The sequence below is a fragment of the Giraffa tippelskirchi genome, chromosome 2 (assembly GCF_054371585.1).
Source record: "Giraffa tippelskirchi isolate mGirTip1 chromosome 2, T2T-mGirTip1v1.2.pri, whole genome shotgun sequence".
In the NCBI taxonomy this organism is placed as follows: Eukaryota; Metazoa; Chordata; class Mammalia; order Artiodactyla; family Giraffidae; genus Giraffa; species Giraffa tippelskirchi.
This window is the reverse complement of record NC_137276.1, coordinates 112,924,978-113,069,156: the sequence shown is the minus strand read 5'-3', so window position 1 is coordinate 113,069,156 and position 144,179 is coordinate 112,924,978. Positions and strand designations below refer to the sequence as shown.

Genomic DNA, 144,179 nt, shown 5'->3' with positions numbered 1-144,179 from the left:
AGAAGACATACAGATGGCAAATAAACTTGTGAAATGATTCTCAACACCGTTTGTTACTAGGGTACTGCAAATTAAAAAACGATGAGACACTACTTCACACCTATTACTAAAAATCCAGAAAATTGACAATACTGGCAAGGTTGTAGAGAAACTTTCATCCATTGCTAATGGGAAGACAAAATGGTACAACCTTTAGATGACAGCTTCGTAGTTTCCTATAAAACTAAACATAATTTTACAATATAATTTAGCAATCTCACTCCCAACTGAGCTGAAATTTTATGTCACACAAAAACCTGTACCTGAATGTTTATGGCATCTTTATCCATAATTGTTAAAAACTAGAAGCAACCAAGATGTCTTTCAAGACAAATGTATGATAAACTGTTACACCCTAAAATGGAATATTATTCAAAGATAAAAAGAAATGAGTTATCAAGCCCATGAGAAGACAGAAGAAAAAAAAATTCATATTACTAACTGAAAGAAATCAATCTGAAAAGCCTAGGTACTGCATGATTCCAACTACAGGACATCTGGAAAAGGCAAAGCTGTGGAGACAGTAAAAAGATCAGTGGTTGTCAGGGGTATAGGGTAGTAATTATAGCAAATGCCCCACACTAAAGTCAGAGGTTAATACTAGAGGCAACTTTGGGGTTCTCTTTCATATACTGTAAGCAATTTAGTGGATGTCAATGCGAATGACTGTTGGCCACAGACATGAGAAGGATTTTTTTTTTCCCAATGGGAGTATAATTGATTTCCTTTTCACCACAAAAGAAGCCAATTTTGCATCTATGAAAAAAGTTCATACTAATACTCTATATGTTGCCTCTATATATATCTGCTCTTGGACTTTTTCTTTTAACCAGCTGAAACCAATTTATGTTTCTCAGGTACTAAGCAAAATTAGCTCTCTGATATTTGTTCCCTTTATGTTAATATGAAGTCATTTAATATTTTAAAATGAACCCATTAACAATTCTATAATAATTTGATATACAAACAATTGGCTTAATATAACTAAAACATAAAATTTGCTCATGAAAGCCTTTATATGTTAAGCTGCAGGGCTTGGATGTCATTACTTATGTGATAAAAAAAATTATTAAGAAGTTGGAATCCAGGCAGTGACAGGACACACTCTGTGTCACCTTCATGGAGATGAGCCTGATGGGACCAGACTGGAAGCAGGACAGCTGGGTGAAAAACCACCAACAGAGTTCAAGTGAGAGATGACAGGGGCTAAATTCGAGCTGTTGTGTATATGGGGTGAGGATTGTTTAGCAGGATTTGATAACTGATAGGGAAACAGTATCAGACTTTATTTTGGGGGGCTCCAAAATCACTGCAGATGGTGATTGCAGCCATGAAATTAAAAGACACTTACTCCTTGGAAGGAAAGTTATGACCAACCTAGATAGCATATTAAAAAGCAGAGACATTACTTGGCCAACAAAGGTCCATCTAGTCAAGGCTCTGGTTTTTCCAGTAGTCATGTACGGATGTGAGAGTTGGACTGTGAAGAAAGCTGAACGCCAAAGAATTGATACTTTTGAACTGTGGTGTTAGAGAAGACTGTTGAAGTCCCTTGGACTGCAAGGAGATCCAACCAGTCCATCCTAAAGGAGATCAGACCTGGGTGTTCGTTGGAATGCCTGTTGAAGCTGAAACTCCAATATTTTGGCTACCTCATGCAAAGAGTTGACTCATTGGAAAAGACCCTAATGGGGGCAGGAGGAGAAGGGGACAACAGAGGATGAGATGGCTGGATGGCATCACCGACTCGATGGACATGAATTTGGGTAAACTCAAGGAGTTGGTGATGGACAGGGAGGCCTGGCGTGCTGCGATTCATGGGGTCGCAAAGAGTCAGACACGACTGAGCAACTGAACTGAACTGAACTGAACTGAGTGGGCTTCCCTGATAGCTCAGACAATAAAGAATCCATCTACAATGCAGGAGACCTGAGTTCAATTCCTGGGTTGGGAAGTTCCCCTGGAGGAGGGCATGGCAACCCACTCCAGTATTCTTGACTGGAGAATCCCCATGGGCAGAGGAGCCTAGTGGGCTACAGTCCATGGGGTCATAAAGAGTCAGACCAGACTGAGAGACTAATACAACCACAACCAGGATGTGCAGAGTGAGGAAGAGAGGAAAGGCCCTGTGAGCACCAAGTTCCTGAGTTCTGTAAGCAGGTGGAATTGACATTGGAAATGTAGCAGGAGCAGTGTCTTGGGGCAAGGCAGGTGATGAGTCCCATTTCACACAGGCCTCGGGTGAGGTGGTTTGGGACCCCCAGGTAGAGAGGTCCAGAAGGCAGCTGTGGACAATGGTCTAAAGCTCAAAGGAGAGGTGAGAGCTGGAATCACATGACACCAAGTGATGGGTACAACAGCCCAGGGAGAATGAGGTCAGAGCTGGAATCATATGAGACCAAGTGAATGGGTACAACAGCCCAGGGAGAATGAAGACGCTGGGCCAAGCCACCTCCCATTAAACACTAACATTTAAGAAGCAGGTGGAGAAAAAGCTAGCTATGAAGGAAACCAAGAAGGGACAGTCAGAAAAGTAAGTAGGAGGAGGCAAGTAGGAGAGGATTTCCATAGATTCCTATGGAGGGATCAGGAATGTCTAATGCTGCAGATAAATGAAACAGTTCAAAGAATAAACACCTGCAGGCACTCCCACTGCTTGGACAATATAGGGGCCACTGAGGGACCAGTTCTGTGAATGAGAGGTGAGGATCTGTAGGGTCAAATTTGCAGGTCTTTGGAGGAAGCTTTAATTTGAGAACAAAAAACCAGTGAAAATGTGACTGAAGGTGCAGCCAGAGGAGAATTTATGGGTGAAGAACCCACTGGAAGTAGGCAAAAGAGAATCCAGGACTCAAGAAAAAGAAAGGTCTTAGGACACATGTGCTCTGACCTGCAAGAGAGGATGGGCAGAGATGAACCCAGCCTGTCCATCAGGAAGTGGGGCAAAGAGGAAAGTTAGACGCAATCGCCTCAACTTTCTGGATGAAGTCAGGGGCAGGATGAGGCAGAGTTTGAATGTGTAAGGTAGAGCTCCTCAGGGAGCTTAAGGAGAGGGGACAGTTGGAGCTGTCACAGAAGGGCACTGAGGAGGATGGATTGAGCATCAATAAAGGAGCTCACTGAGCATTTGCTGTGCAGTGGATGCAGAGCCTGACTACAAAGCAGAGGGACACAGATGACTCACAAGGGCTCACTGTCCAGAGTTGAGGCTTACTTGAGCAGGGGCAGCTGGAAACCGTCAGGGCCAAAAAGAACTGGAATTTAGAAGGAGGCTGGAAAGGAAAGGTAAACTGCAGGGACTCTGGGGTGATGATTGGAGGCATCTTCCCTCTGTGATAAGTACTTCAGAGGACAAGCCTCCCTCAGAGTGTGGGTTTGTTTTATGAAACAGTAGAAAGAGCACTCGGAGAAGGCAATGGCAACCCACTCCAGTACTCTTGCCTGGAAAATCCCATGGACGGAGGAGCCTGGTAGGTTGCAGTCCATGGGGTCGCTAAGAGTTGGACATGACTGAAGTGACTTAGCAGCAGCAGCAGCAGCAGCAAGAGCACTAGACAGATCAGGAGGGCAGGGGCCTCCAGTGTAACTTTGGGAAAATCCCTTAAACTCTATCTCAACTGTGTCCTCTGTCTCATGAGGGCACTGGACTAGACAGCGCCCACCCAAGGTTTCTCTGTGCTAGTTGTTCAGTCATGTTCAACTCTTTGCAACCCTGTGGACTGTAGCCCACCAGGGTCCTCTGTTCATGGGTATTCTCCACACAAGAATACTGGAGTGGGTTGCCATGCCCTCCTCCAGGGGATCTTCCTAATTCAGGGATTGAACCCAGGTCTCCCACATTGAAGGCAGATTTTTTACTATCTGAGCCACCAAGGAAGCCCAAGAATACTGGAATGGGTAGCTGTTACCTGCTCCAGGGGATCTTCCCAACTAGCAAATAGCAAGTAGCCTGGTATTTGTGTTCCGCTGGGTATTTAGTGGTGAGTTTTCAGTATCTCAGATCCTCTCTATGCTCTTTCTTACTGGACCACCAGTAAGAACTACCAGACTTCTGCTTAGTCCTTGGTCTTCCCAACAAGTCTTATCTCCAGGCACCCTTCTATCCAGTGCTGTCTCTAGCTTGGCTTCAATAACCAAGCAGTTGTTCATTCCATGGTTTCCACTTGTGTTTCCAAAACCAGATCACCTGCGTTGCCAGGGGAGGGGAGCAGAGCTTCCCCGTGCAATGGCTGCACCTTTGCAGTGACTGACTTGGGTCAGCCAGTTAGATCCCCTCTCACAGGGTAATCAACTTTGCTTTGATCACAAAATGTAATAACTCCTATCAATCTCATCTGTTTTTCTTCCCCTTAAACATTTTCTTAAATTTAAAAAGTTGTGGTTAAATATAGAAAACATGAAATTTACCATTTAAGTGTACATTTCAGTGACATGAAGTGCAGTCACACTGTTGTGCAGAAATCACCACCATCCATCCATAGAACCTTTTCATCTTGCCAAACTGAAGCTCTGTCCCCATTAAACACTCCTTTTTCCTCCTGTCTCCAGGCTCTGACCACTCTACTTTCTGTCTCTGCGACTTTGTACCTCACATAGGTAGAATCACACAGCATTTATTCTTTTGTGACTGGCTTGTTTCACTTAGCTTCACCTTCAGACTTCATCCACGTTGTCTCATGTGTCACAATTCCTTCATTCCTAAGGCTGAATAATATTCCATTTTGTGCATGCATCACATTTTGTTTATCTATTCATCTGTTGATGGACATTTGGGTAGCTTCTGTCTTTTGGCTATTGTGAATAATGCTACCATGATCTTTAAGCCTGCTTTGCTTAAATTGACAAATGTAGGATAAAGGAAAGAGAAATACAGGAGTATATGTGGGTGTCAGTCGGACAGGAGCTGCTTACATCTCTGTGTAGCAGGAAGGCTTCTCAGGTCAGACTACATCAATGATTGGCTTGAAAAAGCTGACTGCTTGGATGAGGGACCATTTTCTGTATCCCCTCAGCCTTCTGGATTCTGAGAGGGTGGGTGGAAGGGCAGCCTGGCTGGCACTCATCCTGCTTCTGTAGGAATTTGCTTCTCTCTGCATTTGTAGAGGTTGTGCAGAAATAGCATAAAGCAGAAATAATCCCTGTGCTTTCTGGCACATCCTTTCCTGCCCACGGAAATTTTGTGTCCATGAAGGGGGCTTTGTGTATGGTGGGTGCTTAGAAAATTTGTGAAGTGGTTGACTGAACAACCAATGTATTCTCTGACCAGGGAAACTGACCCACGTGGAGGAGTCAATGCATGAATATACAAGGTTGATTCTGTACTGAACCCCTTAGTTGACAGCCAGGAGGAGAAAAGGAAATACCTGATGGACAATTCAGCACTCAAGTGATCCCTCCCCCAATTATTGATACTTATTATTGCTATCAGCATTCTCTTTAGTGCCTTTTTGAGAATAAGATGTTATATGTATTTTCATTCCAAGTATCTGAAGGGATCATAAGATGGCTTCCGTGAGAAGTGGTACTGAGGTGTCTTGTGATAAGCATCTCCCTGCAGGAAAAGAAAGAACCAGCACTTACTGGGTCTGTGTCCAGCATAGTGGGTGAGAAAGACCTGAAACGGGGGCAAGGCATAATGAAAAGACAGACACATATAATCTGGCAAGCTGGGAATCAGGGGCCCTCCTGCTCTCCGTGGCAGGGAGACAAGATGACTTCTTTCAGCCTGCACTTTTATTGGCAGAAGTCACGTGAGATCATTAGGGAATAGCTGTACTGGTGAGTTTGATCAGTACACCATAAAGAGGGAGTAAAGTTAAGGCTCTTCTGTTGATCAGGAACATCTTGTTTTGTTTCCATGCGGATGGATGCAGGGGCAGGCAGTGAAGCGGAGCAGAGAGCTTGTCCTGCCCCCAAGAATGTCCCTTCAGCATGCTTACAGGGAGAATCACAAGGGCACAGTTTGCCACACTCTCGAGTCATGGAACAGGTTCTGGTCTCTGCTCTCCCAGGCTGCAACAACTGGGGTTCTGCAGGGTGAGAGGTACTGGCTTGGTTCACGGTGTTAACTTTTGTCACTGGGTACAATTCTGGGGGGTGGGTGTGAGCTTCCCCTTGAGGAGAACTGAGAACCAAAAGCAGATCTTTGAGAGACTGTGGAGCTGGGCTTTGCTCCCAAGGTCAGCTCAGAGTAGGTGTGGGAAAAAAAGCCGGCTGGGGTGGCTGTGAGGGTGTGGAGCTTGATGCACTCAGCATATTCCATAGCCTGGCCCCGGTGGCTGATGAATGGATTGCAGAGCACATGCCTCTCCCTCCTCCTGGTAGGCAGGTGTGGAGCCTATGGTTGGAAAGCCCTGGTAATGGGCAGTCAGAGGCTCTGGTGCCATAGGGCCCATGGGCAGCACCAGACTCGAAAGTTAGTTGATGAATGTCATCAGTTTGCATATGAACAAGGCCAAGGTCCTCACCATCTAGGTCAAAGGGATGTATTGGGACCCAAAACATTTTAAAGTCCCAATCCTTTCTGTTGTCAGGTGGTGAAGTAGTATCACAAAAGATGGAGGAATGTCCTTCCCCCTGATTGTTCAGAGATTTTATCTCATTCTGAGGCTTAGGCATCTTATGATTCATAAATCCCTTTCATGAGTACCAAATTTATTCATACAGTTTCAGATTTTTCTTGACCTCTAGGAATCAATCATATTAAATAGATCTGCCCCAATCCCATATTGATGGCTAAGAAATGGTAATAATTTCAGCCAATATTTACTATCCATCCACTTCTCTCCATCTCACCACTACCAGCCTAGTACCAGCTACAGTGCTCTTTAAACTATATCATGGCAGTGTCCTCTAACTAGAGTCACCATCCACCCTGGAAACCTGCAGTTGGCTCCAAACTAATGACTGAAAGATTTTCTAAAAATGAATATCTGATTGTGTCTCTCTCCTCTGAAAGCCCTTCATTGACTTTCCATTGCTCAAGAAGGTAAAGCCAAGTTCCTTGATGTAGCTGATGAAACCTGGCATGTTCTGGCCCCACCACCTGCTCCTACCTCACTGCCCAACAGGGTTCCTTATTCTTTGAGGCCCAACAAACTGGTCTTCTTTTATTCCTTTGTATTTTCCAAGTTCTCATCTACCACAGGGACTTTGCACATGCTATATTTCCTGTCTGGAACCATCTTCCTCTTTTTATCTAGTTAATTCCTAGTGATCTTGCCTTAATGATCACTTGCTCAAGCAAGCTTTTTCTGATGTCTATAACCAGATCAAATCTCCCCATTATAGATTTTCATAGAACCATGAGCATTTATACTTAGAAATAGTTGCAATTGTATATTTATTTGTATTTTTTTTAATTGGTGCTTGTCTCCCATCCAAAGTTGGCTCTATAAGGGCGGACATTATATTGCTTTTGCTCATCACTATATCTCAATGGCTGCCATTCACTCAACAAATATTTACGGTGCACCTGTAATGTGCGAGGCATGGTTCAAGTACTAGAGACACTGGGATAAACAAAATAGACAAGGTCCCTCTGCCCATAGAGCCTGCTTTTCAGCACATCTTAGTCTATTAATACTTCAGTTCAGTTCAGTTCAGTTGCTCAGTGGTGTCGGACTCTTTGTGACCCCGTGAACCTCAGCACGCCAGGCCTCCTTGTCTATCACCAAATGCCGGAATCTACCCAAACCTGTATCCATTGAGTCGGTGATGCCATCAATCATCTCATCCTCTGTCGTCCCTTTCTCCTCCTGCCCTCAATCTTTCCCAGCATCAGGGTCTTTTCAGGTGAGTCAACTCTTTTCACGAGGTGGCCAAAGTATTGGAGTTTCAGTTTCAACATCACTCCTTCCAATGCACACCCAGGACTGATCTCCTTTAGGATGGACGGGTTGGATCTCCTTGCAGTCCAAGGGACTCTCAAAAGTCTTTTCCAACACCACAGTTCAAAAATATCAATTCTTTGGCACTAAGCTTTCTTTATAATCCAACTCTCACATCCATATATGATTACTGGAAAAAACATAGCCTTGACTAGATGGAACTTTGTTGACAAAGTAATGTCTCTGCTTTTTAATATACTGTCTAGGTTGGCCATAACTTTCCTTCCAAAGAGTAAGTGTCTTTTAATTTCATGGCTGCAATCACCATCTGCAGTCATTTTAGAGCCCTCCAAAATAAAGTCAGCCACTGTTTCCACTGTTTCCCCATCTATTTGCCATGAAGTGATGGGACCAGATGCCATGATCTTAGTTTTCTAAATGTTGAGATTTAAGCCAATTTTTTCACTCTCCTCTTTCACTTTCATCAAGAGGCTCTTTAGTTCTTCACTTTCTGCCATAAGGGTGGTGTCATCTGCATATCTGAGGTTATTGATATTTCTCCCAGCAATCTTGATTCCAGCTTGTGCTTCATTCAGCCCAGCGTTTCTCATGATGTAATCTGCATATAAGTTAAATAAGCAGGGTGGCAATGTACAGCCTTGACGAACTCTACCTATTTGGAACCAGTTTGTTGTTCCATGTCCATTTTTAACTGTTGCTTCCTGACCGGCATACAGGTTTCTCAAGAGGCAAATCAAGTGGCCTGGTATTCCCATCTCCTTCAGAATTTTCCACAATCTACTGTGTTTCACACAGTCAAAGGCTTTGGCATAGTCAATAAAGCAGAAATAGATGTTTTTCTGGAACTCTCTTGCTTTTTCAATGATTCAGCAGATGTTGGCAATTTGATCTCTGGTTCCTCTGCCTTTTCTAAAACCAGCTTGAACATCTGGAAGTTCATGGTTCATGTACTGTTGAATCCTGGCTTGGAGAATTTTGAGCATTACTTTACTAGCATGTGAGATGACTGCAATTGTGTGGTAGCTTGAGCATTCTTTGGCATTGCCTTTTTTTGGGATTGGAATGAAAACTGACCTTTTCCAGTCCTGTGGCCACTGCTGAGTTTTCCAAATTTGCTGGCATATCGAGTGCAGCACTTTCACAGCATCATCTTTCAGGATTTGAAATAACTCAACTGGAATTCCATCACCTCCACTAGCTTTGTTCGTAGTGATGCTTCCTAAGGCCCACTTGACTTCACATTCCAGGATGTCTGGCTCTAGGTGAGTGTGAGTAATCACACCATCATGATTATCTGGGTCATGAAGATCTTTTTTTACAGTTCTTCTGTGTATTCTTGCCACCTCTTCTTAATATCTTCTGCTTCTCTTAGATCCATACCATTTCTGTCCTTTATTGAGCCCATCTTTGCATGAAATATTCCCTTGGTATCTCTAATTTTCTTGAAGAGATCTCTAGTCTTTCCCATTCTGTTGTTTTCCTCTATTTATTTGCATTGATTACCGAAGAAGGCCTTCTTATGTCTCCTTACTATTCTTTGGAACTCTGCATTCAAATGGGTATATCTTTCCTTTTCTCCTTTACCTTTCACTTCTCTTCTTTTCACAGCTATTTGTAAGGCCTCGTTAGACAGCCATTTTGCCTTTTTGCATTTCTTTTTCTTGGGGATGGTCTTGATCCCTGGCTATTGTTCAGTGTCACGAACCTCCATCCATAGTTCTTCAGGCACTCTGTCTATCAGATCTAATCCCTTGAATCTATTTGTCACTTCCCCTGTATAATCATAAGGGATTTTATTTAGGTCATATGAATGGTCTAGTGGTTTTCCCTGCTTTCTTCAATTTAAATCTGAATTTTGCAATAAGGAGGTCACAATATGAGCCACAGTCATCGCCCAGTCTTGTTTTTGCTGACTGTATGGAGCTTCCCCATCTTTGGCTGCAAATAATATAATCAATCTGATTTCAGTATTGATCATCTGGTGTTGCTTCAGGTTAGGGAATGGTATAGTGACTGGAAATGTATATGAAGAAAACTTTCTAGAATGATGCAAACGTTCTATATCTTGCATATATAATTGTTAGAATTCATTGAACTGATCAGTTAAGACTTTTAAATTTTATTGTATGCTAGCTAATATAACAAGTAAAAAGGGAATGTAGGGCCTTCTTGGTGGTCCAGTGGTTAAGACTCTGCACTCCCAATGCAAGGAGTCATACACAACTCTGTGCAACCCTAGGAACTGTAGCCTGCCAGTCTCCTCTCTCCATGAGATTCTTTAGGCAAGAATACTGAAGTGAGTTGCCATGCCCTTCCCCAGGGGATCTTCCCAATTCAGTGATCGAACCTGCATCTCTTATGTCTCTTGCATTGGCGGGATGGTTCTTTATCACTAGTGCCACTTGGGAAGCACATGCTGCAAGTAAAGATCCCGCATGCCACAACAAAGATTGAAGATCCCTTGTGCTGTAAATAAGACTCAGCACAGCCAGATACATAAACAAATAAACATAAGTATTAAAGAAGGAATGAGAAAAGAAGGGTGGGAAGGAGACAGGCAGGCAGGCAGGTGGTCTGGTCAGAGAATCTTGAGTAGCTATGCATGCCTGGAACGTTGGTCCAGTGCAGGAAAGGGGAAGGAGGGGAATCCTGTCCCTGCTCATGAGGACAAAGATGACTGGATTTTTTTTTCATGGAGTCAGAGAGGTTGCCTGAGTGATCCTACAAAGGTGAATTCCCTTTGTACCTTAGAAAGTTTCCCTTGATGATAGATGAGATATAGGCAGTTCAGCATCTGCAACAACTGGGGGCTGCTACAGAAGACAATTTGGAGATTCTAGTTGGTTACAGTGGCACATGCAATGCTATTTTTAACCCCTCAACAGGAGGTAGTAGCATTTCTCTGGTTGCTAGGGAAATTGTGTTCTTTGCAATTACTTAGGCTAAGTGATTACTTAGGATACTGGTTCCTAATTTTAAAAGTCTTGTGGGAAAGAAAAGTCTTAGGGAAACTAGAAAGCTTTATAAGTCTGCCCTGGTATGTCATGCTAGGGCTGTACACCTGCTAAAATGTGGTTACCTTTCTCTTAATGTACTCATGGGTGACTGTCATCATAGCAACAACAATGCTGGACAGTACTGGGTCATTAATGGAGGACTCTTGCTGGTGAGGTGATGGAGGCCAGTTCAGGAATCTTGGTTCAGGACTGCAGGCAAGTGTTAGAATGGATGGGGTGCGCTGGTAGCCCCTTGAAGTGTCAGGACACAGGGTGGAGAAGTTGTGGACTGAGGGGGTCATCTGACAAGAGCATAGGATTTCTGCCAGCCTGTAATTGCTACCTTGCATAATCCCACATCCCTCTCAGCATTAGACCAAAGTGCAATGTGGTTTCTTGGGCATAGTGAACTAAAAGTGCATGTTTGTCAGATGAAAAACACTTCATGGTAGCAGTAAAAGAAGAACCCCAAACTGCGCCTGGCTCTATAGCCTGCAATTGGAACTCGAACTTCTCCATCCCCATCTCATAACATGAGCAATTAGCCTAAATGTTTTGTGAAGTGCTACTAACACACAGCTTAGCCCACCCTCCTCTCACACCCACCTCTAAAAATACACAGGACCATCTCTGGCAGAGCACAGGGCTGTGTCTCAGCATCCCTGATCCATTTCAATCCCAAATGTAGTGTTCTTTCCACTTCACTGCTGGAAAGCCACTTAAGGCAGCTTGTCAGAGGCCGTTTTGGGGCTTCCCTTTGTTTAGACCATCAACCTGTTTGTGTGAGTAGGAGTGGTTGACAAACCACCTCTCTCTCTCCATCCTGCTTCAGGCCACCACCCCCCCTCCCCAATGCAGATCAGAAAAGAGCCTTCAGAAATTATCCAGACCAGCAAGTTTCATTATTTTTCCCTGTCAATATCACACATGATGGATGAATTCCACATGCTTAACAGAATTCAATGGATGCACTTAGATTTTGATGGGACAGCAAGAAAATTGAGGGAAAAGTCCCTGCAATGATGCACAGTCAAGAAGACCATCCTGGGTACCACAGGGAAGGATGGTCACCTTGGTGCCAGGCAGGGGCTGCAGGGTATGCTCTGCCACTCCACTCCATCTCTCCCACTCTTCATGTACTTTAAATGGGGGAAATTGGTGTAAATTTATCTTGAGGTAATCTGAAATCAACTCTAATTCCTTTTGCCACATTAAATCATCCACAAATCTTACTGATGACTGAAAATCACTGAACCATCAGCTGCTCTCACCCCCTGATACCCGTGTGTTATTCCTGCCATCCTCTTGAGCCACTTTACTTTGCAGCTTTGTCCTCTTTTCCATCCATGCAAGCTTTGCACTGTTCAAAGATATGGAGGAGAGGCACCCAATCTACCTAGAGTTATGAGGCATTGATTTGCAGAGAGAGAGAGATTTAGTTGTTTGCCCCATCCCTTTCTATAGAAAGTAGACTTTTGGTGCCCATCTCAACATCAGCTCAAAAGAATCAAGATGTGTGGACTTTGATTGCCTATGCATTTTGCCCAGCATGTCCTAGAGTATGAGCATGAGAGTCTCCACCACACGCATCCCTCACACCTGCAGAATCCTCTCATGTCCCACTACACCAAGGATGTGTGGGTCCTCCTTGGAACAGTGGCCAGAAACACTCATTTTTCAAGGAGATTAAGGGAAGGAGGTGCCCAGGAGAGGAGAACAAGAACCTTCTAGAAGGAAGGCGGGCCAGGGCTTCATATTTAATCAGAGGCAGCACTCTGTCCTCTCCACTTTGTAATTTTGAGAGCCGTAGCTCTGGAGACCAGGAGAAGTGCAATGGATTTATTTTTAAGTTTTTTTGTTTGTTTGTTTTGTTTTTTTACTGTGTTCTTATCTGGAAAACTGTGAAACCCCGGATTACATGGGAAACGTCATCCAGGGTGGTTCCCAGTGCAAACCTGTTTTCCAAAGAAATTCAAGACTGCCTGACATCCAGGGGCAGGTGGAAAAACACGGCATTCCAGCCAGGATGACCTATGTCAGCTGTGGCCTTGCAGAGATGATTTTGACATTATAAATCTAGCTAGAGTGTAAGTATTAGCACCCGTCCCTGGGGAGATTGTCCCAACCATCCCATGAGAGTCAGTGAAGTTCTCTGGAAGAGGGCTGGGTCCAGAGAAGAATTAAACTTGGGTTTGATGCATCTAGGACAATTTCCTTCAAGGTCGATGCAGATGGATTGGAAGAATTAATATAGTGAAAATGAGTATACTACCCAAAGCAATCTATAGATTCAATGCTATCCCTATAAGCTTCCAATGGTATTTTTCACAGAACTAGAACAAATCATTTCACAATTTGTATGGAAATATAAGAAACCTCGAATAGCCAAAGCAATCTTGAGAAAGAAGAATGGAACTGGAGGAATCAACCTGCCTGACTTCAGGCTCTACTACAAAGCCACAGTCATCAAAACAGTATGGTACTGACACAAAGATAGAAATATAGATCAACGGAACAAAATAGAAAGCCCAGAGATAAACCCATGCACCTATGGACACCTTATCTTCGACAAAGGAGGCAAGAATATACAATGGAAAAAAGACAATCTCTTTAACAAGTGGTGCTGGGAAAACTGGTCAATCACTTGTAAAAGAATGAAACTAGAACACTTCCTAACACCGTACACAAAAATAAACTCAAAATGGATTAAAGATCTAAACATAAGACCAGAAACTATAAAACTCCTAGAGGAAAACATTGGCAAAACACTCTCTGACATAAATCACAGCAGGATCCTCCATGACCCACCTCCCAGAATATTGGAAATAAAAGCAAAAATAAACAAATGGGACCTAATTAAAATTAAAAGCTTTTGCACAACAAAGGAAACTATAAGGAAGGTGAAAAGACAGCCTTCAGAATGGGAGAAAATAATAGCAAACGAAGCAACAGACAAACAATTAATCTCAAAAATATACAAGCAACTCCTGCAGCTGAATTCCAGAAAAATAAACGACCCAATCAAGAAATGGGCCAAAGAACTAAACAGACATTTCTCCAAAGAAGACATACAGATGGCTAACAAACACATGAAAAGATGCTCAACATCACTCATTATTAGAGAAATGCAAATCAAAACCACAATGAGGTACCACTTCACACCAGTCAGAATGGCTGCTATCCAAAAGTCTATAAGCAATAAATGCTGGAGAGGGTGTGGAGAAAAGGGAACCCTCTTACACTGTCGGTGGGAATGCAAACTAGTACAGCCACTATGGAGAACAGTGTGGAGATTCCTTAAAAAACTGGGAATAGAACTGCCATACGACCCAGCAATCCCACTACTGGGCATACACACCGAGGAAACCAGAATTGAAAGAGACGCATGTACCCCAATGTTCATCGCAGCACTGTTTACAATAGCCAGGACATGGAAGCAACCTAGATGTCCACCAGCAGACGAATGGATAAGGAAGCTGTGGTACATATACACAATGGAATATTACTCAGCCATTAAAAAGAATACATTTGAATCGGTTCTATTCAGATGGATGAAACTGGAGCCCATTATACAGAGTGAAGTAAGCCAGAAAGAAAAACACCAATACAGTATACTAATGCATATATATGGAATTTGAAAGATGGTAATGATAACCGTATATGAGAGACAGAATAAGAGACACAGATACATAGAACAGTCTTATGGACTCTGAGGGAGAAGGTGAGGGTGGGACGTTCTGAGAGAATAGCATTGAAACATGTATATTATCATATGTGAAACAGAACACCATTCCATGTTCGATGCATGAGACAAATGCTCACAGCTGGGGCAATGGGATGACCCAGAGGAATGGGATGACCCAGAGGTGGGAGGGGGGTCCAGGAAGGGGAACACATGTAAACCCATGGCTGTTTCATGTCAATGTATGGCAAAATCTACTACAAGATTGTAAAGTAATTAGCCCCCAACTAAAATAAATCAATTTATTTAAAAAAAAAAAAAGTCCATGCAGAAAATAAGCCTTTATTTGTTCTTTTGTTTTCCTCCTCTTTCCAGGGTTAAAATAGCCCGGGTGCCCTCCTCCCAGAAGAAATAGAGAAAGTTCAAAGGATGGAAAAAATGAGATTTGGAGGACCCTCCAGGCTTGGTGCTCCTCTAGACTGTATGGGTCCAGCAAGACAGACACATTTAGTTTGGATGCTACATTAAGTGGAGAGGCAACCTTATAATGGGGGCAGAGGAATAAATCAAATAAAATAATAGGGCAAGCAATTACTCAAGTGAAACAGGCTTCCAACCCTGGATATTAATGAGGTTTTTAGTTTAAACGGATGTGTTTCATCGAGCAGTGTTGTTTCATATTGGGAGCTGGAGGACTTATGGTGATTGTATTGGGATCATGCCCAGATGAAACAGAAGTGGCCAGCAGAATGAAGGGAGCCCTGAGATGGGGTGAAGGATGCTGAGGGTAACAGCGAAGGAAATAAACTCAGGTCCCAGTTGTTTCACACTGTTGGTGAAAGTACAGGTCCTGGAACTAGATTGCTGCCTTTGCATCCAGAGATCCAGAAGAGCAGACAGAGGAGGGGCTGGAAAAGCCTCAAGAAAGATAGAGAGGAGGAGCAGAGTGACAGGGACACAGGTCACCTGAGCAGCAAGATGCTGTAGCATCAATCAGTATATATTTGTCTAGATCTTTCTATAAGATCTAATGGTGGGGTGAGAGGATGTGTGGATCCCTAAGAGGGAAGGAAACAGGAGTGAGAAACTATACAAATCACGGTGCTTGACACTGCCCCCTCCCTTGCCCCACCTACTATTGAAGGAACAGGCCTGTGTATGACAACACTTTTGATGTAGGGCGCATTTATATACTTGTCACATTAGTGATATAGACAGTAAGTGCTTACTGGCAGTGCTTTTTCGGAGGGAAAATATGCCTAAACAACTTTCTGGAATTTATCAGAAAAATTAAGCTGGAATGGCATTTCAGAATCTTGTGTTTGACAGTATGATACAAATTAATAAAATACAATATTCAAATCAAATAATGAAATATGCTATTATCATGCATTTTATGTCACCTATGTAATAAAAGAAAATGTATTTTTCCAGGTGCTTTTTAAACATCAAAGTCTTCCACTCTCTCGGGTTTTCTCCCTCAGGGTCAGCACTACCAGGAAACTCAGGAAAATCAGACAAAGCAGGGCAGTATCCAGTGGACCATAGTCTCTGACACCAGGTAGCACACTCACCTTGGAGGATGGGGAAGTGCTTCAATATTCACTGTGCTTCCAGAAGGGCTGGTCCCAGAAGACCAGAGAGTGGAGAGCCTTTTAACTGAACTGGGTAGTTGCATGGAGAACCTCAGAAGGGGACCTGAGAGGTCTCAGTCTGATTGACTTAATGAGGGAGTGGTGAGGGGAGGCATTGTGGAAGGAGACCTCTGTGGTACTAAGAATTTCAGAGATGAGAAGAGCTGTGAGTGGAGACCTTTGTGCTGTTACACCAATTCAGCTAGAGCTATCTGGAAGAGATTTTTCTCCAGGAAAATCACAGGGATAGATATTGACAGAACCTTAGATTTTTAAAGTCAAAATGAATTTTATAGATCAACCATTTCAACCTGTTCATTTTACAGATGGTGAAACTGAGGCTCCAAATGGTGGAGAATCCTGCATGTATTTGGAAGGAATAAAATAAGGCATTTAGTTCTCAATAAAGGGAGGTCAACCTCACTAATATCTGAGTGTTCTCTTTTTGGTTCCCAAGCAAAGATGGTAGCAGCCCTTCCCTCATGCCTGATCCACATCTCCCTCATGCCCAAGGGCGTTGTGGTGGTTTATGGCTGCAAATTCTTGGGCACTCCCCCCATGATGAGTCAGAGTCTCTGTCCTCTCCTTGTAAGTTTGAGCAAGCCTATAACTATCTATCTACAGAATGGCAAGAGTGGCCAGATCATGAATGATCATCCTGTTTCCACTTCACCAGGACACTTGGTTTTGGAACCCAGGGGCTGTTCTGCTGTGGAAAACCTGGGCCCATGGGGAGTCCCCTGTCAGGTGCCACTGGCAACAGCACTCACTGAGCCCAGCTTCCCTGTCTACCCAGCCGAGGGGAATGCCCAACAGGGAAACCTTCAGTAATAGAAGGCACTCAATGCACATCCCAGGCCCAGCTACAGAAGTCTCCCCTGCTGAGGCTGGTCCTCTGGGAGCAGAGAAAAGCCATCCCATGAGCCTTGTCAGCATCCCCAACCCACAACATTGACAGCACTGAGAACCCTGTGTTGGGCTAATCTGCTAGAGCATACATGCGGCAGTAGCAGTGTAGCTTGGCTCAGTTATGGAGGGGATTTTGGCAGCAGTTTGAAGAATCATAGATAAATTCTACACACAAAGATGTTTATGGGCAACAGCAGAGAGAAGGGATGTTCAGCCCTTGCCCTAAGTGTGTTAATTCCTTTACAAATATTTCATTTGGTCGTCCTAATGGCCTCTGGAGAGGATGATTTTACAGATGGAAACTGATTCTGAGATCAAATTCCAGTTGCCCAGGGTCCCACGGTGACAACTACCAAAGTCCAGACTTACTCTGGCCTGGCAGTGCGATGCTCAATATTCCCGCCACCACACTGTCAGCCTTTAGTGGGCTCTGTGTTAGCGATGTCTCATATTTATGTTTGAGAAATTGGAAACAAACCCAAAGCCCAAGTGTATGTTATGGTATTGTGCTGTGTGCTTAGTTGTGTCCAACTCTTTGCAACCCCATGGACTGTAGCCCACCAGGCTCCTCTGTCCATGGGGATTCTCCAGGCAAGAATACTGGAGTGGGTTTCCATTTCCTGCACCACTTCCTTAAAAAATGCAGCTACAATGTTGTGTGCCAGCCTGGATGGGAGGGGAGTTTAGGAGAGAATGGATACATGTGTATGTATGGCTGAGTTCCTTCACCTGAAAATATCACAGCATTTTTATTTGGCTATACCCCAAACAAAATGTTTTTCGTGTTAAAAAATTAAATTAAATTTAAAAAAATGCAGCTAGACCAGCACAGTTTTAGCAAAGCTTCCTGGCTTGTCCTGTCCTATAAGTTAATATAAGTATGTTACCCTTTCCCTTGTGGCTCAGCAGGTAAAGAATCTGCCTGCAATGCAGGAGACCTGGATTCGATCCCTGGGTTGGGAAGATCCCCTGGAGAAGGGAAAGGCTACCCACTCCAGTATGCTAGCCGGGAGAATTCCAGGGACTATACAGTCCATGGGGTCACAAAGAGTCGGACGTGACTGAGCGACTCACTTTCACCTTCACCCTTTCCTCTTAAGGTTTTTTTTTTTTTTGGTTTAAATATCTGTAGGTGGGATCCCACCTAGAATTGTGTATTATTCCTATGGGTAATATCTTTTTCACTTATTATTTATCAAAGCATGAAGAAGTTGAGTGTTCCATTCAATATCTAAGCAGCAAGAGCTCATTAAATATTGAAGAAAAGAGTTCTTAATAAATAACTAAGGGTGAACATTCATCCAGCTAAACACAGAAAATCTTTCAAAAATTGTAATTACAGGGGAGAAAACTGATGTTTCCTTTGATTTTTTTTTAGTTTGTTTATTTTAATTGGAGGCTAATTACTTTACAATACTGTAGTGGTTTTTGCCATACATTGACATGAGTCAGCCATGGGTATACATGTGTTCCCCATCCTGAACCCCCCTCCCACCCACCTCCCCATCCCATTTCTCTGGGCCATCCCAGGGAACCAGCCCTGAGCACCCTGTCTCATGCATCGAACCTGGACTGGCGGTCTGTTTCACATATGATAATATACATGTTTCAATGCTATTCTCTCAGATCATCCCACCCTCGCCTTCTGCCACAGAGTCCAAAAGACATTCTATACATCTGTGCCTCTTTTGCTGTCTCGCATATAGGGTTATGGTTACCGGCTTTCTAAATTCCATATATATGCGTCAGTAACTATATTGGTGTTTTTCTTTCTGGCTTACTTCACTCTGTATAATAGGCTCCAGTTTCATCCACCTCATTAGAACTGATTCAAATGTTTTCTTTTTAATGACAGAGTGATATTCCATTGTGTATATGTACCACAGCTTTCTTATCCATTCGTCTGCTGATGGACATCTAGGTTGCTTCCATGTCCTGGCTATTATAAACAGTGCTGCGATGAACATTGGGGTATACGTGTCTCTTTCAATTCTTGTTTCCTCAGGGTGTATGCCCAGCAGTGGGATTGCTGGGTCATATGGCAGTTCTATTTCCAGTTTTTAAAGAAATCTCCACACTGTTCTCCATAGTGGATGTACTAGTATGCATTCCCACCAAAGTGTAAGAAAGTTCCCTTTTGTCTGCACCCTCTCCAGCATTTATTTTTTGTGGACTTTTGCATAGCAGCCATTCTGACCGGTGTGAGATGGTACCTCATTGTGGTTTTAATTTGCATTTCTCTGATAATGAGTGATGTAGAGCATCTTTTCATGTGTTTGTTAGCCATCTGTATGCCTTCTTTGGAGAAATGTCTGTTTAGTTCTTTGTCCCACTTTTTGATTGGGTCGTTTATTTTTCTGGAATTGAGCTGCAGGAGTTGCTTGTATATGTTTGAGATTAATTGTTTGTCAGTTGCTTTGTTTGCTATTATTTTCTCCCATTTTGAAGGCTGTCTTTTCACCTTGCTTATAGTTTCCTCTGTTGTGCAAAAGCTTTTAATTTTAACTAGGTCCCATTTGTTTATTTTTGCTTTTATTTCCATTACTCTGAGAGGTGGGTCAAGAAGATTCTGCTGTGATTTATGTCGGAGAGCGTTTTGCCTATGTTTTCCTCTAGGAGTGTTATAGTTTCTGGTCTTACGTTTAGATCTTTAATCCATTTTGAGTTTATTTTTCTGTATGGTGTTAGAAAGTGTTCTAGTTTCATTCTTTTACAAGTGATTGACCAGTTTTCCCAGCACCACTTGTTAAAGAGATTGTCTTTTCTCCACTGTATATTCTTGCCTCCTTTGTCAAAGATAAGGTGTCCATAGGTGGGTGGATTTATCTCTGGGCTTTCTATTTTGTTCCACTGATTTGTATTTCTGTCCTTGTGCCAGTACCATACTGTCTTGATGACTGTGGCTTTGTAGTAGAGCCTGAAGTCAGGCAGGTTGATTCCTCCAGTTCCATTCTTCTTTCTCAAGATTGCTTTGGCTATTCGAGGTTTTTTGTATTTCCATACAAATTGTGAAATGATTTGTTCTAGTTCTCTGAAGAATACCATTGGAAGCTTGATAGAGATTGCATTGAATCTATAGATTGCTTTGGGTAGTATACTCATTTTCACCATATTGATTCTTCTGATCCATGAACACGGTATATTTCTCCATCTATTTGTGTTCTCTTTGATTTCCTTCACCAGTGTTTTATAGTTTTCTATATATAGGTCTTTTGTTTCTTTAGGTAGATATATTCCTAAGTATTTTATTCTTTTCATTGCAATGGTGAATGGAGTTGCTTCCTTAATTTCTGTTTCTGTTTTCTCATTGTTAGTGTATAGGAATACAAAGCATTTCTGTGTGTTGATTCTATATCCTGCAACCTTACTATATTCATTGGTTATTTCTAGTAATTTTCTGGTGGAGTCTTAAGGGTTTTCTGTGTAGAGGATCATGTCATCTGCAAACAGTGAGAGTTTTACTTCTTCTATTCCAACCTGGATTCCTTTCATTTCTTTTTCTGCTCGGATTGCTGTGGCCAAAACTTCCCAAACTATGTTGAATAGTAGTGGTGAGAGTGGGCACCCTTGTCTTGTTCCTGACTTTAGGGGGAATGCTTTCAGTTTTTCACCATCGAGGATAATGTTTGCTGTGGGTTTGTCATATATAGCTTTTATTATGTTGATGTATGTTCCTTCTATGCCTGCTTTCTGGAGGGTTTTTATCATAAATGGATGTTGAATTTTGTCAAAGGCTTTCTCTGCATCTATTGAGATAATCATATGGGTTTTATCTTTCAATTCATTAATGTGGTGTATTACATTGATTGATCTGCGGATTTGAAGAATCCTTGCATCCCTGGGATAAAGCCCACTTGGTCATGATGTATGATCTTTTTAATATGTTGTTGGATTCTGTTTGCTAGAATTTTATTAAGGATTTTTGCATCTATCTTCATCAATGTTATTGGCCTGTAGATTTCTTAGCTAGGCCAGACTGGGGGCTGGGGGCCGGGGGCGGCGGCCGAGGGGAGTTAGGCAGGGTGAGGGGCCGGGGGCAGTGACTGAGGGGAGCTAGGCCAGGCCGGGTACTGGGGGCAGCGGGCGAGGGAGCTATGCAGAGCCAGGGGCCAGGGGCAGCGGCCTAGTGGAGCTAGGCAGGGCCAGTGGCCAGGGGCAGCGGCCGAGGGAGCTAGGCTGGGCTGGGGGCCAGGGGCAGCGGCCGAGGGAAGCTAGGCCAGGCCGGGGACGGCCGAGGGGAGCTAGGCCAGGCCAGGGGTGGCGGCGAGAGTAGTTACTCCAGGCCCAAGGTGTAGCGGCTGTGTGGGCACAGGAGGACTGAGAGGAGTTACTCCACATTCAAGGTCAGGAGGCGCCATAGTGAGTAGATACCCCTTGTCCAAGGTAAGGAGCAACGGCTGCACTTTGCTGGAGCAGCTGTGAAGAAATACCCTACATCCAAGGTAAGAGAAACCCAAGTAAGACGGTAGGTGTTGCAAGAGGGCAACAGAGGACAGACACACTGAAACTAAAATTATGGAAAACTAGCCAATCTGATCACACGGACCACAGCCTGGTCTATCTTAATGAAACTAAGCCATGCTGTGTGGGACCACCCAAGACAGATGGGTCATGGTGGAGAGGTCTGACAGAATGTGGTCCACTGGAGAAGGGCAAGGCGAACCACTTCAGTATTCTTGCCTTGAGAACCCCATGAACAGTATGAAAAGGCAAAAAGATAGGACACTGAAAGATGAACTCCCCAGCTCAGTAAGTGCCCAATATACTACTGGAGATCAGTGGAGAAATAACTCCAGAAAGAATAATGGGATGGAGCGAAAGCAAAAACGATACCCAGCTGAGGATGTGACTGGTGATAGACGCAAAGTCCGATGCTGTAAAGAGCAATATTTCATAGGAACCTGGAATGTTAGGTCCATGAATCAAGGCAAACTGGAAGTGGTCAAACAGGAGATGGCAAGAGTGAACGTCAACATTCTAGGAATCAGTGAACTAAGATGGACTGGAATGGGTGAATTTAACTCAGATGCCCATTATATCTACTACTGTGGGCAAGAATCCCTTAGAAGAAATGGAGTAGCCATCATGGTCAACAAGAGTCCAAAATGCAGTACCTGGATGCAATCTCAAAAACGATAGAATGATCTCTGTTCGTTTCCAAGGCAAACCATTCAATATCACAGTAATCCAAGACTATGTCCTGACCAGTAACGCCAAAGAAGCTGAAGTTGAATGGTTCTATGAAGACCTACAAGACCTTCTAGAACTAACACCCAAAAAAGATGTCCTTTTCATTATAGGGGACTGGAATGCAAAAGTAGGGAGTCAAGAAACACCTGGCATAACAGGAAATTTGGCCTTGGAGTACAGAATGAAGCAGGGTAAAGGCTAATAGAGTTTTGCCAAGAGAACGCACTGGTAATAGCAAACACCCTCTTCCAACAACACAAGAGAAGACTCTACACCTGGACATCACCAGATGGTTAACACCGAAATCAGATTGATTATATTCTTTGCAGCCAAAGATGGAGAAGCTCTATACAGTCAGCAAAAACAAGACCGGGAGCAGACTGTGGCTCAGATCATGAACTGCTTATTGCCAAATTCAGATGTAAACTGAAGAAAGTAGGGAAAACCACCAGTCCATTCAGGTATGACCTAGATCAAATCCCTTATGAGTATACAGTAGAAGTGACAAATAGATTTAAAGGACTAGATCTGATAAACAGAGTGCCTGATGAACTATGGACAGAGATTCGTGACATTGTACAGGAGACAGGGATCAAGAAAATCCCCATGGAAAAGAAATACCAAAAAGCAAAATGGCTGTCAGAGGAGGCCTTACAGATAGCTGGAAAGAGAAGAGAAGTGAAAAGCAAAGGAGAAAAGGAACGATATTCCCATCTGAATGCAGAGTTCCAAAGAATAGCAAGGAGAGATAAGAAAGCCTTCCTCAGTGATCAGTGCAAAGAAATAGAGGAAAACAACAGATTGGGAAAGACTAGAGATCTCTTCAAGAAAATTAGAGATACCAAAGGAACATTTCATGCAAAAGTAGGCTCGATAAAGGACAGAAATGGTATGGACCTAACAGAAGCAGAAGATATTAAGAAGAGGTGGCAAGAATACAGAGAACTGTACAAAATAGATCTCCACGACCCAAATAATCACGATGGTGTGATCACTCACCTAGAGCCAGACATGCTGGAATGTGAAGTCAAGTGGGCCTTAGAAAGCATCACTACGAACAAAGCTAGTGGAAGTGATGAAATTCCAGTTGAGCTATTTCAAATCCTAAAAGATGATGCTGTGAAAGTGCTGCACTCGATATGCCAGCAAATTTGGAAAACTCATCAGTGGCCACAGGACTGGAAAAGGTCAGTTTTCGTCCCAATCCCAAAGAAAGGCAATGCCAAAGAATGCTCAAACTATCACAGAATTCCACTCATCTCACACGCTAGTAAAGTAATGCTCAAAATTCTCCAACCCAGTCTTAAGCAATACATGAACCGTGAACTTCCAGATGTTCAAGCTGGTTTTAGAAAAGGCAGAGGAACCAGAGATCAAATTGCCAATATCCGCTGGATCATCGAAAAAGCAAGAGAGTTCAGAAAAACATCTATTTCTGCTTTATTGACTATGCCAAAGCCTTTGACTGTGTGGATCACAATAAACTGTGGAAAATTCTGAAAGAGATGGGAATACCAGACCATCTGACCTGTCTCTTGAGAAACCTGTATGCAGGTCAGGAAGTGACAGTTAGAACTGGGCATGGAACAACAGACTGGGTCCAAATAGGAAAAGGAGTACGTCAAGGCTGTATATTGTCACCCTGCTTATTTAACTTATATGCAGAGTACGTCATGAGAAACGCTGAGCTGGAAGAAACACAAGCTGGAATCAAGATTGCCGGGAGAATTATCAATAACCTCAGATATGCAGATGACACCACCCTTATGGCAGAAAGTGAAGAAGAACTATAGAGCCTTTGATGAAAGTGCAAGAGGAGAGTGAAAAAGTTGGCTTAAAGCTGAACGTTCAGAAAACTAAGATCATGGCATCTGGTCCCATCACTTCATGGGAAATAGATGGGGAAACAGTGGAAACAGTGTCAGACTTTATTTTGGGGGGGCTCCAAGATCACTGCTGATGCTGATTGCAGCCATGAAATTAAAAGGTGCTTACTCCTTGAACGGAAGATTCTGGCCAACCTAGATAGCATATTTAAAAGCAGAGACACTACTTTGCCAACAAAAGTCCGTCTAGTCAAGACTATGGTTTTTGCAGTGGTCATGTATGGATGTGAGTGTTGGACGATGAAGAAAGCTGAGCGCTGCAGAATTGATGCTTTTGAACTGTGGTGTTGGAGAAGACTCTTGAGAGTCCCTTGGACTGCAAGGAGATCCAATCAATCCATCCTAAAGGAGATCGATCCTGGGTGTTCATTGGAAGGACTGATGTTGAAGCTTAAACTCCAATACTTGGCCACCTCATGCGAAGAATTGACTCATTGGAAAAGACCCTAATGCTGAGTAGGATTGGGGGCAGGAGGAGAAGGGGACGACAGAGGATGAGATGGTTGGATGGCATCACTGACTCGATGGACATGGGTTTGGGTAGACTCCGGGAATTGGTGATGGACAGAGAGGCCTGGCGTGTTGCAATTCATGGGGTCGCAAAGAGTCTGATATAGCTGAGCGACTGAACTAAACTGAACTGTCAGGTTTTGGAATTAGGGTGATGGTGGCCTCATGGAATGAGTTTGGAAGTTTGCCTTCCTCTGCAATTTTCTGGAAGAGTTTGAGTATGATAGATGTTAGCTCTTCTCTAAATTTTTGGTAGAATTCAGCTGTGAAGCCGTTTCATCCTGGCCTTTTTTTTTGCTCGAAGATTTCTGAGTACATTTTCGATTTCTGTGCTTGTGATGGGTCTGTTAAGATTTTCTATTTCTTCCTGGTTCAGTTTTGGAAAGTTACACTTTTCTAAGAATTTGTCCATTTCTTCCAATTTGTCCATTTTATGGCATATAGTTGCTGATAGTAGTCTCTTATGATCCTTTGTATTTCTGTGTTGTCTGTTGTGATGTCTCCATTTTCATTTCTGATTTTGTTGATTTGATTCTTCTCCCTTTTTTTCTTGATGAATCTGCCTAATGGTTTGTAGATTTTATCTTCTCAAAAAAACCAGCTTTTAGCTTTATTGATATTTGCTATGGTCTCTTTTGTTTCTTTTGCATGTATTTCTGCCCTAATTTTTAAGATTTCTTTCCTTCTACTAACCCTGGGGTTCTTCATTTCTTCCTTTTCTAGTTGTTTTAGGTGTAGTGTTAGGTTATTTGTTCAACTTTTTTCTTGTTTCTTGAGGTAAATCTGTTGCTATGAACCTTCTCCTTAGCACTGCTTTTACAGTGTCCGATAGGTTTTGGGTTGTTGTATTTTCATTTTCATTCGTTTCTATGCATATTTTGATTTCTTTTTTGATTTCTTCTGTGGTTTGTTGGTTATTCAGAAGCGTGCTGTTTAGCCTCCATATATTGGAATTTTTAATAGTTTTTCCCCTGTAATTGACATCTAATCTTACTGCATTGTCATCAGAAAAGATGCTTGGAATGATTTCAGTATTTGTGAATTTACCAAGGCTAGATTTATGGCCCAGGATGTGATCTATCATGGAGATCTATCCTGATCTACCCATGTGCCTTTGAGAAAAAGGTGAAATTCATTGTTTTGGGGTCAAATGTCCTATAGATATCAATTAGTTCTAACTGGTCCGTTGTATCATTTAAAGTTTGTGTTTCCTTGTTAATATTCTGTTTAATTGATCTATCCATAGGTGTGAGTGGGGTATTAAAGTCTCCCGCTACTATTGTGTTATTGTTAATTTCCCCTTTCATACTTGTTAGCATTTGCCTTACATATTGCGATGCTCCTATGTTGGGTACATATATATTTATCATTGTTATATCTTCCTCTTAGTTTGATCCTTTGATCATTATGTAGTATCCTTCTTTGTCTCTTTTCACAGCCTTTGTTTTAAAGTCTATTTTATCAGATATGAGTATTGCTACTCCTGCTTTCTTTTGGTCTCTATTTGCGTGGAATATCTTTTTTCAGCCCTTCACTTTCAGTCTGTATGTGTCCTTTGTCTTGATGTGGGTCTCTTGTAGACAACATATGTAAGGGTCTCGTTTTTGTATCCATTCAGCCAGTCTTTGTCTTTTGGTTGGGGCATTCAACCCATTTACATTTAAGGTAATTATTGATAAGTATGATCCCGTTGCCATTTACTTTGTTGGTTTGGGCTCGAGTTTATGCACCCTTTCTGTGTTTCCTGCCTAGAGAAGTTCCTTTAGCATTTGTTGGAAAGCTGGTTTTGTGGTGCTGAATTCTCTCAGCTTTTGCTTGTCTGTAAAGCTTTTGATTTCTTCTTCATATTTGAATGAGACCCTTGCTGGGTACAATAATCTGGGTTGTAGGTTTTTCTCTTTCATCACTTTAAGTATGTCCTGCCATTCCCTTCTGGCCTGAAGAGTTTCTATTGAAAGATCAGCTGTTATCCTTATGGGAATCCTCTTGTGTGTTATTTGTTGTTTTCCCTTGCTGCTTTTCATATTTTTTCTTTGTGTTTTACCTTTGTTAATTTGATTAACATGTTTCTTGGGGTGTTTCGCCTTGAATTTATCCTGTTTGGGACTCTTTGGGTTTCTTCGACTTGGCTGACTATTTCCTTCCCCATTTTAGGGAAGTTTTCAACTGTTATCTCCTCAAGTATTTTCTCATGGTCTTTCTTTTTGTCTTCTTCTTCTGAGACTCTTATTATTCGGATGCTGCAGCTTTTAACATTGTCCCAGATGTACCTGAGTTTGTCTTCATTTCTTTTAATTCTTTTTTCTTTTTCCCTCTCTGCTTCATTTATTTCTACCATTCTATCTTCTACTTCACTTATCCTATCTTCTGCCTTATCCTATTCTCCTTTTGGTTCCCTCCAGGGTGTTTTTGATCTCATTTATTGCATTATTCATTATATATTGACTCTTTTTTATTTGTTCTAGGTCCTTGTTAATCCTTTCTTGCATCTTCACAATCCTTGTCTCCAGGCTATTTATCTGTAACTCCATTTCGTTTTCAAGATTTTGGATCATTTTCACTATGATTATTCAGAATTCTTTTTCAGGTAGACTCCCTATCTCCTCCTCTTTTGTTTGGTTTGGTGGCCATTTATCCTGTTCCTTTACCTGCTGAGTATTTCTCTACCTTTTCATCTTGTTTATATTGCTGTGTTTTGGGTGGCTTTTCCATATTCTGGCAGTTTGTGGTTCCTCTTTATTGTGAATGTTCCTCCCTGAGGGTGGGATTGTACAGGTGGCTTGTCAAGGCTTCCTGCTTAGGGAAGGTTGTGTCAGTGTTCTGGTGGGTGGAGCTGGATCTGTTCTCTCTGGAGTGCAAGTAAGTGTCCAGTAGTGAGTTTTGAGATGTTTATGGGTTTGTGGTGCCTTTGGGCAGCCTTTATATTGAAGCTCAGGCTATGTTCCTGCATTGCTGGAGAATTTGCATGGTATGTCTTGCTCTGGGACTTGTTGGCTCTTTGGTGGTGCTTGGTTTCATTGTAGGTATGGAGGCTTTTGGATGAGCTCTTGTCGATTAATGTTCCCTGGAGTCAGGAGTTCTCTGGTGTTCTAAGGTTTTGGGCTTAATTCTCCTGCCACTGGTTTTCCATCTTATTCTTACAGTAGCCTCAAGACTTCTCCATCTATACAGCACCGATGATAAAACTTCTAGGTTAATGATGAAAAGTTTCTCCACATTGAGTGACACCCAGAGAGGTTCACAGATTACATGGAGAAGAGAAGAGGGAGGCGGGAGATAGAGGTGACCAGGAGGAGAAAAGGGGGGAATCAAAAGGAGAGAGACAGACCCAGCCAGTAATCAGTTCCCTAAGTGTTCTCCACAGCCTGGAATACACAGAGATTCACAGGGTTGGGTGGAGAAGAGAAGGGTATGGAGAAGATAGAGGCGACCTCGTGGAGAAAAATGAGAGTCAAAAGGGGGAGAGAGCAATCAAGCCAGTAATCACACTACCAAGTAAAAATAGGAACTGAAGATTGGGTTCTTAAAGGTACAAAATTTGATAATAAATGCCAAAAACCCAAGATTAAAATCTAGAGTAGAGGTTAGACTCTCAAAAATACAATATTAAAAAAACAAAAGAAAGTCACAAAAATTATAAAATATATATGAAGTTTGCTTTAAAAATAGGGTCTTTTCTTTGCAAGGTAATAGTAGGTTATAAAAATGAAAATTAAAGGAGTAATAGAGGACTTAAAATTTTTTTTAATTAAAAATTTAAAAAATGATAATAGTAAAAATATATGTAGGAATTTCTGTGGACCTGTTGCGGACAGTATGGGTCAGTTCAGTTTCGGATAATTCCTTGATCCGGCTTATACTTCTCAAAATCTATAGGCCCCTTCCAATGTAGTCGGTGCTAACTACAGGGTTTTAATCTGTTGCACCTGCCACTTCCAAGGTGGTTCCCTCTGTTAATTTTAGCTTCTTCTGTTTGCTGGTCTCTTCAGTGTCTAATTTTCACCCTGACACAAGGGGGTGAAGGTGATCACTAATTTAGGCTCACTTGTTCAGTCCTGCTGTGGGGAGGGAGGAACACTGCAAACAAATATGACTGGCATGTGTGGGGAGTGCTCACAGTGTCTTGGCCACACTGGGTTTCCCCCACTCATGGCGTGTGTGCTTTCATGGTCTACACTGCTCAGGCTCCAGGTTGCTCTGCTGGGAACTGTCTGAGGCAGGCTCTGGGTTGCATGCACTTCCCAGGTCTAAGCCGCTCAGGTTCAGGTTCCTGGGTACTCCACAAAGGCGCAGACTTGGTTGGGCCTGCATTTTGTGCCCTTTCCAAGTCCGAGCAGCTCAGGCAACCAGCTGCTTGGCAAGCGCAGTTTCCCCCAGCTTCCGGGTGTATCTTATCGCCTCCCGTGTCCCATCGCTCGGTTTTCTGGGTGGCTGCAGGCGCATCCCTCTCAGGTGTGCCGTGTGTCTCTTCTGGGGAGCCGATCCCAGGCTGCGACCCTCCCGGTGGATGTCAACTGTCCAGAAAACCAAGAAGTCTTGGTTAGCAATGAAGCCTGCTTGCAGTTTGGTAGCGGATGCCTCTCTGGGGCCGAGATTGTCCCTTTTCGGCTCTGGTTCCCCCCTGCCTGCCTGTCTCCAGTGGGGGATAGGCCAGTCCGCAGCCTGCTTGCTCTCCTCTGGTATGCCCTCAGGCCTTTGTTCTGTGAGCAGGCCTGACAGTGCCTTAGTTTAGGGCTTTTTCACGGGATAGTTCTCTCTCTCTCTCTTTTTTTCCTCTCTCTCTCTGACTATCCCACAGTTTGGGTTGCTATCTCATGTTAGTTTCCTCAGATTGCCCTCAGGGCATTCAGCCCAGTCCTTACCCTAGGCAATGCAGCCCACGCCTCCCCTTTCAACCCCTGCTTTCTGGTGGCAGCTGCAAGTGCTGGGAGTTGCCATTCAGCACATAATCTGTGGGTTTTATTTACTTATTTTTCCTCCCGGTTATGTTGCCCTCTGAGATTCCAAAACTCCCCCACAGACTCACCAGTGAGAGTGTTTCCTGGTGTTTGGAAACTTCTCCTCTTTTAAGACCCCCTTCCCAGGATGGATCTCCACCCCTACCTCTTTTGTCTCTCTTTTTATCTTTTATATTTTGTTCTACCTCCTTTTGAAGACAAAGGGCTAACTTTCTGGGTGCCTGATGTCCTCTGCCAGCATTCAGAGGTTGTTTTGTGGAATTTACTCAGCATTCAGATGTTCTTTTGATGACTTTGTGGGGGAGAAAGTGGTCTCTCTGTCCTATTCCTCCACCATATTAGGACCGCCTCCTACTTTGATCTTTAAAAATCTGTTACTCTTTCCCTTTTTGTGGTCTCTGGTATTTCTGTATTGTTCTAAAATTTTATAATAGATTAGAGTTGTGAAATAGTCTTGATTTTTAAACCAAATATTTTTTAAGAATTTTTTTTTAGTGTAACCAATACAAAATTATCTTGTTACCTAAGAAAAGACTATTATTTGCATTTCAAAAAAAATTTTTTTTAAGATTTTAATTTCCCATTTTATAAAATTTTGCATTCATATTTCTTGGAATTTCTAATTTTTTCAGTTTGTATTAAAAACCAATATTAATAATATTGATATTATTAAAATGAATTTTGGTGCTAGATACTTGTAGCTAAAGCCTAGTAGAAGTCTAAAGTACAGGTAAAATACATTTCCAAAGAATGTCTGTCACTTAAAAGACCAAATAAATATTTTTTGTTTAAAAAAATTAACAGATTGTTAGAGATTTTAAGAATTATCTTGGTTGTTAAATTATAAATCCTCACTTTTTGAATGAAATAATCCACAACCCACTTGCTTTGTGCAGCAGGTGCCCTCTGGAAAAGTTACATGTATGGAGCTTTGTAAACTGTTTTACTGTTGACAGTATTGACATTTTTTCATTTAAAAAAGGGAGTCTGGTATAATGAAAATTATAAAAGAAAAAACGTCTTGATAAAATCTTAGCCATGTTCTATTGTATATTATATTTAACCTTTGCTGCCACTAAAATAAGATTAAACAATTTTAAAAACGCAACTTGGTTGCAAAAGATAAATTTGAAGTCCTTACAGATGCAATAATAACAATACAGAAGAGTGTTGATGAAAATAGTGAAACACATAATTCTATATAGTCCTGTGTACGGACAGAGAAATCACTGTGGATGGTGACTGCAGCCATAAAACTAAAAGTTGCTTGCTCCTTGAAAGAAAAGCTATGACAAACCTAGACAGCATATTAAAAAACACAGACATCACTTTGCTGACAAAGATTCATGTCATCAAAGCTATGGTTTTTTCAATAGTCATGTACAGATGTGATAGTTGAAACATAAAGAAGGCTGAGTGCTGAAGAATTCATGCTTTTGAACTGTAGGGCTGGAGAAGACTCCTGAGAGTCCCTTGAACAACAAGGTGATCAATCCTAAAGGAAATAAACCCTGAGTACTCATTGGAAGGACTAGTGCTGAAGCTGAAGCTCCAATACTTTAGCCACCTGATGCGAAGAGCTGACTCATTGGAAAAGACTCTGATGCTGGGAAAGATTGAGGGCAGGAGGAGAAGGGGGCAAAGAGGATGAAATGGTTGGATGGCATCATCGACTCGATGGACATGAGTTTGAGCAAACTCCAGGAGATGGTGAAAGACAGGGAAGCCTGGCATGCTTCACTCCACAGGGTCACAGAGAGTTGGACATGGCTGAGTGACTGGAACAACAACAACATGGAAAGAGAAACATAGAACCTTTTATGTGAAAGGTAAGTTTTAGTTGCTGATATGGGCTGAATTGTCTCCCAAAGTACATATGTGGAAGTATTAGGCCTCAGGACCTCAAAATCTGCGTTTGAAGATAAGGTCTTTAAAGAGGTGATTAAGTTAAATGGGTTCCTTAGGGTGGACCCTTGGACTTCCCAGGTGGTGCTAGTGGTAAAGAACCCACCTGCCAATGCAGGAGATGTAAGAGGCGTGAGTTTGATCCCTGGGTCGGGAAGATCCCCTGGAGGAGGGCACGGCAACCCACTCCAGTTTTCTTGTCTGGAGAATCCCATAGACAGAGGAGCCTGGCCAGCTACAGTCCATAGGGTTGCAAAGAGTCAGACACAACTGAAGCGACTTTGCATGCACAGGGTAGACCCTTATCCAGTAAGACCAGTGTCCTTATAAGAAGAGATTTGGACACACAGAGGGTGGACCATGTGAGGACAGAGGGAGGAAATGGCTGTCTACACACCAAGGAGAGGGGCCCCAGGAAGAGCTAACACCTTAACCTTTTACTTCCAGCCTTCAGAATTGTGAGACAATAATATTTTATTGTTGAAGCCATCTGTCTGTGGTATCTTGTTATGGCAGCCCTAGTAAAGCAATTCAGCTAACACTGTAGAATGGTTTAGTTGTTTAAATTCAAATTGAACCAGGAATCTATCAAGCCTCTTAGCCTCAGTGAAGAACATTTTCATGACTTCACAGGAAAGGATAGTCAATGCCTCTTCAGGCATTAGAATAATGTTATTGTTTATGAGTTCATTAGAGCAGCCCAGAAGTCACAGGGGTTAAATCTAGGGAGCTTTGAAAAATATGACAAGAAAGGCTACTTGCTATCAAAACACTTTATTATTTCTTCTTTTGAAAATCTGCAGAGATTTGTGAAATCTGTGAAAATTTCTATTTTGGGTGTTGCTGCTTCCAAAGGCTCAGCTGCTCTCCTTTAGCTGGTGTGTGTGTGGGGGGGTGGCGTGTGGAGGAAGGGATTGGGCAGGAGATGCACCCAGACAAACTACAGCATTTTCTCCCTCTTCTAATCACCTTCCCCATGGCCTCAGGCTGTGTGTGATGTGTGAAATCATCCAGTTAGAGGTTCCCTTCTCTCAGGGGGAATGTGAATTTTACACTGATTTTTACCTTCTCTTCAATCTGGTCTCAATCCCTCTAAGCACCCAGGTTCTTGCAGGGCTGTAGGTCCACAGAGCTTGGCCCCGTGATGGGGAGAGAACAAATATTAATACCAAAATGTCTTAAAGTCCACCTACCTATGGAAATGGTCTCAACATGATGTGGAATTATCCATTAAAATAAGCCGAAATGAAGAGTCTTTCTAAAAATGACATTGGAATCATTCTGGGGAGGAAAGGCGGGCTCCAGGAAATAACTGCAACCCGAGTCTTTCCCTTTGCTCCCGTCCTAGCAGGCTCAGGGGACAAGGTCAACCAGTGGTGTGCTTTCCCTCCCAAGGGTCTCTGTGGCTGCTTACCACACCAACTCACTAGGACCTGTGGGAGGAGGACTGTGGGCTATCCACATGTATCCTCAGTACGATACTGGCAACAGTGGTCAGTGAATGAATGGACCATTGAATGAATGTCCCTGACCCGTGTGCCAGCTTGCCCACTCTAAGAATACCACAGCAAGGGAGACTAGGCTTGCCTTCTAACCCAGCTTCACTGCCAGGCTTGAGCTTGTTTTTGTGAGATACTGTGTGGTTTTCCCCAAAGCTCAGGGAGTTTCCAAAGTTCAAGGAGTGAACACTCTGTAAATGATACAGCTGCTGCCTGAGCCATACCCCAAGTCCCTGGCCCCCAGGAGGTATTACTCTATGTACCCTTTCTCTCCCCTCCCATCTGGGGTCATGTATCAGACTGTTCATGGTCCACTGTGGTGGGGAAGAGGGCCCTTGGGCAGAACTTACCTGAGTCAAAGGAGTAGTAAAAACAAGGAAGCCATAGTGGAACTTTGCATCAAGACAAAAATGAGCTTATTTCTCATTTCAGCAATTTATAATGGCTACTTTAATTAATCTGATAATAAATGCTCCACTGAGAAAGCTAACTACTTTAATTCTCAGAGCCTTGGATTCCTCATTCATAAGAAGGAACAAACCTTGCCTTAGTTTTGTGGTGAGAATAAGAGAATGGGCTTGCAACTACTGTGTAAACTGCAGATCATTATGCAAATAGAAATAGTAATTATTATTATATGAAGAACTCACTGCTTTTGATCTTGAAAAAACCTAGGGTTCATATGAAGAAAATGCCTTCATATTTTTAATTAATTGATTTTTTCAAAACTAATTGAAATGCCTTGTTCTTTCTCACTTTTCAAGACTTGCAGACTTGAAAAGAGGCTTTGGCGTCATTGCAGAAGCAGAAACAATGGAAATGAATTTGAAGAAGAGACTGACATGTGGTGGATGATGACCACCACTACAGATGGTGGTTGCAAAGCTGTAGCCAATCTGAGTTCACTGTTTTGGCAGACCCTGCCACCAACGTGATGACAAGTATAGAGGTCAGGGTCAAGAGCTCTTTAGGGTGGTGGGGACAGAGCAAGCCTTTGGCATCCATCTCGTGTTGACCAGTCAGGGAACAGGAGGGAAGTGGGAACAAATGTCGTTAATAATGCTGTGACCAATGGTCTGAAGGACTGAGGCCAAAGTTGAGGGGAGCATTCAGGAAATTAATACACTGTGAGTGTTTTAATAAAGGTTTTATTATCATTTCAGTAATATTAAGACCACAGATCAGAAGACGACTGCCATTGAAAAGATAATTTGTTGCTGCTGATTCCCAAGAAGAGGGGGTGCACCATGCCATGAGAGAAGGGTACATGGAGAAGTTCAAGGGTGGTCAGGAGGCAGAGCAAGGAATAAACATGGGCACAAGCCTTTGCTGTGGTTTCTGGGGGAAGGGACAGGTGAGGCAGGGTAAGCAGGGCAGAACTGGCCAGCTTGAATCATTTCAGGACTCTGGAGCATAGGCGCTGCCCCTGGTCCTCTGGTACCTGGGGCAGAAAAAGAAAACATTAATACAGTGGGAGTATAACTTTTTATTAGAGAGGATAAGGAGAAATCCCGGAGAAAGTTGGCAGAGAGGAAATGGCAGAGGAAGGGTTTCCGGGATGAAGTCACAGCCCAGCCACTGTATCTGTTCCCTGTGACAAGGCTCAGGCACCTCCACACAGCATCCAGCCCAGCTGTCTGTCATTTGTCCAGGATTGCTGTTTGGAAGCAGAATGGGCAGAAGCAAGACATTTCATGTGGCCATTTTGCTTAAGTGGCCCTTATAGGATATAAACACATTTTTGTGTTTATTGCCAGTAAGACTTCAAACTCGTGCTAAGGCATATTTTGAGTGCAAGTGAATTAAAATTGTGTGTCTGCAACAACTTCTACATTTTTAAAAACTAGAATCTTAATATAATTTATGGAATTTTAAAGTGAGAAATATCCTAAATATCACATCATTCAAACCTATATTTTGTTACACGAAGAGACTAAGGCTCAGAGATACCATGTGGAATGCATTAAAATTTTCTACTAATAATTGCAGCAGACAAACTTGACACTTACCCCACCTCCAGCCCCATCTCATCTGACAAGGCTTGCAGGATGAGGGGAGAGGATTGTCAGAGGATGATGTTTACTTTGATTCTTTTTTTTAGTTTGTTTATTTTAATTGGAGGCTAATTACTTTACAATACTGTAGTGGTTTTTGCCATACACTGACATGAATCAGCCATGGGTTTACATGTGTTTCCCATCCTGAACCCCCATCCCAACTCCTCCCCATCCCATCCTTCTGGGTCATCCCAGTGCACCCAGCCCTGAGCACCCTGTCATGCACTGAACCTGGACTGGTGATCTGTTTCACACAATGAAATATTACTCAGCCATTAAAAAGAATACATTTGAATCAGTTCTAATGAGGTGGATGAAACTGGAGCCTATTATACAGAGTGAAGTAAGCCAGAAAAAAAACACCAATACAGTATACTAATGTATATATATATGGAATTTAGAAAGATGGTAACGATAACCCTATATGCGAGACAGCAAAAGAGACACAGATGTATAGAACAGTCTTTTAGACTCTGTGGGAGAAGGCGAGGGTGGAATGATCTGAGAGAATAGCATTGAAACATGTATATTATCATATGTAACAATTCATTTAGATGAATTACAGAAAATTTTAAATTGAGGAAAACCTTTTTATGTATGTCACCAAAGTTTAGGAAAAAAGGTGATATATATGATGATGGAGATATATATGATGATGGAAGTAGGGAGTTGTCACCTTTATAGGTGCCCAGCATCCAAAGCCCCTTGTCTTGGGGAGAATCCTGTGTTGTGAGTGACTTAGTAGGAGGCTCTGGTTTTCACTATGAGAGCCAAAGTGAATCTCATCCTTTTCCCCACACCTTTGGAACCTGCTGCAGACACATCTCCCAGACATACCCCTCATTCTCTTTGGATGAGAGAGATGCTGCTCTTAGTGATCACTGGGTGCCAAGACCATGGGTCTATTTGACCCCGAGTCACACAGGAGTGGCTCATTCAGTCAAGACTGGCTTCACAATAAAGCCAACCTTATGTGACCTGATTCTCCCATCATGGCAGGGAGTCTGTGCCTCCCCTTGGCTGGGAACATAGGTATAACTTGCTTGAAGAAGCTCACCGACTTCTGAGGTCAAGATGCTCCCAACTGGAAGAGCATTCAGTGCCTTTTTAGGGAATCTTTTCCTTTGTGGCCTCAGCCCCTCACCGTCTACCCTCAGGGCCTCACACAGAAGCCATTCGGAGGCACAGTGCCCATCAAAAATCTTGGGGACCTCTGGTTATCTCCAGGATAGCCCAGCTCGTGGTACAAGGAGCAAAATGCAAAGTTTCATCACATCCATAAAGTAGCGTGCAGAGTATAGTATTACTTTTTGTTTAACACATATACGTATGTATTTACATAACCCTAACCCTTGAAAGTCTATTGTAAGTTGAAGATCTGTATGTACATATATACGTATACATTTAGAAAAACAGAAGAGCATCTGGACGTGTATGTAAAATATATCTGTTAAAGAAGCTATCACTACACATCTTTATCCTTTTTAAATTTTGTCTCAAAATGTTGTTTACAGGTATTACTTTTATAAAATAAAAAAAAGTATAAATCTGTTTTCATCTGAGTGGAACACAAAAGTTCATTCTTAGTTTCCTAAACTGGTCAGGGTTTCCTTACAACCCAACCTTGCAACCCTTCTGGCCAACATGGGTGTCCCAGTGCTCACTGCCCACCTGTAGGAGGTGTCACTGAGGAAGGAAGTGGGAGCTGGTCACCTTTACACCCTTGACTCATCCCTGCAGTTTCTTCATGTGGTGAAAGTGTTTGAACACAGGCTGCCTGAAAAACTGAAGCCCTTGAAGAGGAAACCTGCATGAGCCCAGAGACACAGGTGTAACTCAGGATGTGCTCCTGCCTAGCCTGCTCCTGGCCATGGGCATCAGTGCTGTTCAAGACAGCAGTGCAGCAGATGGAGCCATGGCCAGAGGTGAGTCAGCATTGGTCAAATGCTAGCCACATGTGAGAAGCTCCCCTGTACATCTGTGAAATGAGGAGGACTTCATAGGATTATTGCAAAGTCAAATGAGACAATGTACACTTAGTATGGTTTCTAGCATATAAGTGATTAATAAAAGTGAGTTGTCTTTGGCTAACTTGAGAGAAGTGGAAAATATATAGCACTGACCAGTATTTGAAGTATCAAATGCTCACGTGCTTCTGGGTGGAGTGCAAGTTGGCATAACCACTTTGGAAGATTGATAACATTTCTGAAGCTGAACTGATGAATCTCCATGACCCAGAAATTCCATTTATAGGTGCAGACCCAACAGAAATGCATACAAATGTGCACCACATAAGAATGTTCAAAACAGTATGATTCATAATGGCCCAAACCTGAAAACTACTTAAATGCCCATCAACAACAGAATGGATAAATAGTTTTTGACTGATTCCCATAATGGAATACCCCCACAGTGTCCAAGTTGAACAATCTATACCCACAGAGAACATGGTGACTTGTACACATACTGAGTGAAAGAGCCAGACACGAATGGTCACATCACATACAAAAGTGGGTGAGGCAGGCCAGGTGTTCACAGGCCATCCCATGAGAGGCCGTTCGTGCTGGGGGAGGTGCTAGGGATGAGGTAAGCCCAGGTGGGGGCTTCTGTTTCTTGATGTAGGTGCTGGTTACACAGGTTGTAAAGTTTATCAATTTGTATGCTTATGGTATATGCACATTTCTAGATATATTATAATTGTAATACAATTGTATATTGTGTTATAATTCAATAAAAAAGTTTTTAAAAAACTTCCCTTATAGCTCAGTTGGCAAAGAATCTGCCTGCAATGCGGGAGACCTGGGTTCGATCCCTGAGTTGGGAAGATCCCCTGGAGAAGGGAAAGGCAACCCACTCTAGTATTCTGGCCTGCAGAATTCCATCGACAGTCTATGGGGTCACAAAGAGTCGGACACAACTGAGCTTCACTTCACTTCATGGTTTAGAAGTTTTAAACAATCATTTAGTTATTACTATCTCTATTGCTACTGGTTGGAGTTCAAACTGAACTCAGATTCAGCTGCTCATCACTCAAGAGTCATCACTCTTTGTTCGAGAGAAACAGTCGGTGGAAAAAGAAAGATGCTTTATTCAGGAAATTGACAACCTGGGGAGATGGCAGATTAGCGTCCAAGTCGTCAGCCAAAGGACAAGAGCTTTTAAAGGAAAGCTTGCAGGATGTGGAGGGGCCTGCATCCAGAGCAGCACAGTCAGCTCCAACAGTCATCTAGAACCTGAAGTGCAGGGGTCTAGTCAGCACCATCTTGATTTTTTCAGTGCAGTTAATCTTTGATTGCATGGTCAGTTTGTCTTCATTTTCTTGAGGCCAGTTCCTGGCATTGTACAGGCTAAAGATTCAGAACCTCTCAAGATGGGGCAGTTTTTTCCCTCTGGTGGTGGTTTTAATGTCTGCAAAACAACTCAGCAATGTGCACCACACACTGTCTGGGAGGGACTAAAGATTCTGTGACTGCTCGATGTTTAGATTTTACCAGTTCTCCCGGCCTAACTGTACCTTTGTCACTCCATGTCAGTTCTTAATTCTTGAGCCAAGGTTTTGGGCAAGACCTAGGAGACTAAAACTTTTTTCTGTGAACAAGAAACAGGGCACATGGAGGGACTTTTGTATCTGGGAAGTCTCCACAGGGTGCTGCTTGGTTTCATTACCAGTACTGAGGTAGAAACTGTTAGGCAGTTAGTGTAGGAACTCTGAGACCTCAGCGTATTTAAATAAACATACTGTTCCATTTACCTAAAACTATACCCTTTGTCCTAAATTCCTGGCTCTCAGAGGGATGTGTCCTTAGTCTGATAACTATTAACACTCAGATCCAGAAAAGGGTAGTAATTAATTAAATACTGTTCCATATGCCTGAGGGAAGAACAACTGGTGATCATTAACCTTTAGCCCATACATCTGGCCCACTGTAAAATGGTTGGGGGTCATGAGAAAAGGTTGCATAATGGTGACTTAATGTCTAAGAAAACTAAAAATCTGAGAATCAAAAGAAGCCAGAAAGATGTCACATTAAACATTGTGACCTTTAAGCTCACTGGTTAAAAATGAAATATGTTAAAAGTAAGAACCAATCAAAAGTGTACTAATTAATACTAGTAAGGATATAGACTGCTGTAAGTCCTGCCTTTTCAGGCACTTCACCCCCTCTCAGTGTGTCTATGCTGAGAGCTTTGTGCTTTTTTTCTCTCTGAAATAAATCCCATTTGCTTGCTACAGTGAGCATTGGCATGTTGCAAAGTTCATTCTTTGGCTTTGCAAACAAGAACTCAGATTCCTATTTCAGTATCATCTGGCCCAGGGTAGGACAGCAGGCTTGCTCCTGTGGAGACATTCTTTAGCAGTTCACCCAGTTCAGTTACATAGATGTCTTCTGAAGGAGACTAGCTGCTTTGGGGTGATAAGTACAGGTTATTTGAGGGAGACAAGAGCTGTCACATTTGGCCATCTCACCCCTATGGCTCCAGGATGCAGAAGCCCAGTCTTGGCAAAGAGAGAGCTGTATGGTTGGGTGCTTGCCCTGCCTTCCCTCAACCCCTCTGGCTGGGAAACACTCTTTAAGCAAATGGTGCTCCATAAAGGGTCTGCAAAATGCTAGATTTCACCAAGTTTAAGGGAAACCAGGAATTTCAGAGACTAACAAGAAAGATGGGTGACCCCTGAAGTGACTCATCCCCTGAAATCCAGCATGAACTTGGTGGGTTGTCCCATGACCATGCTTTGGTTGAAGAAACCTAACTTAAAAAGAGAAGCTGATCTTCTGCTTTACAGAAGGCTGGCTTTTCTCTCCCCTCCCCACTCCTCTCCCCTCCCAACCCCCAGCTGGTTAAGCAAATGGGGCAGGAGACCCTCAAATCATGGTAAAATCACATCATTCTAAATAATCCTCTTTTCTATTAAAAATTGTTCCCTTTATATTTATTTGGCATGTCAAAGTCTTTGGTAACATTCTTTGTGAAATTTCAGGAGTTTTCAACTTATTAAAGGAAAAGAGAAATGCCCTATGGCTTGATCATAACAGGACTCAAAGAGAAATGGTGGCCTGAAAAACCAAAGGGAAAATGTTGGAGATATTTTCTTATACAAACTTTTAAAAGCTCAAGAATAACATCCACAAGTAAAGTGCACAAATTAGAAGTATGTTTTGAGAAATTTCCACATAAACACCATCCGAATCAGCTATTATCACTGTAAGCCCCTCATGGATCCTGTAGTCCAAAGCATACCCTTCAATATCATATATTAATTTTGCTTTGTGTTAAAATTTAAATTAAAATTTGAATCATGCAGAATATTCTTATGTGACTTTTTTTTTTTTTTTTTGCTCGATGTTATACTGGTGAGATTCATCCATATTGTTTTATGTGGCAATATTTTGTTCATTTTTATTGCAGGAAAAAGAGTGTATTTTAAACAATCACCCTTGTACACAGTCTCATTTTGAGAAATACTGCCCCAGACCCAGTCAACACAGATACACAGCCACCCTATTCCATTCCCACACTCTTGGAGTAAGAAGTACAGAAAAATAAAAAGTAATCCCTCAAAAAACAGAGCCAGTTCAAATTTTAAGTTAACTGAACTCAAGAGCAATTTTGTGACCTGTGGGTAGAGCATCTGAAGTAGTGACTACAGTTCAAAAATTGCTTTTTCTCCCACGGAGTCAGCAATACCAAAATCCTTGAGGAAAGACATATGTATACGTGTGTGTCTGTGTATCTGTCTGTCTGTGTCTGGGCATGACTATGGTATGGTCTGAATGTGTCTACTCCCCAGATTCTTATGTTGAAACCCTAACCCTTGTATCTCAGAATGTGACTGTATTTGGAAATAGGGTCCTTAAAGAAGTAGTAAAGTTACAGTGAGGCCGTCAGGGTGGACTCTGAATCAGTGTGACTGATGTCCTTCTAAGAAGAGGAGATTAGGATACAGAAACACAGAAGGAGGACAGTGCAAAGAGACACAGCAAGTAGATGGTCATCTGCCAGCTAGGGACAATGACCTTAGGAAAAGCCACCCCTGCCCACAGGCTGATCTTGTACTCTGACCTCCAGAGCTGTGAGTAAATAAATGTGTGTTGTGTAAGCCCCCCAGTCCCAGTCTGTACTTTCTTATGGCAGCCCAAGCACACCAACACTCTGTGTGTGTGTGTGTGTGTGTGTGTGTGTGTGTGTGTAGCGCTGTGTGCAGGAACAGGCAGCAGCAGGGTGACCACACTCCCATGTCTCCCTTGGCTGAAGGCCCCCAAACAACCCCACCTTGTCCCCTCCTTCCTTCACTGCCTGGACCAGGCTGGCCCAGCTGAGTCCATCTGAGTGGCAGCTATAAGAGACGCAAGGCCAGGCAGCCCCTCTGGGAGGATCTGAGAGGGAGGTCAGTCATGAAATAGCAGGAAAACCTTATCCCTGCAGCTCAGAGCAGGTGGGGCAGGGATACTAAAAACTAGGCTTAAAGGAAACAAAAGAGGCTTCATGCATCTCCATTCAATAAAAAGGAAAACTCAGGCGTTTTCCTCATCACCAAATCCTTTAATAAAGTGCATCAACCAATATATTTTTTACCCAAATTTTGAGTCCCTTTAAGAATAGCCAGTGAGGAGAAGGGCAAGTGGACTCACATTGGAGGTGCTGAGTGTCAAAATCCTGATTCATAAAGAGGGAGGAGCTAGGAGTAGGGGGAAAACTTGGCTTTCCTCTGACACCTTTATGTGGCCATGAACCACCCTGGTGCTTGTAACTGTGTGGGTCTACAGGCGTTTTGTGAAGTAGCCTGCGGGGGTCCCTCCAGCAGCTCTGCTTTCTGAATAAGCATCAGAAACCCCACTGGGCTCAGTCACTTGGGATTGAGAAGCATCGTCTTTGTTTCCTGCTTAGGGTGGGCTTCAGATGGGTAAAAACCCCTGTAAAATTGGAATCTTATCTAGTGTTGAGTCTTATGAAGTGTGCTCTCCTCTGTACTCCCACAACCTCAGAATAATCTATACTTCCATATCTGACCATCAGGAAAGTTTTTGTACTGCCTGTGTGTGCATTCTGTAAGGTCTCATGGAGTAGCAAGGTCTTTTAAAAGTAGTTGTGTGTTTTGAATTGATGCCCAGTCTAAACACCAACACCACCAAATGCCAGTGAAAATGTAGAGCAACGGGAATTCTATGAAACTAAACATACATCTGTGCTTTGATCCAGCAGTCACTCACCCAATGAGTTGATAGCCTACGTCCACACAAATCCTGCACATAGTTGTTTGTATTAACTTTATTCTGAATTGCCAAAACCTGGAAGCAACCAAGATGTCCTTCTGTAGGTGAATGGATTAACACACTGTTGGTACACCCAGGCAAAGGAATCTATTTGGCACTAACAAGAAATAAATAATCAAGCCATGACAAGACATGGAGGAAGCTTAAATGCATATAACCAGGTAAAAGAAGTCAATCTTGAAAGGCTACACACTGTATAATTTCAACTATAATAATGACATTCTGAAAAAGGCAAAAGTATGGAGACAGTAAAAAGATCAGTGGTTGGCTGGTGTTGTGGGGAAGGAGAGATAAATAAACAGAGCACAGAGGATTTTTAGGGCAGTGAAACTATTTTATATGATACTATGATGATGGATACATATCATTACACAACTATCAGACCCATACAACATATGTGATGAGAATGTGTCATTGTAGTTCATTGATTGCAGAACATATACCACTCTGATGGGAGATGTTGGTACTGGGGAGTCAGGGGATGTGTAGAATATATGGGAACTCTGTACTTTCTGCTCAATTTTACTGTGAACCTAAAACTATTGTAAGAAATAGTCTACATAAATAGATAAATAAAATTAAAAGAAGGTGACAGGAGAAATCATATTTATAGAAGGAAGTTACAGCCTAATTTTAGTCAAACTAGGGAATAAGAAAAGCTGTTGTGATCTGGTGGCAGTGACAGGGGGCAGTGGCAAGACAGGGTCCCTGGCCATAGAGATGATGGTCATCTGATTTGACAAGAAACCACAAAGGGAGAACATGGGAACCCACCTCTGAGCAAACGAAGCCCCCTAGTTCTCATGAAGGTGTCCACGATGCTGTGTGGGCCAAGGAATGCATAAGCCTGACAAATTTGGTTCATTGAAGGAAATGTGACTTTCCTCTGAATTTACAGAGAAAAAGAGAGACAGTGAAGGGAAGAGGAGATTAGACGAACAGAAACACAAATGGGACTGGGTCCATCAGAATTATGCTAGAGAGCAGAGAAGAGAGGGGCAAGAAAAGTGTAGGGAAAGGCAGAGAATAACATGGAGGAAATCCATTTTAAGTCTGTAGTCCTATTCTTAGAAGTTATGAAGATAAGAATAGACTATATTGGTAAAGAGATTTAATTATCCAAGCAATCTTGTGAAGTGAGAAAGCTATTACTATATTTCATCAAATGTAAGATTCCAGTAATTGAAAATGCTCATCATTTTAGTGCTATAAAGAAAGAAAAGAGTTGCCAGTTAAACCACTGTTTTGCTTATCTCTTGCTTCAAAACAAATGAGGAAATTACCCTAAAACTTAGTGGTTTATGACAATTACTGCTTGGTGGTATCTCAAAGTTCTATAGGCTGACTATACTCATCTGGGTAACTATCCCTTGGGAGTCCCATGTGGTACACTCAGATGTCAACTGGTCTTAAGGTATCTGAAGTTTTGATGGGCTGAATATTTGAGATGGTTCCCTCACATGCCTGAAAGTTGATGTAGGCTGTGGGCAGGGAGCTCACCTGGGCCTATTGACTGGAGCACTGTGTATGGCTCCACACGAGGCCTGAATCTCTTTGCAGCATGGTGGCTGTGCTCCCAGAGGGATCATCCCAAGACTAGTGAAAAGACCTAGGAAGAAGTCAGAAGGTTCTCACTATGTAGCCTCAGAAGCCCCAGAACAACAATTCTGATGCCTGCCATTGGTCCCCAGACTGAAGACAAGAAGAATTAGACCTCCATCTTGATGCAAGGAGTGACATGCATGCAAAGGGGTGAAGGACTTGACCATCTCTAGCTACCATAGTCACTACCTTAAAGGTTGGTGTGGGGGAAACACACATGGATCACACCAACCTCTCACCACTGTGCGATATCAATCATCTACTCAAAGGGATTTTGTAATTTCTCCCAATTCTCTTTGTTCTTCTGGGTGAGTGAAAGGAAAGACTTAGCAGAAACCATAGAATAAAATGCAACACAGCTTTTACTGTGGGTATCTTCATTAGTAAGGATATGTGGAATACTGGCTTGTTGCTTTGCAAGTGTCAACTAAAAAAGATGTACAACTTGAGAGTTGTGAGTTAAGTTTTAATGGGGCAAAATGAAGACTGCAGCCAGGGAGGCAGCATCGCAGAGAGCTCTTAGAGACTGCTCCAAGCAGCAGTGGGGGAGTTAAGTTCAGTCACTCAGTTGTGTCCGACTCTTTGCAAACCCATGGACTGCAGCATGCCAGGACTCCCTGTCCATCAGCAACTTCCAAAGTTTACTCAAACTCATGTCCATTCACTCGCTGATGCCATCCAACCATCTTATCCTCTGTCGTCCCCATCTCTTCCTGCCTTCAATCTTTCCCAGCATCAGGGTCTTTTCAAATGAGTCAGTTCTTTGCATCAGGTGGCCAAAGTATTGGAGTTTCAACTTCAGCATCAGTCCTTCCAGTGAATATTCAGGACTGATTTCCTTTAGGATGGAATGGTTTGATCTCCTTGCAGTCCAATGGACTCTCAAAAGGCTTCTCTAACACCACAGTTCAAAAATATCAATTCTTCAGCACTCAGCTTTCCAACTCTCACATCCATACATGACTACTGGAAAAACCATACGTTTGACTAGAAGGACCTTTGTTGGCAAAATAATGTCTCTGTTTTTTAATATGTTGTCTAGGTTGGTCATAACTTTTCTTCCAGGGAGCAAGCATCTTTTAATTTCATGGCTGAGGTCATCATCTGCAGTGATATTGGAGCCTGCCAAAATAAAATCAGTCACTATCTCCACTGTTTCCCTATCTGTCATGAAGCAATGGGGCCAGATGCCATGATCTTAGTTTCTAAATCTTGAGTTTTAAGCCACATTTTTCACTCTCCTCTTTCACTTTCATCGAGGCTCTTTAATCTTCTTCTCTTTCTGCCATAAGGGTGCTGTCATCTGCATATTGGAGCTTATTGATATTTCGCCCAGCAATCTTGATTCCAGCTTGTGCTTCATCCAGCCCAGCATTTCTCATGATGTACTCTGCATATATAAGTTAAAGAAGCAGGGTGACAATATACAGCCTTCAGTACCTTTTACTATTTGGAACCAGTCTGTTGTTCCATGTCCAGTTCTAACTGTTGCTTCTTGACCTGCATGCAGATTTCTCAGGAGGCAGGTCAGGTGGTCTGGTATTCCCATCTCTTTCAGAATTTTCCACAGTTTATCGTGATCCACACAGTCAAAGGCTTTGGCATAGTCAATAAGGCAGAAGTAGAAGGTTTTTTGGAACTCTCTTGCTTTTTCAATGATCCAGTGGATGTTGGTTATTTGATTTCTGGTTCCTCTGCCTTTTCTAAAACCAGCTTGAACATCTGGAAGTTCACGGTTCATGTACTGTTGAATCCTGGCTTGGAGAATTTTGAGCATTACTTTACTAGCATGTGAGATGAGTGCAATTGTGCGGTAGTTTGAGCATGCTTTCACATTGCCATTCTTTGGGATTGAAATGAAAACTGAACTTTTCCAAGCCTGTGGCCACTGCTGAGTTTTCCAAATTTGCTGGCATATCGAGTGCAACACTTGCACAGCATCATCTTTTAGGATTTGAAATAGCTCAACTAGAATTCCATCGCCTTCACTAGCTTTGTTCATAGTGATGCTTCCTAAGGCCCACTTGACTTCACATTCCAGGATGTCTGGCTCTAGGTGAGTGATCATATCATCGTGATTATTTTGGTCTTTTTTGTATAGCTCTTCTTTGCATTCTTGCCACCTCTTCTTAATATCTTCTGCTTTTGTTAGGTCCATACCATTTCTGTCCTTTATTGAGCCCATTTTTTGCATGAAATGTTCCCTTGGTATCTCTAATTTTCTTGAAGAGATCTCTAGTCTTTCCCATTCTATTGTTTTCCTCTATTTCTTTGCACTGATCACTGAGAAAGACGTTCATATCTCTCCTTGCTATTCTCTGGAACTCTGCATTGAAATGGGAGTATCTTTCCTTTTTTCCTTTGCCTTTCACTTCTCTTCTTTTCACCATTATTTGTAAGGCCTCCTCAGACAACCATTTTGCCTTTTTGCATTTCTTTTACTTGGGGATGATCTTGATCCCCGCCTCCTGTCAAATGTTATGAACTTCTGTCCATAGTTCTTCAGGCACTCTATCAGATCTAATTCCTTGAATAGATTTGTCATTTCTACTGTATAATCATAAAGGATCTGATTATGGTCATACCTCACTGGCCTAGTGGTTTTCCCTACTTTCTTCAATTTAAGTCTGAATTTGGCATGATCTGAACCACAGTCCGCTCCTGGTCCTGTTTTTGCTGACTTTATAGAGCTTCTTCATCTTTGGCTGCAAAGAATATAATCAATCTCACTTTGTTATTGACCATCTGGTGATGTCCATGTGTAGAGTCTTCTCTAGTGTTGTTGGAAGACAGTGTTTACTATGACTAGTGCATTCTCTTGGCAAAACTCTATTAGCTTTTACCCTGCCTCATTCTGTACTCCAAGGCCAAATTTGCCTGTTATTCCAGGTATTTCTTGACTTCCTACTTTTGAATTGCAGTCCCTTATAATGAAAAGGACAACTTTTTGGGGTGTTAGTTCTAGAAGGTCTTGTAGGTCTTCATAGAACCGTTCAGCTTCAGCTTCTTCAGCATTACTGATCGAGACATAGATTTGGATTACCGTGATATTGAATGGTTTGCCTTGGAAACAAACAGAGATCATCGTGCCGTTTTTGAGATTGCATCCAAATACTGCATTTCGGACCTTTTTGTTGACTATGATGGCTACTCCATTTCCTCTAAGGGATTCTTGCCCACAGTAGTAGATATAATGGTCACCTGAGTTAAATTCACCCATTCCAGTTCATTTTAGTTCGCTGATTCCTAAAATTTCAATGTTCACTTTTGCCATCTTCTGTTTGACCACTTCCAATTTGCCTTGATTCATGGACCTAACATTCCAGGTTCCTATGCAATATTGCTCTTATAGCATCGGACCTTGCTTCTATCACCAGTCACATCCACTACTGGGTGCTGTTTTTGCTTTGGCTCCAACTCTTCATTCTTTCTGGAGTTATTTCTCCAGTGATCTCCAGTAACAGATTTGGCACCTGATGACCTGGAGAATTCATCTTTCAGTGTCCTATCTTTTTGCTTTTTCACACTGTTCATGGGGTTCTCAAGGCAAGAATACTGAAGTGGTTTGCCATTCCTTTCTCCAGTGGACCACGTTTTGTCAGAACTCTCCACCATGACTTGTCCGTCTTGGGTGGCCCCACATGGCATGGCTCATTGTTTCATTGAGTTAGACAAGGCTGTGTTCCATGTGATCAAATTGGTTAGCTTTCTGTGATTGTGGTTTTCACTCTGTCTACCCTGTGATGGAGAAGGATAAAAAGCCTATAGAAGCTTCCTGGTGAGAGACTGAGGGGGAAACTGGGTCTTGTTCTGATGGGCGGGGCCATGTTCAGTAAACCTTTAATCCAATTTTCTGTTGATGGGCAGGTCTGTGTTCCCTCCCAGTTGTTTGACCTCAGGCAATGAAGGTAATGGTTGTTCAGATGGTAAAGCTTCTGCCTGCAATGCGGGAGACCTGGGTTTGTTCCCTGGGTCGGGAAGATCCCTTGGAGAAGGGAATGGCAACACACTCCAGTACTCTTGCCTGGAAAATTCCATGGACAGAGGAGCCTTGTAGGCTACTGTCCATGGGGTCGCAAAGAGTCGGACACGACTGAGCGACTTCGCTTCAATGAAGATAATGGTGACCTCCTTCAAAAGGTCTCATGCAGGCATTGCTGTGGTCATTGCCCCCAACCCTGCAGCAGACTACTGCCAACCCATACCTCCTCCAGAGGCTCCTGGACACTCTCAGAAAAGTCTGGGTCAGTCTCTTGTGGGGTCACTGCTCCTTTCTCCTGGGTCCTGGTGCACACAAGGTTGTGTTTGTGACCTCCAAGAGTCTATTTCTCCAGTTCTGTGTAAGTTCTCCAGCTCTACAGTGGGGTTAATGGCAACCTCCTCCATGAGGGCTTATTCCATACCCAAGTCTGCTGCACCCAGCCCAAGTCTGTTGCACCCAGCCCAAGTCTGCTGCACCCAGAGCACCTGCCCCTGTGGCCATCCAATGCTGACTAGTACCTCCACAGGAGATACTCAAACACAGTTCTTACTCAGTCTCTGTGGGGTCTCTAGGTCCTGGTATGCACAAGGTTTGTTTGAGCCCTCTGAGCATCTCTTGTGGCTATAGGGTTTGATTCTAAATGCCATTTTGCCCCTACCATCTTGCCGGAGTTTATCCTTTGCCCTTGGACATGAAGTATTTCCCTAAAGTTTCTCCAGCGCCATGCAGTTGCTGCTCCAGCACATACCGTCTTGCTAGGGCTTCTCTTCCCTTCGACATGGGGTATCTCCTCACAGTCTCTCCAGCGCTGCACAAATGCTGCTCCAGAACTACACAGCTACCACTCCAGTGCCATGCAGCTGCCACACATACACAGAAGAACTATACAAAAAAGATCTTCACAACCCAGATAATCAAGATGGTGTGACCACTCACCTAGAGCCAAACATCCTGGAATGTGAAGTCAAGTGGGCCTTAGGAACCATCACTACGAGCAAAGCTAGTGGAGGTGATGGAATTCCAGTTGAGCTATTCAAATCCTAAAAGATGATGCTGTGAAAGTGCTGCACTGAATAGGCCAGAAAATTTGGAAAACTCAGCAGTGGCCACTGGACTAGAAAAAGTCGGTTTTCATCCAATCCCAAAGAAAGGCAATGCCAAAGAATGCTCAAACTACTGCACAATTGCACTCATCTCACACGCTAGTAAAGTAATGCTCAAAATTCTCCAAGCCAGGATTCAACAGTACATGAACCGTGAACTTCCAGATGTTCAAGCTGGTTTTAGAAAAGGCAGAGGAACCAGAGATCAAATTTCCAACATCTGTTGGATCACTGAAAAAGCAAGAGAGTTCCAGAAAAACATCTACTTCTGCCTTATTGACTATGCCAAAGCCTTTGACTGTGTGGATCACAATAAACTGTGGAAAATTCTTAAAGAGATGGGGCCACCTGACCTATCTCCTGAGAAATCTGCATGCAGGTCAAGAAGCTCCAGTTAGAACTGGACATGGGACAAAAGACTGGTTACAAATAGGAAAAGGAGTACGTCAAGACTGTATATTGTTACCCTGCTTATTTAACTTGTATACAGAGTACATCATGAGAAACGCTGGGCTGAATGAAGCACAAGCTGGAATCAAGATTGCCAGGAGAAATATCAATAAGCTCCAATATGCAGATGACAGCACCTTTATGGCAGAAAGTGAAGAAGAACTAAAGAGCCTCTTGATGAAATTGAAAGAGAAGAGTGAAAAAAGCTGGCTTAAAACTCAACATTTAGAAAACCAAGATCATGGCATCTGGTCCCATCACTTCATGGCAAATAGATGGGGAAACAGTGGAAACAGTGAGAGATTTTATTTTTCCAGGCTCCAAAATCACTGCAGATGGTGACTTCAGCCATGTAATTAAAAGACGCTTGCTCCTTAGAAGAAAAGCTATGACCAACCTATACAGCATAGTAAAAAGCAGAGACATTATTTTGCCAACAAAGGGCCTTCTAGTCAAAGGTATGGTTTTTCCAGCAGTCATGTATGGATGTGAGAGTTGGACTATAATGAAAGTTGAGCACCAAAGAATTGATGCTTTTGAACTGTGGTGTTGGAGAAGACTCTTGAAAGTACATTGGACTGCAAGGAGATCAAACCATTTCATCCTAACGGAAATCAGTCCTGAATATTCACTGGAAGGACTGATGCTGAAGTTGAAACTCCAATACTTTGGCCACCTGATGCAAAGAACTGACTCGTTTGAAAAGACCCTGATGCTGGGAAAGATTGAAGGAGGAAGGAGACGGGGACGATAGAGGATAAGGTGGTTGGATGGCATCAGCGAGTGAATGGACATGAGTTTGAGTAAACTTTGGAAGTTGGTGATGGACAGGGAGGCCTGGTGTGCTGCAGTCCACAGGGTCGCAAAGAGTCGGACATGACTGAGCAACTGAACTGAACTGAATGAAGCTTGCAGTTTGGTCACAGAGTGATGATGATATCAGTTTGCATCTGTCCTGTGATTATAAGCAGGAATCGACAACTTCAGTCTTGAAAGTGTCACCCATGGAGAGGAGTGCTGCCTGGGACACTTTCCCAATTGAAACTCCAGATGTGTTGTGACATGATATTTCCCAGGACTGTTTAAGTCTGGATATTGGTTAAAACCCCCAAATGGTGATGTATCCTCTGCTCTATTTCTCATTTCTTTTAATGTTAGTATATTGAAAGTAAGCTAGATAATTCTCTAATAAATACTTGTATTATTTATTTGTATTCAATGAGTGGCTTATTTTGTTAACAAATCCTTTGAACTTGAGAGGAAAGTGAAAACTTTAGGCAAAACATCTTGGCATAGTTACTGCTTCTTCAGGACTGAGATAAGTGTCTGGAGGTGGCCTGGGGCTATTGTTGAACAATGTTGCCAGGAGCAGAGACAAAAGACAGGAATGGAGTCGGGAAAGTAAAAAAAAGGTCGAAATCTGCAGCCCCCTCAACATTTGTCTCACTGCATTTGACCACAAGGGCCATCTCACAGTAATGACATCTTCTTTGTTTCTGTATTTTAAATATCACGCAGATTCTTGTTTTGGTCATTTCTAATTTGAAGCCTCACTAGTTTAGAGACTCTATGAAACATGCTTCCAGCTTAACTTGATACAGCCTACTGTTCATACACTAATATCAAATTTACACTTCACTGCTTTTTTTCTGGGCTTTTCTCCATTCATGATGATTTTCAGTTTCAATGTTTAAAGAAAGTGTTTCATCTTTCTGAAGAGCCTTTTTTTTTATTGAAATTTAATTCAAAATGAGTAGTTCCAATTTGGGCATTATCAACCAAAGTGATGACTATGAACAGCTATGACCAAGTTTTCACAGGCACGAGTCATGCCCATGATGTCACAACTGGCTGGCAGTGTTTATGAGATGCTACCAGCTGCAAGGAACATCTCACCTACAGAGACATTAAAATGTGAGAAATGGGCATCTTTGTAAGTTATTACTATTTCCATTATTTTCATTCACAGGTGAGAAAAATGAGAAACAGAGAGTCTAAGCAACTTTTGAATTAAGGAAAGTGACAGAAGGAAAGAAGACAAGGACATCATGGAAAAATTTATCCAAATTCTTCAACTTGTAGATAAACAAACAGGTAAAAGAGCTTAAGCAACTTGTCCATTTTAACATAACTGCATCAATACTGAGTCAGAATGTAAATATTTTATTCCAAGGCCAGGTACTGCATTTTCTTGTATTATACTGAATATATGGCACAGAATCTCAATTTTGATATGGCTTACCATTAACATTTTACAGCTTGTTTTGATGATGACTCATGCTAAGCGTTACATTTTTCTTAATTAGTTTATTTTCTATTTTTTTTAACTTTATAATGTTGTATTTGTTTTGCCATATATTGACATGAATCCGCCGTGGGTGTACATGTTTTCCCCTTCCAGAACCCCCCTTCCACCTCCTTTCCCATCCCATCCCTCCGGGTTATTCTGGTGCACCTGCCCCGAGCACCCTGTATCATGCGTTGAACCTGGACTGGTGATTCATTTCACATATGATAATTTACATGCTTCCATGCCATTCTCCCATATCATCCCGCCCTCGCCCTCTCCCATATAGTTCATAATCCTGTTCTATTTATCTGTGTCTCTTTTGATATCTCGCATCCAAGGTTATCTTTACCGACTGACTAAACACCATATATATGTGTTAGTATACTGTATTGGTGTTTTTTTTCTGGCTTACTTCACTCTGTATAATAGGCTCCAGTTTCATCCACCTCATTAGAACTCATTCGAATGTATTCTTTTTAATGGCTGAGTAATATTCCATTGTGTATATGTACCACAGCTTCCTTATCCATTCATCTGCTGATGGGCACCTAGGCTGCTTCCATGTCCTGGCTATTATAAACAGTGCTGCAATGAACATTGGGGTACACATTTCTCTTTCAATTCTGGTCTCTTTGGTGTGTATGCCCAGCAGTGGGATTGCTGGGTCATATGGCAATTCTATTTCCAGTTTTTTGAGAAATCTTCACAGTGTTCTCCACAGTGGCTGTACTAGTTTGCATTGCCACCAACAGTGTAAGAAGGTTCCCTTTTCTTCACACCCTCTCCAGCATTTATTGCTTGTATCTTGGATAGCAGCCATTCTGACTGGCATGAAATGGTACCTCGTTGTGGTTTGATTTGCATTTCTCTGATAATGAGTGATGTTGAGCATCTTTTCATGTGTTTGTTAGCCATCTGTATGTCTTCTTTGGAGAAATGTCTGTTTAGTTCTATGGCCCACTTTTTGATTGGGTCGTTTATTTTTCTGGAATTGAGCTGCAGGAGTTGCTTGTATATTTTTGAGATTAATTGTTTGTCTGTTGCTTTGTTTGCTATTATTTTCTCCCATTCCAAAGGCTATCTTTTCACCTTGCTTATAATTTCCTTGCTGTGCAAAAGCTTTTAATTTTAATTAGGTCCCATTTGTTTATTTTTGCTTTTATTTCCGATATTCTGGGAGGTGGGTCATAGAGGATCCTGCTGTGGTTTATGTCAGAGAGTGTTTTACCTATGTTTTCCTCTAGGAGTTTTATAGTTTCTGGTTTTACGTTTAGATCTTTAATCCATTTTGAGTTTATTTTTGTGTATGGTGTTAGAAAGTGTTCTAGTTTCATTTTATTACAAGTGGTTGACCAGTTTTCCCAGCACCACTTATTAAAGAGATTGTCTTGTCTCCATTGTATATTCTTGCCTCCTTTGTCAAAGATAAGGTGTCCATAGGTGAGTGGATTTATCTCTGGGCTTTCTATTTTGTTTCACTGATCTGTATTTCTGTCCTTGTGCCAGTACCATACTGTCTTGATGACTGTGGCTTTGTAGTAGAGCCTGAAGTCTGGCAGGTTGATTCCTCCAGTTCCATTTTTCTTTCTCAAGATCGCTTTGGCTATTCGAGGCTTTTTGTATTTCCATACAAATTTTGAAGTGATTTGTTCTAGTTCTCTGAAGAATACCGTTGGAAGCTTGATAGGGATTGCATTGAATCTATAGATTGCTTTGTGTAGCATACTCATTTTCACTATATTGATTCTTCTGATCCGTGAACACGGTATATTTCTCCATCTATTTGTGTCCTCTTTGATTTCTTTCACCAGTGTTTTATAGTTTTCTATATATAAGTCTTTTGTTTCTTTAGGTAGATATATTCCTAAGTATTTTATTCTTTTCGTTGTGATCGTGAATGGAATTATTTCCTTAATTTCTTTTTCTGTTTTCTCATTGTTAGTGTATCAGAATGCAAGGGATTTCTGTGTGTTACTTTTATTTCCTGCAACTTACTATATTCGTTGATTAGCTCTAATAATTTTCTGGTGGAGTCTTTGGGATTTTCTATGTAGAGAATCATGTCATCTGCAAACAGTGAGAGTTTTGCTTCTTCTTTTCCAATCTGGATTCCTTTTATTTCTTTTTCTGCTCTGATTGCTGTGGCCAAAACCTCCCAAACTATGTTGAATAGTAGTGGTGAGAGTGGGCACCCTTGTCTTGTTCCTGATTTTAGGGGAAATGCTTTCAGTTTTTCACCATTGAGAATAATGTTTGCCGTGGGTTTGTCATATATTGCTTTTATTATGTGGAAGTATGTTCCTTCAATTCCTACTTTTTGGAGGGTTTTTATCATAAATGTATATTGAATTTTGTCAAAGGCTTTCCCTGCATCTATTGAAATAATCATATGGTTTTTTTTTTCAATTTATTTTTATGGTGTATTACATTGATTGATTTGCCGATATTGAAGCATCCTTGCATCCCTGGGATAAAGCCCACTTGGTCATGATGTATGATCTTTTTAATATGTTGTTGGATTCTGTTTGCTAGGATTTTGTTAAGGATTTTTGCATTTATGTTCATCAGTGATATTGGCCTTTAGTTTTCTTTTTTTGTAGCATCTTTTCAGGTTTTGGTATTAGGGTAGTGGTGGCCTCATAGAATGAGTTTGGAAGTTTACCTTCCTCTGCAATTTTCTGGAAGAGTTTGAGTAGGATGGGTGTTAGCTCTTCTCTAAATTTTTGGTAAAATTCAGCTGTGAAGCCATCTGGTCCTGGGCTTTTGTTTGCTGGAAGATTTCTGATTACAGTTTCAATTTCCATGCTTGTGATGGGTCTGTTGAGATTTTCAATTTCTTTCTGGTTCAGTTTTGGGAAGTCGTACTTTTCTAAGAATTTATACATTTCTTCCAAGTTGTCCAATTTATTTGCATATAGTTGCTGATAATAGTCTCTTATGATCCTTTTTATTTCTGTGTTGTCTGTTGTGATCTCTCCATTTTCATTTCTAATTATGTTGATTTGATTCCTCTCCCTTTGTTTCTTGATGAGTCTGGCTAATGGCTTGTCAATTTTATTTATCTTCTCAAAGAACCAGCTTTTGGCTTTGTTAATTTTTGCTATGGTCTCTTTTGTTTCTTTTGCATTTATTTCTGCCCTGATTTTTAAGATTTCTTTTCCTTCTACTAACCCTGGGGTTCCTCATTTCTTCCTTTTCTCGTTGCTTTAGGTGTAGAGTTAGGTTATTTATTTGACTTTTTTCTTGTTTCTTGAGGTGAGCCCATATTGCTATGAATCTTCCCCTTAGCACTGCTTTTACTGTGTCCCATAGGTTTTGGGTTGTTGTGTTTTCATTTTCATTTGTTTCTATGCATATTTTGATTTCTTTTTTGATTTTTTCTGTGATTTGTTTGTCATTCAGCAGTGTGTTGTTCAGCCTCCATATGTTTGAGTTTTTAATTGTTTTTCTGCTATAATTGACATCTAATCTTACTGCATTGTGGTCAGAAAAGATGCTTAGAATGATTTCAATTTTTTTGAATTTACCAAAACTAGATTTATGGCCGAGGATGTGATCTATTCTGGAGAAGGTTCCGTGTGCACTTGAGAAAAAGGTGAAATTCATTTTTGGGGGGTGAAATGACCTATAGATATCAATTAGGCATAACTGGTCTATTGTATCATTTAAAGTTTGTGTTTCCTTGCTAATTTTTTGTTTAGTTGATCTGTCCATAGATATGAGTGGGGTTATTAAAGTCTCCCACTATTATTGTGTTATTGTTAATTTCCCCTTTCATACTTGTTAGCATTTGCCTTACATATTGTGGTGCTCCTATTTTGGGTGCATATATATTTATAATTGTTATATCTTCTTCTTGGATTTATCCTTTGATCTTTATGTAGTATCCTTCTTTGTCTCTTTTCACTGCCTTTGTTCTAAAGTCTATTTAATCTGATATGAGTATTGCTACTCCTGCTTTCTTTTGTTCTCTATTTGCATGAAATATCTTTTTCCAGCCCTTCACTTTCATCCTGTATGTGTCCCCTGTTTCGAGGTGGGTCTCTTATAGACAACATATATATGGGTCTTGTTTTTGTATCCATTCAGCCAGTCTTTGTCTTTTTGTTGGGCCATTCAACCCATTTACATTTAAGGTAATTATTGGTAAGTATGATCCCGTTGCCATTTACTTTATTGTTTTGGGTTCGAGATTATACACGCTTTCTGTGTTTCCTGTCTAGAGAACATTCTTTAGCATTTGTTGGAGAGCTGGTTTGGTGGTGCTGAATTCTCTGAGCTTTTGCTTGTCTGTAAAGTTTTTGATTTCTCCTTCGTATTTTAATGAGATTCTTGAAGGATACAGTAATCTGGGCTGTAGATTATTTTCTTTCATCACTTTTAGTATGTCCTGCCATTCCCTTCTGGCCTGAAGCGTTTCTATTGAAAGATCAGCTGTTATCCTTATGGGAATCCCCTTGTGTGTTATTTGTTGTTTTTCCCTTGCTGTTTTTTGTATTTTTTCTTTGTGTTTGATCTTTGTTAATTTGATTAACATGTGTCTTGGGGTATTTCGTCTTGAGTTTATCCTGTTTGGTACTCTCTGGGTTTCTTGGACTTGAGTGATTATTTCCTTCCCCACTTTAGGGAAGTTTTCAACTATTATCTCCTCGAGTATTTTCTCATGATCTTTCTTTCTGTCTTCCTCTTCTGGGACTCCTATGATTTGTATGTTGGTGGGTTTAACATTGTCCCAGAGGTCTCTGAGGTTGTCCTCATTTCTTTTAATTCTTTTTTCTTTTTTCCTCTCTGTTTCATTTATTTCTATCATTCTATCTTCTACCTCACTTATCCTATCTTCTGCCTCTGTTATTCTACTGTTGGTTCCCTGTAGCGTGTGTTTGATCTCATTTATTGCATTATTCGTTATATAATGACTCTTTTTTATTTTTTTCTAAGTCCTTGTTAAACTTTTCTTTCATCTTCTCGATCCTTGTCTCCCGGTTATTTATCTGTAACTACAATTTGTTTTCCAGATTTTGGATCATTTTCACTATCATTATTCAGAATTGTTTATCAGATAGACCCCCTATCTCTTCCTCTTTTGTTTGATTTGTAGGGCATTTATCCTGTTCCTTTACCTGATGGGTATTTCTCTGCCTTTACATCTTGTTTATGTTGCTGTGTTTGGGGTGGCCTTTCTGTTTTCTGGAAGTTTGTGGTTCCTCTTTATTGTGGAGGTTCCTCACTGTGGGTGGGGTTAGACAGGTGGCTTGTCAAGGTTTCCAGTTTGAGGAAGCTTGTATCGGTGTTCTGGTGGGTGGAACTTGACTTCTTCTCTCTGGAATGCAATGAAGTGCCCAGTAATGAGTTTTGAGATGTCAGTGGGTTTGGTGTGACTTTGAGCAGCCTATATGTTGAAGCTCAGGGTTATGTTCCTGTGTTGCTGGAGATTTTGCGTGTTATATCTTACTCTGGGACTTGTTGGCCCTTCGGTGATTCTTGGTTTCAGTGTAGGTATGGAGGCATTTGATGAGATATCATTTAATGCTTCCTGGATTCAGGAGTTCTCTGGTGTTCTCAAAATTTGGACTTAAGTCTCCTGTCTCTGGTTTTCACTCTTATTCTTACAGTAGCCTCAAGAGTTCTCCATCTATACAGCACCGATGATAAAACATCTAGGTTAATGATGAAGTTTCTCCACAGTGAGGGACACCCGGAGAGGTTCACAGACTTACATGGAGAAGAGAAGAGGGAGGAAGGAGATAGAGATGGCCAGGAGGAGAAGAGGGGAATCAAAAGGGGAGAGAGCAAGCTAGCCAGTAATCACTTCCCTATGTGCTCTCCACCGTCTGGATCTCTCAGAGATGTTCACGGAGTTACACAGGGAAGAGAAGAGGGAGGAAGGAGACAGAGGTGGCCGGGAGGAGAAAGGGGGGAATCAAAAGGAGAGAGACAGATCCAGCCAGTAATCACTTCTCTAAGTGTTCTCCATAGCCCGGAAAGCACAAAGAGATTCACAGAGTTGGGTAGAGAAGAAAAGAGGGAGTGGGGAGATGGAGGCAACCTGATGGAGAAAAAGGAGAGTTAAAAGGGGGAGAGAGCAATCAAGCCAGTGATCTCATTCCCAAGTAAAAATGGGTGCTGAAGATTGGTTTCTTGAAGATACAAAGTTGCTAGCAAATACTAAAAAGCAAAGATTAAAAATCTAGGGTAGAGGTTAGGTTCTCAAAAATACCATATTAAAAAAAAGAGAAAGAAAAAAAAGAAAAAAGAGAGAAAAAAAGAAAAAAACCCCACCAAAGTCACAAAAATTATTATATATATATATATATATATATATATATATATATACGAAGTTTACTTTAAAAATAATGTCTTAAAGAGAAAAAAAGGAAAAGATAAAAATAAAAAATAAAAATAGGGTCTTTTTTTTTTGCAAGGTAGTAGTAGGTTATAAAAATGAAAATTGAAGGAGTAATAGGGGACTTAAAAATAAAAATAAAGTAAGAAAATAAAATAAAATTTTAAAAAATTAACAAAAAAATAATGAAAAAGTTATAAAAATTTAAAAAATGATACTAGTAAAAATATATTGAAGACTTTCTCTGGAGCTGTTATGGACAGTGTGGGATCAGTTCATATTCAGATTGTTCCTTGGTTCAGCTTGTACTTCTCAAGGTCTCTAGGCCCCTTCCTATGTAGTCGGTGCTAATTACAGGGTTTTAATCTGTTGCATCTGTCACTTCCAAAGCGATTCCCTCTGTTTCTTTTAGCTTCTTCTGTTTGCTGGTCTCTTCAGTGTCTAATTTCTGCCCTGACACAAGAGGGGCGGTGATGGTCACTTTTTTTTTTTAGTCTCACTTGTTCAGTCGTGCTGTTTGGAGGGAGGAACACTGCAAACAAACCTCACTGGCGTGTTCTCACTATGTTTCAGCCACACTGGGTTTGCCCCGCTCACAGCGTGAGTGCTTTCTCAGTCTACACTGCTCAGGCTCTAGGTTTCACTGCCAGGAACTGTCTGAAGCGTCCCCTGGGGTTGCCTATACTTTCCAGGTCTAAGCCACTCAGGTTCTGGTTCCGGGGTACTTGACAAAGGCGCAGACTTGGTTGAGCCTAGGTTTTGTGCCCTTCCCAGGTCCGAGCAACTCCGGTGACCAGGTTTTTGGCTAGCGCAGTCAGGGGCTGCGCCTTTTTCCCTTCCCCCATCCCAGCCACTCAGTTTTCTGGGTGTACCACGGGCGCAATTTCCAAGGTGTGCCGTGCTCTCCCCTTGGGAGCTGATCTCTGGCTGCGACCCTCTCAGCGGGTGTCGACCCTCCAGAGTCCCAAGAAGTCCTGGTTAGCAGCAAGGTCTGTTTGCAGTTTGGTATAGGATGCCTCTCTGGGGCCGCGATTCCGCCCTTCTGGGTCTGGCTGCCCTTGCCTGCCTGTCTCCTGCGGGGGATGGGCCAGTCCGCAGCTGGTTTACCCTGCTCAGTCCTTTGTTCTGTGAGCAGGCCTGGAGGTGTGTTAGGTTAAGGCGGGAAAGCTGCCCCACGGTCTAGGTTGCTGTCTCAATCTAGTTCCCTCAGATTGCCCGTGGGGCATTCAGGTTCAGTCTTAACCCAAAGCAATGCAGCCTGCCCCTCCCTGCCCAGTCCCCGCTTGCTAGTTGGGAATGCGCGCATCTGCGCTGCGCGCCTGGTGGGAATTGCTGTTAGGTACATAAACCGCGGGTTTTAATTATTTATTTATTTTTCATCCTGGTTATTTTGCCCTTTGCGATTCCAAGGCTCACCACAGACCCGCTGGAGAGAGTGTTTCCTGGTGTTTGGAAACTTCTCTCTTTTTTGAGACTCCCTTCCTGGGACGAATCTCCGTCCCTACCTCTTTTGTCTCTCTTTTTATCTTTTATATTTTGTCCTACCTCCTTTCGAAGACTATGATCTGCCTTTCTGTGTGTCTGATGTCCTCTGCCAGCATTCACAAGTTGGTTTGTGGAGTCTGCTCGGCGTCTAAATGTTCTTTTGGTGAATTTGTGGGAGAGAAAGTCGTCTCCTGGTCCTATTCCTCCGCCATCTTAGGACCGCCTCCTAAGAGTTACATTTTACTTCTCAGTCTGATATATAATATATAAATGTATAATTGAAACAAAGTTTTATGAAGCAATGCTAACACTTCTACACATTATACATTCTAATATTTTCTGATTTGAAGGTAATTCTTTTTAATTTTAAAAATATGCTGAGTACTTTCACTTCTGACAAAAGAAGAGAGCTTGTTTGAGACCAATCTCCCTATCAAGAAAGAACAGAAAATCTGGAAAACTATTTTTTTTTAAGAGATTTGATTTCCAGAATGAGAGCTATAAAAGCAGTGAGATACATGCGTCTCTTTCAATTCTGGTTTCCTCAGTGTGTACGCCCTGGAGCCCATTATACAGAGTGAAGTAAGCCAGAAAGAAAAACACCAATACAGTATACTAATGCATATATATGGAATTTGAAAGATGGTAACGATAACCCTATATGTGAGACAGAATAAGAGACACAGATGCATAGAACAGTCTTATGGACTCTGAGGGAGAAGGTGAGGGTGGGACGTTCTGGGAGAATAGCATTGAAACATGTATATTATCATATGTGAAACAGAACTCCATTCCAGGTTCGATGCATGAGACAAATGCTCAGGGCTGGGGCAATGGGATGACCCAGAGGGATGGGATGGGGAAGGAGATGGGAGGGGGGTTCAGGATGGGGAACACATGTAAACCCATGGCTGATTCATGTCAATGTATGGTAAAAATCACTACAATATTGTAAAGTAATTAGCCCCCAACTAAAATAAATAAATTTATTAAAAAAAAAAAAAAAGCAGTGAGAACTTAAGGGGCCAAAATTCCAGAGAGAAGGGAAACCCAGAAAGATGAGCCCTACTTTTGGTACTGCTCCCTCTACTGAGGCAATTGAGCTGTGCGTACTCAGTCACTTCACTTGTGTCCAACTGTATGTGACCCTATGGACTGTATGTAGTCTGCCAGGCTCCTCTGTCCACGGGATTCTCCAGGCAAGAATACCGGAGTGGACTGCCATGCCCTTCTCCAGGAGATATTCCCAACCCAGGGATAGAACCCATGTCTTTTATGTCTCCTGCATTGGCAGGCAGGTTCTCTACCACTAGCACCTCCTGGGAAGCCTGTTGTCACCAGGTAAAGTGGTGGCTTAGAGACTGAGAAGCTGAGCACAGCCTTTGAGGCTGGGGGAAAATCTGATATTAACAATGACCAAGGAAAATGAACCATGGTAAACATCCTAGATTTTCAGGTGAGACCCTGAAAAGAAGAGTGAATCGGACAGAGACCAGGTCTCATAAATGCTAAAGTTCAACCCATCTCAGCCCTGAATTATTTTAAAGTCATCTACCCCTTACCCAACTGCTTGTTCCAAGCACAAATGAATGAAAGCCAGAATATCGAGCCTCAAAATAGTTTTCATACAAAGTGCAAAAAGTACAAGAAGAGACCAAAAGCCAAGAGAAAAAAAATCACACAATAGAAACAATGACATAGGAGATACACATATGGAAATGATTAAAATAAGACTTTAATATAACTATGACTTATATGCTCAAGAAGTTTAAAAACAGTATGGAAAACTTAGTCCAGATAAATGCAAATACAAAGGATAAAATGAAAATTTTATAACTAAAAAATAATAATTAAAATTAAGTACTCAATGGATAGGTTTAACAGCAGATTAGACACACCTGAAAAGAGAAATAGTGAATTGGAAGACAAGCCAGAATAAAAATAGCCATAGAGGATTATGAAAAGACAAGTCACTTTTAAAAATACAGAAAAGGACATAAAAGTCATGTGGTTTACAATGCACAAATTCAATCACAGAAGAAGGAGGATAAGGAGGAGGAGAAGGATGAATGGATCTATAAAAATATTTTAAGAGATAATAACCAGGGATTTTTCAAGCCAAAGAATAACATCAAACTACCAAAGTAAGAAGCTCTATGTAACCTAAGCAAGATAAATACAAAGAAAGCCACATAGGCAATCACACTCAAACTACTGAAAACAAAAGACAAGGTCTTTAAAGACCTTTAAAGCATGTAGCAAAAAATGAGATATATTTCCTTGAAAGAGGCAATGGTAAGAATGACAGTTGATTTTTCACAAAAAAAAATAGTGGAAATAGAAGACAATGTCAAGAGACACATGTACCCCAATGTTCATCGCAGCACTGTTTACAATAGCTAGGACATGGAAGCAACCTAGATGTCCAATAGCAGAGGGATGGATAAGGAAGTTGTGGTACATATACACAATGGAATATTACTCAGCTATTAAAAAGAATGTATTTGAATCAGTTCTCATGAGGTGGATCAAACTGGAGCCTATTATACAGAGTGAAATAAGTAAGAAAGAAAAACACCAATACAGTATATTAACACATATATATGGAATTTAGAAAGATGGTAGTGATGACCCTATGTGCAAAACAGTAAAAGAGACACAGATGTAAAGAACAGACTTTTGGACTGTGTGGGAGAAGGCGAAGGTGGGATGATCTGAGAGAATAGCATTGAAACATGTATATTACCATATGTAAAACAGATGACCAGTGCAAGTTCGATGCATGAAGCAGGACACTCAAAGCTGGTGCTCTGGGACAACCCAGAGGGATGGGGTGGGGAGGAAGGATGGAGGGGAGTTCAGGATGGTGGGACACATGTACACCCATGGTTGATTCATGTTGATGTATGGCAAAAACCACCACAATACTGTAAAGTAATTAGCCTCCAATTAAAATAAATAAATGAATTTTAAAAAGAGAGAAGACAATGTCATTCTTCAAATTGCTAAAAGAAAATACAGCCAAGCTAAAATTCTAATCTCAGTGAAATTAACTTTTAAAAATAAAAGTCAAATGAAGATATTTTAAGACACATATTCATATACATACTAAAAGAATTAGCCAAAGCGGATATTAAAGGGAGTCTTCAGGCCAAAGGCAAATGCTTTCAGATAGAAGTTAACTATGGAAAATGAATGTAGATAAATGAACACTTACTCTAACAATAATAATGTATTGTAAGATTTAAATATAGAGAGGTAGAAATAAAATAACAACAATAGCATGAAACACAGAAGGATAAATGTTAGCATCATCCAGGAAGTGATGAAATTAACAAGTTAAAATACATTTTAATAAGCCAATGGTGAATATTAATTTAAGATAATCACTAAAGGAAAATAAAAGAATGTATACACAACGAGCTGTTAAATGAGGATCCATGAAATTGTAAAAGTGTTTAATCTAATGAAGCTAAGGAATATAATAAAAATCAAGGACCATGTGCAACAAGTATAAACTGTCTGAGGATTAACTTAGTAAAGAACTCACAAAACCTCTGTAGGGAAAACTTTGAAACTCTGACAAAAGGCAGAAAAAATTATGTGAATACACAGATACATAGACCTTCTATGCTCTTGCAAATATGTAAAGTTTGATTCTACTCCCCAAATCAGTAAATTCATTGCAATCTAATAAAAATTTAAGCTGATTTTTTTCATATATTTGGTAAACTTATTCTGAAATTTACATAGAAGAATAAAGGACCATGAAAAATACAGTTGACTTTGAACAAGAAGAGAGGGGAGGCTTGCCCTGCTAGATGTTGAGGCACACGTTTTGGTAATAGAAATTGTCTATTACAGGCCCAAGAACAAACAAAAGGCATCAGTGAGGCAAAAAGGAGTGCTCAGAAACAGGCTCTTGAGAGCTTAATACATTTCAGAAAAGCTGTCACAGATCAGTGGGAAAAAGACAGATTAACTCAATAGCTCCATGAATAAAATAAAACCAAACTGAACACTACCTGATATTATAAATAGGGACCCCTACAAATAAAGGGGTTTCCCAGGTGACACAGTGGTAAAGAATTCACCTGCCAATGCAGGAAACACAGGAGAAGGGGATTCAGTCCATGGATCAGTATGATCCCCTGGAGAAGGAAATGGCAACTCACTCCAGTATTCTTGACTGGAAAATTCCATGGACAGAGAAGCACTACATGCTGCTTATAAGGGATCACTTTAAATAGCAGACTGGAGGCTCTTGTTAATCAGCTGAGCCATGATTCTGCCGCCCAAACCTCCAGGGCTCTCCTTTTCCTGACCGTTTTCCAAATTTTGTCCTCTGGCCTCCTGTGGATTCTGTGTTCCCATCTTGCATTTCCAATAATCTCATTTTTATATAAGAGCCAGACTCATCATCTGTTGTTTGCAATTAAAAAAAAACTCTATTAATGCATTTCCAGAAGTCTGGTCTTTGATACACATCACCACAATCACCGCCCCCTGCCACTCACTGCCATCCAGGAAAGATTGTACTGATTTCCTGTTCTCAGCCTGGTATTAGAAAATTGAAGGGGTGGTCAGTGAAAGTGAAAGTCACTTAGTCGTGTCTGACTGTTTGTGACACCATGGACTGTAGCCCTCCAGGCTCTTCTGTCCATGAATTTCTCCAGGCAATAATACTGGAGTGGGTTGCCATTTCCTTCTCCAGGTGATCTTCCTGACCCAGGGATCAAATCCAGATCTCCTCCTGAATTGCAGGCAGATTCTTTACCACCTGAGCCACTAGGGATAACCTTTTTCTGATTTAAAAAATAAAGAAGTCCCTGTCCTTTTATTCCCAGGACGTTCTGCTTTGGTTCAACATACTCCACAAAATGCCTGGACCCATTTACCTAGCACTAGGGAAGAGCCTCCCTCTCATTCTCAGGCATTCCACTCTCTGTGTCTCTGCTATGAACACTTTGTTCTATAGCATCTTCATCTTATTTGATTCCCACTTATTTGATTTTGAACTGAGGAAAAGCTGGCAACTTTGGTTGCAAACCAAAAAGATGGTCCTATTGAGCAGTCACATTCAGCTCGTGCTCCTTCTGTGAGCTTGGTTTCTGAATGCAATCTGGGGTGGGTGGGGCAGAGGGTAGGTGACTGTTTAATTGACAGTTTGCAAAAAGGATGTTCTGCAGACAGAAAATAACAGCCAGTGGTGATGCTGTTTGGACCATGTTGTTTGTTTGTTTGTTTGTTTTTACCTTAGCAAACAATTAAAAGCACATTTAAAAAATCCAGATTTTTGACATCATGAAAAACCAAGGATGTAACAACACAAAGCCCACAGTCGGGCATGTCATCACCAGTTTGCCTCAGTTCTCAGTACTCCCTGTTACCACCCTGCACTGGGGCAGGTGTCAGTTGGTATTCACCTGCTACTCCTGCTGTTCTTTCTGAATTAAAGGTGGAAAGGGTCATTTGTGTGAAAAACAATGAGGGAGAATATATCAGCAGGGCTGTTTAGTGGTTGGAGAATCTGTGCCACACACAGAGGGCAACAATCATGCTGATAAAGGCCCTCACTTGGCCTGCCGTGCCATGCCCCAGTCAGGCACTGGGCTGCACCATCCCCAAGGGGGGACATTTTCTAATTTGCTCAAAGCCTTCATATAGGCTCCTAGAAGCAGGGCATGTATTATCTGCAGTGTGTGTCTGTGTTGAAAGTATCAAATTTAACCAGCTTTACCTATGTTGCCTGGCCAGTTCCTATAGACATTTGAATTTGCATTCTTGGTTTATTTCTTTTACTGTTTCATAAGCTACAAATTTCACGGGATTTTTAAGACAACCTAGAATATGAGGAAAAATTTCCCAACTAGGCATTGACAAGATGATGCTTTTTCTCTTATTACAAATACTATAAACAGATTTTGTTCTTCCACCCCTTGCCCCTGCCCTTTGTATTCTCTAGATTATCTGCTTTCCCATTTCTTGGCCTTTGCCAGTGCTCTTTCCCCATCTGAAGTATCATCCACTACCCTGTCCAGATCATGTCCACTCTAAAGGTGTTTTGCCTGCAGAGCACCCTTCCATGGAGCAGCAGTATGGGGGATACTGTGGTTTCCACCTCAGAACTCCATTGCAGGGCCCATGTATCTATATCTTAGAGTCAGGAATGTCAGCAACTGACAGTTCACAGCTGCGTCCTTCCCAGTCACAGGGAACAGCCTTGCCCATGGTCATGTCCCCTCCCAGAGCTGCCTTGCAGCAATGACTCGCTGATACAGAATTTTCTAAAGCGTCACCTGAGGCTTCAGTTGCAACTGCAGGGTGGTGGCTTCTCCCTGTGCTAACCCTGCCTTTGTCACCTCCCAGGTATCTTTGCTAAGAGCATCTGCATAAAATCTTCAGCACAGTCTGGTTCTGAGTCTGTTTCCAGAGAGTTCCATCTATGACCATTGGTACCAGATATGGTGGTAGGGAAGTAGATTTCTTAGAGTCATTTCAGTGGGATTGTAGACTTGGATCATTCAGAGCAGAGTTGACCCCAAATCACATCACCAGTGGTAGGAGAAATGCTGCAGAGGTGCAGCTGTTATAGTTCTCACCAGAGGCAAACTGGGCCAGGATCCACCAGGGTGAAAAAATGGTAGCAAAAGGACTATGGAATTGGATGACCTTGTGACTTAAGTGACTTTGATTCATTGATGAAATGATGAAAGATAATGACAGTCAGGGTGATTAACTACCAATTCAGAGCAAACTGAAAGAAAAAGTTTCTTTGCAGCATTTCAGGGAACTTTAATCAAAGGTATGGCAGAGATGGTAGAAGAAGGTATCACAAGGCTCAGAGACATGGGCATTCTAGGATGGACAGACTATGTAAGGCTGAGAATCTAGAGCTGACTCTGTCCTGTGAAAGACCTGGAGGACACCTGTTTACCAAAACCACAAGGATTTCCTGGAGAGGGTCCAGCATTGCTGAGCTCAGCAAAGGTGTCTTCTGTCAGCCAGAGTTGATGGTAGAAAAAGGAATGATAGGATCCTGAAATATGAGATGTTTCATTATCACAATCAGAAGCCAGATGGGTACAATTATCACAATGAGGTGGAAGGCTGAAGACAGTAATGGAGCTGCTATGCAGAGAGCTTAAGAGCTGATTCATAAAACATGATGTTCTCAGAAGTGAGACAAATAGGCACCCAACAAGGGTGTGGCTTAACTTACGAAATGGAAAGAAATCAAGGATGGATGATTAGAAGGCCAAGGCAGTTTTCCCAATACAAAGTCAAAATCCTTTGCCCAGTTTTTGGGCCTGAGCCAGTTCTCAGACCTGGAACCCAGTGATTGAAGGAGAGGACTCTTCAACAATGCAGCAAATATATTGAATAGTAATTGTCCCAGTGTATCCATCCAGATTTTGAAGAAAAACAGAGAACACAATGTAACATAATGTAGCACAATGGAGAGAGAGATTTCAAGAATTTCAGTCATTTCACTTGTACAATTAGGATGACTGACAAGTCTGAAATGGATAAGGCAGGCCAGCAAACTGAAAATTCAGGAAAGAGTCAATGTTACACTTTTGAGGAGAATTTCTTCTTCTTTAGAAAATCTTGGTCTTTGTTCTTAAGACCTGCAATTGATTGAATGAGTCCACCCACATTATGGACTCATATTTGCTTTACTCAAAGTCTACTGATTTTATTAATTAGAAGCTTTTACACAAAAAAGGAGACTATAAGCAAGGTGAAAAGACAGCCTTCAGAATGGGAGAAAATAATAGCAAACGAAGCAACAGACAAACAATTAATCTCAAAAATATACAAGCAACTCCTGCAGCTCAATTCCAGAAAAATAAATGACCCAATCAAAAAATGGGCCAAAGAACTAAACAGACATTTCTCCAAAGAAGACATACAGATGGCTAACAAACACATGAAAAGATGCTCAACATCACTCATTATTAGAGAAATGCAAATCAAAACCACAATGAGGTACTACTTCACACCAGTCAGAATGGCTGCTATACAAAAATCTACAAGCAATAAATGCTGGAGAGGGTGTGGAGAAAAGGGAACCCTCTTACACTGTTGGTGGGAATGCAAACTAGTACAGCCACTATGGAGAACAGTGTGGAGATTCCTTAAAAAACTGGGAAGAGAACTGCCATACGACCCAGCAATCCCACTACTGGGCATACACACCGAGGAGACCACAACTGAAAGAGACACGTGTACCCCAATGTTCATCGCAGCACTGTTTATAATAGCCAGGACATGGAAGCAACCTAGATGTCCATCAACAGAAGAATGGATAAGGAAGCTGTGGTACATATACACAATGGAATATTACTCAGCCATTAAAAAGAATACATTTGAATCAGTTCTATTGAGATGGATGAAACTGGAGCCCATTATACAGAGTGAAGTAAGCCAGAAAGAAAAACACCAATACCGTATACTAATGCATATATATGGAATTTGAAAGATGGTAATGATAACCCTATATGTGAGACAGAATAAGAGACACAGATGCATAGAACAGTCTTATGGACTCTGAGGGAGAAGGTGAGGGTGGGACGTTCTGAGAGAATAGCATTGAAACATGTATATTATCATACGTGAAACAGAACACCATTCCAGGTTCGAGAAAGATGGTAATGATAACCCTATATGTGAGACAGAATAAGAGACACAGATGCATAGAACAGTCTTATGGACTCTGAGGGAGAAGGTGAGGGTGGGACATTCTGAGAGAATAGCATTGAAACATGTATATTATCATACGTGAAACAGAACACCATTCCAGGTTCGATGCCTGAGACAAATACTCAGGGCTGGGGCAATGGGATGACCCAGAGGGATGGGATGGGGAGGGAGGTGGGAGGGGGGTTCAGGATGGGGAACACATGTAAACCCATGGCTGATTCATATCAATGTATGGCAAAATCCACTACAATATTGCGAAGTAATTGGTCCCCAACTAAAATAAATAAACTTATTTAAAAAAAAATGTCTACTGATCTAAATGGTTGTTCTTTAGTGGCTAAGCTATGTCCCAACTCCTTGTGACCCCATTGACTATAACCTGTCAAGCTCCTCTGTCCATGGGATTTCCCAGGCAAGAATACTGGAATGGTTTGCCATTTCCTTCTCCAGAAGATCTTCCCGACCTAGGGATCGAACCCACATCTCCTGCTTGGCAGGCAGATTCTTCACCACTGAGCCACTTGGGAAGTCCGATCTAAATGTTAATCACATCTAAAAGATATCTTCATTAGTGTTTGACCAAGATATGGGCACCATAGCCTAGTCAAGTTGACAAGTGAGATTACCCACCACACCAGACCTCCTCCCATGGAATCTACTGTCATTCACTCAGATAAGTTAACATTGAGGGAAAAGGGAATTTCCAGCTCTTCCAAAGGTCTGGATTGACATGGCTATCTAGGTCCTGGGTCTGGTATGTCTTACAGGGGGCCCAGTGGGAAGTCATTTTCCTGGTTCCTAAAAGAAAAACTGGAATGGACATTCTTGGTAGGTGGCAGAACTGTCATATTAGTTCTTCGGCCTGTAGGCTGAAAGGTATTAAAGTAGGAAAGGCCAAGAAGAAGCTCTAACCATCCTCCCCTAGCCCAATGCAAGATAATAAGTAAAAAAAACAATGCCATATTCCATGGATTAGAGCTAAATTCAAAAACGTAATGAACGCAGAAGTGATGGTTCTGTGATAAGACAAGAAACTTATCAGTCTGGCCTCTGCAAAAAATCAGTGGATTATGGCCAATGACAGTGGACAATCAGAAATCTAACCAAGGAGCAGCACCAAAGTACAGTTATTGTGTTGGATATGATGTCTCTGCTTGACGAACCTCCAGAATGTGATAGTGACCACTGACCTGCTGAGTGAGTTCTTGTTCAATCTATTCAGGAGAAGGATCAGAAAAGGTTCATACTCACATGGCACAGACAACAGCGTACATTTATAGTCTTGCCCAGAATTATACTAACTTTCCTGTTTTTTTTGTCAGAATGTAGTCCAGGGGACCATCTTCTACCGAGTATCACACCAGTCCACTATATCAATGGCATAACGTTAAGTAGACCAGATGAGCAAAAATTGGCATTGGAGGATGAGATGAGACATTCACTCCAAACAGTGGGAGAAAAATTGTATGTGGATTTCAGTCCTCTCCCCCATTTCAGTGCCCTCCAAAGTAAAAGACAAATGATTACCTCTCACACCTCCCACTATTAAGTAGGTGAAATGTCTGGTAGGCCCCTTGAACTTCTGGAGGCAGCATATTCCATACTTGCAAAGATACTCTGACCCATTTACTGGGTAATAGGGAAGTATATGGGCTTCCCTGGTGGCTCAGTGGTAAAGAATCTCTCTTGCCATGCAGGAGATGCAGGAGATGTGAGTTTGATCCTTGGGTCAGGAAGATCCCCTGGAGGAGGAAATGACAACCCACTCGAGTATTCTTGCATGGAAAACCCCATGGACAGAGGGGCCTGGTGTGTTCCATAGGATAGCAAAGAGTTGGACATGACTGAGCAACTGAGCATGCACACAAGCAGTTTGTCAAAAATAGATGGCAGCTGCACTCTTTAGGGGTGGCTCTGAAGAAGCCATTGAATTTATGAAGGAAAATTCTCCAAGGAGTAGGCATCCAGGCAGAATACCTGGTCACCCAGTTGTGGAAAAAGAAGAGGTTCAAAATTAGAATAGCCTGAGAGTCATGGGTAACTGTGTGTGATCCTTCTGGTTGGTCAGGGCCTGGAGAGTTGGAAACAGGGACCTCTGGATGGAACTGTAAGAGAACATTACACATTAATGCTCACTTAATAGTGTGCACCATGGGAAAGGCTCCAAACAACAAGCTAGGCAGAATCAATCAGTAAGTTCGTGTCAGCCACTCCAAAAGCTGGTACGAAGGGTTGTGTGATCAGAGTAGCTCCATGGCAGAGATGGAGGTTATACGCAGGCCCAATAGCAAGAGCTTCCACTCAGTAGGTCTCATCTAGATACTGATACTGTCAAATACCCACCCTGCCAGCAGTGGGGGCCAACACTGAGCATGACCCTTTGAGAAGACCAGCTGTTCACTTGGTACAATTGAGTTGACTGGGAGGACATGCATTATCCTGAGTTTGCCTTTCCTGTCCATGGGAACTTGATCATTATTTCATCCATTTACAAAAGATTCTGTAAACATTATTCCAGGCCAAGGGAATTACTCTACAGAAAAGAAAGTATGGCCATGGGCTCAAAGAATCCACTGGTCCTGTTACATACTGCGTCACCCAGAAACTGCCAGCCTGGGAGTAAATGCTCTCAAAGACATACTCAAAGACATACCTTGTAGATGACACCCTGTGAGGGTGGGTTGTCATCCTCCAGGATGCATATACAACCTGAATCAATGACCACATGGTGTTGTGTCCTCTTGGGACTAAATAGAAGTGGCTGCACTTACCAATACTCTCAGTGACCACTTTGGGAGTTCAGGCTTCCCCTCTCCATTCCTTTAGGGCCTGAGGGCAAGGGGGTCACCATCCTGGCAGGGATTGTTGATCCTGGTCATAGGAAGAGGTAAAGCTGATGTTACACCAGAAAGCAGAGAAGAACACATTTAGCCTTCAGGTGATTGACAAGTGTCTCTTGGTGTTTCTACATATAGTTTTAATGGTAAATGGCCATCAGCAGCAGTGGTCTGAGGAAAGCATAGTAACTAGTGTCTCAGTCCCTCAGGGCTGAGGGTCTAGGTCATCATGACAGGCCCCAGACAAGGATGCATTAAATCTAGAATGGGTTGAGGATAATAATTGTCAGTTGTAACCTAAAGAGCAACCTACAACCTTCTTTTGTAAATTTCCATCAGTACAAGACCAACCAAAATTCTGGAGCAGCTGTTCCCTTTAAGGAACAAATACATCATAAGAAACAAGTAGGTCTGAGCTGTGTAAGGAATAGACAGTCCTATGTGCTGTGGTGCCCTCTTTCAGTATGGTGAACCTATCCCCTGGTGTCTACAAATATCAGCTGCTGATGGTTCACAGTTGTGTCCATCACTGAGCACGACCCTTGGCTTCAGAGATATGAAAATTACACCCTATCCTAGAGAAATGACCCAGAACAATAGGGACACAGGGGTCTGGCCCTCTTCTCTCAGCTTGGGACAACTCTTGTAACCAAATGAGGTTATGCGGACCCCCTACTTGGGTCCTAGTCTGGCTGAGGCTCCCTGCCTTGGTGGGGAATGTTCTTTTACTTTTGGTATTTTTGAAACCATAAGCAAAACCAAATCAAAGTAGAGCAAGATTTATTAAATGGGCCAGTGGGAACTTAGCTCACAAATCAACTTCTCACTTGGGGAATAATTAAGGGTAAGATTTCAAGGGCAAAGGTAATGAAAGGGTGGTATATACATTGGTGTTCTAGGAATAGTTCCCAGTTCTTCTGGGAACTGGAGTGCCACCTCTTTTCTGCCCTTTTATGGTCCTTCGGCATCTGGGTTTGAAGCAAGTTGAACCATTGTGGTGCAAACAGGCAGATATCTTACTCAACCTGATTATTTGTTGGTAAGGTAATAGGGAACCAACATCATCAGCCATCTGGTTTCAATGTGCTTTGGGTAGCAGTTAACTAACTTCTTTCACTTAGTGGAAGGGGTTTCAGTGCAAAACATCTCAAAGGACATGGCTCAGGAGGAGCTAAAGGTCCTTGGCTTTGTTTAATGATTGTTATTTTTATTTTGTCTTGCTTGACTGTTTTCCTTTATTTTTGCATTTTCTAATTTTTCTGATTAAATTTATTCTTTGGAACTTGGGGAAGGCTTTAGAGGCTAAAGTTTTTCTACAGATAAGAGGTAGATGGACAACATGGTGGGGGGAAAGGTCTATACAGGAAGGCCCCATAGGGTCCTGCTTGGTTACACTCTCAGCTCCAGAGCTTCCTAGGGGATCAGTCAAGGCCTCAGGTGAAACCCCTGCCCCGTCCTGCTTTCTTTTCTTCCATGCATGTGTCCCAGGAGAGGTCTAATAAGACTTTGCATGCAGCTTCCTCTTGCAGGGTCCTATTCCAGGGAAGCTAACCTGCCACAAACAATCGCCTTCTTGGAAAGGAACCCTCACTGACACCACCCCCACCCAACCCCCACCTCCAGCTGCAGTCACAGGAACCAGCAACCAACCACAGCACACTGACCCTGCCACTCCAGTGCAAGGTCATTGCCTCCCATTGTGGAGAAAGACAGCCTGCAATAAATGAAGTAAAATTAAAGAAAGAGTCTTGATTTAAGTCACTATTGGGGGTATCCCAGATGCTCTAGTTCCTTTTTTACTTAGATATATTTGTTTAGTTTTCTTTGAATTCTTGTAAAAGGGTTGAGGGATTTGTGGTTGATCAAGGAAAAAAGTATGATTAGGAGAGGCAGTAATGCACAAGCTTTATTGGGTAGAGCTCAGACAGAGTTGTGTGGGAGGGAGAGCATGAGACCAGAGACGAGAAGGGGAAAGGGGCAGGGAATTTTGGGAAAGAGTCAGATGGACTCACACACCTAGGTTGTATTTGTCAGCAGCCCAACAGGGTCTCTAGCTCAGTGAGGTCTGAAGGGCTTCATCAGCTTCTTATGACCAACAGTTCTTTTGTGCCAGTGGCCAATGATGTGGGATGAGATTTCATGAGGGATGCAAAGCAAGCCGCCTCTAAATAGCTAAAAATATTCTGCTTTGGCTATCTTAAAATAACTAGACGTGTAAAAATTTGAGCTTGGTGTCGATGGACTTTGAGCTAACAGGTCTCAGCTTGCAGTGAAGAAATAAACAACTTAGGGGACAACACAGAGCATCTTTGACTCACAGAACAAGTAAGGTCTAATCTATCCTTTTTAAAACATAGCCCTTTGTGCTTCAGCTGGGCTGAATTGAAGCTCTGACAGTTGCAATCCACTATTAGGTCCTGTCTGATACAAAAGCCTAGTCTAAATATTTCTATATTTATGAAGCTCTGAGTGATGATTGATTCCCTTCCCTGGTTGCTCAGGGGCATGAGTGCACACTCCTTAGTGCACTGTTCTGCCTTGCATTATTCTTTCATGGTTTCATATTTTGTCTTGCCTGGCCTCTCTAGCTGGTGAGCTCTCTGAGGTCAAGGCCTGGCCAGATGGCCTATTTTTCTCAGGACCCTGGTGCCTGGAGTTGCCTGGCAGCAGCACTTTTTCCCTTTTCCCGCACTTAGGAGTGACCCCTTCCACCTCCCTCCCTCAGATTAGCCAGCCTGGGCACAGGCTTCATTCACAGCAGGAGAAATGTGAGATCCTGAGCTGACTCCAAAGGCTGCCTGAATTGCCAAGATCTTCCACAGTTCTCACTCCTTCATATATTTTCTTATTGTCAGCTCCTGAGTGCTCATAGATGCCTGGGACTTTGGGCCACCTGCCTTGTTTAGCTATCTTACAGGAGATGCCTGGTACTGCAATCAATCATAAAATATAAAGCCTGATTTGAGAATCAGGAGTCCTGATTCTGGTCCTGGCACTGCATGACCTCGGACAAGTCTCTTGGGTTCTCAATATCTCGGTTTCCCCATCTCAGCACTGCTACTAATCATAAACACATGATCCATGCTTCCTACATGTCAGGCACAGGCACTGAGACTGTCTCATGTGACACAACAATGTGATAAGAAGCCATGGGGACTCCTGGGCTTACAAGTCAGATGCAACTTGCCTGATATCATATGCCAATAACTTCCTAAATCTGGGGCAAGGTGTTGGATGGCCTGCACCTGGAACCCACACTGCCTACTGAGAGCTCTACTCTCCCATCTTCTCCAGCTGGACTCACCCAGACCCCTGTCTCCAAACTCTGCACACAGTGACCACCACTCAGCTCCCAAAGGCCTGATTGTCTGAGAACCCTTTTGGACTCATGATATTCTCACTGAGCATCAGACAGATTTGTGAGACTTCAGGCAAATCATTGTGTCTGAGCTTCCTCCCAGGAGACTCAGAACATTAAAGAGGTGATATTTAAAATGGATTTGGCTACTTGCTTATTCTGTTGAGAAGAGTGTTATTTCAGAGAATGGATATGATAGCCACTTTGTGATGCCTGTGGAGGCGTATTTAAAAACACATGTAATAAAGAAGGTTGGAAAAAAGTAACGAGCAAAATAAAATGGGTTTTGGAGGTGCTGTGGAGAATAGAGCTACAGAACATACAGAATCACCCCGTCATTTATTGTTATTTAGCTGTTTCTCTTGGCCCTACCCATTTCAGTTGGGTGGACCTGTGTTCAGGGAGTGACCTGGGCTCTGCGTTGGGGGAAGGTACTGGACAAGAGCTGAGATTTCTCATGCTTCAGAGCACTGCCAGAGAGGCATATTTTTGGAAGATGCATTGGGACAGCAACCTCCTGAGTCCATGAGAGGACGTTTTTTTCTTTTGAAAACACTTCTTTAATGTCTGAGTGTTCTACTTTCCTGGGAACTGAGCAGCTGCTGCCTTTCAGAGGAGCTATAAATAGACCTTGCTGGTTTGAATAAATAATGCAGCAGAATGAGTGTGGGGAGGGCCAGGTGCTCTGGGCAGCCTGAAGTGGCTGGGGGTGAACAAGGCCTGGGAGAGGAGAGGGCATCCCAGACCCAGCTCCCCAAAGCCAAGGGGGCCCATGGAGGGAATGTCAAACAGGAGCCCAGGACTCTGATGCCTCCCTGCCTGAGTGACAAGCGTCAGGCAGAGGGAAGGCATTGTCGCCGCCCCAGCGGCTGCCAGAGCTGCTGTTGAGGTCTCTCACCAGAGGGCCGGGTGTGCAGTGGGTTATGTTGGCTCTCTGCCTCCGGGCTGCACATGCACGGTGGCCACATTTGAAAGGTGACTTCATGCATCCAGTGGCTCATCTAGGGTTGTGATTCTGAGTGTTCTGAGCTGTAGGGATGAGTCCCTTCCTGGCAAAGATAAACAGGATTACCTGATTATCTCCTGGTTCCAGGATCCTGATCTGGAATGTCAACACTTCTGCAGCCCCTCCTCCTTCTGGATCTCTGAGCTCCTGTCTCTGTTTCCATCAGTGCATGAATGTTCTGTCATCGTTTTCTCATCCGTGATTTGAGAAGCTAACAACATATGAAGAGCTTGCTTCTGGCTTGAGGTATTCTCAGCCTGGGACACAGAGCAGCCTTATGCCCTGAGGTGGGGTTGAGTCCTCAGGGACCTCAGGGACCTCCAGGCCAGCTTCCCTCCTGCCTGCCTCTGCTGGGAGGCAGGGATGGACTTCCCAGGTGGGCAGAGGCCTGGTACAAGCTCCCTGTCCCCCAGGCATGCAGGGCAAGTGTGATAGAATTCATGCTGCTACCAGCACTGCCCAGGACATATGAATGTTTTTGAATTCTGTTTCCATAGAACTCCTGTACAGGACTTTCTATCATCTGTGAGGAAAAGCAAACAAAAAGGTACTCAATATCCTTAGTCATTAGGGAGATGTAGATAAAAACTAAATGAGATGCTTGTTCACACCCACTAGGATAGCTGGAATAAAAAACACAGACAATAACAAGTGTTAATAAGGTTGTAGAGAAATTAGAACTCTCAAACATTGCTGCTAGAAATGTAAAATGATGCAGTCACTTTGGGAAATGGTCTGGAATTTCCTCAAAAAATTAAACAGAGTGTTAGCATATGGCCCATATTGTCCACTCCTAGGTATGTACCCAAGAATTGAAAACATATGTTCACACAAAAATATGTACTTGAATGTTCATGACATAATGATTCATAATTGCCTCAAAATGAAAAAAAACCCAAATGTCTATAAGCTGATGAATAAACAGAATGGTATATTAGCCACAAAAAGGAAGAAAATCCTGACATATACTGCAACATGAATGAATATTGAAAACGTTATTCTGAATGAAATAAACCAGTCACAGAAGAGTACATATTGTAATAATACTATTTATAGGAAATGTCCAGAATAGACTAGTAGCTGCAAGAGGCTGGAGAATGGGAGAAATGGGGAATGACTGCAAGTGAGTATAGGGCTTCTTTTGGAGTGAGGAAAATGTTCTCGAATTAGATATGATTGCACAACTTTGTAAATAAACTAAAGCCCATTGACTGGTACACTTTAAAAATATTAATTTTATGGTATATGAATGTATCTCAGTGAAAAAGTGTTTATGCTACTCGAATTCACAGAATCATTCACCAAGCATTTTTTGAACATCTGTTATGTTCCTTGAATAGTGTGGCCAAAACCTAGCACATAGTAGGCACTCTAAAATATTTGTTGACTGGATGACTGTGCTTAACCCTAGGAATAAAGAGATAATTAAGATGTGATTTCCCAAGAAGCCATGAAAAACTGCATAGCGTATTACATGTCACGCTATTTCACTTATATAAAATTATATGAAATGCAAATTGAACTATAGTGATACAAAGCAATGGAAACAGTGACAGACTTTATTTCTGGGAGGTCCAAACTACAGTCATGAAATGAAAAGACTTGCCCCTTGGGAGAAAAGTTATGACCAACCTAGACAGCATATTGAAAAGCAGAGACATTATTTTGCCAACCAAAGGTCAAAGCTTTGGTTTTTCCAGTAGTTATGTATGTATGTGAGAGTTGGACTATAAAGAAAGCTGAGAACTGAAGAATTGATGTTTTTGAACTGTGACGTTGGAGGAGACTCTTGAGAGTCCCTTGGACAGTAAGGAGATCAAACCAGTCCATCCTAAAGGAAATCAGTCCTGAATATTCATTGGAAGGACTGATGCTGAAGTTGAAACTCCAATACTTTGGCCACCTGATGCAAAGAACTGACTCACTGGAAGACACTGATGCTGGGAATGATTGAAGGCGGGAAGAGAAGGGGCAACAGAGGTTTAGATGGTTGGATGGCATCACCGACTCAATGGACATGAGTTTGAGTAAGCTCCAGGAGTTGGTGATGGACAGGGAAGCCTGGTGTACTTCAGTCCATGGGATTGCAGAGTCGGACACAACTGAGCAACTGAACTGAACTGAACTGATACAAAGCAGATCAGTAGTTGCCTGGGGATGAGGAAAAAGACCGAAAAGAAGTGTGAGGGATAGATTACAAAGACACACTAAGAAACTCTTAGTAATGTTTATTTACCTTGATTGTGGTGACTTTTGTGTGTGTGGAGAGAACACCTTTATTGCATCCCATAAGTTTTGGCACATGTTTTTTCATTTTTATTTGTTTTGAGATACTTTTAAAATTCCCTTTTGATTTCTTCTTTGACTCAACAATTGTTCAAGATTGTGTTGCTTAGTTTTCCTATTTGTGAACTTTCTCATTTTCTTGCTGTTGTGAATTTCTAGTTTCATTCTATTATGGTCAGAAAATGTACTTTGAGAGACATAGAACTTCTTAAATTTGTCAAGGTTTGTTTTGTGACCTAACACATGGTCTATCCTGGAGAATGTTTTATGTGTGCTTGAGAAGAATGTGTATTCTTCTGCTATTCTGTGGAAAGTTCTATATATGTCTGTTAGGTCCATTAGGTCTACAGCATTGTTCAAGTCAGTTGTTTCTTTACTGATTTTCTATCTGGGTGTTCTATCCATTATTATAACTGGGGTGTTGAAATCCCTTATTATTATTGCACTACTGTCAACTTCTGCCTTTGCATCTGTCTAAAGAAATAGAGGAATATAACAGATAGGGAAAGACTAGAGATCTCTTCAAGAAAATTAGAGATACCAAAGGAACATTTCATGCAAAGATGGACTCGATAAAGGACAGAAATGGTATGGACCTAACAGAAGCAGAAGATATTAAGAAGAGGTGGCAAGAATGCACAGAAGAACTGTACAAAAAAGATCTTCACGACCCAGATAATCACGATGGTGTGATCACTCACCTAGAGCCAGACATCGTGGAATGTGAAGTCAAGTGGACCTTAGAAAGCATCGCTACGAACAAAGCTAGTGGAGGTGATGGAATTCCAGTTGAGCTATTTCAAATCCTGAAAGATGACACTGTGAAAGTGCTGCTCTCGATATGCCAGCAAATCTGGAAAACTCAGCAGTGGCCACAGGACTGGAAAAGGTCAGTTTTCATTGGCAATGCCAAAGAATGCTCAAACTACAATTGCACTCATCTCACATGCTAGCAAAGTAATGCTCAAAATTCTCCAACCAGGCTTCAGCAATACGTGAACCGTGAATTTCCAGATGTTCAAGCTGGTTTTAGAAAAGGCAGAGGAACCAGAGATCAAATTGCCAATATCCGCTGGGTCATCGAAAAAGCAAGAGAGTCCCAGGAAAACATCTATTTCTGCTTTATTGACTATGCCAAAGCCTTTGACTGTGTGGATCACAATAAACTGGAAAATTCTGAAAGAGATGGGAATACCAGACCATCTGACCTGTCTCTTGAGAAACCTGTATGCAGATCAGGAAGCAACATTTAGAACTGGACATGGAACAACAGACTGGTTCCAAATAGGAAAAGGAGTACATCAAGTCTGTATATTGTCATCCTGCTTATTTAACTTTTATGCAGAGTACATCATGAGAAACGCTGGGCTGGAAGAAGCACAAGGTGGAATCAAGATTGCTGGGAGAAATATCAATAACCTCAGATATGCAGATGACGCCACCCTTATGGCAGAAAGTGAAGAAGAACTAAAAGAGCCTCTTGATGAAAGTGAAAGAGGAGAGTGAAAAAGTTGGCTTAAAGCCCAGCTCAACGTTCAGAAAAATAAGATCATGGCATCTGATCCCATCACTTCATGGGAAATAGATGGGGAAACAGTGGAAACAGTGTCAGACTTTATTTTTGGGGGCTCCAAAATCACTGCTGATGGTGATTGCAACCATGTAATTAAAAGACGCTTACTCCTTGGAAGAAAGGTTATGGCCAACCTAGATAGCATATTGAAAAGCAGAGACATTACTTTGCCAACAAAAGTTTGTCTAGTCAAGGCTATGGTTTTTCCAGTGGTCATGTATGGATGTGAGAGTTGGATGGTGAAGAAAGCTGAGTGCCGCAGAATTGATGCTTTTGAAGTGTGGTGTTGGAGAAGACTCTTGAGAGTCCCTTGGACTGCAAGGAGATCCAATCAATCCATCCTAAAGGATATCGATCCTGGGTATTCATTGGAAGGACTGATGTTGAAGCTGAAACTCCAATACTTTGGTCACCTCATGCGAAGAGTTGACTCATTGGAAAAGACCCTAATGCTGGGTAGGATTGGGGGCAGGAGGGGAAGGGGACGACAGAGGATGAGATGGTTGGATGGCATCACCGACTCGATGGACGTGGGTTTGGGTAGACTCCGGGAGTTGGCGATGGACAGAGAAGCCTGACGTGCTGCAATTCATGGGGACGCAAAGAGTCAGACACGACTGAGCGACTGAACTGAACTGATATTTGCTTTATATATTTAGCCTATGAGTGTCTTTCAGCCTATGAGGTTCTTTAAAACTAAAGTGAGGACTTCCCTAGCAGTACAGTGGACAAGAATCCTGCCAATGAAGGGGACAGATTTGTTTCCTGTTCTGGGAAGATTCCACATGCCACGGAGCAAGTAAGCCTATGTGCCACAACTACTAAGCACACGCTCTACAGCCCACAAGCCACAACTACTGAGCCTGCATGCTGCAACTACTGAAGCTTGTGTGTCTGGAGCCTGTGCTCCACAACAGGAGAAGCCACTTCAATGAACAATAGACTCCACTTGCTGCAACTAGAGAAAGCCCATACAAAGCAGTGAAGACCCAGAATGGCTAAAAAGAAATAAATAAAAATTAAAAAAAAATCTAAAACAAGTCTTCATTGGAAGGACTGATGTGGCCATTGGAAAAGACCCTAATGCTGGGAAAGATTGAAGGCAGGAGGAGAAGGGGGTTACAGAGGATAAGATGTCTGGATAGCACCACCAACTCAATGGACATGAGTTTGAGCAAACTCTGGGAGATAGTGAAGGACAGGGAAGCCTGGCATACTGCAGTCCATGAGGTCACAGAGTTGGACATGACTTAGCAACTGAACAACAATCAACAATAACAAAGTGAGTCTATTGTAAACAGCTTATTATTGGATCTTGGGTTTTTCTGCTTTTTTTAAAAAATCCATTCAGCCACTCTGCCTTTTGATTGGGGAGTTTAATTGATTTATATATAAAGTAATTGCTGATAGATAAAGACATTGTCATTTTGTTCATTGTTTTCTCTCTCTTTTGGAGTTTTGTTCCTCTTTTTTCTTGCCATATTCCTTTATTATTTGATGGGGTTTTTTGTAGTGGTTTGCTTTGATTCTTTTCTCTTTATCTTTTGAGTATCTATTATAATTTTTTCCCTTTGTGGTTAGCTTGAGTCTTGCATAAAATATGATATAACCATTTATTTTAAATTGATAACAACTTAGCTTCAATTGCATACAAAAAACTCTCCACTTTCACTCCCTCTGCCCCAATTTTGTGTCCTTGTAGTCAGTTTGTTTCATTTTGTATTGTGTATCTATTAACAAATTTTTATCTTTAACTGATATATTAGAATTAAAAGCAATTATGCTACCATTATAATGTTACATTCATCTGTTTGTATATATTTTACCTTGACCTTTACCAATGAGATTTATGCTTTCATATGCTTTTGCACTGCCTTTTATCATGTTTTGATTTCAACTTGAAGAACTCCCTTAAACATTTCTTGTAAGGCAGGACTAGGGGTGGCAAAATTTCTCAGTTTTTGTCTGTCTGGAAAAGAGTTGAACTCTTCTTCATTTCTGAAGATTAATTTTGCCAGGTGTAGTGTTCTTGTTTGGCAGTTTTTTTTCTTTCAGTACTTTGAATATATCATCTTACTCTCTCCTGTCCTGCAAGATTGCTGTTGTGAAATCTGCTGATAGTCTTAACGGGGTTCCCTTATATGTGACAAGTCATTTCTCTTACTGCTTTCAAATTTCTCTTTACTCTTGACTTCTGACAGCTTGATTATATTAACAATGTGCCATGGTGTAGTCTCCTTTACTTGTTTGGGACCTTTTTAGCATCATGGGGGCTTCCCTGGTAGCTCAGATGGTAAAGCATCTGCAATGCAGGAAACCTGGATTTGATCCCAGGTCAGGAAGATTCCCTGTAGAAGGAAATGGCAACCCACTCCAGTACTCTTGCCTGGAAAATTCCATGGATGGAGTAGCCCTGTAGGCTACAGTCCATGGATCGCAAAGAGTCGGACACGACTGAGCACCTTCACTGGTTCACTCAAGTTCCCAGGTGGTGCTGATGCTGTGAATCCAGCGACTTCACTTTCACTTTAGTATCATGTACCTGGATATTCATTTCCCTCCCAAGATGTGGGAAACTTAAGCTATTATTTCTTTAAATAAGCTTTCCCACTTTCTCTTTCTCTTTACATTGGGATTCCCAAATGTATATATTGGTTCTTTTGCTGAAGTCCAATAAACCCCATTGGCTGTTTTTACTTTTTTAAATCTTCTTTTTTCCTCTGACTGGACAATTCCCATAATTTCTCTTTAAATACGCTGATTGTTTCTTCTACTTGACTGAGCCTACTGCTCTCTGTTGCATTTTTCTGTTTCATTCATTTTATTCTTTAGCTCCAGAATTTCTGCTCAGTTATTTTTTATGATTATCATTTCTTTATTCAACTTCTCATTTTGCTCATGTGTACTGTTTCCCTGACTTTTCTGAGTTGTCCAGGTTCTCTTGTAGCTTGCTGACCTTCTTTAAAACAATTATTTTGAATTGTCAGGCATGTTATAGATCTCCATTTCCCTGCGGTTGGTTGTTGGAAAATTATTTTGTTCTTTTGGTGGTATAAGTTTCTCAGATTTTTTTTTTATCTTACTGTATCCTTGCATTGCTTTCTGTGCATTTGAAAGAGCAGTTATGTCTTCCAGACTTTATGGTCTGGCTTCAATGGGGTAAAGATCTTTCGTCTATGAATGGGTTTGATGGCACCAGCTGGGTGGGTACAGCAGTTCCAGCTAAAGTGGGTGCTGTGGTGGCTCTGGTTCCAGAGGAATGCAGCAGGAAAAATTTGGGGTAGCTCCAAAGCTGAGAACAGCATTGGGGAAGGCTACAGGGGTCCTCAGTGTCCAAGGCTGGGAGCGTCTGCAGTGGTGGCAAGGCCTGCTGGAGTCCTCAGTGGTGAAGGCCATTGGGATCCTTCTGCTCCTCTTTTTGTCTGCAAAGGGTAGTCACAGCCAAGGAGATCCCTCTTGGTGCTTGGGTGTAGGGCACAGGCATGTGAAAAGTAGCTGCAGAGGTCCAGGGAATGGGCATGTGCAAACTGGCAGTGGCACCAGGGTCTGTACTCTTGAGTGTGAACTTTTTTTTCAGTCTACCTATCCTGCAGAGAAATGCTCATATAAGAAATTACTCACTTGACAGATGGGGAGATATCCATATCCTTTCCCCTTAACATCTTAAAGTCCTGATTAGCAATGTGCCTTGGAGGAGAGTTTCATCCTCATCACACAACATGGGCTCTGGAAATATACATTTTTTGTCATTTTTGTGAGTCATGAACAAAGTTTCTAAAATAAGATTCTGAAATAAGTAGGCCATTATAAATACTAAGATTAATTTTATGAAGCACCCTGGATTTGTTACTGTTCTGGAATCTGCTGATGGCACAAAGAGTGAAGCCTTTTGTTCTGCTTTCAGTTAAGAAAATCTTGTTATCCATTTATAATATGCTTCACTGAATAGAGTATGACTGAGGGCCTCCCATGCTCACACTTCCCACATGCAGCTCAGCATGACATTCAAAGTATTTAACAATCAGCATGAAGCAGTAACCAAGCACACAGACACTGACCAGCATGCCACACTAGTGTGTGTCACTTCCACTTAGTACTAACCTGTCTCCTGACTTTTAGACTGAAAAGGTAAAATGATTTATAGATATCAAAAGACTTTAACCCAGAAACTCCTATAACTGCAGTTTTGCATGTGAATTAAGCCATAGCATCTCTAGAAAACTTTACCTAAGAGAAAGGATAAAGTAAATGGAAAAGTCATAGATATTTTTGTTACAAAAAGTTATTTCACTACCAAGTGGCTTCCTAAAATAATGAGATACATGATGGAAAATTTGTTGAAAGGAAGAGTAAAGAAGAGTTGATGAAAATTACTTTTATTCTATTTTAAATTCATCTTGTTTTATTCAAATATATTTAAAGCATTCACAGGGAAAATAAGTGGTCTCTTTGGTTAGTTGGTCATATGAGTTAAATTCACCCATTCTAGTCCATCTTAGTTTGCTGATTTCTAGAATGTCAACGTTCGCTCTTGCCATCTCCTGTTTGACCACTTCCAGTTTGCCTTGATTCATGGACCTAACATTCCAGGTTCCTATGCAATATTGCTCTTTACAGCATCGGACTTTGCTTCTATCACCAGTCACATCCACAGTTGGGTATAGTTTTTGCTTTGGCTCCATCCCATCATTCTTTCTGGAGTTATTTCTCCACTGACCTCCAGTAGCATACTGGGCACCTACTGACCTGAGGAGTTCATCTTTCAGTGTCCTATCTTTTCGCCTTTGCATACTGTTCATGGGGTTCTCAAAGCAAGAATACTGAAGTGGTTTACCATGCCCTTCTCCAGTGGACCACATACTGTCAGACCTCTCCACCATGACCCATCCATCTTGGGTGGCCACACACGGCATGGTTTAGTTTCACTGAGATAGACAAGGCTGTGGTCCATGTAATAAGATCAGCTAGTTTTCTGCAGTTATAGTTTCAGTGTGTCTGCCCTCTGATGCCCTCTCACAATACCTACCATCTTACTTGGGTTTCTCTTACCTTGGACGTAGGGTATCTCTTCATGGCTGCTCCAGCAAAGTGCAGCCACTGCTCCTTACCTTGGACAAGGGGTATCTACTCACGACGGCCCTTCCTGACCTTGAATGCGGAGTAACTCCTCTCGGCCCTCCTATGCCCATGCAGCCGCTGCTCCTTGGACCTGGGGTAACTGCTCTCGGCCGCCGCCCCCGGCCTCCGACCAGGCTAGCTCGTCTCAGCCACCGCCCCTGGCCTCCGAGCCCGGCTAGCTCCTGGAATGGGTAAATTTAACTCAGATGACCATTATATCTACCACTGTGGGCAGGAATCCCTTATAAGAAATGGATTAGCCATCATAGCCAACAAAAGAGTCCGAAATGCAGTACTTGGATGCAATCTCAAAAATGACAGAATGATCTCTGTTCGTTTCCAAGGAAAACCATTCAATATCACGGTAATCCAAGTCTATGGCCCGACCAGTAACGTTGAAGAAGCTGAACTTGAACGGTTCTATGAAGACCTACAAGACCTTTTAGAACTAACACCCAAAAAAGATGTCCTTTTCATTATAGAGGACTGGAATGCAAAAGTAGGAAGTCAGGAAACACCTGGCGTAACAGGCAAATTTGGCCTTGGAGTACAGAATGAAGCAGGGCAAAGGCTAATAGAGTTTTGCCAAGAGAATGCACTGGTCATAGCAAACACCCTATTCCAACAACACAAGAGAAGACTCTACACATGGACATCACCACATGGTCAACATCGAAATCAGATTGATTATATTCTTTGTAGCCAAAGAGGGAGAAGCTCTATACAGTCAGCAAAAACAAGACCGGGAGCTGACTATGGCTCAGATCATGAACTGCTTATTGCCAAATTCAGACTTAAATTGAAGAAAGAAGGGAAAACCACTAGACCATTCAGGTATGACCTAGATCAAAGCCCTTATGAGTATACAGTGGAAGTGACAAATAGATTTAAGGGACTAGATCTGATAGACAGAGTGCTGGATGAACTATGGACAGAGGTTCGTGACATTGTACAGGAGACAGGGATCAAAACAATCCCCATGAAAAAGAAATGCAAAAAAAGCAAAATGGCTGTCTGAGGAGGCCTTACAAATAGCTGGAAAAAGAAGAGAAGCTAAAAGCAAAGGAGAAAATAAACGATATTCCCATCTGAATGCAGAGTTCCGAAGAATAGCAAGGAGAGATAAGAAAGCCTTCCTCAGGGATCGATGCAAAGAGATAGAGGAAAACAACAGATTGGGAAAGACTAGAGATCTCTTCAAGAAAATTAGAGATACCAAAGGAACATTTCATGCAAAAATGGTCTCTATAGAGGACAGAAATGGTAGGGACCTAACAGAAGCAGAAGATATTAAGAAGAGGTGGCAAGAATACACAGAAGAACTGTACAAAAAAGATCTTCATGACCCAGATAATCACGATGGTGTGATCACTCACCTAGAGGCAGACATCCTGGAATGCGAAGTCAAGTGGGCCTTAGAAAGCATCACTACGAACAAAGCTAGTGGAGGTGATGGAATTCTAGTTGAGCTATTTCAAATCCTAAAGATGATGCTGTGAAAGTGCTGCACTCGATATGCCAGCAAATTTGGAAAACTCAGCAGTGGCCACAGGACTGGAAAAGGTCAGTTTTCATTCCAATCCCAAAGAAAGGCAATGCTAAAGAATGCTCAAACTACCGCACAATTGCACCCATCATACACGCCAGTAAAGTAATGCTCAAACTTCTTCAAGCCCGGCTTCAGCAATATGTGAACTGTGAATTTCCAGATGTTCAAGCTGGTTTTAGAAAAGGCAGAGGAACCAGAGATCAAATTGCCAACATCCGATGGATCATCGAAAAAGCAAGAGAGTTCCAGAAAAACATCTATTTCTGCTTTATTGACTATGCCAAAGCCTTTGACTGTGTGGATCACAATAAAGTGTGGAAAATTCTGAAAGAGATGGGAATACCAGACCACCTGACCTGCCTCTTGGGAAACCTGTATGCTGGTTAGGAAGCAACAGTTAGAACTGGACATGGAACAACAGACTGGTTCCAAATAGGAAAAGGAATACATCAAGGCTGTGTATTGTCACCCTGCCTATTTAACTTATATGCAGAGTACATCATGAGAAACGCTGGGCTGGAAGAAACACAAGCTGGAATCAAGATTGCCGGGAGAACTATCAATAACCTCAGATATGCAGATGACACCACCCTTATGAAAGTGAAGAAGAACTAAAGAGTCTCTTGATGAAAGTGAAAGAAGAGAGTGAAAAAGTTGGCTTAAAGCTCAACGTTCAGAAAAGTAAGATCATGGCATCTGGTCCCATCACTTCATGGGAAATAGATGGGGAAGCAGTGGAAACAGTGTCAGATTTTATTTTGGGGGGGCTCCAAAATCACTGCTGATGGTGATTGCAGCCATGAAATTAAAAGACGCTTACTCCTTGGAAGGAAGGTTATGACCAACATACATAGCATATTAAAAGGCAGAGACATTACTTTGCCAACAAAGTTCCGTCTAGTTAAGGCTATGGTTTTTCCAGTGGTCATGTATGGATGTGAGAGTTGGACTCTAAAGAAAGCTGGGGGCCGAAGAATTGCTGCTTTTGAAGTGTGTTGTTGGAGAAGACTCTTGAGAGTCCCTTGGACTGCAAGAAGATCCAACCAGTCCGTCCTAAAGGAGATCAGTCCTGGGTGTTTATTGGAAGGACTGATGTTGAAGCTGAAACTCCAATACTTTGGCCACCTCATGCCAAGAGTTGACTCATTGGAAAAGACTCTAATGGTGGGTAGGATTGGGGGCAGGAGGAGAAGGGGATGACAGAGGATGAGATGATTTGATGGCATCACTAACTCGATGGACGTGGGTTTGGGTAAACTCCGAGAGTTGGTGATGGACAGGGAGGCCTGCCATGCTGCGATTCATGGGGTCGCAAAGAGTCGCACACAACTGAGCGACTGAACTGACTGAACTTGGTTAGTTGCTTTTAAGAAGTTGTAAGTAGAAGCAGTTTGGTAAAATATGAGGCCCATAACCTAGTAAAGAAATCTTTCTCAATGCTAAAATTAGCGTTATTTGATGGTAAGGGAAATAGGAAGGTATGTAGAAGAGGTGATACAATAATTACAAAGTAGGGGAGGGGTGGATAAAATATCCCCCACACACACACCATCTGTATGCTGTGTACAGCAAATCCCGGGATGAGCACTGAAAGCAACCAACAGATTTCCATGTGCATCACTACAGAACCAGCCTAGTTTCACAGTGACTTCAAAGTGGGGGATAAAATGTCTGATCACAGCTGAGTTGATGCTTCCATGCCCCTCCTCAACTCATCCCCATTCCAGGCAAGATGAGTGCATGGAAAGTGAGGGGACCTGGCAGAAGTCACATGGCAGCTGTGATTGGCGTTTTGGAGGAGGAAGGAGCTCTGTTTCAAGGGTGAGACAGAACAAAATTTTGGAACTGATGATAATTATACAGAACATATTTCCTCCTTTTATGATGGACATTCCTCTTAAAGTTTTGATACTGACCATTCATGCTTGTGCAGGAGAGGGTTAAATCAGCAGCTTTGGAGTGTTCAAACCCTGCAAATTCCAAATCTTCTAGCTTTTGGCTGGCTCCCGGGAGATGAGATCCAAACTCTTGGAATATGCTCCCTGATAAGGCTGTTTTTGTGTACCTGGAGTTTTGGGATCTTCCAGAAAGTCTATGCTAACAGCACGATTTATGGTGGGGTCCTTGAGCCATGCCATATCAGTTTGAGCCCTGGGGTAGCTAGACACTGAGAACTACACTGAGAACTACAAAATGGTCAGCTCTGTGGACACTCCATGCTTATGTGACAAAATCCCAATAAGAACCATGTACCCCAAGGCTGGGGAGCTCCTTTAGTTGGCAGCACCCCTCATGTGTTGTTACACATCATTGCTGAGAGAAGTAAGTGCTATCTACACAAATCCAGGGAGAGAGAACACCTGAAAACGTGAGCCTGGTTTCTCCTGGACCTTGCCCCCTCAGTCTTTTTCCCTTTGCTGTTTGTAATCTGCATCCCTTCATTGTAATAAACTGTAACTGTGAGTATAACAGCTTTTCTGAGTTGTGTAAGTCCTTCTAGTGAATCATTGGCAAGCTTTCTTTCTGAGGATGGTCTTTTTATTTAACTTGAGGATAGTCTTAGGGACCCCTGGCCACAACGTGGTTCTCACAGAAACTCAGACTATCTTCCTCCAAATAGCCTCAGCCTGTAAAACACATTGCTTTCCACCCCTGTCATCCAAATTACACTCCTTCTAGCTGGTCTCTCTGTCCTGAAAAATCCAAGATGAGCACCTTCCAGGCCCAGCAGCCAGAGTGGCCATGGGTAATTTTGTACCTTGTCTCATGAGATCCTTGTCTCATTCTCAAGTATAATAGTGTGATGCCAGGGCACCATGTCCCCACTGTGTTCACCCAATGTGTCAGGCAAACAGCTCCTACTTTGATTTTCTGGTTTCACTGAAGTCTTACCTCCCCCACAAAATGGAACCCAGCCCTCATCATCAGTCAATGGTTAAAGCCCGGATAAAGTTCTTACTTCTTGGCTCCCATCTTGGCTAGAGCTGAACCCTCTCCTCCATGGCCCCAGGGGCCCCCACACCAGACAGACTGCCCCGATCCAGGTTCTGGCCTAGTTCAGTGTCTCCAGGTCACTGCCATGTTTGAAACTCGCCCAGAGTCCCTGCTTTGAAACACACTGAATCAAGAGCAGAACAGAATAAACCTCAAAAATACATTTTCCAGCTGACTGTCATCTGTACCTTGGCCTCCATCTGTAGAAGACAAAGCACTGTGCCTTTTGTTCCTGGAGGACTTGGAGTTCTAAGCAGTAAGTGAGTGTTGTATCCAGTCTCTGTGTAGCTCACTTGCACAGCCACCTCAGGCCACCCCTTCCCTTCCAACTGAGGCTTGTCTCCCACACATTGTTCAGGTCTGGGTTTGTGTGTTGAAATTTCTCAGGGAAACCTTTCCTGTGCCTCATTCTAGGTCTGTTGCTCTTGGTCTATGCTTCCATCTTTTTCTTTAAAGAGTTATCTGTGTTTGTAATTACTGGATTAATGTCTGTCTCCCTGCAGACTGTGAGCTCCATGGATGCTACCTCCTTTTGTGCTCACCGTGTATCCAGGACCTAGTACCATGCCTGGATCATAGTAGGGCACTTGAGACTAAGAATGAGGTGTATGAACCATGTCACAATCACCTTGTACTTAAAAAAAAATTATGACAATGTTTTCTTCCATATATGTAAACTCAGTCTTCAGGAACTTTTGCTCTTGTAATTTGGTCATCTGTTCACAAAGACGGTTCCAAGGTAACCCTTGTAAAACCAGAAAAAAAGTAGCCCTGCAGGAAACAGATGTGCAGGCATGTGTGCATCAGTCTGCTTCTCCACACTGACCATGGAACGGAACAGAGATAATTCTGGAGGGCAGCGCAGACAACCAGAGAGAATGACCTTGAAAAAGTGGCTGGGAAAATTCTGACATGTGCTACAACGGGATGGACCTGGAGTGAAATAAGCCAGACACAAAAGAACATATGCCATAGCATTCTATTGATAAGAGATATCTGGAGGAGTCAAATTCATAGAGACAGAATGGCGTCTGTCTCATGGTGGTTGCTGGGGCTGGGAGGGGGATGGGGAGTTGTTGATGTGTAGTTACAGTTTGGAAAGATGAAGAAATTCTGGAGATGGGTGGTGATGATGGTTACACAGCAATGTGAATGTACTTAACACCACTGAATTGTACACAGAAGAGTAAATTGTGTACAAATTTTCTAATTGGAAATTTTTATGTTATATGTACTTACCACAATAAAACAAAATGAATAAAAAGATGAAGAGATTTTTCTAGTTAGTCAGAAAGCAATTGATACATTCTTGTTTAAATACTGTAATCAAAGAAGTAGAAATTCCATAAAGACACACAGTGGGAAAATATGGCCCATGAGCAACAGTTAGGGGGTCTCCTTGTGACAGGCTCGAGGACACCTTGGTCCAGTGCAGCAGTGGTTGAGGATCAAATGAGTTTATGTTTATTTAATCTTGTCCCATGAAGTGTGAGTGGAGAGTCCCTGCTTCCTTTGGAGCATCTCTGTCAGAGTTCTTCACAGAGACATATATCAGGACAACCAGTCAACCCAGTGAGGAACACTTTTCTGGATGCTGGAGGAAGGGAACAGCACATGCACAACACCTGTTCTGCACCTCAGTTTCTTTGCCCTTCACTGATCCTCAGACACAAGAAGCATGCCCATGACCTATCTCAGCAGGTTAGGAAAGAGAAAGAACTGTCTGGAGGTTACACCTTCCAAGAGGGAGAGACAGACAAATCTACCTAGTGCTACCAAGAGCAGCTCCAACCCGAAAGGGACAGCACAAGTCTGCTTCACAGCTTTCCTTTACAAACACAGCTGAACCAAAGTGTGAGACAACTCCCTCAGCACCCCTCCCACTCCGTGACTGCATTCCAGACCTTCCTTCTGTGGAGGAGATCCACTCTTTCCTTGGTTGGTGATGTGGGATCCACGTGATTCTGGAGATTTGCTGTAAGAGGAGCTCCAGTGCCAAGATGTTGGGCTGAATATCCCCAGGAAAAAAATGGTTCACTCAGAGAAGCTGGAAGGGAATCTCAGAAAACAAACATGTTTAAGCAAAAGGCAAAATTCCCCATGTCACACCAAACCCTCCTGTCTCTCTGCCTAAACTTGTGGCCAGGTGTCAGGCCATGCAAATGGTCATGATGCTGTTCTTTGATGAGAAGAGAAGGTGTGGCAGTTGGGAGGAGGGGGCCTGCTCTTTCCTACAGAATCTCCTTCAGTACACCACCTCTGGCAGCCAAATCCTAGTCCAGTGATCTCTATCCTTACAAGTAACATCATACCATCCCCTCTGACTGGAGCCAGACTGGTCATTGAGTTCCTTAAGTTACTTCAAGACCCCACAGGGTCACAACTTCTGGCAGAGGGGACTTGATATAAGCTCCAGAGCCTATGTTTCTCCACCATCGCTCTCCAGAAACACTCATGCAGATGCTATTTTTCTCAAGCAAGAAAAAGGAGCTGGTTTGACTAGACTAGGGACAAAGGTTGTCAAAACAAGTCAGGCAACTTTCTGTAACACAGAGACTGGACACTACCAGCTACCACTGGGTGGTGGCAGCAACCACAGTTTATGCTGCCATGGCAGCAACAAGGGCAGAAAGCAGCTGAGGAAGTTGGACCAGAGCCCTGGGCTGGGTGGCTGGGTGATGTGGGTAGGACCTGCAGAGAGCTGGCTCATCAGTGAAGGGCTGAGATGGATCAGAAGTTAGGGCTGAAGCAGGGAGCTGGGGACCTGAGGGAGAGGGGCAGGTGGTCTGTGGGACCACGCAACATGGTCGTGCTGAGCTGGGTGACTTAGGATCATGCAGAACTGGGAAGCTCATTCATTGTAAAAAAGAGTAAAAGTGATAGATGTTCAATGTCAAAAATTCAAACGAGAGAGGTATGAGAGTGAGACTAAAAGTTCCTGCCTTTCTCTTCCAGCAGTATCTCTTCTCTCCCCAGGATGTCCACTATGTACATCACCTCTCTAATCTTTTCTCTGGGTATTTGGAAACATGCAGACTTCTTTCTTCCGAATCAGATGTCACATGAAATGCTACATCCCTTTATTATCATTATTTTAGCCAAATTAAATCTGGATCCAAGCCCCTATCCTCCATTATTACCAGGACTTTCCTACTTTCAGAGTGGGAAAAACTTCCCAGAGTCCTGTTCTGGCCATGGAGTTTACCAGCTTCTGTGTGAGGCCACAGGGTCCCTTGAGGTCTGCTGCCTCTGCTGATATTGGGCCTTGGAGGCAGAGACACTGGCATCTTTGACAACCAGATACAAGTTCCCTGGATCCAGCCCCATAGTGCGCATCAGGTTTTACCCTCAGTGAGGTTTGCCACCATTGGGGCAATATCAAGTTTTCCTCTGGGCCAAAATCCCTACTTTCTGCTGCTATTGGAGGGAAATCTCTGACTTGTTCTTGATAAGGCATTCCCTCCCTCTTACCTTCAAGCCCTAGTATAATCTCTTCACTGAATGTGTTGACTTCTAAGGACCTCTATTTTCTACCTGCAAAAATCACTAAAGCAAGAAATTACTAACCTTGCTACACCATCTCTCTAATTACTAAGTGCCTTGAAGTAGGGAGTAAACTGAGAACAATGCACAAAATATTGATTATATAACACGCACACGGAAATATCACAGGATTACAGAAATGGGTCCCACTATATATATTCTAAAGCTTCCTTCTTTCACTGAAGAATATATGAGACATATTTCTTTGCCAGTATATTTAGATCAACATTCCCTTTTTTAAACTGAGCAGAATAGCATCCCATGATTTATTTAGCCATTTCACTCTTAATGGAGATGTCAGTTCATGACACCCACACAATCAGTGCCACACTTGTACTCATATTTTTAAGTGCATATGTGCATATTTCTGTCAAAGAGAACCTCAGAAGTGGAATTACTGGATTACTAGATTGTTAGATTGGCGGCATATGCTCTTTATATTAAATAAATATTGCCAATTCTGAAAGATACAGAACTAGTTTATACTTTCATAGGTTCTAAGAACACAAGTTTCTATACCTCCTCAACAATCTTGATCATTATCAGTCATTTTTTTCTAATCCATTTTATGGGTGAACAATAGTGTTTCACATTATTTTGTTTTGTATTTCCCTAATTACTGGAGAAGTTGAGCCTCTTTTGAAGCTTATGGCCATGTCTATTTTTTCATGATCTTCTAGCTTTAACCTAGTAGTTTAAAAAAAAATCTTTTCTTATTGATTCTAAAGAGAGTGACTTTCTGTTTTCTCATTATTGGTGTATAGGGATGCAAGGGATTTCTGTGTGTTAATTTCATATCCTGCAACTTTACTATATTCATTGATTAGCTCTAGTAATTTTCTGGTAGAATCTTTAGGGTTTTCTATGTAGAGGATCATGTCATCTGCAAACAGTGAGAGTTTTACTTCTTCTTTTCCTATCTGGATTCCTTTTATTTCTTTTCCCACTCTGATTGCTGTGGCCAAAACTATGTTGAATAGTAGTGGTGAAAGTGGGCACCCTTGCCTTGTTCCTGACTTTAGGGAAAATGCTTTCAATTTTTCACCATTGAGGATAATGTTTGCTGTGGGTTTGTCATATACAGCTTTTATTATGTTGAGGTATGTTCCTTCTATTCCTGCTTTCTGGAGGGTTTTTTTTTTTATCATAAATGTATGTTGAATTTTGTCAAAGGCTTTTTCTGCATCTATGATAGAAATTAAGGAAACAATACCATTCACCATTGCAACAAAAAGAATAAAATACTTAGGAATATATCTACCTAAAGAAACAAAAGACTTATATATAGAAAACTATAAAACATTGATGAAAGAAATCAAAGAGGACACAAACAGATGGAGAAATATACCGTGTTCATGGATTGGAAGAATTAATATAGTGAAAATGAGTATACTACCCAAAGCAATCTATAGATTCAATGCAATCCCTATCAAGCTACCAATGGTATTTTTCACAGAACTACAACAAATCATTTCACAATTTGTATGGAAATATAAAAAAACTCAAATAGCCAAAGCTATCTTGAGAAAGAAGAATGGAACTGGAGGAATCAACCTGCCTGACTTCAGGCTCTACTACAAAGCCACAGTCATCAAGACAGTATGGTACTGGCACAAGGACAGAAATATAGATCAATGGAACAAAATAGAAAGCCCAGAGATAAGTCCACGCACCTATGGACACCTTGTCTTCGACAAAGGAGGCAAGAATACACAATGGAGAAAAGACAATCTCTTTAACAAGTGGTGCTGGGAAAACTGGTCAGTTCAGTTCAGTCGCTCAGTCGTGTCCAACTCTTTGCGACCCCATGAACTGCAGCGCGCCAGGCCTCTCTGTCCACCACCAACTCCCGGAGTCTACCTAAACCCATGTTCATCGAGTCGGTGATGCCATCCAACCATCTCATCCTCTGTTGTCCCCTTCTCCTCCCGCCCCCAATCCTACCCAGCATCAGGGTCTTTTCCAATGAGTCAACCCTTCGCATGAGGTGGCCAAAGTATTGGAGTTTCAGCTTCAAAATCAGACCTTCCAATGAACACCCAGGATTGATCTCCCTTAGGATGTATTGATTGGATCTCCTTGCAGTCCAAGGGACTCTCAAGAGTCTTTTCCAACACCACAGTTCAAAAGCATCAATTCTGCGGTGCTCAGCCTTCTTCACCGTCCAACTCTCACATCCATACATGACCACTGGAAAAACCATAGCCTTGCCTAGACGGACTTTTGTTGGCAAAGTCATGTCTCTGCTTTTAAATATGCTGTCTAGGTTGGCCATAACCTTCCTTCCAAGGAGTAAGCGTCTTTTAATTTCATGGCTGCAGTCACCATCAGCAGTGATTCTGGAGCCCAAAAAAAGAAAGTCTGACACTGTTTCCACTGTTTCCCCATCTATTTCCGATGGAGTGATGGGACCAGATGCCATGATCTTAGTTTTCTTAACGTTGAGCTTTAAGCCAACTTTTTCACTCTCCTCCTTCACCTTCATCAAGAGGCTCTTTAGTTCTTCTTCACTCTCTGCCATAAGGGTGGTGTCATCCGCATATCTGAGGTTATTGATATTTCTTCTGGCAATCTTGATTCCAGCTTGTGTTTCTTCCAGCCCAGCAGTTCTCATGATGTACTCTGCGTATAAGTTAATTAAGCACGGTGACAATATACAGCCTTGACGTACTCCTTTTCCTATTTGGAACCAGTCTGTTGTTCCATGTCCAGTTCTAACTGTTGCTTCCTGACCTGCATACAGGTTTCTCAAGAGACAGGTCAGATGGTCTGGTATTCCCATCTCTTTCAGAATTTTCCACAGTTTATTGTGATCCACACAGTCAATAAAGCAGAAATAGATGTTTTTCTGGAACTCTCTTGCTTTTTTTGATGATCCAGCGGATATTGGCAATTTGATCTCTGGTTCCTTTGCCTTTTCTAAAACCAGCTTGAACATCTGGAAGTTCACAGTTCACGTATTGCTGAAGCCTGGCTTGGAGAATTTTGAGCATTACTTTACTAGCATGTGACATGAGTGCAATTGTGCGGTAGTTTGAGCATTCTTTGGCATTGCCTTTCTTTGGGATTGGAACGAAGACTGACCTCTTCCAGTCCTGTGGCCACTGCTGAATTTTCCAAATTTGCTGGCATATCGAGTGCAGCACTTTCATAGCATCATCTTTAGGATTTGAAATAGCTCAACTGGAATTCCATCACCTCCACTAGCTTTGTTCGTAGTGATGCTTTCTAAGGTCCACTTGACTTCACATTCCAGGATGTCTGGCTCTAGGTGAGTGATTGCACCTTCGTGATTATCTGGGTCATGAAGATCTTTTTTGTACAGTTCTTCTGTGTATTCTTGCCACCTCTTCTTAATATCTTCTGCTTCTGTTAGGTCCATACCATTTCTGTCCTTTATCGAGTCCATCTTTGCATGAAATGTTCCTTTGGTATCTCTAATTTTCTTGAAGAGATCTCTAGTGTTTCCCAATCTGTTGTTTTCCTCTATTTCTTTGCACTGATCGCTGAGGAAGGCTTTCTTATCTCTCCTTGCTATTCTTTGGAACTCTGCATTCAGATGGGAATATCGTTCCTTGTCTCCTTTGCTTTTCGCTTCTCTTCTCTTCCCAGCTATCCATAAAGCCTCCTCAGACAGCCATTTTGCTTTTTTGCATTTCTTTTCCATGGGAATTTTCTTGATCCCTGTCTCTTGTACAATCTCACGAACCTCTGTCCATAGTTCATCAGGCACTCTGTCTATCAGATCTATTCCCTTAAATCTATTTCTCACTTCCACTGTATACTCATAAGGGCTTTGATCTAGGTCATACCTGAATGGTCTAGTGGTTTTCCCTTCTTTCTTCAATTTAAGTCTGAATTTGGCAATAAGCAGTTCATGATCTGAGCCACAGTCTGCTCCTGGTATTGTTTTTGCTGACTGTATAGAGCTTCTCCATCTTTGGCTGCAAAGAATAAAATCAATCTGATTTCGGTGTTGACCATCTGGTGGTGTCCACCTGTAGAGTCTTCTCTTGTGTTGTTGGAATAGGGTGTTTGCTATTACCAGTGCGTTCTCTTGACAAAACTCTATTAGCCTTTGCCCTGCTTCATTCTGTACTCCAAGACCAAACTTGCCTGTTACGCCAGGTGTTTCTTGACTTCCTACTTTTGCATTCCAGTCCCCTATAATGAAAAGGACATCTTTTTTGGATGTTAGTTCTAGAAGGTCTTGTAGGTCTTCATAGAACTGTTCAACTTCAGCTTCTTCGGCGTTACTGTTCGGGGCATAGACTTGGATTACCGTGATATTGAATGGTTTTCCTTGGAAACAAACAGAGATCATTCTGTCGTTTTTGAGATTGCATCCAAGTACTGCATTTTGGACTCTTTTGTTGACCATGATGGCTACTCCATTTCTTCTAAGGGATTCTTGCCCACAGTAGTAGATATAATGATCATCTGAGTTAAATTCACCCATTCCAGTCCATCTTAGTTCGCTGATTCCTAGAATGTCGACGTTCACTCTTGCCATCTCCTGTTTGACCACTTCCAGTTTGCCTTGATTCATGGACCTAACATTCCAGGTTCCTATGAAATATTGCTCTTTACAGCATCGGACTTTGCGTCTATCACCAGTCACATCCACAGTTGGGTATCGTTTTTGCTTTGGCTCCATCCCATCATTCTTTCTGGAGTTATTTCTCCACTGATCTCCATTAGCATATTGGGCACCTACTGACCTGGGGAGTTCATCTTTCAGTGTCCTATCCTGTTGTCTTTTCATACTGTTCATGGGGTTCTCAAGGCAAGAATACTGAAGTGGTTTGCCATGCCCTTCTCCAGTGGTCCACAATCTGGAAAACTGGTCAACCACTTGCAAAAGAATGAAACTAGTACACTTTCTAACACCATACACAAAAATAAACTCAAAATGGATTAAAGATCTAAATATAAGGCCAGAAACTATAAAACCCCTAGAGGAAAACATAGACAAAACATTCTCTGACACAAATCACAGCAGGATCCCCCATGACCCACCTCCCAGAATATTGGAAATAAAAGCAAAAATAAACAAATGGGACCTAATTAAAATTAAAAGATTTTGCACAACAAAGGAAACTATAAGCAAAGTGAAAAGACAACCTTCAGAACGGGAGAAAATAATAGCAAATAAAGCAACAGACAAACAATTAATCTCAAAAATATACAAGCAACTCCTGCAGCTCTATTCCAGAAAAATAAACGACCCAATCAAAAAATGGGCCAAAGAACTAAACAGACATTTCTCCAAAGAAGACATACAGATGGCTAACAAACACATGAAAAGATGCTCAACATCACTCATTATTAGAGAAATGCAAATCAAAACCACAATGAGGTACCACTTCACACCAGTCAGAATGGCTGCTATCCAAAAGTCTACAAATAAAAAATGCTGGAGAGGGTGTGGAGAAAAGGAAACCCTCTTACACTGTTGGTGGGAATGCAAACTAGTACAGCCACTATGGAGAACAGTGTGGAGATTCCTTAAAAAACTGGGAATAGAACTGCCATATGACCCAGCAATCCCACTGCTGGGCATATACACCGAGGAAACCAGAATTGAAAGAGACGCGTGTACCCCAATGTTCATCGCAGCACTGTTTACAATAGCCAGGACATGGAAGCAACCTAGATGTCCATCAGCAGACGAATGGATAAGGAAGCTGTGGTACATATACACAATGTAAAAAAAATACATTTGAATCGGTTCTACTGAGATGGATGAAACTGGAGCCCATTATACAGAGTGAAGTAAGCCAGAAAGAAAAACACCAATACAGTATACTAATGCATATATATGGAATTTGAAAGATGGTAACGATAACCCTATATGCGAGACAGAATAAGAGACACAGATGCATGGAACAATTTTATGGACTCTGAGGGAGAAGGTGAGGGTGGGACGTTCTGGGAGAATAGCATTGAAACATGTATATTATCATATGTGAAACAGAACACCATTCCATGTTCGATGCATGTGACAAGGGCTCAGGGCCGGGGCAATGGGATGATCCAGAAGGATGGGATGGGGAGGGAGGTGGGTGGGGGGTCCAGGAAGGGGAACACATGTAAACCCATGGCTGATTCATGTCCATGTATGGCAAAAACTATTACAATATTGTAAAGTAATTAGCCCCCAACTAAAATAAATAAATTTATAAAAAAAAAAAAAAAAGAAGAACTGCCATATGACCCAGCATTCCCACTGCTGGGCATACACACCGAGGAAACCAGAATTGAAAGAGACGCGTGTACCCCAATGTTCATTGCAGCACTGTTTACAATAGCCAGGACATGGAAGCAACCTAGATGTCCATCAGTAGACAAATGGATAAGGAAGCTGTGGTACATATACACAATGGAATATTACTCAGCCATTAAAAAGAATACATTTGAATCAGTTCTATTGAGATGGATGAAACTGTAGCCCACTATACAGAGTGAAGTAAGCCAGAAAGAAAAACACCAATACAGCATACTAATGCATATATATGGAATTTGAAAGATGGTAACGATAACCCTATGCAAGACAGAATAAGAGACACAGATGCATAGAAGTCTTATGGACTCTGAGGGAGAACGTGAGGGTGGGACGTTCTGAGAGAATAGCATTGAAACATGTATATTATCATATGTGAAACAGAACACCATTCCAGGTTCAATGCATGAGACAAATGCTCAGGGCTGGAGCAATGGGATGACCCAGAGGGATGGGATAGGGAGGGAGGTGGGAGAGGGGTTCAGGATGGGGAACACATGTAAACCCATGGCTGATTCATGTCAATGTATGGCAAAAACCACTACAATATTGTAAAGTAATTAGCCCTCAACTAAAATAAATAAATTTATTAAAAAATAAATAAATAAAAAAGATTTCACCTAAAAAAAAATTAAAGAGAGTGACTTTTCTGTTTCATGAAACTAAAACTTTGTCTTATGTAAGTTACAGTTTTTTATTCCAGTTTGCCTTTTACTTGTCAGCTTTATTTGTGGTCATAATTCTGAGTTACCTGGTAAAGGGTAGGAAAAGGCAGTATATATTTCAAAGCACCATCAGGTAATTCTAATCAGCTAAGGCTGATAACCACCAGTGAAAGAACAAAACACACAGGGATTGGGAACCAGAGAAAGGTTCCAAGTGTAGCTGAATTAGTGAGCAACCTCAAGTCACTGAACTGTAAAGGTAAGGCCATTTTTATACCAGCCCTACAACTTCCCTAGTTTTGTCTTAGTTTCATTTTCAATAACCATACAGAGGCCAAAGGGATGACAGATTTCTCTCCAGCCAGACACCCTTCAGTGGGACACCATTACCCTTCTATTAAAATCCAAACTTCTTCACCTGACTCCACAGGTCTTGCCTGATCTGGTCCATGTCTATTCAACTTCATCCTAAGCCACACCCCACCACCACCCCCGCCCCATATTGCCTTTGCTCACATCAGTTATTTCTTCCTGTTCATGCAGGGTCTTTGCATCTGCTGCACCCTCCTCTCCCCACCCCCTCCACTCCTCACTGGAAAAGTGAGCTCCTTCTCTTCTCTCCTTCACAGCCCAGGAGAGATGTCTAAAAAGATTATCCCTCATTATTCTCCACTCTGCCCATCACAACTTGTCGTTATTTAATGCACTTGTTTATTTTGTTTTGGAAGCAAGTATTCCCTCTGACCTATGTACTCCATGGTGGGGGGGGGGGGCACCAGGATATTCCACTGTCTGGCACATTTCTTAGCACACAGAGGTTATTTCATCACTATTTGTTGAGTGATCCAGTTACATATCAGCCCCACCAGTGTTTTCTCCAACTCCAACCCCTCCCCTTGGCCTAGAACAACAACTGAAGAGAAGAGGACAAGGCAGGTCCCTAACACTGTCCTCCCCTGTGGATCATGCCTCTTGGTCTCCCAGGTCACTGGAGACTCTCAAAACTGGTGGGAGCCAGGGCCCCTGCTACTGCTTCGAGGTATTGCAGCCAGCCATCACTCTCTCTTCCCCTCAACCCCTATTCACAGCACCTGGACTCTGCTATCCAGGACAAATAGCTCCTCTTCCAGGTCAAATGGCCTCCTTTCACCTTCTGCATATCAGAATATGGGGAAGTAAGGGAGGCTGAGAACTTTCCCCAGAAGCATTTTGTCACCCTTCTGAAATTTTCTTAAAGCCCCAATAGAAGCCAGGCATAGTATCCCCTCAATTTTTCCATTTCCACCACTATTGGGTTGGAGAACTCTGGGCCAATTTGGAGGGTCCAGATGCAAGACCTTTGCTCTGGTCTTTTCAGCAGCCCTAGACTCATTGAAGGGAGGAACAGGGCTCCTGGTCTCAGAGAGAGACATCCCACGGTGCTTGGTTATGGGCAGAATGTCTGCCCAGCATCAGTGTGCAATTACTCTGACACTTTAGGTTGTTTAACATGCCAGTCTTGCCTGTGACAAGTTGTCACATCTTTTTACGGTGACAGCATGCAATCCACCTATCTGAATTTTACATCCAGAGGAATGCTGAGAAAATTGACCACCAAATCCTGCTGGCCACTCCTGGTCCAGCATAAATTCTTGGCTGGGAGATGGCATTGGTCAGTAAATCTACACATTGCCTCCAGAGGACCAGAAACAAAGTTGTAGACATGATAATTGGGAATTCGTCCATTGACCTGAGGATTTTCCTATTAAATCCTGGGTCTTCTGAGAAGGACTTCCATATAAGAAAGCCAAGGTTTGGTTTTTAGGATGTAACCTCTGAAACACTAATTATTCCCCTTTTACTGAAGGCCAGTAGATTTCCTTGCATAATTCACAAGGTTCCTCAGTCCCCAAGAGATTAAATGTTAATTACCTGGAAAGGTCTTAGGAATATAGTTTGTACAGTAGTGATTCATACCAATAATGACTTCAGCTTATTTCCAAAACTGTCACACAGTCTTGGGGAGGCACAACACAAATGTCACCAACACATCCTGTCCCTCCTGCATGTCTATACCACTACCTGTTAAAACCTTCCTTAGATTAGCTACTCTACAGCCCTTCAGTGGGGTTCTGGAGAGGGTCCCAGCTAGACCTTGGGTTATCTTGTGCCCCACTGTGAATAATGTCATCACTCCCAGGACCCTGCCCCCAAACTCCTGGGCTCCAATTGGTCATGGAATTTTCTTCTTTAAGCCTAGATTCACTGCTTTGGCTAAAGAAAAATAACTTTACTGAGGCACATAAACTTCATTTTTTTATTTGGATTACCTATGTTATTGAATAAAAGGATTGAAGGAGAAATCTGGGAATGCTTATTCGCCACTAAAATGTCAAAGTTCTGCTTCCTGTGAGAAGCAATAATGAGGAATCAGTTTTGCAGTGTTTCATATTGAAATTAGGTCTGGACTCTCCCAGCATTGGGATGACTCGTCATAGCCTCTCCCAGCTTTCCCTGTGTCTGTGCTCAGTCGCTCAGTCACGTCAGACTCTTTACAATCCTATGGACTATAGCCTGCCAGGCTCCCCTGTCCGTGCAAGAATACTGGAGTGGGTTGCCATTTCCCACTCCAGAGGCTTTTCCTAACCTAGGGATTGAACCTGTGTCTCCTGCATTGGCAGGCAGATTCTTTACCACTGAGCCATCTGGGAAGCCCCACTGCTTCCCCTTATTCTCTTGGTAATCATATCCACCTGCCCTTGGAGTCAACCATTACCTGAAGAAGATGGTTATGATGACTCAAGCTCTTTATTTTCAGCCCAAACTTTTCTAGACCTCTACCTAGATGTCCTGTGGAAACATCTCAGCAAGTCCAAAGGACCTCATCACCTAAGCCTTTGGGATCTGCCACCACTACAATCATTGCCTGAATTCAGAGTGGGCTCGTTTTTCTTTATCCATTACCACCCCCCTCAGCACCCTCCCTATCTCTCTTACTCTACCCCCCCCCCATGCTGCAGCATCCTAGACCCTTGATTTCACCACAGGTGGGATCTGTGTTTTCCCTGTCACCCTCTTCTTCTGCTGGGAGCCCTGCTAGGCATTCTGTGGCTGCCTGGGACCTGCACACTCCCATGTCCCTCCCATGGGTCAGAGGTCACTCATATAGAATGGGCATACAAGACTAGCTGGGCTACCTGGATGCCTGGGCTACCAGGATCCAAATTGGGCCACAGAAAGATGATTCATGGTGGAGGGAAGTGTAACGATGAAACGCTACAGAATTTCCCTGCCATGAAGAGGACACGAGGACAACATGTAGAGTCAGGAGACAGAACATCATCTTGGGGATATTTACATTTTTGAGGCTCAGATATGTTTTTGCCCTTCCTCTGACTTGCTTGCTGAGCTTGTCCGTAGAATCTGTGAGCCTAAGCTACTTGTAGTGGTTTTTTGTAGGTTTGTGTGTTTGCTTGCTTTAGGGAGGAGAGTTTGTTGTTATTTACAGCCAAAAGAGGAGAGAAATGTTTGATTTGTCCCCCATCTGCTCCCTATCCTGCTCCAGCACATACACAGTGCCTGGCATATATTAAGTACTTGAGTATCCTTCCCAAGTGCTTGTCTCTCCCTCTGGAATAGAACTTTGAAGGCATAAAGCCATGTCTTATTTGTATCCTGTATGCTTCTCAGGTGGTGGTAGTGGTAAAGATCTTGCCTGCCAGTGGGGGAGACGTAAGAAATGCAGGTTCGATCCCTGGGTTTGAGCAGCTCTTTGCATTATGCTGGCTTCCCTCGTAGCTCAGATGGTAAAGAATCTATTTGCAGTGCAGGAGACCTGGGTTCGATCCCTGGGTCGGGCAGATCCCTGGAGAAGGAAATGGCAACCCACTTCAGTATCCTTGCCTGGAAAGTCCCATGGACACAGGGGCCTGGTGGGCTGCAGTCCACGGGGTCGCAAAGAGTCAGGCATGACTGAGAAACTAACACTTGCGTTATGCTAAAAGTCTTGTACATGTTTTCATATACATATAAAGTGTTTACTATTTTTTATTCCTGAAATGCATATTAAACATGCAAGCTACAAAAGTGAGAAAGAATATTAAAGTAGTATCCCTGGAGTGGGAAGATCCCCTGGAGGAGGGCAGGGCAACCCACTCCAGTATTCTTGCCTGGAGACACTAATGGACAAAGGAGCCTCATGGGCTACAGTCCATAGGGTCACAAAGAGCCAGACATGACTGGAGCTACTTAGCACATAGCACAGAGTACCAAGAACACTGCTTTATAGTGGTCAAGAATGTTTACTACTCTTGTCTTAAAGAAAGGAAAAGAGCTAATGTGGAGTAGCAGGTCAGAGATAGAAAAGAGGATTGATTTAGAGCAGTATTTGATGATAGAATCAACCAACTCAATGAGTCATTATCTGTGGTACAAACAGAAAAATCAGCAGACCTTCTGATTTCTGGCTGCCTGGCTTAGGTAGCTGTATGGACAGTGGTGGCCTGCACTGTGTAGAGAACACAGGGGAGAAGCATGTTTCTTCTCCTTTCAAGATCCCCTGTGCTTCTCTTTGAGCCCAGGGAATTTTCCACCATCTCCCACTGTACCCTAGGAATATAACTGCAGCCATCCTCAGGAACAAGCACCTGTGAATATCTGCTCTGTTTAGAACAAGAGTGGCTATTTTTGGATTCCTATTAGTTAAAAGTCAACTCACACATTTCAAATTATTAAAATTCTAAAAATGAACAAAGGTTTCTTATTTAACTAAAATTTGACTAGGAAATGGTGGTTTTAAATGTGGATGTTCAACCTTTTATCAAATGAACAACAATAAATTAATTTCATGCACTTAAGATGCAGACTCAGTCCCTGAGACATGGGGCTAGAAATGGGGCTGCTGGCAAGTGAAGGTGTGGACAGGTTCCTGACATGGTGTGGCTATGACTGAAACCCATAATTTCCCCATTTTTAGAAAATATGAATCTTCCTGGGTGTGTTATCTATCCCTGTTTCCATCTGTCATTTGAGGTCCTTTGTAGATAAGTCAAGCTGTCTCATATGAACAGTGCATGTGTGCTCAGTCGTTAAGTCATGGCTGATGCTTTGTGACCCCAGGGACTATAGCGTGCCAGGCTCCTCTGTCTATGAGATTTTCCAGGCAAAAATACTGGGGTGGGTTGCCATTTCCTTCTCCACATATGAACAGCATCAATGCTAAAATGAAAAATAACCATAGGCTGAAAGGAAATTAAGGCTGTGTCAAGGTGTGTGTGTTTGTGTGTGTGTATGTTTGTGTGACGAGAAAGAGTGGACCAAGAAGAGACTCCCTTTTCCCAGTCATTTGTGTAAATCTATTTCAGGTCAACTGGAACAAACTGTGAGTTCTGGCCTTGGGCAAAAATCTCTATTTGCAGTCAGCAAATTAATGGGAGGCACCTTAAAATGGGTTGGCCTTAGCTGAGTCAATGTATGATGTGCAATTTTTCCTCAGATCAATTTCCCACTGAGGATCCTAGGTGGAAACTAACTGAAGGAGTGGATGACTGAAAAGACTGAACTTTTCAGTCCTCTCATTCATTCATTAAACGTTCATTTAATTAAAGAAAAGACAATATTCTTAGAGAGCAGCTCTTTGCATTATGATGAAAGTCTTGGACATGTTTTCATATAAATATAAAATGGCTAGTATTTTAAATTCTGGAAATATTTCCTAAACATACAAGCTACAAAAGTGAGAAAGAATATTAAAGTAGTATTTTGGGGGTTGATGCCATGCTTTGATAAGATTAAAGGGTAACCTGTTCCATCCCTTCAATTTTGAGGCAATTTTTAAAACCCTCTTTGTCACGTAGCTGAACTCAAACTGTCCTTCTAAGACCTGGAGACCTAGAAGCCAGAAACGAAATTATTTCTACCTTAGAGAAATGAACAATCACATAAGTGCACAGGGAGATTTGTATAAGGATGATCTTTGCAGTATTTATTTACAGTAGCAAAAAATAAAAAGAAAGAAAGAAAACAAACACTGAAAGTCAAATAAGTGTAAATCCTAGGGGAATGGCTAAATAAACTGTCTTAAACAATCAAGATGGCAGAGTAGAAGGACACGCATTTGTCTTCTGCGAGAACACAAAAGTCACAACTAGCTGCTGAACAACTATCAACAGGAGAATGTTGGATCTCACCAAAAAAAGATACCCCACATGCAAGAGCAAAGGAGACGCCCCAACGAGATGGTAGGAGGAATGCAATTGTGTTTAACATCTCAGACCCGCCAGAGACGTTGGAGGGTGCAAACAAAGCCTTGTGTGCACCAGGACCGAAGGAAAAATGCTGTGACACCCCACAAGAGACTGAACCAGACCTGCCTTTCAGTGTTTGAGTGTCTCCTGTGGAGGCACGTGTCAGCAGTGACCTACCACGGGGACAGGGGGTCTGGCTGCAGCAGAGCTGGGAGGCACAGCGTGTGGCATAAGTCTTCTTGGAGGAGATCGCCTTTAGTACCACTATAGAGCCACCAAGCAGACAACCCACAAACTGGAGAACAATTATATCAAAGAATTCTCACACTGTTTCAAAAGTTCCAGGGCTCACAACAGATTTCCCAACCTGGGGATCACACAAAAATACTGAGAACCCCAGGGAAACAGACTCTTGGAGGGCACAACAAAAGCCTGTCCACATCAGGACCCAGGAAAAAGAAGCAGTGACCCCCCAGAGACTGAGCCAGACTTGCCTGTGAATGTCTGGGAGTCTCTGGCAGAGGTGTGGGTCAAGTGTCCTACCATGGGGTTAGGGGCACTGATCAAAGTAGTCCTGGGAGCCTCCTTTTGAAGGAGGTTTCCATTACCACCGTTACCCCCATGGTTTGGCCTAGAACAAACTACAGGGAGGGAAACAACCCTACCATCAGCAGAAAATTGGATTAAAGATTTACTTGCCCACCAGAGCAAGACCCAGTTTTACCCACAGCCAGTCTCTCCCACCAGGAAGCTTCCACAAGCCTCTTAACCTCATCTATCAGAGGGCAGACAGAATGAAAACCACAATCACAGAAAAGGAAGCAAAATGATCACTTGAATCACAACCTTGTCTAATGCAATGAAACTATGAGCCATGCTATTTAGGGCCAACCAAGACAAGCAGGTTGTGGGGGAAAGTTCTGACCAAAAAATGGTCCACTGGAGAAGGGAATGGCAAATTCCTTCAGCATTCTTGCCCTGAGAACCTCATGAACAGTATGAAAAGGTAAAAAGAAATGACACTGAAAGATGAGCTTCCCAGGTCTTTAGGTGGCCAATATGCTACTAGAGAAAAGCAGAGAAATAGCTCCAGAAAGAATGAAGAGGCTGAGCCAAAGTGGAAACAATGCCCAATTGTGGATGTGTCTGGTAGTGAAAGTAAAGTCCAATGCTGTAAAGAACAATATTGCATAGGAAACTGAAACGTTAGGTCCATGAATCAAGATAAATTGGAAGTGGTCAAACAGGAGATGGCAAGAGTGAACATCCACATTTTAAGAATCAGTGAATTGAAATGGACAGGAATGGGCAAATTTAATTCAGATTACCTTTTATATGTACTACTGTGGGCAAGAATCCCTTAGAAGAAATGGAGTAGCCCTCATAGATGACAGAAGAATCTGAAATGCAGTACCTGGGTGCAATCTCAAAAAAGACAGAATGATCTCTGTTAATTTCCAAGGCAAACCATTCAATATCACGGTAATCCAAATCTATGCCCCAAACACTAATGATGAAGAAGGTGAAGTTGAATGGTTCTATGAAAACATAAAAGACGTTCTAGAACTAACACCAAAAAAGGTGTCCTTTTCATCATAGGGGACTGGAATTCAAAAGGATGAGGTCAAGAGATACTTGGAGTAACAGGCAAGTTTGGGCTTGGAGTACAAAAGGAAGCAGGGCAAAGGCTAACAGAGTTTTGCCAAGAGAACGCACTGGTCATAGCAAACACCCTCTTCCAACAACACAAGAGAAGAACCTGCACATGGACATCATCAGATGGTTGACATCGAAATCAGATTGATTATATTCTTTGCAGCCAAAGATGAGAAGCGCTATATAGTCAGTAAAAACAAGACCGAGAGCTGACTGTGGCTCAGATCATGAACTCCTTATTGCCAAATTCAGACTTGATTTGAAGAAAGTGGAGAAAACCACTAGACCATTCATGTATGACCTAAATCAAATCCCTTATGACTATACAGTAGAAGTGAGAAATAGATTTAAAGAACTAGATCTGATAGACAGAATGACTGATGAACTATGGATGGAGGTTGGTGACATTGTACAGGAGACAGGAATCAAGACCATCCCTAAGAAAAAGAAATACAAAAAAGCAAAATGGCTGTCTGAGGAGGCCTTACAAATAGCTATGAAAAGACGGGAAGCTAAAAGCAAAGGAGAAAAGGAAAGATATACTCATTTGAATGCAGAGTTCCAAAGAATAGCAAGGAGAGATAAGAAAGCCTTCCTCAGTGATCAATGCAAAGAAATAGAGGAAAACAATAGAATGGGAAAGACTAGAGATCTCTTCAAGAAAATTAGAGATACCAAGGGAACATTTCATGCAAAGATGGGCTCAATAAAGGACAGAAATGGTAGGGACCTAACAGAAGCAGAAGATATTAAGAAGAGGTGGCAAGAGTACACAGAATTGTACAAAAAAGATCTTCACGACCCAGATAATCACAATGGTGTGATCACTCACCTAGAGCCAGACATCCTGGAATGTGAAGCCAGGTGGACCTTAGGAAGCAACACCACAAACAAAGCTAGTGGAGGTGATGGAATTCCAGTCGAGCTATTTCAAATCCTAAAGATGATGCTGTGAAAGTGCTGCACTCGATATGCCAGCAAATCTGGAAAACTCATCAGTGGCAACAGGACTGGAAAAGGTCAGTTTTCATTCCAATCCCAAAGAAAGGCAATGCCAAAGAATGTTCAAACTAACGCACAATTGCACTCATCTCACACGCTAGTAAAGTAATGCTTAAAATTCTCCAAGCCAGGCTTCAGCAATACGTGAACTGCAAACATCCAGATGTTCAAGCTGTTGTTTTTTTTTAATTAGTTTATTTATCTCTTTTTTTACCTTTATAATATTGTATTTGTTTTGCCATACATTGACATGAATCCACCATGGATGTACATGTTTTCCCATTTCAGAACCCCCCTCCCACCTCTCTCTCCATCCCATCCCTCTGGGTCATCCCTGTGCACCAGCCCCTAGCACCCTGTATCATAATGCATCAAACCTGGACTGGCGATTCGTCTCACATATGATACTTTATGTGCTTCCATGCCATTCTCCCATATCATCCCGCCCTCGCCCACTCCCATAGAGTCCATAATACTGTTCTATTTATCTGTGTCTCTTTTGATGTCTCGCATACAGGGTTATCTTTATCGATTAAATAAATACCATATATATATGTGTTAGTATACTGTATTGGTGTTTTTCTTTCTGGATTACTTCACTCTGTATAATAGGCTCCAGTTTCATCCACCTCATTAGAACTGATTCGAATGTATTCTTTGTAATGGCTGAGTAATATGCCATTGTGTATATGTACCACAGCTTCCTTATCCATTCTTCTGCTGATGGGTATCTAGGCTGCTTCCATGTCCTGGCTATTATAAACAGGCTGCGATGAACATTGGGGTACACGTGTCTCTTTCAATTCTGGTCTCTTCAGTGTGTATACCCAGCAGTGGGATTGCTGGGTCATATGGCAGTTTTATTTCCAGTTTTTTGAGGAATCTCCACACTGTTCTCCAAAGTGGCTGTACTAGTTTGCATTCCCACCAACAGCGTAGGAGGGTTCCCTTTTCTCCACACCCTCTCCAGCATTTATTATTTGTAGACTTTTGGATAGCAGCCATTCTGACGGGCGTGAAATTGTACCAAGCTGGTTTTAGAAAAGGCAGAGGAACCAGAGATCAAATTGCCAACATCCGATGGATCATCAAAAAAGCAAGAGAGTACCAGAAAAACTTCTATTTCTGCTTTATTGACTATGCCAGAGCCTTTGACTGTGTGGATCACAATAAACTGTGGAAAATTCTGAAAGAGATGGGAATACCAGACCACCTGACCTGCCGCTTGAGAAACCTGTATACAGGTCAGGAAGCAACAGTTAGAACTGGACCTGGAACAACAGACTGGTTCCAAATAGGAAAAGGAGTACGTCAAGGCTGTATATTGTCACCCTGCTTATTTAACTTATATATGCAGAGTACATCATGAGAAATGTTGGGCTGGAGGAAGCACAAGCTGGAATCAAATTTGCCAGGAGAAATATCAATAACCTCAGATGGGCAGATGACATCACCCTTATGGTGGAAAGTGAAGAAGAACTAAAGAGCCTCTTGATGAAAGTGAAAGAGGAGAGTGAAAAAGTTGGCTTAAAGCTCAACATTCAGAAAAAATCACGGCATCTGGTCCCATCACTTCATGGCAGATAGATGGGGAAACAGTGGAAACAGTGGTTGACTTTATTTTTCTGGGCTCCAAAATCACTGCTGATGGTGATTGCAGCTATGAAATTAAAAGACGCTTACTCCTTGGAAATAAAGTTATGATCAACCTATTTAGCATATTAAAAAGCAGAGACATTACTTTGCCAACAAAGGTCCGTCTAGTCAAGGCTGTGGTTTTCCCAGTGGTCATGTACGGATGTGAGAGTTGGACTCTAAAGAAAGCTGAGCGCCGAAGAATTGATGCTTTTGAACTGTGGTGTTGGAGAAGACTTTTGAGAGTCCCTTGGACTGCAAGGAGATCAAACCAGTCCATCCTAAAGGAGATCAGTCCTGGGTGTTCATTGGAAGGACTGATGTTGAAGCTGAAATTCCAACACTTTGGCCACTTCATGTGAAGAGCTGACTCATTTGAAAAGATCCTGATGCTGGGAAAGATTTTGAGGGCAGGAGAAGAAGGGGATGACAGAAGATGAGTGGCTGGATGGCATCACCAACTCGATGGACATGGATTTGGGTGGACTCAGATAGTTGGTGATGGACAGGGAGGCCTGGCGTGCTGCGGTTCATGGGGTTGCAAAGAATGGGGCACAACTGAGCGACTGAACTGAACTGAGGGAAAATCACAGGGCATTAAAGTATGACCAAAATCAAGTCCCTTACGATTTTACAGTGGAGGTGACAAATAAAGTCAAGGGATTATAACCGACTGACAGAGTCCCTGAAGAACTGTGGTTAGAGGTCGTGACACTGTACAGGAGTCAATGATCAAAACCATCCCCAAGAAGAAGAAATGCAAAAAGGCAAAATAGTTGTCTGAGGAGGCCTTACAAATAGCTGAGAAAAGGAGAGAAGCTAAAGGCAAAGGAGAAAAGGAAAGATATACCCATCTGAATGCAGAGTTCCAAATAATAGCAAGGAGAGATAATAAAGCCTTCTCAAATGGTCAATGCAAAGAAATAAAGGAAAACGATAGAATGGGAAAGACTAGAGATCTCTTCGAGAAAATTAGAGATACCAAGGGAACATTTCATGCAAAAATGGGCACAATAAAGGACAGAAATGGTATGGACCTAACAGAAGCAGAAGATATTCAAAAGAGGTGGCAAGAATAAACAGAAGAGGGGGAGAACAAGATGGAGGAGAAGTGGGTGCATGTGGAGTACATCTCTCTCCACAGATACATCAGAAATACACCTTCAGACACAGAAGTGCTTGTAGAACACCAGCTGAGGGCAGACAGGGGTACCTGATCACTGGAAAAGAATATGTAGAACCACACAAAACTCAGTAGGACCAAGGAACTAGGGGGAAAAACAGGAGTGTCAGTAGGACCAGACCTGCTCTCAGCAGGTAGGGTAACTGAAGCAGGGGTCTCATCTCCACTTTGGGGCAACTGTCTGGGTCAGAGGAGAAATATTTAAGGCTAAGAGTGAAACAACTGATCTATGGCAGCCTAAATGGAATGAGAATCAGCCCTTGCCACAGCCATATGTATACCCCTGATAGGGACACAGTTCCCCTTGAAGGTGCATCAGCTGGGAGCTGGAGCATAGGGATTATGGAGCAATCCCAGGGTGAGGGCTGCTGTTGACTGCGGAGAGAGAGACCAAGGGAAGTGAGGGAGGAGATTTTGGTGGGAAATGCCTGTGGAGGAAAGCCAGGCAGCCATGGGAGCAAGGCGATACTGCTGAGTCATGTGTAAGGGGTGGAGCCATCACCATAGCCTCTCTCTCCCCACACACCAGCATCGGCAGCTGAACATTAGAGAGGCTGGCCCATCAAGTGCCTGACACACTGAACTACAGAGTAGGACGCCCACCCAGGGTGCCCCTTTAAGTGTCTGATGCGTGGATCTACAGATTAGGACCCCAGCCAGGGGGGCCCCCTCTATATGCCTGATGTGCCAAACAACAGAGAAGAACCCCTCTCCCCCACCTCAGGCACCCCTAAGTGCCTTAATGGGCAGTGCAACAAAGGAAGACTAACCAAAGAGGCCTTCTGACCACCAGCTACGAGAGGCTTGAAAAAAGACTATGATAAGGCCATAACTCCTGTGGTTGAGGTAATCTGTGTCCCTGCAGCATTGGTACTACCAGGGTCCCCACAACACAAGCAGCTGCTCTACTTCAGGCTCAACCCTCAGTGGGGCAGAGCTGCCACAGGCAAAAAATTCTTGTATCTATACATGTGGAGTTGCTTCAGTTGTGTCCAACTCTTTGCAACCCTGGGGGCTGTGGCCTGACAGGCTTCTCTGTCAGTGGGTTTTCCAAGCAAGAATACTGAAGTATATTGGGCAATACTGGTTGCCATACTTTTCTAGAGCATTGTATTTCCTGTTACCCTAGCCACCAACTCCCCTGTGTACCTGGTCTGCCAGACCCCTGCAACCCAAGCAGCTATACCACCTCCACACCTGGCCCTCACTGGGGCAGACCCAAGTCCTCCAGGACAGCCTCAGGAGCAAACCCCAATGGATGACCCACAGGCAGAGGTGGAAATAAAACCACAGTTTGAAACCCAGGCACAGTGTGGCTAAATAAGAAGACCCAAAACCTTCCCACCAGCTGTACAAGCTGCAGATGAAATCCACAAGATCAACTAGGCAGACTCTGTGTCTATGGAATGTATAAAAGGACATTGAGAGCTTCTGTAAAAATAAATGCATTTATTCTGACAGCTGTGGACATTGGAGGCAAGAACACACAGGAGTAGGACCAGATTAGAGTCTGAGCTGCCCCCACAGCAGGTCCAGAGACCAGCGCAGCTTTGGAAGGCACCCTAGGGGGACAAAGTGGACTGTGACTCCCAGCAAGGGAAAGGATGCTGGCAGCAGTGACTCAAGAAAAATATTTACTATCCTTATATTTTGACTAGTTCTGCAGTTTCTTTTGGATTTTTTTGTTTTGTTTTTTTCTTCTGTTGTAGTTGTTGATTTTATTAGCACTATGGAATCTAATTAAGCTTTTGAGTTTTTTTTTTAATCAGACTTTTTTATTGTTATAAACCTCTGCCTCTAGGTTGGCCTTTTGCAGTTTAGTGGAGTTTTCCTTTTTTCTTTCCTTTTTTTCCTTTTTTTTAAATTTTAATTTTTAAAACATATTATTTTTTTCTATAGTTATTCCTTTGCTTGCTTTTCCTACTGTTCTTTTCCCTTTTCAGTTAATCTTTAACATATATAAATCTTCCTTATCTACCTCTGTTTAACTTTTCATATCTATTCTTTCTTTCTTTCCTTTCCTCTCACCATATTTGTTAGTTTTGTTTTCATTGCTTTATTACCCACTTGTCACTTTGCTTTAGTTTTGTTTTACAGTTTGTGCTTAGTTAGTTTTGTTTTTAACTGGTAGATATCATTTTTAGTTTCCTTTGTTCTCTGGGTCAATCTATTGTACTATAATTTTGTTGGACTGTTTTAATTTTGCTTATGGGTGTATATGTATATGTGTATATTCCATTACTTTTATTATTATTTGCCTGATTTTGTAACTGCCATTTGTCTGGTGTTCATCTTTGGTTCCTTATTTTTGGGTATTTGTTTTAATCTCACTTAATGCCATAAACAAACCACTTGTGGAATCTTCGTTCCTGACCAGAGATCAAACCCTGAGCCTTTGAAATGGGAGCACTGACTCCAAGATCCCAGACTATCAGAGAACTAATCCTAGGGAGTATCAAATAGTGAGAACTTCCACAAAAGAAACCAAGTGAGTACAAGACCAAGCAACACCAACCACCAGTGGCACCCTGTGAAGGACGCCTCATCCAAACAACAAACAAGACAAAAATACAAACCAAATCATCAGCAGAGAGGATTACCACCTCTCAGCCCTGCTCATCAAAGGAAAAAAAATAGATCTCAGAACAAATCTCACCCTATAGGAAGCTTACACAAACCACTGGACCAACCTTAGGAGGACAGAAACCAAAAGGAAGAAAGAATTCAACCTTGAAGCCTGGGAAAAGGAGATCTCAAACACAATGTTTAAAAAAAATAATGAAAAAGCAGAGAAATACTGCACAAATGAAGCGACAAGCAAGAAACACAGAAGTCCAAATAAATGAAGAGAAAACGGGCAAACTACCTGAGAAAAGAATTCAGAATAATGATAGTAAAGATGATAAAAACCTTGAAAACAGATTGGAGAAAATGCAAGAATCAATCATCAAAGACCTAGAAGAATTAAAGAATAAACACACAGAGACAAACAACATAATTATTGAAGTTAAAAATACTCTAGAAGGAATCAATAAGAGAATATCTGAAGCAGAATAATGGATCAGTGAGCTGAAAGATAAAATGGTGGAAATACAGCTAAAGAGCAGAATAAAGTAAACAGAATGAAAAGAGCTGAGGATAGTCTCAGAGACCTCTGGGATAATATTAAATATACCAACATTTGAATTATAGGGGTCCCAGGAGAAGAAGAGAAAAAAGAAAGGGTATGAGAAAAATTTTAAAGAGATTATACTGAAAATTTCCCCAACATGGAAAAGGAAATTGTCAATCAAGTCCAAGAGGTGCAAAGAGGATAAACCCAAGGATACAGGATAAATCCAAGGAGAAATGCACCAAAACACATCCTAACCAAACTAACAAAGATTAAACACAAAGAAAGGATATTAAACGTAACAAGAGAAAATCAACAAGTAACATACAGCATGTTAAACACAGGTTGAACAGCTGATCTTCCAGCAGAAACTCTGCAGGCCAGAAGGGAATGGCAGGACATATTTAAAGTACTGAATGGAAAAATATACAACCTAGATTACTCTATCCAGCAAGGATCTCATTCAAAATTGATGAGAAATCAAAAGCTTTTCAGACAAGCAAAAGTTAAGAGAATTCAGTACCTCCAAACCACCTTTAAAACAAATGTTAAAGGGACTTATATAGTCAGGAAACACAAGAAGAAAAAGATCTACAAAAACAAACCTTAAACAATTAGGAAAATGGAAATAGGAACATATATATCAATAATTACTTTATATGTAAACGGATTCAATGCTCCAACCAAAAGACACAGACTGGCTGAATGGATACAAAAACAAGACCCATATATATGCTGCCAACAAGAAACCCATTTCAGACCTAAAGACACATATAAACTGAAAGTGAGAGGATGGAAAAATATATTCTATGCAAATGGAAGGCAAAAAAAAAAAAAAAAGCTGGAGTAGCAATCCTCATATTAGACAAAGTAGACCTTAAAATAAAGAATATTACAAGAAATAAGGAAGAACACTACATAATGATCAAGGGATCAATCCAAGAGGAAGATATAACAATTGTAAATATCTATGTACCCAATATAGAAGCACCTCAATAACACAAACAGTAACAGACTTAAACGGAGAAACTGACAGCAACACAATAATAGTAGGAGACTTTAACACCCCACTCACACCAATGGACAGATCATCAAAACAGAAAATAAGGAAGCACAAGTCTTAAATGATACATTACATGAGATGGATCTAGTTGATATCTTCAGAACATTTCATCCAAAAGCAGAAGAATACACCTTCTTCTCAAGTGCACATGGAACATTCTCCAGAATAGACCACATCTTGTGTCACAAATCAAACCTTGGCAAATTTAAGGAAACTGAAATCGTGTCAAGTGTTTTTTCCAACCACAATGCTATGAGACTAGATATCAGTTACAAAAAAAAAACTGTAAAAAACACAAACACATGGAGAATAAGCAACACATTCCTAAATAATGAACAGGTTACTGAGGAAATCAAACAATTTCTAGAAACAAATGACAATGAAAACACAACAATGCAAAACCTATGGGATGCAGCAAAACCAGTTCTAAGAGGGAACTTTATAGCGATATAATCCTAACTCAATAAACAAGAAAAATATCAAATAGACAGCCTAACTTTACACCTAAAACAACTGGAAAAAGAAGAACAACCCCCCCCCCCCCGAAATTAGCAGAAGAAAAGAAATCATGAAGATCAGAACAGAAATAAATGAAAAAGAAATGAAAGAAACAATAGTAAAGATAATAAAATTAAAGCTAGTTCTTTGAGAAGATAAACAAAATTGACAAAACTTTATCCAGACTCATAAAAAAAGAGAGAGAGAGAAGAATCAAGTCAACAAAATTAGAAATGAAAAAGAAGAAGTTACAACAGACAATGCAGAAATACAAAGGATTATAAGAGATTATTATGAACAACTGTATGGCAATACAATGGATAACCTGGAAGAAATGGACAGACATTTAGAAAAGTTCAATCTTCTAAGAATGAACCAGGAAGAAATAGAAATTATGAACAACCCAATTACAAGCACTGAAATCGAAGCTGTGATCAAAAATTTCCCCAAAAAACAAAAGGCCAGGACCAGATGGTTTCACAGGTTAATTTTATCAAACATTTAGAGAAGAGCTAATGCCTAGTCTCTTAAAAGTCTTTCAAAAAATTTCAGAGGAAAGACCACTTCCAAACTCAATCTACAAGGCTACCATCACCCTGACACCAAAACCAAAGACAACACAAAAAAAGAAAACTACAGGCCAGTATCACTGATGAACATAGATGCAAAAATTCTCAGCAAATTTTTAGCAAACAGAATTCAGCAACACATCAAAAAGCTCATACACCATGATCAAATTGGGTTTATTCCAGGGATGCAAGGATTCTTCAATATATGCAAATCAATCAATGTGATACACCATCTTAAAAAAATTGAAAGATAAAAACTACATGATCATCTCCATAGATGCAGAAAAAGCCTTTGACAAAATTCAGCACCCATTTATGATTAAAACTCTTCAAAAAATTGGCATAGAAGGAACCTACCTCAACATAGTAAAGGCCATATATGATAAGTCCACAGCAAACATGATTCCCAATGGTGAAAAATGGAAAGCATTCCCTCTAAGATCAGGGACAAGACGAATGTGTCCACTTTCACTACTACTATTCAACATAGTTTTGGAAGTCCTAGCTACAAAAATCAGAGAAGAAAAATAAATAAAAGGAATCCAGATCAGAAAAGAAGAAGTAAAGCTCTCACTGTTTGCAGATGACATGATACTATACATAGAAAACCCTAAAGATACCATCAGAAAATTACTAGAGCTAATCAGTGAATTTAGCAAAGTTCCAGGATACAAAATCAATACACAGAAATCACTTGCATTCCTATATACTAGCGATGAAAAATCAGAAAGAGAAATTAAGGAATCAATCCCATTCAGCATTGCAACAGAAAGAATAAAATATCTAGGAATAAACTTACCTAAGGAAACAAAAGAGCTGCATACTGAAAATTATAAGACACTGATGAAAGAAATCAAAGATGACATAAACAGATGGAGAGATATTCCATGTTCCTGGGTAGGAAGAATCAATATTGTGAAAACGATTATACTACCAAATGGAATCTACAAATTCGATGAGATCCCTATCAAATTACCAATGGCATTTTTCACAGAACTAGAACAAAAAATTCCACAATTCATATAGAAACACAAAAGACCCCGAATAGCCAAAGCAGTCTTTAGAAAGAAGAATGGAGCTGGAGGAATCAATCTTCCTGACTTCAGATTATACCACAAAGCTACAGTAATCAAGACAGTATAGTACTGGCACAAAAACAGAAATATAGACCAATGGAACAAGATAGAAAGCCCAGAAATAAACCCATGCAACTATGGGTACCTTATTTTTGACAAAGGAGGCAAGAATATACAATGGGGCAAAGAAAGACTCTTTAATAAGAGGTGCAGAGAAAACTAGACAGTTACATGTAAAAGAATGATATAGAACACTTCCTAACACCGTATACAAAGATAAACTCAAAATGGGTTAAAGACCTAAATGTAAGGCCAGAAACTATAAAACTCTTAGAGGCAGAACACTCAATGACATAACTCAAAGCAAGATCCTCTATGACCCACCTCCTAGAGTAATGGAAATAAAAACAAAAGTAAACAAGTGGGACCTGATTAAAAAAATCTTTTGCACAGCAAAGGAAACTATAAGCAAGGTGAAAAGACAACCCTCAGAATAGGAGAAAATAATAACAAATGAAACAGCTGAAAAAGGATTAATTTGAAAAATATACAAGCAGCTCATACAACTCAATACCAGAAAAACAAACAACCCAATCAAAAAGTGGGATAAAGACCTAAACAGACATTTCTCCCAAGAAGACATACAGATGGCTAACAAACACATGAAAAGATGTTCAACATCATTCATTATTAAAGAAATGCAAATCAAAACTACAATGAGATATCACCTCACACTGGTCAGAAAGGCCATCATCAAAAAGTCTACAAACAATAAATGCTGGAGAGGATGTGGAGAAAAAGGAACCCTTTTGTACTGTTGGTGGGAATGTAAATTGATATAGCCGCTATGGAAGACAGTATGGAGATTCCTTTAAAAACTAGGAATAAAACCACCATATGACTCAATAATCCCACTCCTAGGCATATATCCAGAGGAAACGAAAATTGAAAAAGACACATGTATCCCATTGTTCATTGCAGCACTACTTAACAATAGCTAGAACCTAGATGTCCATCAATAGATGAATGGATAAAGAAGTTGTGTTACATATACACAATGGAATATTACTCAGCCATAAAAAGGAATGCATTTGAGTCAGTTCTAATGAGATGGATGAAACTAGAGCCTATTATACAGAGTGAAGTAAGAGAGAAAGAGAAAGAGAAATATTGTATATTAATGCATGTATACAGAATCTAGAAATATGGTACTGAATAATTTATTTGCAGGGCAGCACTAGAGAAACAGACATAGAGAACAGACTTATGGACATAGGGAGAGGAGAGGATAAGGTGAGATGTATGGAGAGAGTAACATGGAAACTTAAATCACCATATGTAAAATAGATAGCCACAGGAATTTGCTATATGTCTCAGGAAATTCAACAGGGGCTCTGTATCAACCTAGAGGGCTGAAATGGAATGGGAGATGGGAAGGAGGTTCAAGAGGGAGGGGATATATGTATACTTATGGCTGATTCATGTTGAGGTTTGACAGAAAACAACAAAATTCTGTAAAGCAATTTTTCTTCAATTAGAAAATAAATAAATTTTAAAGAAAAAGATTACACAGAGGATGTATACAGAAAAGAGCTTAATGACCTGGATAACCACAATGGTGTGATCACTCACCTAGAGCCAGACATCCTGGAGTGTGAAATAAAGTGGGCCTTAGGAAGCATCACTATGAACAAAGCTAGTGGAGGTGATGGAATTCCAGCTGAAGTAATTCAAATCCTAAAAGACGATGCTGTAAAAGTGCTTCACTCAATATGCCAGCAAATTTGGAAAACTCAGCAATGGCCACAGGACTGAAAAAGGTCAGTTTTCATTCCAATCCCAAAGAAGGGCAATGCCAAAAAATGTTCAAACTACTGCACAATTGCACTCATTTCACTAACTGTTAGGAGAATGTAAATCAACACTGCAATGAGATACCACTTTACACCCATTAGGATGGCTACCATCAAAAAAAAAAAAGAAAGAAACGCAGAAAATGAGTGTTGACCAGTACACGGAGAAATTGGAACACATGCAATGTTGTTGGTGGGAAGAAAAAATGGTACAGCCACTATGGAAAACAGCATGGCAGTTCCTCAAAAAATAAAAATATAATTACCACATGATCCAACAACTCCATTCCTGAATATATACCTGAAAAATTCAGAGCAGTATTCCAAAGAGATAGTTGTACATCCATGTTCATAGCACCATTATTCACAACAACTAAAATGTGAACATGTAAGTATTCATCAATAATTGAAGAGATACGCAAAATGTAGGGAATATATGCAGTGAAATATTGTTCAAACTTATAAAGAAAGTAAACTCTGACACATGCTATAGCATGGAAGAATCTAGAGGATATTCAGTTCAGTTCAGTTCAGTTGCTCAGTCGTGTCAGACTCTTTGTGACCCCATGAATTGCAGCATGCCAGGCCTCCCTGTCCATCACCAACTTCCGGAGTTTACCCTGACTCATGTCCATCGAGTAGGTGATGCCATCCAGACACCTCATCCTCTGTCGTCCCCTTCTCCTCCTGCCCCTAATCCTTCCCAGCATCCGGGTCTTTTCCAATGAGCCAACTCTTCGCAAGAGGTGTCCAAAGTATTGGAGTTTCAGCTTCAACATCAGGTCTTCCAATGAACACCCAGGATTGATCTCCTTTAGGATGGACTGATTGGACCTTCTTGCAGTCCAAGGGACTTTCAAGAGTCTTCTCCAACACCACACTTCAAAAGCATCAATTCTTTGGCATTCAGCTTTCTTTAGAGTCCAACTCTCACATCCATACATGACTACTGGTAAAACCATAGCCTTGACTAGACGGACCTTTGTTGCCAAAGTAATGTCTCTGCTTTTTAATATGCTATCTAGGTTGGCCATAACTTTATTTCCAAGAAGTAAGCGTCTTTTAATTTCATGGCTGCAATCACCATCAGTAGTGATTTTGGAGCCCAAAATAATAAAGTCTGACACTGTTTCCCCATCTATTTCCCATGAAGTGATGGGACCAGATGCCATGATCTTAGTTTTCTGAACGTTGAGCTTTAAGCCAACTTTTTCACTCTCCTCTTTCACTTTCATCAAGAGGCTTTTTAATTCCTCTTCACTTTCCGCCATAAGGGTGGTGTCATCTGCATATCTGAGGTTATTGATATTTCTCCCGGCAATCTTGATTCCAGTTTGTGCTTCCTCCAGCCCAGCATTTCTCAGGATGTACTCTGCATATATAAGTTAAATAAGCAGGGTGACAACATACAGCCTTGACGTACTCCTTTTCCTATTTGGAACCAGCCTGTTGTTCCATGTCTAGTTCTAACTGCTGCTTCCTGACCTGAATACAGGTTTCTCAAGAGATAGGTCAGGTGATCTGGTATTCCCATCTCTTTCAGAATTTTCCACAGTTTGTTGTGATCCACACAGTTAAAGGCTTTGGCATAGTCAATAAAGCAGAAATAGATGTTTTTCTGAAACTCTCTTGCTTTTTCGATGATCCAGTGGATGTTGGCAATTTGATCTCTGGTTGACAGTGGCAAAATCAAATATTGTATGATTTCACTTATGCTTAGAGTGCTTAGAGTGGTCAAAATTATAGAGATAGAGAGTAGGGTGATAGTTTCCAGGGTCTGGACTTGAAGAGGTATAGAATCTATTATTAGTAGGTATATCGTTTCAGTTTTACAAGATGAAAAGAGTTATAGAGATGGATGGTGATGATGGTTGCATAACTTTATGAATGCATTTGTTTTTCAGTAGCTAACTCATGTCCGACTCTTTTTGACCCCAGGGACTGCAGCATGCCAGGCTTCCCTGTCCTTTACTATCTCCCGGAGTTTGCTCAGGCTCATGTCCATTGATTCGCTGATGCCATCTAGCTATCTCTTTCTCTGTCACCCCTTTCTCCTCCTGCCCTCAGTGTTTCCCAATGAGTCTTTTCCAATGAGTCGGCTCTTCACACCAGGTGGCCAAAGTATTGGACCTTCAGCTTCAACATCAGTCTTTCTAATGAATATTCAGGGTTGATTTCCTTTAGGATTGACTGGCTTGATCTCCTTGCTGTCCAAGGGACGCTTAAGGGTCTTCTTCAGCACCACAGTTGAAAAACATCAATTCTTCCCACAGTTCAAAACATCAGTTCTTCAACACTCAGACTTCTTTATGGTTCAGCTCTCACAGCCAACATGACTACTGGAAAACCATAGATTTGGCTATATGGACCTTTGTTGGTAAAGTGATGTCTCTGCTTTTTAATATGTTGTCTAAGTTTGTGTTTAATACCACTGAAAACGAAAGTGTTAGTTGCTCTGTCATGTCCAACTCTTTGAGATCCCATGGACTGTAGCCCACCAGACTCCTCTGTCTATGGAACTCTTTAGGCAAGAATATTGGAGTAGGTAGCCATTCCCTTCTCCAGGAGATCTTCCCAACCCAGGGTCTGAACCCTCATCTCCCACATTGCAGGCAGATTTTTTTTTACCATCTGAGCCACGAGGGAGGCCCCAGAACTATACAGTTAAAAATGGTTGAAATAGTAAAATTTATAACAAAATTGAAAAACTGATAAGGCAATATGTTCTTTTTGCTTAAACCTGTTTGGTTGTCACTTGCAACCAAATATACAACTGATATACAGTTGTATATCAGTCCTGATATACACTGCCTGCGTCTAGTTTTATCTCAATCATGAGTAATAATGATGAACATGAAAGACCTGCCCACAGGGTTTTGGAAGCTTTCCTTTAAGTCAACATCAGTCAATTAATCAAAACATTTTGAGGATGGTTATTAAACTAGTGACTACTCCTCTTAATTGTAAATAGTATGTAATCCATATTTCTTTACACAGTCCACAAGCATGTTATGAAAAATTGCCAAAGTCCTAGTGCACTTTCCAGACCTACCTGTCTACCAGTCATCAGAGATAGAAGAGACTCTTCCAAAGTAACTGACCTGACCAGTTACTGACCTGGTAACTGACAGGTAACTGTCAGTTGGTAACTGACCTGGCCATGCTCACTGACAGTACTGCTGCTGGGCTGGCCTGTTCTCCTGCAGCTCCCCAGGCCTCTTCTTCCCTGACACTACAGGCTGTGTAAAGATATTGCTGGTTTCTCAGCTCTCTCAGGTGCCTTCTCTGCTCGCAAGACTAGATTCTCTACGGTTTGCGCACATACAGGCTAGTCTTCCCTCAGCACTGAGTGAGAACTAGCCCCGTGTGAACTGTACATTCATGATTCCTAGACTCTGGCCCTTCCTAGTCAATTCATCATGCTATTTTTTTTTTGAAGTGATTGGTTTCAAGGCCGAATGGAGTGACTTTCACTCTTGCTACTCAGAAGATATCATCTGGGAGCTTGTTAGAAATTCAGGATCTCAGGCTGCCTCTCAGACTTATGAAATCTGCATTTTAACAGGACATAAGGTGATGTGCACATTAATATTTCAGACACAGACTGAGTCCTTCCACTGTGGAGGCCCCTTGCCTGTGTTCTCTCAAATGCCTGGGTACGTGATGTTCTGTGTTGTCTCCATCCAACCTCTCTACATAATGTGTCCTCTTGAATGATCACTCTTAGTTGGAGAATCATTTTACATTGCTTAAGTTATTAAACTAAACAAAACAAGCTTCAAAATCCTTTGAGTTTGCTTTAGTTTTTTCTTTATTTAACAGCACAGCTAACTGTGACCTTTTCTGTACTGCTGTTTTTCTTGTGTGTCTGGACTGTCCTTCTCTTTGTGCTTGCTGCCAGCCTGTTTGCATCATTTCCACACCACCTTTAGAACTCTTGGTTCAGAGCTCTGCTTTCTGGGCATCTGTACTTGTTCTTTAGGTACCAGTCCCTTTTCTTCCAAGATCAACTGCACAAGTATTGTTAGTATTATGTTCAGCGACCTTTCAAACCTCTAGGATTGCCTCCTCTTCACTGTCTCTTAGCCTAAGAATCTTATCTTTCCACTGAAATCAGTATTTTCCCAGAAACAATTTTATATAATACATGAACATAGTTAAAATGTTAATTAAATGTCAAATTGTAACAAAAAAGTATTAGGTCCCTCTGCGTATAATTATTACTCCATCTTACTTGTGTTTTCTGATGCTTAGCTTTTATGTTCTTACTTTAATGCTAGATTGAAATTTTTCTTATTGATTTTGAATATTATCTATTGAATTTTTAATTACATTAGATGAAAGGTTTGGCTTCTAATACCACTCTGTCCCTACTTTGTTTCCCATCTCCTATGAAGGGGACGACAGAGGATGAGATGGTTGGATGGTATCACCGACTCAATGGACATGAGTTTGAGTAAACTATGGGAGTTGGTGATGCACAGGAAGGCCTGAAGTGCTGCAGTCCGTGTGGTTGCAGAGTCGGACACAACTGAGCAACTGAACTGAACTGAACCTTTTAATCACAGGCGTATCATAGTTTTTATTAAACTATTATAATTACTTCATAAATGTTAACTTCATATCCAAGAATCATATTGTGATTGTATTTCCTTTCTTTTATAATTAATTGTTAGTTTTGGATTTAACAATTTTATCCTTTTAATTTTCTTAGGCTTTTTTGTACCTATAGCCAGTTCTTCTCACTTTCTCCACAGCCTCACAATATAAGTTTCCAAATGATCAAATACATTTTCATTTTCTTAAGATTCTATACATGTGTATGTAAAATTTCCCAATGCCCTCCACAAGACTTTCAATTAAATTTTCCACATGGTGAGATCTATCCACTGCAGATCTGTTCAGTCACATCCCTCCTGGAGCATGCTGGCTCTATTCCACTTTGGGTAAATTGGTGGACAGACCCAGTGCCTGGCTAACATCTGGGGCTCCCCAACATGATCGCTCTCCCCCACATGATCAGTGTGGGTCCAATCAGGAGACAGAAACCACAGAGTAACCCCAAAACAGGAAGTTTAATAGAAAGAATTATTTAATGTATATAGGAGAATAACTCTAAAGATGCAAAGAAAATAAAAGAGTGTGTCCTAGAGTTGAGGAAGCTTCCCCTGAGAAGGACAACTTGGAAGAGTTCTCCTCACTGGAGGTTTGGTTGCAGCCTCTTGAATGGCAAAGAAGTTTGCTGGGCTGCTGGGACTGAGAGAGTCTCTGGTCACCCAGTGAGCAAGAAACAGGCCTCTGGGGTACAAGTGAACCATGGCTGGAGGTGGGTACCGAGAGGGAGTGGAGGCCCACCGCAGTCTGAAGGCCTGAAGTGCAGTATCTGTGTCAGGACCAAAGAGATGGCCCTTGGGCCCCAACCGGGATTTCAGAGTCTCCAAGGGGCTCACACTCTGGGTGTGCATTGGGGCAGAGCACTGCTCATGTCTCTGCAGAGGCACACTGATAGAGCAGCAGGAGCAAGAAAAGGCACAACACAGCAACCAGAACCAAGAAGAGAGGCTTTCCTCCAGCGCCCTCTATTGACGGAGAGGGAAACTTAGGGAGCCTGGTCCATGGCTGCAGAGCAGGCACTGGAGGCGCCTAGGGAGCAGAGAGGTGGTGCAGATGTCTGGACGCCCACCCCTTGTGCTACTCAGCTTCCCCAGGCACCTTCTGCACACATCCAACTCTCAGTATACATAACAAGACAGAGCTATCCTTCATACAAGAGAAATTCTCACCCTTCCCTCAAATGAGGAGATACACAGTTCTAACAGTTACTGTATTCATTGCCATCTTTATTAATTAATCTTCAAATTCAGTCCCAATCCCCATGAAATAGTCTGTTACCTCAAGACTACATTACAAAATTAACTTCCAACAACTTCTATAAAAAAATAAAAATGGCACGGAGATAAAGAATAAAATGGTTAGTAACTGCCAATAGACACAGGTATACAATAAGAAAGAAAAAAATGCAAAGTTTATAGTGTCTTTTAGCAGTATGTCAAGTGCCATGAGTTATATTGATTTGTTCCAGTAAAAATACTACATTGGTGCCAGCAGCTGTAATTGGAGTTTCACACTTGATTGAGCCTTGGATGGTCCACAGTGATTATCTAGGATCCATCTAGCTTCAGTACAGACCAAATAGGTGAGTTAAGTGAGGATATGATAGGTATCACCCCCTTTCAAGTCTCTGATGGTGGTATTAAGCTTGGCAGTTCCACCAGGGATACTGCTTCTGGTTTATTTTTTAAGTAATGAGGCGGCTGCCACGGCTCGGCGCAGAAGCATGGCCGAGAGGGTCTAGGCCTGGCCGGGGGCCGGGGGCGGCGGCCGAGAGGGGCTAGGCCAGGCTGGGGGCTGGGGGCCGGCGGCGGCAAGAGGAATTACTCAAGGCCCAAGGGAAGAGAAACCCAAGTAAGACGGTAAGTGTTGTGAGAGGGCATCAGAGGGCAGACACAGTGAAACTAGAATTACAGAAAACTAGCTAATCTGATCACACGGACCACAGCCTTGTCTACCTCAATGAAACTAAGCCATGCCGTGTGGGGCCACCCAAGACGGATGGGTCATGGTGGAGAGGTCTGACAGATTGTGGTCCACTGGAGAAGGGCATGGCAAACCACTTCAGTATTCTTGCCTTGAGAACCCCATGAACAGTATCAAAATGCAAAAAGATAGGACACTGAAAGATGAACTCCCCAGGTCAGTAGGTGCCCAATATACTAATGGAGATCAGTGGAGAAATAACTCCAGAAAGAATGATGGGATGGAGCCAAAGTAAAAACGATACCCAACTGTGGATGTGACTGGTGATAGACGCAAAGTCCGATGCTGTAAAGAGCAATATTTCATAGGAACCTGGAATGTTAGGTCCATGAATCAAGGCAAACTGGAAGTGGTCAAACAGGAGATGGCAAGAGTGAATGTCGACATTCTAGGAATCAGTGAACTAAGATGGACTGGAATGGGTGAATTTAACTCAGATGACCATTATATCTACTACTGTGGGCAAGAATCCCTTAGAAGAAATGGAGTAGCCATCATGGTCAACAAAAGAGTCCAAAATGCAGTACTTGGATGCAATCTCAAAAACGACAGAATGATCTCTGTTTGTTTCCAAGGAAAACCATTCAATATCACGGTAATCCAAGTCTATGCCCTGACCAGTAATGCCGAAGAAGCTGAAGTTGAACGATTCTATGAAGACCTACAAGACCTTCTAGAACTAACACACAAAAAAGATGTCCTTTTCATTATAGGGGACTGGAATGCAAAAGTAGGAAGTCAAGAAACACCTGGCGTAACAGGCAAGTTTGGCCTTGGAGTACAGAATGAAGCAGGGCGAAGGCTAATAGAGTTTTGCCACGAGAACGCACTGGTAATAGCAAACACCCTATTCCAACAACACAAGAGAAGACTCTACACGTGGACATCACCAGATGGTCAACACCGAAATCAGATTGATTATATTCTTTGCAGCCAAAGATGGAGAAGCTCTATACAGTCAGCAAAAACAAGACTGGGAGCTGACTGTGGCTCAGATCATGAACTCCTTATTGCCAAATTCAGACTTAAATTGAAGAAAGTAGGGAAAACCACTAGACCATTCAGGTATGACCTAGATCAAAGCCCTTATGAGTATACAGTGGAAGTGACAAATAGATTTAAGGGACTAGACCTGATAGAGTGCCTGGTGAACTATGGACAGAGGTTCGTGACATTGTACAGGAGACAGGGATCAAGAAAATCCCCATGGAAAAGAAATGCAAAAAAGCAAAATGGCTGTCTGAGGAGGCCTTACAGATAGCTGGGAAGAGAAGAGAAGCGAAAAGCAAAGGAGACAAGGAACGATATTCCCATCTGAATGCAGAGTTCCAAAGAATAGCAAGGAGAGATAAGAAAGCCTTCCTCAGCGATCAGTGCAAAGAAATAGAGGAAAACAACAGATTGGGAAACACTAGAGATCTCTTCAAGAAAATTAGAGATACCAAAGGAACATTTCATGCAAAGATGGGCTCAATAAAGGACAGAAATGGTATGGACATAACAGAAGCAGAAGATATTAAGAAGAGGTGGCAAGAATACACAGAAGAACTGTACAAAAAAGATCTCCACGACCCAGATAATCATGATGGTGTGATCACTCACCTAGAGCTAGACATCCTGGAATGTGAAGTCAAGTGGGCCTTAGAAAGCATCACTACGAACAAAGCTAGTGGAGGTGATGAAATTCCAGTTGAGCTATTTCAAATCCTAAAGATGATGCTATGAAAGTGCTGCACTCGATATGCCAGCAAATTTGGAAAACTCAGCAGTGGCCACAGGACTGGAAGAGGTCAGTCTTCGTTCCAATCCCAAAGAAAGGCAATGCTAAAGAATGCTCAAACTACCGCACAATTGCACTCATGTCACATGCTAGTAAAGTAATGCTCAAAATTCTCCAAGCCAGGCTTCAGCAATACGTGAACCATGAACTTCTAGATGTTCAAGCTGGTTTTAGAAAAGGCAGAGGAACCAGAGATCAAATTGCCAATATCCGCTGGATCATCGAAAAAGCAAGAGAGTTCCAGAAAAACATCTATTTCTGCTTTATTGACTATGCCAAAGCCTTTGACTGTGTGGATCACAATAAACTGTGGAAAATTCTGAAAGAAATGGGAATACCAGACCATCTGACCTGTCTCTTGAGAAACCTGTATGCAGGTCAGGAAGCAACAGTTAGAACTGGACATGGAACAACAGACTGGTTCCAAATAGGAAAAGGAGTACGCCAAGGCTGTATATTGTCACCCTGCTTATTTAATTTATATGCAGAGTACATCATGAGAAACGCTGGGCTGGAAGAAACACAAGCTGGAATCAAGATTGCCGGGAGAAATATCAATAACCTCAGATATGCGGATGACACCACTCTTATGGCAGAAAGTGAAGACCTAAAGATCCACTTGATGAAGGTGAAAGAAGAGAGTGAAAAAGTTGGCTTAAAGCTCAACGTTCAGAAAACCAAGATCATGGCATCTGGTCCCATCACTTCATGGGAAATAGATGGGGAAACAGTGGAACCAGTGTCAGACTTTATTTTTTTGGGCTCCAAAATCACTACTGATGGTGATTGCAGCCATGAAATTAAAAGACGCTTACTCCTTGGAAGGAAGGTTATGGCCAACCTAGATAGCATATTTAAAAGCAGAGACATTATTTTGCCAACAAAAGTACGTCTAGTCAAGGCTATGGTTTTTCCAGTGGTCATGTATGGATGTGAGAGTTGGACGGTGAAGAAAGCTGAGCGCCAAAGTATTGATGCTTTTGAACTGTGGTATTGGAGAAGACTCTTGAGAGTCCCTTGGACTGCAAGGAGATCCAATCAATCCATCCTAAAAGAGATCAATCCTGAGTGTTCATTGGAAGGTCTGATGTTGAAGCTGAAACTCCAAACTTTGGGCACCTCATGCGAAGGGTTGACTCATTGGAAAAGACCCTAATGCTGGGTAGGATTGGTGGCAGGAGGAGAAGGGGATGACAGAGGATGAGATGGTTGGATGGCATCACCAACTCGATGGACATGGGTTTGGGTAGACTCCGGGAGTTGGTGATGGACAGAGAGGCCTGGCGTTCTGCAGTTCATGGGGTCTCAAAGAGTCGGACACGACTGAGTAACTGAACTGAACTGAATGAAGGGAATTTCCATGACTACAGAGCAGGTGCTGGAAGCGCCTAGGGAGAAGGGACACCTTAGCATTTTCTATTGTAATGGCCCTTGTTGCTAAGTATTAGAACACTGGAGGAACGACCACAGAGTGGATCTGCTGTAAGTTAAGACTGCAATTACCACTGGCCATTGGGAACCTCTACCTTGTCTAGTAAGACACAGTATCAATTTGAGGCAGCCAACGTTGGGCACTACTTTGCCTCTGGTGACATGTGTTGGCTCTAATGCTGCACCTAAAGGCTGAGAAACTAAAAGAAAAAACAACTTTTAGCTGAGAAGCTGAGCAGAGCTTTCATCACTTTCACAGGGACAAGAAAGACAATTAGTAGGACTCACCAAAGAGGAAAACAATAGAATGGGAAAGACTAGAGATCTCTTCAAGAAGATTGGAGATAACAAGGGAACATTTCATGCAAAGATGGGCACAATAAAGGACAGAAATGGTATGGACCTCTAGAAGTAGAAGATATTAAGAAGAGGTGACAAGAATACACAGAAGAACTATACAAAAAAGATCTTCATGACCCATATAACCACAATGGTGTGATGACTCACCTAGAGCCAGACATCCTGGAGAAGTCAAGTGGGCCTTAGGAAGCACCACTATGAACAAAGCTAGTGGAGGTGATGGAATTCCAGTTGAGCTATTTCAAATCCTAAAAATGGTGCTGTGAAAGTGCTGCACTCAATATGCCAGAAAATTTGGAAAACTCAGCAGTGGCCACACAGGACTGGAAAAGGTCACTTTGCATTCCAATCACAAAGAAAGACAATGCAGGAGAATGTTCAAACTGCTGCACAATTGCACTCATCTCACATGCTAGCTCAAAATTCTCCAAGCCAGACTTCAACAGTACATGAACTGAGAACTTCCAGATGTTCAAGCTGGATTTAGAAAAGGCAGAGGAACCAGAGATCAAATTGCCAACATCTGATGGATCATCGAAAAGCAAGAGAGTTCCAGAAAAACATCTCCTTCTGCTTTATTGACTACACCAAAGCCTTTGTCTGTGTGGATCACAACAAACTGTGGAAAATTCTTCCACAACTAAGCGACTCAACTGAACTGACTGACCAAAGAGGAAAGGCCCTAATTAAATCCCATGCCCTGCAATTGGGACTACAAAGGTGATACCATGGAAGGAAGGGAAATCTGAAAATAGACCTGCCTTCACCAGATTAAGGCAGCCCAGCTTCCAATCAACTCAGTCCCTAATTGTTTTAATATGAGATCTACTTCAATGTGTCTGCAGCATAAAATATAATCCTCTCTGGAAAAAGATAACATCATTCAAAGCCTCAAATTTTCTCTCAAGTTTTTTTATATTCAATGTCTCAGTTCAGTTCTGTTGTTCAGTCCTGTCCGACTCTTTGAGACCCCATGGACTGCAGCATGCCAGGCTTCCCTGTCCATCACCAATTCTCAGAGCTTGCTAAAACTCATGTCCATTGAGTTGGTGATGCCATCCAACCATCTCATCCTCTGTCATCCCCTTCTCCTCCTGCCTTCAATCTTTCCCAGCATCAGAGTCTTTTCCAGTGAGTCAGTTCTTTATATCAGGTGGCCAAAGTATTGGAGTTTCAGCATCAGTCCTTCCAATGAATATGCAGGACTGATTTCCTGACTGGTTTGATCTCCTTGCAGTCCAAGGGACTCTCAGGAGTCTTCTTCAACACTGCAGTTCAAAAGCATCAATTCTTTGGTGCTCAACTTTCTTTATGGTCTAACTCTCAAATCCATACTGGATGTCATGTATGGATAGTCAAACCATAGCTTTGACTATGTGGAACTTCGTTGGCAAAGTAATGTCTATGCTTTTTAATATGCTGCCTAGGTTGTTCATAGCTTTTCTTCCAAGGAGCAAATGTCTTTTAATTTCATGGATTCAGTCACTGTCTGCAGTGATTTTGGAGCTCAAGAAAATAAACTCTGTTACTGTTTCCATTGTTTCCCTATTTTCCATGAAGTGACAGAACCAGATGACATGATTCAATGTCTAGTGGTTAATTAAAAATAAACACACCTACAACAATGCAGGAATTGGAGGAAGGGATTTTTCTTTTTTTTTCAGTAACTGATGCTGAGTCAATTGCATATTTACATGGTAAAAAATAAATAAACAAATAACCCAACCCTTGAAAAATGTCCACAGCCTAATCCCTGGAGCCTGTGAATATATTGCAGGTGTGATTAAATTGAGAGCCATGAGATGGGGTGGGGGGGCAGGGGGCGGTAGCTTAGATTATCCAGGTTCAGTTCAGTTCAGTTCAGTCACTCAGTCGTGTCTGACTCTTTGCGACCCCATGAATCGCAGCACGCCAGGCCTCCCTGTTCATCACCAACTTCCGAAGTTTACCCAAACCCATGTCCATCGAGTTGGTGATGCCATCCAGCCATCTCATCCTCTATCATCCCCTTCTCCTCCTGCCCCCAATCCTTCCCAGCATTAGGGTCTTTTCCAATGAGTCAACTCTTCACACGAGGTGCCCAAAGTATTGGAGTTTCAGCTTCAACATCAGTCCTTCCAACGAACACCCAGGACTGATCTTTAGGATGGACTGGTTGGATCTCCTTGCAGTCCAATGGACTCTCAAGAGTCTTCTCCAACACCACAGTTCAAAAGCATCAATTTTTCAGCACTCAGCTTTCTTCACCGTCCAACTCTCACATCCATACATGACCAATGGAAAAACCATAGCCTTGACTAGACGGACCTTTGTTGGCAAAGTAATATCTCTGCTTTTCAATATGCTACCTAGGTTGGTCATAACCTTCCTTCCAAGGAGTAAGCATCTTTTAATTTCATGGCTGCAATCACCATCAGTAGTGATTTTGGAGCCCCCCAAAATAAAGTCTGACTCTGTTTCCACTGTTTCCCCATCTATTTCCCATGAAGTGATGGGACCAGATGCCATGATCTTGGTTTTCTGAACGTTGAGCTTTAAGCCAACTTTTTCACTCTCCTCTTTCACTTTCATCAAGAGGCTCTTTAATTCTTTTTCACTTTCTGCCATAAGAGTGGTGTCATCTGCATATCTGAGGTTATTGATATTTCTCCCGGCAATCTTGATTCCAGCTTGTGTTTCTTCCAGCCCAGCGTTTCTCATGACGTACTCTGCATATAAGTTAAATAAGCAAAAAAAAAAAAAAAGTTAAATAAGCAGGGTGACAATATACAGCCTTGACATACTCCTTTTCCTATTTGGAACTAGTCTGTTGTTCCATGTCCAGTTCTAACTGCTGCTTCCTGACTTGCATACAGGTTTCTCAAGAGATAGGTCAGGTGGTCTGATATTCCCATCTCTTTCAGAATTTTCCACAGTTTATTGTGATCCACACAGTCAAAGACTTCGGCATAATCCAGGTGGATCCAATCTAATCATAGTGTTCCTATAAAAGGGTGACAGGGGATTAGATCCAGAGAAGTAGAGGTGATGATGGAAGTAGAGTTTGTGTTAATGGGATTGCTGGCTGAAAGGGGCTATGGTCAAGGAATGTGGGTGGTCTTTAGAAGCCACAAAAAACAAGATAACAGATTGTCCCCTAGACTCTCCAAAAGCAATGTACTTCTGCTAACGCCTTGATTTTAGCCCAAAGAGAACCATTTTGTACTTCTGATCTCCAGAACAGTAAAATAATAAATTTGCATCATTTTAAACCATTAAGATTGGGGTAATTTGCTACAGCAGCTGTAGGAAATTTAGACAATATCTAACAGAAATAAGTATGTATGTGTACAAAAACATATTCACTAGAATGTTTCAGGAGTATTACTTGTTAAATCCCAAACTGGAAGCTATCCAAACATCCTTCAAGAGTAGAATGGAGAAACACATAGAGGCTTAATAATTCAATAGAGTAGGTTTAATCATTCAGTAGGATACCAGCAGTAGTAGAAATGAATGAAACCCTGCTTCACACAAAATGTAATGCAGATGAATCCAATGTATACTACTTAATGTTTACACTGTCTCTCTGGGAAAAATTTTACATATATATATATATATATCCTTATTATATGGGGCTTCCCAGGTGGCACTAGTGGTAAAGAATCTGCCTGCCAATGCAGGAGACTTGAGAGACATGGGTTCAATCCCTGGTTCAGGAAGATTCCCTGGAGGAGGGCATGGAAACCCACTCCAGTATTCTTGACTAGAGAATTGCATGAACAGAGGAGCCTGACAGGCTACAGTGCATAGGGTCGCAAAGAGTTGGACATGACTGGAGTGACTTAGCATGCACATATACTTATTATATATATTACATACATAAACTTATTATAAATTTTATTGGTATATAAATGATGTGTAGGACACAATTTACAAATAATAAAGTAATACTCCTTATTGTAAAGTTCATATTGCCAATTGACTCTGAATCAATTTTTTAAATTTTTGCTGAACTCTTGTATTTATAGCCAATCTATGGTTGCAACTGATGAACAAGTGTAGCTCTGACATGAATACTGTGAAAGTGGTTCAGTTGTGTCTGACTCTTTGCGACCCCATGGACTATACAGTCCATGGAATTCTCCAGGCTAGAATACTGGAGTGGGTAGTCTTTTCCTTCTTCAGGGGATCTTCCCAACTCAGGGATTGAACCCAGGTCTCCTATATGCCAAGTGGATTCTTTTACCAGCTGAGCTACAAAGGAAGAATACTAGTGTGGGTAGCCTATCCCTTCTCCAGCGGATCTTCCCGACCCAGAAACCAAACTGTGGTCTCCTCATTGCAGGTGGATTCTTTACCAACTGAGCTATCAGGGAAGCCTGACATCAATATTATTTCATATTAATAGTTTTACTTATGTTAAATAATAAGACAAAAGACAAAATTTATGTCAAATTTATGTCAAAACTTCTCTCATTTTCAGACTTGAGCAACTTCTATGCTGCATTGAATAATAGCTTTGAATATTGGAAGAATATTTCCTCAGTATTTTGTGTTCTTCATGATGTAATGGCTACAGACAGCACAATTTTAAGTTTAATCTGCAGCATTAATAACATTTTCTCCATCACTTTCTTAAATTTAGACAATCAACAAATATAATAAATCAAGCCTTGATTTATAGTATTTGCTGATTTCCATGTAATGAATATGCCTACTGTGACCAATTTCAAGCTACCAATGTAACAGTGCTGAGCACAGAATTGGGAAGAAATGTACGACCATGACCTAGTGTGGGACCCTACTCCATGGAGTTGCAGTTGATACAGATCACCTCAGGAGCATATATAATAGTGAAACATAGCTAAATAATTTGGAAATGGTGAGTTTTTAATATTTACTTACTTGTGCTTTTAGTATAATTTATTTATTATAATTTATTGGGTTTTCATAATTTAATTTTTAGTAACAGTTATGCTTGACAACTGGCTTCCAAAGTTCCTAAAAATTTGATAATCAGCTCTTATGATCTGTTATGAGACATACTACTGGACAAACCTCAAGAACAAATATTGAATTAAATAAGCTAGATGTAAAAGAATTCTTACTGAATGAGTCCGTTGATACAAAGTACTAAAAGAAGAAACACTTAACTCACATTGGGTGTCAGGACAGTGGCCCAGCTAAACCAGTGTAGACCAGCTGACCTCAGACATGTAAGTGAATGCAGCTGAAATTAGCAAAGCCACTGAGCTGAGCCCATGCCTGACTGCACATCCATGACAATAGTAATTATTGTCGTCAGCCACTGAATTTGGGATAGTTTGTTATGTGGCAATTTTGTAGCAATAGCTGATTGATTTAGGGATTGTACCCTCTCCTTTGGGAAGGAAGGTGAGGATAGTGACAGAAACGGGACGGAGAGGAGACCTATGGGGTGCTGGCAATGTTTTACTTCCTGACCTCTCTTCTGGTTACCTGTATGTGTTGGCCTTGTGGTAACTCACTGAGCTGTACTTTTGATTTGTACATTGTTTTTAGGTGTTGCTGCTGTTGCTGCTGCTAAGTCACTTTAGTCGTGTCCAACTCTGTGTGACCCCATAGACAGCAGCCCATCAGGCTCCCCCGTCCCTGGGGTTCTCCAGGCAAGAACACTGGAGTGGGTTTTAGGTGTTAACGTCTAACAAAAAAATTTATTTGAAAAAATACGATTGGCTGATTAATTCATTGAAAAGTGTTCAACTTCACTAGTGCAGTAGGGTTCTCCAAACAGAACCTATGTGAATGTGTGTGTATGTGTGTATATACAGAGAAAGAGAGAGACTTATTATGGGGACCTGGCTCACACGAGGCTGAGTAGTCCAGTCATCTGCAAGCTAGAGACCCAGGAAATCTAGGGGTATATTTCAATCTGAATCCAAAGGCTGGATAACCATTAGAGCTGATGGTGTAAAATCCCAGTCCTAGCACCAGAGAAGATGAGTCGACATGTCTCAGCTCAAGCAGGGAGGGAAAAGGGGGATGAATTCCTTCTTCCTCTGCCCATGTTCTATTCAGGTTCTTGATAGACCAATTGATGCCATCCACATTAGGGAGGGCAGACTGTTCTCCTGAGTCCATCAATTCAAATGCTAACCTCATCCAGAAATACCCTCAACTAGGATAATGGTCAGTCTGTGCACCCTATGGCCAGTCAAATTGACACATAGGATGAACCATCTCAGCTAGTAATCAAAGATATTGAAATTAAAATAATTGAATACCATTATCCACCTAACTGGCAAAGACTTTTAACTTTGTTACTCAATGTTGCATTTGAATATATTGGCATTGTGCTAACAGATTAGATATTGATACAAAGATTTTGAAGTGTTATTTGGCAAATTTATCAAATACTTGTCAAAATATTTTTGACTCACAATTTCACATTTGGAAGTTCACACTAAGGAAATAATTTAAATTATTTACCTAGACTTAGTTACTAGTATGCTTAAAACAGAGTTGCTTTTGACAGTGAAAAATCTGAAAAAAAAAATCATCAAATTGGGATTGATTACATAAATAAGGTGCATTCCTACAAGTGTAGTCATTTTAACACAGTGGGAAACATACAGTTAATTCCAAGAAAAGCTATTTATGATCTACTTAGTGAAAAAGAAAGCAGTTTATAAAATAATACATATAGTATAATCTGACCTTTGTGAAAATAGTTATGTCTGTATAGGAAGATTTACTTGTCTAGGTGTTAAAGATGGATGGTAGCCAGGTAAGTAGGTAGATATGTAGATAAGTGTATGCTTGTGTGCTCAGTCATGCAGTCGTGTCTGACTCTTTGTGGCCCCATGGACTGTAGCCTGCCAGGCTCCTCTGTCCATGGAATTTTCCAGGCAAGAATACTGGAGCAGGTTACCATTTCCTACACCAGGTAGGTAGGTAGCAAACTAAAAGTCTAGCAGGAGACACTCCAAAACATTAGTAGTTTTTATAGCTTGATAATGGAGCCATATATGTTTTTCATTTTCATCTGTACTTTCCAATTTCTTCTCTGATGTGTGTGTATTTTGTTTAAGCATTATTAAAACCAGCTCTATACCAACAAAAGGTTATACACAGCCTCATGTCAAGTCAAGTTTGGTACCAAATGAGTTGGGAAAAAGCATTTCAGAGTTTTGCTATCTTGCAGTTTCAGCAAAAGCATCATTGACTTTAACATATTGCATTAGAACTTTATTACCTATTTCCTCTAACTGGTCAGGTGGCCTGCAGAATATGGCCACTAGGATATTATAATGTTTTAGGATATTATTTTTTATAATTTCTTTTCTTCAGTCCTTACCTTATGCCCCACCAAATTCCTTATTTCTAGGCTAGTAAATTTCAGGGCATACAGAGGAACTCGACCTTGCTGTGAACAGTCTGCTTCTTCTGCATAGATCAAACCTTTCCATCCCTAGATTTTACTTTAAGCAGTATCTTGCAAATCTCTGTGATAATCAGGTTTACCACTCCATGGTAGAACTCAAGTTCTCTTTATGTATTCTGCATCTTCTATAATAGAACATAAACATCTGAGGTCTTGAGTCTCCTATACAGCTCCTGTCCTAACTATATTCTCTTGTGAGTCACCAGATGCCCCTTTCTTTGACATAACCGCTGTTTTCAATAGTAGTTCTATTCATCTATGTGCTTCCCCTTTCTTATTCATATTCAGTTTAAATCACTTTTGATCAGATTAGCTAGTCTTTAGGCAAATAATATAACAGCTATCAAAATGTATAACATATTTATATCACACCATATTTTTAATAAAAGATCCCCCTAATACTCTCATGGATTTTAATTATTAACAAAGTTGCAAACTAGGATTATTTGGCTATGAAAACATCTGTTTAAATAAAAGGAGATTATTGTTACTATTCCTGAATGTTAAAAGTAGTGAAAGGAAAGAAAGCGACAACGTCTGCATCAAGACAGCAGGGGGCGCCAGGATAGCAAAGGGGGTTGGCAGACAAACCTCACTCACCCTCAGACCCTTCTCCAGCCACCTCCGTTCTGCAGAAGGTGCCTTCATTACAAAACCACTCGCCATATCATTTAAATACGGTGTAAATTATATAATTTATATATTTATGGCATAAATTTTACCTAAGGATATGCAAGAACTTTAAAAACTGCACTTACACAGAATTACAGATGTTTCCGATTTGATCCATAAAAGCAGGTTACTGTCGCTGAGATTGTGAATTTTGTAAATGAAGGGGTGTAAGTGGACTTCATATCTCGATATGCAATATGCAAAATGGTCATAAACTATTTCTTAAGATGACACAACTCATTCTTTAAGCATATCTTCATCCACTTTTGATCTGTGTGGTACAGTAACCTTGGGATGCGGTGCCAGGACATAGCATTCAAAGGAGGTTGTGTGAGGACATCTGTGAGCTGGGGCGTGTGGGTCAGAGAAGAAACTGCAGAGAGTAGGTATGTTCCTAACATTCCTGTGATTAAAAGTCAGCCTTGTATTAATAGGGGTTAGTTTTGTAGCTCAGCTGGTAAAGAATCCACCTGCAACGTGGGAGACCTGGGTTCGATCCCTGGGTTGGGAAGATCCCCTGAAGAAGGAAAAGGCTACCCACCCCAAGTATTCTGGCCTGGAGAATTCCATGGACTGTCCATGGGGTCGCAAAGAGTCAGACATGACTGAGCGACTTTCTAAGAAAGCAAAAATTATGCTAGGTGAAATAAGTCAGAGAAAGACAAATGTTGTATACGTAAAATCTAAAATATACAACAGACTAGGGAATACAACAACAAAAAAGCAGGCTCAGATATAGAGAACAAACTAGTGGTTACCAGTGGGGGAGAGGAAATGGGGTGGGGCAAGATAAGGGTAGGGGACTAAGAGGTACAAACTACTATGTACAAAATAGGCTGCAAAGATATTTGTACAACATAGGAAATACAGCCAATATTTTATAATAACTATAAATATGGTATAAACTATACAATTTACCTATGTAGCAATGCTATTTGTGGGCTTCCCAGGTGGTACTAGTAGTAAAGAACCTGTCTGAAAATGTAGGAGACTTAAGAGACACAGGTTAGATATCTGGGTTGGGAAAATCCCTTGGAGGAAGACACGGCAACCCACTCCAGTATTCTTGCCTGGAGAATCCCTATGGACAGAGGAGCCTGGCGGGCTACAGTCCATAGAATCACAAAGAGTTGGACATGACTGAAGCAACTTAGTACACATGCAACACAATGTTGTGTGCATTTTTTTTGCACAAAGAAATTTATGGCATTTCTTTCACCTTTAGAAATTGTGAATCACTATGTTGTACACTTGCAACTTGTATGATATTATATATCTATATACTTCAATAAAAAATAGTCAACAACTTGTAGGCATGTTTAGTAGCCTTCATAACTCATATTTTTAAAAATGCAGCACCTTAATCTCCAAAAGTTTATGTTATGAAGATCTTAGCTATTCCATGGGAGAAAGAAGGAGGGTGGTTGTAAGGAACTGAGTGGACAGAGAATAAGTCACTTGTCCAGGGTTGCCCAGTGGTCAGTAGCTCCCAGGGTGTTAAAAATTAAAACTGCATTCAGACTGTCCTATCATAATGTGGAGAGGGTGGGGAGGGAAGTACACAAATAAACAGCTTGGCTGCTGAAAGTTAACATTAAATACACTGAAACAGGTAGTTCTAAAGACATTTATAGCTTAGGTGAACCCAACAGAGTGATCAAGACTTCCCACCGCGACAGTCTTGATCCCACCCCCCATCCTCTGATCTTTCCTGGTGAACTTTAGTTTTCTGTGCTTTTTTTTGGGGAAAGAGTACATCAAGGAGTACATAGTCAACCAGCTTATTTAACTTATATGCAGAGTATATCATGCAAAATGCCAGGCTGGATGAAGCATAAGCTGGAATCAAGATTGCCTGGAGAAATATCAATAACCTCAGATATGCAGATGACACCAACCTTATGGCAGAAAGTGGAGAAGAACTAAAGAGCCTCTTGATGAAAGTGAAGGATGAGAGTGAAAAAGTTGGCTTAAAACTCAACATTCAGAGAACTAAGATCATGGCATCTGGTCCCATCACTTCATGGCAAATAGACAGGGAAACAATGGAAACAGTGAGAGACTTTATTTTTCCAGGCTCCAAAATCACTGCAGATGATGACTATAGCAATGAAATGAAAAGACGCTTGCTCCTTGGAAGAAAAGCTATGACCAACCTAGACAGCATATTAAAAAGCAAGACATTACTTTACCAACAAAAGTCTGTCTAGTCAAAGGTATGGTTTTTCTAGTAGTCATGTATGGATGTGAGAGATGGACCATAAAGAAGGTGAGTGCCAAAGAATTGATGCTTTTGTACTATGCTGCTGGAGAAGACTCCTGAGAGTCCCTTGGGCTGCAGGGAGATCCAACCAGTCCATCCTAAAGGAAATCAGCCCTAAATATTCATTGGAAGGACTGATGCTGAAGCTGAAACTCCAATACTTTGGCCACCTGATGCAAAGAGCTGACTCATTGGAAAAGACTTTGATGCTGGGAAAGACTGAAGGCAGGAGGAGAAGGGGATGGCAGAGGATGAGATGGTTGGATGGCATCACCGACTCAATGGACATGAATTTGAGTAGGCTCTGGGAGTTGGTGATGGACAGAGAAGCATGGCAGGCTGCAGTCCATGGGATCGCTAAGAGTCGGACACGACTGGGTGACTTCACTTTCACTTTTCACTTTCATGCATTGGAGAAGGAAATGGCAACCCACTCCAGTGTTCTTGCCTGGAGAATCCCAGGGATGTGGGAGCCTGGTGGGCTGCCATCTATGGGGTCACACAGAGTCGGACACGACTGAAGCGACTTAGCTTAACTTTTGTAGCACTGGTTTATTGGTTTTGTAGTGGGCTGTTATTTGTAGAAAATTATTTTACTGGCTATTTAATATCTTTATGTACAACATGGGAATGAAAGTCTTCTATTCCAAATCCATAGGCTGAGGACTTATTTTTATTTTTAAAATTCAAGGTTGATCTTGCAGGCAGTGAGAACATTGACCATTCTGGAGCAGTTGACAAGAGAGCTCGGGAAGCTGGAAATATCAATCAGCCCCTGTTGACTCTGGGAAGGGTTATTACTGGTCTTGTAGAAAGAACACTTCATGTTCCTTATTGAGAATCTAAACAGACTAGAATCCTCCAGGACTCTCTTGGGGGATGTACAAGAACATCTATCATTGCAACAGTTTCTCCTGCATCTCTCAATCTGGAGGTAATGTCTTAACTATCACTTTTTTGGGCTGTGCTGCGTGGCTTGTGGGATCTTAGTTTCCAACAAGGGATTGAACCTGGGCCCTCAGCAGCGAACATTTGGAGTCCTAAACACTAGACTGCCAGAGAATTCCCTAACTATCATGTATAATATTTTTAGAGTTAACTAATTGGCTTCATTCATTCTATACTACAGTAAAAATAATCTGGACATTGTATGTGGTGGACACACAGAGGAGATCACCACTGAAAAATTGTCTTTCTCCTTGCTGGCAGTTTTGAATCTTTAAAAGCTAGTTACTTAGTTGTATTTTTCCAGTCTTCAAAGATAATTTCTGTGGTCATTAGCAGTGGATGGTTTAATTGAGACCTTAGAAGTGGGTTAAGCGAATGCTACTGCTTTAGAGGCTGCTTAGCAATCCCTAAAGATGGGGCTGGATGTGGGGGTACAGGTACGAAAACCAAGAGAAACAACAAAGATGGTAAAGTCTGCTTTAATTTTACTGAATTATCTTTAAACGGAATTAGAAAAGCTTTTATAAAGTCTCTTAACTCCTCTCTCATTTTAAAAACTATCTTTGTTGAGATATGATTTGCATACTATAAAATTCATCCTTTGAAATTATATAATTAGGTGATTTTACTATATTCATCGAGCTATGCAACTGTCACCAAAAATCTAAACATTTTTATCCTAGAAAGAAACCTTGTAACCTATTAGCAGTCACTCCTCATCAGTTTCCATTTCCAGCTCTAGGTCACTATTAATCTACTTTCTTTAATCTATACCTTTACCTATTCTGAATATTTTATATAAATGGAGTCACACAATAAGTGTTCTTTCGTGACTGTTTTCAATGTTCATCCACATTGCAGCAGGTATCAGAACTCATTCCTTTTTGTGGATGAATGATACGGCTATAGGACACTTTGTTTATTCATCAATTGATGAAGTTCATTGAGGTTTTATTTTTTTTTAATAGAGCTTAAGACTAGAGCAAAAAATTATTAGATTAAATTATAGTAAAGTTAAAGACCCTGAAACTTGAAGAGTAAAAAATAAGAATGTTTTAAACAGTCCTCTGTCTTATTTATTTACTTAATTGGAGTATAGTTGCTTTAAGAACATGCCTCGTTTTTAAAGGTTGGGAATAGTAGTGTTAGTAGGTAAATGTTTATATTCAGCTCAATTCAGTTCAGTCGCTCAGTTGTGTCCTGCACTTTGCGACCCCATGAATCACAGCATGCCAAGCCTTCCTGTCCATCACCAACTCCCCGAGTTTACCCAAACTCATGTCCATCGAGTTGGTGATGCCATTCAGCCATCTCATCCTCTGCCATCCCCTTCTCCTCCTGCCCCTAATCCTTCTCAGCATCAGGATCTTTTCCAGTGAGTCAACTCTTGGCATGAGGTGGCCAAAGTATTGGAGTTTCAGCTTCAACATCAGTCCTTCCAATGAACACCCAGGACTGATCTCCTTTAGGATGGACTGGTTGGATCTCTTTGCAGTCCAAGGGACTCTCAAGAGTTTTCTCCAACACCACAGTTCAAAAGCATCAATTCTTCGGTGCTCAGCTTTCTTCACAGTCCAACTCTCACATCCATACATGACTACTGGAAAAACCATAGCTTTGACTAGATGGACCTTTGTTGGCCAAGTAATGTCTCTGCTTTTTAATATGCTATCTAAGTTGGTCATAACTTTCCTTTATATTAGATATAACCAAAAATTATTATGTTATTATATAATACATTCTAGGTAACAGAACTACATTATTCTCATATCTTCAGTAGTTGGCCAGCCTTTTCTTTTCATCACAGGAAACTGAGTACATTGGAATATGCTCATAGAGCAAAGAGCATACTCATTAAGCCTGAGGTTAACCAGAAACTCACCAAGAAAGCTCTGATTAAGGTAATGGTGAATTTTTGTGAAGTAAAATAAATTTGTTTGACAAATGTGAAAATGAGGAGCTGAAATAGATCGTTGTTTTTAAAAATTTATTAAATTGCCTTTGATAAGGCTTTTCATTTAATGGTTTGAACTAAATACCCTGTGTGTTAAAATGCTTTTTCTAATACTAATAGATGACCTTACAAGCTCTATCCAGTCAGTAAAATGTAAGCATATAATGGTATGTCAGTGCAGTTTTAATTAGTATTTCCTTAATGAATAGTGATATTCAGCATCTTTTCACATGCTTATTATCCACATGTATATGTTCATTTGTGAAATGTCTATTTAAATCCTTTGCCAGTTTTTAATCGGGTTGTCTTTTTATGAAGTTGTAAAGGATTGTTAATATTTTCTAGATACAATCATTTACGAAATAGTTTGTAAATATTTCCTCTCAGTCTGGCTTGTCTTTTCCTTTTATTGGTAGTGGGTTTTTTTCCTATTGAGACAACTATAGATTCACATGCAGTTGAAAGAAGTAATGCAGAGAAGACCTTTGTACATTTTATTAAACTATATAGTAAAATCACTGCAGGGACACCGTTAATAGTGGTCATATTCCGTATTCCTCAATTTTCCTGATACTCATGTGTGTGTGTTTAGTTAGTTCTATACAGTTTTGTCATGTGTAGGTTCATGGAGCCACTACCACAGTCAAGATACTGAACAGTCCCATCACAGCAAGGATTCTTCCTTGCCCTTTTATAGTCATTTCCTTCCCACTCTGACCTCCCGATCACTCAGCATAATTCCCTGGAGTTTAACCTGAGTGGTGCATATCAATAGATCTTTACTTTTTAATGCTGAGGAATATTCCATGGTATCTATATACCACCTGCCTGCAATGCAGGAGACCCCAGTTCAATTCCTGGGTCAGGAAGATCCCCTGGAGAAGGGATAGGCTACCTACTCCAGTATTCTTGGGCTTCCTTGGTGGCTCAGACTAAAGAGTTCACCTGAAATGTGGGAGACCTGGGTTCAATGCCTGGGCTGAGAAGATCCCCTGGAGGAGGGCATGGCAACCTACTCCAGTATTCTTGCCTGGAGAATCCCCAAGGACAGAGGAGCCTAGTGGCTACAGTCCATGGGGTAGCAAAGAGTCAGATGCAACTGAGCGACTAAGCACAGCACAGCACGGCACGTGTATATACCACACATTGTTGTCAGATTCACCTGTGAAAGACATATGGGCTGATTTCAGTTTTTCACAATTAAAAGTAAAACTGCTTTGATCATATTTGTTTATAGTAATTTGTGTACATGTAAATTTTCATTTTTTCTGAGATAATTGCCAAAGAGTATAATTGTATGGTAATTGAAAGTAAATTTTCTTTTTTTTTTAAAGGA

General features: G+C 41.7%; 2 long non-coding RNA genes across 3 annotated transcripts; both read right to left on the bottom strand.

Annotated features, from left to right (window-relative positions):
• Positions 1 to 72,441: 72,441 nt before the first annotated feature.
• Positions 72,442 to 122,531, bottom strand: LOC145539932 (uncharacterized). 2 transcript variants are annotated; one of them, XR_014078075.1, is made up of 2 exons: positions 122,486 to 122,531; positions 72,442 to 76,074 (listed from the first exon to the last, which is right to left on the bottom strand). It is a non-coding gene; the product is annotated as an uncharacterized LOC145539932 (long non-coding RNA). The 2 variants fall into 2 exon arrangements; XR_014078076.1 differs by lacking the exon at positions 72,442 to 76,074 and adding an exon at positions 90,346 to 91,130 and having other exon boundaries at positions 122,486 to 122,518.
• Positions 82,101 to 89,622, bottom strand: LOC145539933 (uncharacterized). Its single transcript, XR_014078077.1, has 2 exons — positions 87,994 to 89,622; positions 82,101 to 84,710 (listed from the first exon to the last, which is right to left on the bottom strand). It is a non-coding gene; the product is annotated as an uncharacterized LOC145539933 (long non-coding RNA).
• Positions 122,532 to 144,179: the final 21,648 nt, after the last annotated feature.